The sequence below is a fragment of the Cyprinus carpio genome, chromosome B19 (assembly GCF_018340385.1).
Source record: "Cyprinus carpio isolate SPL01 chromosome B19, ASM1834038v1, whole genome shotgun sequence".
Lineage (NCBI taxonomy): Eukaryota > Metazoa > Chordata > Actinopteri > Cypriniformes > Cyprinidae > Cyprinus > Cyprinus carpio.
This window is the reverse complement of record NC_056615.1, coordinates 5,995,142-6,110,873: the sequence shown is the minus strand read 5'-3', so window position 1 is coordinate 6,110,873 and position 115,732 is coordinate 5,995,142. Positions and strand designations below refer to the sequence as shown.

Sequence of the window (115,732 nt, the reverse complement as noted above, 5' to 3'; positions counted from 1 at the left end):
CCCAGGGGGGTTTACTCATCCATTACCTGATCAGAACCTAACAGTCCTAAAGTCTCTCCAACAGCTGCTGTGTGTTTTTCTGCTGACTGCAGTCATAGTGCTGTATGTCCACGTCCATACAAAGAACCCAAACACAGAGAAGAAACACACAAGCTACTAACCAAGATTAACAACCTCACAGAACAGAGTGACCTGCTTCTAACCAAGTACATAAACATTACAAATGAAAGGAACGGATTATTATTCAAGAATGACAACCTGACTAAACAAAGAGACCAGTTCAATCAAGAGAGAAATCAGCTGCAGAAGATTCTCAATGAAACAGGTGACTTTTGAATTGCAACTAAGCAATATGCTGTTACTAAAAACAAGTTTCATCATTCACTGTACTCTAGGTGGGAATAATGAGCTAATAACTGAACTAGCTGTGTTTACAGGTGGATGGTTCCACTTGACTTCAGCTTACTTCATGTCCTCACGAAGAAGAGCTGGGATGAAAGCAGAAGATACTGTACAGAGAGGATGAGCAGATCTGATCAGCCATACACAACAGTGGAGAACAAGAAGTGAAAGATCACTGTGTTGTGTTTGTGGTTTGTCATATGAACTGTGTCCAGTGGCGGTTCATGATAGAAACATGTAATTGCTTAATCTATTTAGGATTTGTGTTAAAAATTACTGATACAAGAGAATTTGGATTGTGTGGACTGACACGTGAAAGAGGGCAGATGGAAATGGGTGTGATGGCACCAGCGTGACCTCTGGTTGGAGAAATCAATGGAACTGATTATATATGGAATAAATGATTCTCACAGTTAGGATCAATATCACGCAGGAGAAAAGGAGCAAGAAACGCGTTTTCAAAACATCTAAATGCTGTTGCCAGGGTCTAGGCATCCAGTGGACAAATTAACAGAGCCAAATGGAGGAAGACTATAGAATTGTGCTTGGACTTATTTTAAAAAAAGAAACCGGAATTGATAGGTTGGATTGATGTTAATTGCAAGGGTGCTTATCAATGGATCTGTGATAAGGGTAGATGGTCCCAAAAGAACCGCACATGCGTTTTAATTTGTGTGATTCTTTTATGTGTTTTAGCTTCAATAAGATGTTTAGTTTTTAGCTAATGATACTAAACCATGTTCCGCCACTGTGTGACAGACACGCCAGGTTCCATCCTCACATTTCAATAAACAGCGCACGCCCTCACGTGGAGCACTTCCACCTGACCCTCATCAAACCAGTCAATCACCTCCTGCAATACAACATACCACACACACGGCACTCATTCCGCGGCCGCGTCTCGTTCGCAAAACAGGTCTTACCTTATGCTAACTCTAAGGACTAACTCTATCTCTACGTACTCTCGTCCAGCGATTTCCGAAGTTCGCCTGCCATCTCCCTGCTTGTGTGTGGGTAACACCTCCTACCCTTGACGTCTCTGCCCCTCTACTAACAAAATCCATTCATCGACTGCCAGTCTTCCTATCACTTTTTCCCAGCACTACCCTTCTGCCTCCTCTGCTTTGTGCCTGAATCAACTGTCCTTTTCGGTTATCCTCAGGCCGCCTGGCTAGTGCGTAACAGGAAGAACGGACCAACCGGATCGGCACAAGCATGAGTCTCACGGATCCCTTCCAAAGACCCTTTCAATGCATTAAGTCGGACACTTCACCACTCCTACCCGCTATCCCCGACACCAGCACGTCACTTCCGCCAACAACGCCAGCACTCCCCTCCCCTGTCCCCCCGTGCACGCCAGTCCCATGGCCCGGCCGGCGCCCTCCCTGGTTCGGCGGATAGGATGGCAGCTGTTTTTTTCTTCTTCAATGCCTCGCTGGTCCTGGAGATGCAACCTCGACTTGGACCCAACCGAGAAATCCAAGGTAGCAGTCGTGAGTTCTCAACTGCAATGGTAAAGGCACTTCTGTTGGGCAGATTTCAATTTTGGAACTCAGAATAACCCAGTTAATCCAAGTCTTATTCCAATCTTGTCATCAGACACATTTCCGAGAATTTTTGGCAGACCAGCTTGGGACTCGTCTATTGGTGAGAATGGGAAGCTGTTATAACCTTAAACAGGGCAAAAATGTCTGTCAATGAATAGGCTCTTCAGTTTCAGTGACTCTAGCGGGCCACCAGTGGGATGGAACGAACAGGCCTTGCCTGACTACCTACCGTCAGGATTGGAACCTCGAGTGCGGTTGCATCTCGCTGCATACGAGGATATCATCGAGCTTGAACGCGTCATCGCATCAACTCTCCATCTGCTTTGCCACCCGGTATGCAGTCGTGCCTAGAAGAGCACCAGGGCCAGGCGCCATCCCGACCAACTTCGCCACTCTGCCTTTGACCACCATTTTTGTCAGCCGTCCCCGTTGTCATTTTTTACTGTAACTTAGAACCAGCCAACGAACCCTGCTAGTCAACTCCTATCGACTCACAGCGGCTGAAAGACAAAGACGGCTGGCCCAGAATCTATGACCTCTACTGTGCATCCCCGGGGCATATTATCTCGGAGCCCCGTCCGTCCTCCTCGTCCCATGGTGAGGTGCCATTCTCCCTTTGAAGTATCAAATGAAACCACACGCACCACTGTTGTGACACTGACTGCCGCTGACATCTCTCTTTCCACTTTCCCGCCCTCCTCGATTCTTGGTCAGCCGGCAACTTTATCTCAGGCCCTCGGCCGTCAGACTCAAACTCGCTACCACGGCAACGCAGACAGCCTACCAGGTCCACACAATAACCGGAAGGCCGTTTTTTGAGTAGAAGATGTGTGCGTCATAATGTGGGTCCCTTACCCTCCTAACCGGACTACTCCACCAAGAGGAGATCCACCTGCTGGTTCTGGAGGAATCCACCGCTGACATCATCCTAGGGCGCCCATGGTTGGAGCAGCATAACCCTGTCATCTCGTGGAAGACGTGTGAAGTCCTGAAGTGGGGCGACCTCCTGTGTTTCCAGAGCTGCATCACCGGTTTTCCTGTCCCAGCCAAACCTACCCCTGCACCTCTTGCAGTTTGTACTACCTCAATTGAGAGCCCAGTGGAGAACCAAATTCCATCTCCATCCCAACATGCTACGCCCTTCTTCAGTGACGTATTCTGCCCCAAACGTGCTTCCCAAGCTGCCTCCACATCCGGCCGTGGGGACTGTGCCATCGATCTGCTTCCGGGGTGAACCAGTGCCTAAAGGAAGGATCTACCCCCTTTCCATTCCAGAGGAGGTGGCCATGGAGGAGTACATCAAGGAGGCGCGTGGCCCAGGGTTTACATTCGTCCATCTACCTCCCCTGCCTGCTTCGAGTTTCTTCTTCGTTGAAAAGAAGGACGGAGGCTTACGACCCTGTATCGATTATCGGGCTCTTAACAACATAACTGTCAAGTTCCAGTACCCACTTCCCCTCGTCCCAGCTGCCCTAGAACATCTCCGTGGTGCCACTGTCTTCACCAAGTTGGACCTCCGCAGCGCCTACAACCTCATCCGGATACGAGAGGGGGACAAGTGGAAAACAGCCTTCATCACCCCTACTGGCCACTATGAGTACTGCCGTGTGCCGTATGGACTTGTTAAACGCCCCCTCCGTCTTCCAGGATTTCATCCATGAGTTGCTCCGGGAGTTCCTTCATAAGTTCGTGCTCGTCTTCATTGATGATATCCTCATTTACTCCCCGTTAGCCTAGCGGAACATTGTCGCCACGTTGCGGAGGTCCTGCAACGCCTGAGGGCCTTTCAGCTCTACCTCAAAGCCGAGAAATGCTCCTTCCATCAGCCCTCAGTGCAGTTCCTTGATTACAACATCAACAGCAGTGGCATCCGGGAGACATGGACGAGGGGAAGGTAAGATGCTGTAAGGGATTGGCCCATACCTACCACATCAAGGAACTCCAACGATTCCTCGGCTTTGCCAATTTCTACAGACGTTTCATCCAAAACTACAGTGCCATCACCAGCCCTCTCACTAGTCTCCTCCCGGAATAAGCCAAAATCACCTCTCTTCTGGATTCCAGCCGCCACAGAGGCCTTCAACTCCCTCAAGAAGGCATTTACGACCGCCCCACTCCTGGTCCATCCTGACCCCAACCGACCCTTCGTCATTGAAGTCAACGCCTCAACTACCGGAGTGGGAGCGGTCTTATCTCAGCAGCAGGGGAATCCCAGTCGCCTCCACCCCTTCTCCCGGAAGCTCAACCCGGGCGAGTAAAATTATGACATCGGCAACCGTGAGCTGTTGGCCATCAAGTTAGCCCTGGAAGAATGGAGGCATTGGCTAAAGTAAGAGACATCCTGGACTCCCGGCGGCGTGGTGGACAACTTGAATACCTAGTGGACTGGGAGGGATATGGTCCAGAGGAACGTTCATGGGTCCCACGCTACGACATCCTGGATCCGAACTTTACTAAACACCTTTCCACTCTCCAGTCATCCAACAGGCCAGCTCCCAGAGGAAGAGGAGTCCACCCCACGTCGTTGGGGTTCCTCGGCCCTCAGGAGCGGGCCGTGGGGAGGGGGGTACTGTTACAGACACGCCAGGTTCGACCTCCATTCAATCACAGCGCACGCGCCCTCACCTCTGAGTACTGAGCACTTCCACCTGACCCTCATCAACAGTCAATCATCACCGTTCTGCGCACTACAACCTCTATACCACACACAATCAACTCTCTATCCAGACTCAGTCAGAGTCCGGTCTCTCATTTTTCGCAACAAGGTCTTACCTTTATGCTAACTCTAAGGACTAACTCTATCTCTACTAATCTCTCTCCAGCGATCTCCAGAAGTTCCCTTAACCATCTCCGTTGCGTGTGTTGTGGTACACCTCCCTACCTTACGTCTCTACCCCTCTACTACGGATCCATTCATCACTGCCAGTCTCCTTATCACTTTTTGTCCCAGCACTACCCCGCTCCCCGCATCTGCTTGTGCCTGAAATAAACTGTCTTTCCTGTTATCCTCAGCCTCCTGGGTATTTCGTAACACCCGGCTGATTAAACACATCTTAAACCAACAAATCAAGGTCTTCCTTTTTGATTCCAGGCTGGTGAGTTACAGATCAAGACTTCAGGATGGTGACCCTGCAAGAGCAGGACTGAACACTCCTGATCTAGAAGTAATACCTGTTTAGGCCTATACATGTATTCATTGGTAGTCACTTCATAAAAACTGTTGTATTTTGCTACAAAAAAAACAAAAAACACCATATGTGGCTTACCATTATTAGATGTTTGCTTTTTTGAAAGCTAAACCCCAGATTGCTTTACTTTATTGATATTTAGCATGTTGTTTACATGTTACCATTATGTTTTTTCATTATTAAAGATGATGAATGGCTCCACATCACTGGTCATTGTCAGTCCTGTAGCTCCAGTAAGAATTTGAAGTGTTTCTTAAGAATCAAAAACACATCTGTAGAGGATTTGATCTCTTGCAGCACACTGTGACCTGCTTTAGAGACATGATTAAATACATGGAATAACAGAGGAATTGAAACTCCAGAGCAGCTGTAGTGAGTTTTGTTGTGTTCCTCTCTTGTGGTTTTGGAGCTGGACTGAGAGCAGATACTGTACAGAGGGAGGAGCAGATCTGATCATCATTAACAACAGAGAGAGAACAAGTGAGTAAAAGAAAGGAAGAAGAAAAACAGTAGGCCTATTTGGAAGTTGCATGTCTGATTTTTATTCTATTAGGAGTTTGCAAAAAAACTCCTAATCTGTCTGGGTGAGAAATCTCTGAACTGATTATTATGTAATAATAATATAAATAATGCTTATAATATTAAAAATAATAATAACAATGCTCATTTTAGATGATCTTTCAGATGTATTAAATATATAAAACTCTTAATTATCTATATTAACAACTTATTTCATATTTTCTATAAACCTTCTTGTATTTAGACAAGCACCTGCAATTCTGGCCAAATTAAAACATATGTTGTGGATTTGCACATTATTATAATGTAAGCATCATTAATGACCCCATGTGTTTAATAATACTAATAATATAAAATATTGATTAGTGAAATGAAAGATAAAAAATTATTTAATAAAAAATGAGAATGATTAGTAATTTATTTATTTATTAACATATCTTTATTGTGAGGATTAACCCCTTGAGATGAAACATCTCGTTTTCGAGGGGGTCCTCCAATACATCAAAGCAAAATGAACCAAAACAGCAGAGCAAATATCACGGTCAAAAACAGCACAACAAATACAACAACACACACATTCCAGCTCACAATGCTCAACCCCACCCCACCCAGCACGAACCCCACAAGTGACATGACAAAAAAAACAACCACATGACTAGCATTGCACAAGATCAAGGACTAAGAGGAACACAAACAAGAACATTGATGATGGTAATAACAATAATAATAATAATAAATAAATAAATAAAAATGAGGACATAAAAATGAGAAATAATAAACACATGACCAATGAATTCCAAGTCCAAGGTCAAAACAAACAAAACTAGAAACAAAGACAAATGTCCGAAGATGTTCCCCCGAGGGCCCTTCGAAACTCTGTAAGTGAAGTTTAAAGAACGGATAGAAAATGGAAGTTTATTCCAATCATATGGAACCTTAAAACAAAATGCATAGTTTCCCTACCTTCTTTTAACTCTAGGAACAACAAAAAAAAATCTGATCATTGTGTCGCAGGCTGTATAGTGAATTATAAAGCACTAAGTGTTGCTTGAGATAAACTGGATAATTCAAGTAATAACTTTTAAAAATAAATTGTAACCAGCTGATACTGTCTCCTGGCAGAAGGGGCAAACCAGGACAAATGTCTGTACAACACACAATGGTGTGTCCTAAAGGGACAGTGGAGAACAAAGCGGCAAAGACTGTTGTAGACCACATCAATGGAATGCAAACAAGAAGCAGTAGTATTCTGATAAATAATATCGGCATAGTCCAAAATAGGCATGAGCAGCTGTAAGACTATTCTTTTCCTGACCAGAAATTAAAACAGTTAACAGATTGATAAGTATTTTAAGACGAGAGTTGAGTTTGTTTGTCATTGCTTGTACATGAGTTTTAAAAGATAAATCAGTTTCCAGCCAAACACCAAGATATTTAAAGGTCTCAGCTGACTCTAAAGGAGAGGAGTCGAGAAAACAAAGATTAAGGTTGTTTTCACCTATATCCAAGGCTTTCCTATGGAACAATAAAGAGTAGGACTTTGATTTATTAAGGAGAAGTTTTATTAGCCAATAGCCACTGCTGTACAGAATTGAAGTCGTGCTGTAAAGAAAGGTTTATCCCAGAGATGGTAGGTTTACTACAGTAAATAACTGTATCATCGGCATAAAGATGAATATTACAATCTGTACAGCATAAAGGCATATCTTAACAAAGATAGAAAATAATAAAGGTCCAAGAGAAGAACCTTGAGGGATGCCTTTCCCTATACCTGTATAATCAGACTGACAAACCCCTGTAAGACACACCCTGACGACGATGATGAAAAAAATAACAATTAAACCAGAGTAAAGATGATCTCGAGAGGCCAATAGCATGCAATTTATCCAATAGAAGATAGTGATCAACTAAATCGAACGCTTTGGAGAGATCTAAAAAAAATAGCACCGGTACACAGATTGTCATCAAAACTAGAAAATATATCATTAGAGAATTTTAAGAGAGCAGTGGTAGTGGAGAAGTATTTTCTGAAACCTGATTGGCACTGAGTAAGTAAATTATTAACAGATAGATAATCAGATAATTGATTAAAAATTATTTTCTCAAAGACTTTAACCACACTATTAATTATTGATATTGGCCTATAATTGTTCAGAATTTGTAAGTCTCCACCTTTGTGCAAAGGAATAACTTTAGTACATTTCCACGCGAGGGGCACTTCACCAGGTATCAAAAGACATGTTAAAAAGCACAGCCAGTAGTGGTGCTAGTACATGCGAGGCAAGTTTAATAAACTTACCCTCAAGGCCATCAGGGCCAGGACCACTGCTATTGGAAAGCTTATTAATAGCCTGTTGAACATCCGTTGATCTGACCTGCCTAAATTTGAATGAGGCACTGCAGGGTTGGCTGTTAACACACGGGTCTGCGTGAAAAAACAGGAGGCTGAACAAGCGGTATTTGAGAAAAAAACAAACTAAAGGCATTTGAAATCACAGCTGGATCATTAGTTATTTCATTATTAATTATCATATTATCTGAAGTATTATTGGACTTACCAACTAGGGTGTTAACTCTCCTCCAGAATTGCTTTGGGTTACTTAGATCATAGATCTCGGTAATAATTGGCTTTAGCATTTCTTGTTTGAGTTGTACATAAATTTCGTAATCGTTTGTATTTCTCCCAGTCATCAGGCAGTAATTGTATCTAATAGTATCTAAGCCCTCAGAACACTTTATTTACTGGTGCAGTATTGCATGATTTGTAGATTGCAAAAAGGTTTGCATTTAGATTTAAAAGGTAACATTACATTCTTAAGGACTCTGCAAAAAAAAAAAAAAAGGGAAAAAAATAGGATTAGGCACCTTCTGATCAATGACAGAAATTAATCTTTCCATTATAAGGTGATATTTCACTCAAAAGTTTTTTAACCTTTGTAATGCCATTTTTCTAACTTTATTAAATGTATGTCATCTTTTGTGGCCAAAAATTTAGATTTATAAACTAAGGAATAAGTTACCAGTCAAATGAAATCAGAATCAACAATTCATCTTTGCATGGCACAGAAGAGTACAAATGTGGCATTAGGGAATATTTACAGAATGTTGACAAGTCTCAGAGATGGCATTAATGCATCTCATGATAACAATATTATGAGATTAATGTCTTAAATATAAAGTTTTAAATATAGAAATTTAAATGATTTAAATGACTCAATTAATACTTTCAAAATTAAACTAAAACCGCCAGTAGGTGGCAGCAAGTCAAAGTCTTTGTGACTGAATCATTAATTCAATTGATTCGTTCAAACGGCTGATTCATTTAGGAACAAAGCAAGTGACTCTCTTTATGAATAGGTCATTGAATCATTGACTCACTCCGCAGTTCAGCTGTGACTTTGTTTGAAACTACCCAGCAAGCAATAGCCGCCATTTCAACGTCTCTGTTAATTATAGACCAGATATAGTCTGGCTATGTGTAACCCACTTCTAGCCCAAATAACCTTGACTTTGGTTTCATGCCGGTTTTTGGCAAAATAACTTGTGAGATGTATGACATTCCATCATGTAAACAAAGTCAGCAGCGTTTGCAAGGTGTTTGGTTTCATTTCTTTGACATGTTCAATACGTAGCCTGAGCGTAGCCACGATTTAGCCCACTACTAGTCAAACCTGATTCACTGTAGTTTTTGCCCAGGCAGCACATGAGATGGTTGATATCCCATCATGTTCACAGTGTCAATAATATCTACAAAGATATAAGCATCATTTCATGACATGGTCTTTATGTAGCCACGATTTAGCTCTAAATTGGATGGGCTACATGAAATCGAGGCAATCTGTGGTCTAATTTTAATGGCTTGGCTATAGCCCTATATCAGACCTGCGATAAGAATAGCCAAAACAGCCTTAAAATTGTTTACATGTAATTTTCGCCCACGCTGCTTCTTATCAAATGCAAGTAAACTTTTGAAACATTTTGAATTTTGTTTTACATGAGAGAGCACTAAGTTTACCTTTCGGAGAGCTGCGGGCATACAACAAACGGTAAAGGACATTCCTACTTGGTCTTGTAAGTATCTGTGTTTTCGTTTTGACATGTTCATTTTTTGTTTATTATCATGTTTAGGAACCATGATATTTTAGTCGAGGGAGCAGATCGTAGCTGAAAATAATCCGTGACTAGGCCCACGGTTCAGCACGCAAGTGTTCAGAGGATTAATTGCAGAATGTAATAAGCATAAAAGTTTTATCATTTGTAGGTGTTTACAAATGCAAGCAATTTTAAAACAGAGCAAGAAGAGGTGAAAGAGCTAACAACAGAACAAACAGCTTTGACAAAGATTAATCCATATTAATTTATAAAGTGAACACACAGAAGAATTGGATGAACTGAGGAGGAGTTTGAACATCTGGAAAAGTGGTTGGAAATTGAAAAGATCCGGGCAGCAATGGTAAAAAACAAACAAACAAAAAAATCTCCAAAACAACATTTCCAAACTAAAACTCTCATCTTTGAACAAAGTCCATCATTTATTTTAATTATTATATTGAATTTATGACTGAACAATGGCTTGTTAGATACAGAGAGAGCATGAGCAAATTGAATAGAATATCTTTGTCATTGTACAAGTACAATAAGATTTATCTTGAAATTTGCAAATTGATAGTAAAGCTTAAGAATACAAATGATTTAAAATGGCAATATAAAATGATCAATTATAAAAAGTTTACCAAATAGCTCAGATGTGTAATGCAGCATTAAAACCGAACAAACAGAAAACATAATGTAATAAAATGTAGGGGTGAATTTATTATTCCATGTACATTTGAGGTTAATGTGTGTCCTGGACTACGTTTTAGTTACAGCAGCTATCACTGTGTTGTTATGAAGTCAGTTGTGCAGACAATTTTGGAGGCAGAGACAGATTGTGGGGGCACTAATAGAGAAAAACTTAAACTGCTGGAATAAAGATGCCTGACACTGGCATGTGTTGTTCAGGTGTCAAAGTTATGCAGAATTGAAGGAAGAAACCTCAAAGACAGTGCCAGACGGATGCTGGACAGGTAAAGCCTACAAAACGTGCAACATTAATCAAACATTGTGGTGTCAATACTCAATAAGTTACAACCCAAATCAGAAGTCATTTTGAAATGTCAAACTTTGTTCGCAATTGTTAACCACCTCAATCTGTAATGTATTTTAGGGTTTAAAAAAAATTAAACATGAAAGAGGGTGGTCCGCTGCAGAAAGAGGCATTTGAAAAGACTGCACCGTTCTTGATCATTAGAGGTATGTGTATAAAAACACACAACATTTACCAGAGAGCTTCTCTCTTTTTTAACACACTGAACGGTGACACACACACACACACACACACACACACACACACACACACACACACACACACACACACACACACACACACACACACACACACACACATGTTGGTCCAGTGTGTTTTCTGAGGTCAAAGGTCAACACAGCCATATAACAGGAAGTTTTAGAGCACTTCATGCTTCCTGCTGCTGACCAATTTTATGGAGATGCAGATTTCATTTTCCAACAGGACTTGGCACCTGCACACAGTGCCAAAGCTACCAGTACCTGGTTTAAGGACCATGGTATCCCTGTTCTTAATTCTCTGTGATGACCAACTTCCCAAAAGGACTTGAGAAATGCAGTTGGGATGAATTTTAAACAAGAAATAAAACCAATAATTAATAATTTCCTTCAAGTTCACTGTTGGTTGTTTTATTTTGTTAAAATAAGTAAACCACCAAAAGGGTTTTTTTGTTTTGTTTTGTTTTGTTTTATGTTGTCATTTATCCGTAATGTTTTAATGTTAAGTGTGGTAACATGCTCTTGATTTGTATTCTTTTTTTTTTTCTTTTAAATATCTTAAGTTACTTAAAATATTTTATTTTTTTCGTTTTTATATTTTTATTATCTTAAGTTGTTAAAAATTCCAGATTTTTAAAAACCATAATATTTATATTTAAGTGTACTGTATTTATAAAATGTTATCTTGTCATTAATTATTTTGTATTTTAATCATTTTGTATTGTCTTAAAATAAAAAAAAACAAGACTCTTAATGATCCATATGCTCCAGAACTACCCTGCAGATAATGTTCAGGATGCAAAGTCTTCTAAATATGAGCTGTTCTGTACAATGAAAAATGATCAAAAATATTAGATAAGGTCCTAATCATTCATTGACTGTCTAGCACATCAATGCCTTTATAGTGACTTCATATGAAAAAGTGTGCCTATACTTTGAATAAAATACAGCCGTCAAGTACTTTACTGTGACTGACCTGAAGGTTGAGAAGAATAGAGATTAAGAAAATACTAGTTACATCAAAGCAGAAAAAATGAATATCTAGCCTGGACATTGTAGCCAATCAAAATGTTACTTACATATACTTGCAAAATTAACAAAGCATGAATATTCATGCATGATTTCAATGACTTGAGACACTCTTTTTCTCAAACAAACAAGAGATAATGAGACCTAAAATTATTAATATCAAGAGTAAAAAAAAAAAAAAATAGTCAAAACAACTGAAACTGGAATATAGTTACATATTTGCCAAATTTGTTTCTCAAAAGCGCCAGCAGATGGCAATATTAAGTGAAAGTCGTGACATTTGCCAAGTATGGTAACCCATACTCGGAATTGGTGCTCTGCATTTAATCCCATCCAAGTGCACACACACAGCAGTGAGAAGTGAACACACCGTGAACACATACCCGGAGCAGTGGGCAGCTATATCCAGCACCCGGGGAGCAACTGGGGGTTCAGTGCTCAAGGGCACTTCAGCCATGGGTATTGAGGGTGGAAGAGAGCACTGTTCATTCACTCCCTCCCACCTACAACTCCTGCCAGCACTGAGACTCGAACCTGCGATCTTCGGGTTACAAGTCCAAATTTCTAACCATTAGGCCACAGCTGACCCTTAAACATGCCTTGTCAGAAAAAAAGGTTGAGCGTTATCAGACTTACACATTACACACATTCAGACCATACAACACAAATATCCAAATCTATTCAGTGACCACAATCAACAACCTGATCAACTCTATGTGAAGGAGATGTGTTGCACTGCGTGAGGCAAATGGTGGTCACACCAGATACTGACTGGTTTCCGGACCCCCAGACCTCCCAATACAGTAAAACTGCACATTTGAAAGTGGCCTTTTATTGTGGCCAGCCTAAGGCACACCTGTGCAATAATCATGCTGTCTAATCAGCATTTTGATATGCCACACCTGTGAGGTGGATGGATTATCTCGGCAAAGGAGGAGTGTTCATTAACTCAGATTTAGACAGGTTTGTGAACAATATTTGACAGAAATAGGCCTTTTGTGTACATAGAAAAAGTCTTAGATCTTTGAGTTCAGCTCATGAAAAATGGGGGCAAAAACAAAAGTGTTACGTTTATAATTTTTTTTTTTTCAGTGTATGTACATTAATTCATTTAGCAGAAGCAGGCATTTTTTGGATTTATTGACATTATTCTGAATTATCGCTGAACCTCAGTTCAGTCATCCTTAGAAGCGCATCACTGAGTAGATTTGGATATTTGTGTTGTATGGTCTGTAATAAAAAAAAAATTATATTCCAATTCTTATGTCAGTGGATTATAAACCTTAAAATAAAAATAAAGCATTTGTACATCTGGGAAAATTCTATCAAAATGTGTATAATGTGTAAGTCTGATAACGCTCAACCTTTGTTTCTGACAAGGCATGTTTAATATTGCCATCTGCTGGCGCTTTTGAGAAACACATTTAGACAAAGATGTAACTATATTCCAGTTTCAGTTGTTTTTTTTTTACTCTTGATATTAATAATTTTAGGTCTCATTATCTCTTGTTTGTGTGAGAAAAAGAGTGCCTCAAGTCATTGAAATCATGCATGAATATTCATGCTGTGTTAATTTTGCAAGTATATTTAAGTAACGTTTTGATTGGCTACAATGTCCAGGCTAGATATTCATATTTTCTGCTTTGATGTAACTAGTATTTTCTTGATCTTTATTCTTCTCAACCTTCAGGTCAGTCACAGTAAAGTACTTGACGGCTGTATTTCATTCAAAGTATAGGCACACTTTTTCATATGAAGTCACTATAAAGGCATTGATGTGCTAGACAGTCAATTAATGATTAGGACCTTATCTAATATTTTTGATCATTTTTCATTGTACAGAACTCATGTTTAGAAGACTTTGCATCCTGAACATTATCCGCAGGGTAGTTCTGGAGCATATGGATCATTAAGAGTCTTGTTTTTTTTATTTGAAATGTATACATGATTATTAACATATAAAGTGAAATTTGGTTATCTCTGGTCAAGAACATTTTGAGTCTTTGTCCTGCAGAGGGCAGTGTGGCAATATTTTGATTTGAACTGTGAATTTTTTACACATTATGAGGCAGGGGCATAGCTGTCGGGTGATGTGACCCTCAACAGCCAAACTAATTATGTACATAATATACTCTGCAAGAGCGGGAAAATTCGGACCACGTGATTGATAAGATAACATATGATTTATGAATGGGTAGGACAAATATCGCAACACCCCGAGCAAAGACAATATCTAACTGGTCAAGACAACATTTGAGGTGTGGCCAAAAGGCCAGTTTAAATACTCAGGACACCATCAAATTTTGCTTTTTAGCTTTTGCTTGTAGTTTTAGCTTTTAGTCATCACTTTTAGCGTTCTTTGAGCGTGGTTCCAGCGTGCTTCAGCCTGCACGCCTGCTGCTACTTAGCCACGATGAGAAGAAACACCACCTAGTCTTGTCAAACTTTTCTTCTGTTCTTTTACTTTAGTTTCTTTTCTTTTCCATTTGAGAGTTTCGTGTTCTGAGTTAAGTTTTGTAACACCGTGCCTCTGAGTCTGACCTCGAGTGCCTGTTCAACTTCAACCAGCCCACAACTCCGCATAGTCAGCCTACTCCCATCCTCGGGCTTCCCAAGACGTCACGTCAACGACTACTGAACTTCCAGCCAATCAGCAACCTCGGGAAACCCTATTCATACTGAAAAGAGAAGTATCTTGTGTTTTGTGCTTACAAGTTAATGTCTTAAACTGCCGATCTTGTTACTGTGCTAATTAATAGTGTTTTCACTATACTTTGGATATTAATATCCAGTGCAGATTTTATGTTAAACGGCTCATTCAATGAATCGCTGGCCGTTTCAGTGATCAGTCGTAAAACAGTGATTCTGTTCAAATTCCCTTTAAAATCTTAAATGATTCCCTTTGAGCTAAATTGACCTGTTTTCCTTACATATCGTCGTCAACGAACCTCACGTCATGAAAACGAGACGAGGCGCAGCGTAAATGCTGGTCATTTGACGACAGGTGCGCAGATGGCACTAGGGATGGTGGGGACATGACCCCCCCCAGATTCATAGTAAGCCGATCCGTCCCCCTCACTGTCTCAATGAAAGGCTCATTGGTAAACAGAGGATTAATCAGGGTTTCCGCTATGTGCATTAGCCTAAGTAGTGGCGAACCTGCCCGCCATTCCTTAAACATGTACTAAGCGATTTTTGAAACACGCTTTTGACCGCAGTGTCTGACAAAGTCCCAAAACACACTTGTAGCCAATGAGCAGTAAAGGGGTGTGTCTTGTCCTGATAGAGTGAAGAGAGCGCTCAATTTGAGTGCACAGGACGCATATTACAATACATTTACATTTAGTCATTTAGCAGACATTTAATTTCAATAGTAAAACCATAGGCTTTGGTTAGTTTTCGTAAGATAAGTTGTAAAAGTAAATTAGCCAGCTTACATAACCGTTTACAGTTACAGTAATTGTGTATTTAGTCAGCTAAGGAATCGTATGATCAGGATGTTAAAATAAACAAAGATCTTTTCAAAGCAAACATTGATAAATTATGTCCCAGCCATGTTTTTCACTTTACGGTTCCCTTAAATATTTCCAATGTGGTCTGTGTTTTTGCAGCACATCTCTTTATTTGCTTGTATTGTGAGTATTTGCAGCATGTGTTGTCAAATTGATGAAGATGTTTTCATAATTTGCAGGTGTTTTTGTTATTTGCAGCACGTTTAGCTCTCTTGGCCACTGTAGCAGGTCCTGTTGGGGTATGGATGTGTTTGTTTTGGTGCTAAAGAATCGGGTCAGGGCAGATGCAGGCTGAAGCACAATAATAATCTAACCCTTACTTTGTACCCACCTTCTCACTACACGCTTTTCTGTTGTCAATAAACACACATGACGATGGTGCTGCCACTGACGTTTACGTTCTTTGTGTGTGTATGTGCTATGACTCACTCCTGACCCCGGGGTCCTATGAGGAGCTGGTAGCTGCCTCAATTGTGCCTGTGGCGGAAATCATAGTGATCATATACAGGTGCATCTCAAAAAATTTGAATATCATGGAAAAGTTCTTTATTTTTTGGAACTTAATTCAAAAAAGCTAATTTTCTTATATTTTAGATTCATTGCACACAAACAGAAATATTTCAAGAGTTTTTTTTGTTTTAATTCTGATGGTTACAACTTGCAGTTTAGAAAAATGAAAAATTCAGTATCTCAAAAAATTTGAATATTTTCTCAAAATAGCGGCCTTCAGCTTTTCTGTATTGTTTTTCAGATGTTATTTATCTTCCTCTTCACAGTACCCCATAGATTCTCTGTGAGGTTCAGGTAAGGCATGCTGTCTGGCCAATCAAGCACAGTAATACCATGGTCAGCAAACCACTTGGAAGTGGTCTTGGTACTGTGGGCAGGTGCTAAATTCCTGCTGCAAAATCAAATCAGCATCTCCATAAAGCTTGTCAGCAGATAGAAACATAAAGTGCTCCAAAATCTCCTGGTAGATGGCTGCATTGACTTTGGACTTGATAAAACACAATGGAACAACACAAGCAGACATCACAGCACCCCAAATCATCACTGACTTCAGAAACTTCACACTGGACTTTGGATTCTGTGCCTCTCCAGTCTTCCTCCAGACTCCAGACCTTGTTTTCCAAATGTAATGCTAAATTTACTTTCATCTGAAGAGAGGACTGTGGACCACTGAGCAACAATCCAGTTCTTTTTCTCCTTACCCCAGGTGAGATGCTTCTGATGTTTTTTTCTGGTTCAGGAGCGGCTTGGTTCTAGGAATGTGAAACCTGTAGTTCTTTTCCTGAAGACGTCTGAGTGTGGTGACTCTTGATGTGCTGACTCTGGCTTCAGTCCACTCCTTGTGAAGCTCTCCCAAGTTTTTGAATTAGCTTTTCCTGACAATCTTCCCAAGGCTGTGGTCATCCCTGCTGCTTGTGCACCTTTTCCTACCACACTTTTTCCTTCCAGCCAACTTTCTATTAATATATTTTGATATAGCACTCTGTGAACAGCCAGCCCTTTCAGCAATGACCTTCTGTGGCTTACCCTCCTTGTGGAGGTTGTCGATGATTGTCTTCTGGACAACTGTTGCGTGTTCTAAACTAGCCCAAGAGGTACCCAGTATTTATACTCAAAATTAATCAAACTAATCAAGCTCAAAAAGGAATATTCTATTATTTTGAGATACTGAATTATTATTTTTCCTAAGCTGTAAGTCGTAACCACCAGAACTGAAACAAAAAATATTCTTGAAATGTTTCAGTTTTGTGCAATGAATCTAGAATATAAGAAAGTTAGCTTTTTTGAATTAAATTACAAAAAATAAAGATCTTTTCTATGATATTCTAAATTTTTGAGATGCACCTGTACTATCATCTATGACTGAGCTGGTGATTTTTCTGGACTGAAAAAATTTGACTGCTGGACAGCTTGGTCCCCCCCCAGTTAAAAAATCCTATCTGCTCCCTGGTGACAGCAAAAATAATGCAAATTAAAACGTGGCTAAAAATGACTTGGTTGTTATGATGTCATGCATGTAGATGTAAACAATTTTAGATTAGCTGGTTCAATATAGGGCTATAAATTAGTCATTGAAGTCATTGAAATTAGACCACAGATTGCCTTGATTTCGCCCATACACAGCCTGTCCAATTCAGGGATAAATCGTGGCTACAGATGTCATGAAATAACACTTATTGTCTAGATATTATTGATACTGCGAACATGATGAGAACCATATCATGTGCTGCCTGGGCAAAAATATATATTTCGCAACTTGCAAAAATGACATAAAACCAAATTCAAGGTTATAGATTAGACATAGCCAGATATCGGGTCTGTCACGGAGTCACAGCCTACACCCTCTCCACATTCCACGCCTACTCGTTCACAATCACCAGAATTCTGAGCACCTGTCAATCATCACCAGGCTCTCATTTAAGGACTATCACTTCCCCTCACTCCTCGTCTGATCTAGCATTGACCCACATGTACTTACCTGAACCCTCGCTACCATTGTTGTTCCCCTGGATATCCGTTGTTCCTTCCTCGTCAGTTCCTCTGTGCCGCTTTCCAATTCTGTCATCTACTTCCATCACAACCAGAGCTAAGTTCCAACCTTCTTCATGTCTAGACTATTCCTGTTGCTTCACCTGTGTCTGAAACCTCTGTCACAATAAATACTGCTACACGTTCACCTACCTCTGTGTTCCCATCTTGTGTCTGACAGAAGATCAGACCCTATGCAGAGCTCTCCGGACACAGGCGGGGACCGCACCGCGGATCCATTTGCTGCACTGGTTCACGCTGTACGGTCCTCACTACCACAACCCACGACGAGCCCAACCCATGTTTCTCCCGAGATCATCACGGCCGTACAGCAAGCACTCCAGCAGCCACCTGCAACAACGACTACTTCATCAGCTGCCTCTGCCAGTCCCGTGGCCCGACCAGCGACATACAGCGGTGCGGCGGAGGATTGCAGCGGGTTTTTGCTTCAGTGCTCGCTCTACATCGAGGCCAACACTCACCTGTTCCAGAATGAATGCGGTCGCGTTGCATTTGTCATCTCTCTTCTCTCTGGACGAGCACTACAATGGGCTCAACCCCTCTGGGAAACAAATGCTCCGGTAACGACTTCACTATCCACCTTCTTTGCTCACATGAAAGATGTTTTTGGTCATCATACCGCTGAACTGTCCGTCCATGATCAGTTATATCATATTCATCAAGGAGAGGAGTCTGTCAGCATGTTTGCTCTCCGATTTCGCACTCTGGCTTCAACGAGTGGTTGGAACGAAACTGCTCTGATAACTGCTTTTCGTCATGGTCTGCGAAGGAAGGTTTAGCAGCTAATAGTCGTCTACGACGACAGCATGGGACTTGAGAATCTTATTCAGAAGACTATCAGAGTGTCACAACGTTTATACGCCTCCCACAGGAATACTCCTGCTGTCAATCCTCTGCCTGCTTCAACATCTGTCGCCGCCCCAGCACCTGAACCAATGCAGGTTGATTCAAACCATCTGACCAACGCGGAGCATCTTCGATGGATGAATAATCGCCTGTGTCTTTATTGTGGGGGAGACAGACATGTGATTTCCAACTACCCGGTCCGACCTCCACACCCAGTGGTGAGTACACTCCAATTTCCACCTCAAACCTCTCAACTCATTAAGACTCTGGTCCATGTCGGTAATTCTCATTCCTGTGTTTCAGCGCAAGCCCTCATCAACTCTGGGTCGGCTGGGAACTTCATTAGCACCCAAATCCTCCAAGAATTAAATCTTCGTCAGAAGAAATGCCCAGTCGACCTGAGAATACTCACCATCCAAGGAAAGCCGCTGGGTAGCGGTCGTGTCCGCCATTACTCCCCCACACTATTCCTCCGCGTTGGCAGCCTGCATATGGAGGAAATCACGTTCATGGTCCTGGAGGAGTCAACCGCGGACATCATCCTGGGACGCCCCTGGTTAAACGCCCACCAGCCACATATCCAATGGGCAACCGGTGAGATTCTCAAATGGAGTGATGAATGTTTTAAGAAGTGTATTAATCACCCAAGAAAGCCCCAACCGAAATCTCCCGCAACTCCTGATCATCTTCCTGTCCTGTCCACCTCTGTGGAGAGCCCGGCAACTAATGTGATAGTGGAAATCCCACCAGCGTACCGTGCATTCCAGGATGTATTCAGCAAGCGGTTGGCTACACGTTTACCACCTCATCGGCCATGGGACTGTGCCATCGACCTCCTGCCTGGAGCGACCCTCCCAAAGGGTCGGATCTACCCACTGTCCATCCCGGAACAGAAGGCCATGGAGGAGTACGTTCAGGAGGCCCTGCGTCAGGGATTCATTCGTCCATCTACGTCCCCTGCCACTTCGAGTTTCTTCTTCGTGGCCAAAAAGGATGGAGGCTTGAGGCCGTGCATAGACTACCGTCACCTGAAGCGCCTACAATCTCATCCACATTAGAAGAGGTGATGAATGGAAGACTGCCTTCATAACCCCGTCAGGACACTACGAATACCGGGTTATGCCGTATGGCCTGTCCAACTCCCCATCCGTCTTCCAGAACTATATGAATGAGATCTTCCGTGAGTACCGGAATCGCTTTGTCATCTATATAGACGATATCCTGATATACTCCAGTGACATGAAAGAACATGAGAAGCATGTACTCCAAATCCTTCAAAAACTACGAGAACATCAACTGTTTCTAAAATTAGAGAAGTGTGAGTTCCATACGTCCACCATCCAATTCTTAGGCTACATCATCAGCCAGCACGGTATCAAGATGGACCAGAGGAAGGTAGAAACCATCCAGCAGTGGCCATTACCCAACACCGTGAAAGAACTTCAACGCTTCTTGGGATTTGCCAATTTCTACAGACGCTTCATTAACCAGTACAGTCTGCTTAGTGCTCCTCTCACTTCTATGCTAAAGAACCGGCCCAAGTCTCTCTCATGGACAACACCTGCCCGAGAAGCCTTCTCCCTAGGCCTTACAACAGGCCTTCCTATCGGCTCCGGTCCTGGTTCACCCCAATCCAGATCTGCCCTTCATAGTGGAGGTTGACGCCTTAGCAACCGGGATTGGAGCGGTCCTCTCTCAGCGGCAGGGTGACCCCCCCACGGCTCCATCCATGTGCCTTCTATTCAAAAAAGTTATCCCCGGCGGAGCAGAATTACGACGTGGGAAACTGGGAGCTCCTAGCCATGGCTGGAGGGAGCCAAGCAACCTTTCCAAGTCATTACAGATCATCGCAATCTTGAGTATCTCAGAGAAGCCAAATGCTTGAATCATCGCCAGGCCCGATGGGCTCTCTTCTTCACCCAATTTAATTTCCAGGTCACCTATAGATCAGGTGACAAGAACTGTAGAGCGGATGCCCTTTCTCGCCTTTACCAAGCCGATCCTGAACCATCCGTTCCTGAACCCATTCTCCCTCCAGCCGTGCTTTGTTAACCCGATTCAGTGGACCATCAACCAACAGATTACTAATGAGAATCTACAAAACCCAGCTCTGCCGGGAGGTCCAGAGGGGCATCTCTACGTTCCCCCCAACCCATCGCCAGCCCCTCTTGGACTTAACTCATACATCCCCGGGCTCTGGACACCCAGGCAGGAGAAGGACCCTCTCGCTCCTGAAACAACGCTACTGGTGGCCCTCCATGTCTCGGGATGTCTCTCGATATGTGCAAGGATGCTCAGTCTGTGCCGTTGCTAACACCCCTACGAAGCTACCAGAAGGGAAACTCATGCCTCTGCCCATCCCCGAGTGACCCTGGACGCACATTGGAGTAGACTTTAAGACCGATCTTCCTCCATCCCAAGGTTACACAAGCGTCCTGGTCGTGGTTGATCGATTCTCTAAATCTTGCAAACTCATTCCCCTCAAGGGTCTACCTACTGCTCTACAGACGGCAGAAGCACTCTTCCATCAAGTTTTCCGCCACTTCGGACTCCCAGAGGACATTGTCTCGGATAGAGGTCCCCAATTCATCTCACGCATCTGGAACGCCGCCTTCCATCTCCTAGGGGTGTCCATCAGTCTCTCCTCCGGATACCATCCTCAAACCAACGGCCAGACTGAGCGTAAGATCCAGGAAGTCGGGAGATTCCTGAGACTGTATTGCCACCAGAACCAGGACAGCTGGAGCCAATACTTACCCTGGGCTGAATACGCACAAAATTCACTCCGTCAAACCACCACTGGGCTCACCCCGTTTCAATGTGTCCTGGGCTATCAGCCACCCCTCTTCCCCTGGTCAGGTGAGCCCTCCGAGGTTCCAGCTGTCAACCACTGGTTCCAGCAAAGCGAGAGGGTCTGGGACTCGGCTCACATGCATCTCCAACAGGCGGTCCGGAGACACAAGGAACAAGCCGACGCCCGAAGAGGTCCCACTCCGCAATACCAACCTGGCCAGAAGGTTTGGCTATCCACTCGGGACATCCATCTCCGGCTGCCTTGCCGTAAGCTGAGTCCCCGGTATATTGGTCCATTTACCATCGAGAGGCAGCTGAACAAAGTAACCTACAGACTCAACCTCCCTGCTCACTACCGTATCTCACCTTCACTCCATGTCTCGTTACTGAAACCTCACACTGACCCTTTATCTCCTCCCTCCACAGAGTCTGGTGATGATGCGGTACCTCCTCCTCCTGCCATCGATGAGACTCAAAACATCTACCGGGTACGGGCCATTCCCTAATTGTAATGTTTCAAAAATGTATTTGATAAGCTGTGTGGTCAAAACTTACATGTAAACAATTTTAAGGCTATTTTAGCTATGCTTATTGCTGGTATAGGGCTATAGCCAAGCCGTTAAAATTAGACCACATATAGCCTCAATTTCGCCCAAGGGCTAAAAGCAGACTACATGTAGCCCGTCCAATTTAGAGCTAAAACGTGGCTACATATAGACCATGTCAAGAAATTACACTTATATTTTGGTTGATGTTATTGACACTGTGGACATGATGGGATATGAACCATGCACTGCCTGGACAAAAACTAGTGGCTCAGTTTGGATTATGAGTGGGCTACAAATAGCTGCTCTGATGACTAGCTAAATAGCGGCTTCGTGTATACTTATTGAACACATTAAAGAAATGAAACCAAACACCTTATAAACGCTGTTGACTTTGCTTACATGACGTAATATCATATATCTCACAAGTTATTTTGCCAAAAAATGACTTTTAACAAAATTCTGGGTTAGTTGGGCTACACATAACTGGACTATATCTGGTCTATAGTTAACCGAGACGGTGAAATGACGGCTATTGCTTGCTGGGCGATACTTCCAAGTGTATGCTCACTAGATTTGACACACACCAACTTACACAAAGGGATAATAAAACTGCACCATTTGTGTACATATGAAAAAGAAGACAAAGACACACGTGTACCCGGTGAAAAAGTAAAAACATCACATAATGAAAGTCCAAATGTTGGCCACATAACGTAAAAAAAAACAGGATCCTTGAAGTAGATCACCATTCACATCGACATTCTACTGTTCATGTCTGACTGCCTACTGCATCAAAGGGGCTGGACTGTGCAGAAAAGGAGGGGCTGATTTTAATATTACAGAAAACTGCGTTTTTTACTCCGTCTTTGTCAAACGGAGCGCCGTAAATTATGGCTTATTATGGATGGCCAACAGCGAAATTAAATTCCAACTGAAATCAAAATTGACCATATTTACTTTGTTTGCATAAATTGATCGTTTTGTGGTGAACAATTCATCCATGCAAGTCAATCCACACAAAAAATTTTTTTGGCTTCATAATCTTTAATCAAAATCTGAAAATGCCCCTCCCCTCTGCATTGGAAGATCTTCCCTGATGACATAGGTTTGACGGTTTGGGTGTCTGTTTAGCATCCGTAACCACGCCCCTCCAACTGACAGTAGACAGGCTGCCTGTGTGTTTGCGAGCATTGACAGCGCGTGAAAGGAGAGATGGCAAGGAGGTGCATTTTTGGTTCTAGATCCAATCAGTTGCTAGTTGGAAAATAAAGCCACGCCCACTATTTTTCCTCATTTAGTATTCCGTTTTTCTCGGAAATACGTCAATACACTGGAGAAAAGTTGTTTGCAACTTCCAGTTCACGCAGACTTAAACAGAGTTTTGGATTGCATCAATAAACGCCGACATTAACGGCGGTTCTGCTGTGAAAACGGCGTAATTTACGGCGTCTGTACTACAAAACGCCGTATTTTACGCCGTTTTTTTCATCCAAAACGCCATAAAATACAGTGTTTTCTGCACACCAGGCGTCTGGTTAATGGCAAAACGTGACCTGTTTGGCGTTCCATATCCGTTTTGGAAGGTGCGTGCGCAGTCAGCAGAGGCTCGCGGAGCGGAGACAGGCGAAATTATAAATTCCCTTGGGCGCATTAACTCCTCGTCTGCACGCACTCTCTTTGAAATAGGAATCATTGCCACATTTATTGTTATCTTTAATTTATCACAGTCTCGTTTGTATTTGGCCAGTTTGGAGAAACTAAGCCTCACTAAATCTGACCAGACAGGCGTTTGTGCTCACGGGAACTTGAAGACACTTGTACAAACGCGGATGGGTGACATGAATGAAGATGGCAACAAATCAGCGATTTTGGTTTCCCAACAAGGTCCATTGCCCAACACAAAATCAATTTGCTGAATGCATCAACTGTATTTTCCGGGGCTCAAACCTGCCAGTCTAAAGGGAATGCTGTGTATGGTGTTTGAGGTAATTTGTAAATTACCATAGACTTAAAGTCGAAATGAAACAATTTGCAACTATTACTGTTGTTACACTTGTATATAAAACAAGTGTGCGTAGAGTGCGTGACGTCACGTGCACTACCGCCGGTGGCAGTTGACAGCCGCGGTGGCAACCGGTGTATTGCCGAAATTTGCACCCTGCCAGATTATGCACCCCCTGGTATTGGTAGGTTTAGGAGTAGGTGTGGGGGAGGGGTTAGGATTAGGGGTGGGGTTGGGATTAGGCAATCAGGTAGCGACTTCAACGAGGGGATGCAGAATCTGGCAGGGGTGAAGAATTCGGCACAACACCGGCCACCATCACAGCCCTAATCTCAAAATCATACAGTCACTTTTGGAAAAGGTTCCAAAATGCAGAAGAATCTAGAAAACCAAAGAATGTGCAAGAACTGGATGATTTTTCTGAAGAACAGCAGGCAGCTGAACTGCTCAGGACCAACGCAGGATTCATGAACAACTAACACGAGAAACAGTCTTGGATAATCCAGGAAATGATACAAAGTATTAAGATTCAAGGGTATGTAAACTTTTGAACAGGGTCATTTTTTATTATTTTTTCTTGTGAAGTATATATAAACATTTGTTATGTTAAATAGCTTATTCAGGACAGCATATAAAAATTAATAAATGTAAACAATATGCAGGTTTATCTCAACACCTGGTAAATCGAAACTACCCAAAAGTGTTTAAAAAGTCATAAAATAACCCAACAAAATGACCCAACAGACTCAGCCCAGTATTTTGGGTTAAAAAATAACCCAGCCATTTTTAGAGTGTAAAATTGACATATGATGTATATCAGCATATTGTTTACATTAATTTAAGAAGATTCTTTACTTGAGTATAGTTTACTTGAGTATATACATTTGTGCTAATAAGTTTACATACCCCTTGCAGAATTTGCAAATATGTTAATAATTGTAACAAAATAAGAGAGCTCATGAAAATTGCATGTTATTTTTATATGCTGTCCTGAATAAGCTATTTCACATAACAGATGTTTATGTATACTCCACAAGAAAAAATAATAAAAATGACCCCATTCAAAAGTTTACACACCCTTGAATCTTAATACTTTGTATCATTTCCTGGATGATCCAAGACTGTTTTTCTGGTTTGTGTTAGTTGTTCATGAATCCTGCGTTGGTCCTGAGCAGTTCTTGCACATTCTTTGGGTTTCCAGCATCTTCTGCATTTTTCTCCTAGACGGCCATCGGCACAAGACAACAGGAACCAGATGAGTCCACTGCACAATCAGACTCTGCTGCAGCCTGGAATTGAACTGCTGGTTTCGTCTGGTCGGAGGAGAACTGACCCCCCGACTGAGCCTGGTTTCTCCCAAGATTTTTTCTCCATTCTATTAGGGCTGTTCGATTAATCGAAATCGTAATAAAATCACGATTTGAGCGTGCGCGATTTCTAAATCGCTTTATAGCACGATTTTCCGCGGTCCCGACCTCCCGCAGTAGCCTATGCTATACGATCCAATCAGAATGGAGCGCGAGAACAGAACAGACTGGGCATATGCCAAGGTTCACACTCTGTCTGTGATGCATATTTTTTCCGAGCCCATGTTAATGGATCAGAGCGTTCACACTGCACGCGGTTAAAGATGAACAGAAAAGGTTAGAACTCGAGAGGTGCGAAAAGAATGAATATCTAGCGCATGAGCATAGAGAGAGTTGTGAGTGATTGAGTGAGAGGAGACATGTTTTAAGTGCGCGCATTCTCTCCGGGCGAGAGCAGCGTGTATCTGAGCACGTGTGTCTGGTTTTGTGACAGAGCAAAGGAAATCTGCCCGCGAGCGGAGAGATTCGCGCTCGCGCATTATTTTAATGTGCTTTCGAATTACAATAACGCGCTCTCGCTGCTGCTTCTGCACCGCATACACATACGCACTGCAGACGGAGTACGTGTGAACCTTTGGCAATAAATATATTTCAGCACCTGAGGCACCGCTACAATGAGCTCTATGACCAATGCATGGCAAAAAAAAAAAATAAAAAAAAATAAAAAAGCCCTGGACACGGGATTTATTTTATTTATTTATTTATTTTTTTGCCATATGTCTAGACATTTTGTTTGACATCTTTACTTAGTGATTATTTTGACTTATGTCTGTTAGAGGCATGTTACATTTTTTTTTTTATAAAACTCTCATTGGTTTTCTTTTGTAAATATGTTACAAATTTATACTGAATGCATTTATGACTGTAAAGCATGTCTGTGTGTCTCAAAATCGTGATTAAAATCGAAATCGCAAAACTGATCAAAAACTCGTGATAGGTTTTTTTTGTCCATATCGCACAGCCCTACATTCTATTACGGATGGAGTTTTGGTTCCTTGCCGCTGTCGCGTCTGAAAGCTCTCGGATTTCATCGAAAATATCTTAACTTGCAGGTTTGTAATGACATGAGGGTGAGGAATAAATGACAGAATTTTCATTTTTGGGTGAACTATACCATTTACTACCCTAAGCAGTGTACATCTACCTAGGAGTCTTTATATACTTGGTATAAATTTTAGGACATCTTTAAATGATTTTGCATTCTCTGGCTTTCTAAATTTTAATTGTCAATGTCATTTCACTGTGTATTTAAATAGTTAAACAGCTAGACAGACACAAGTCATTCAGAACAAATTTTCTTATTTATTGCAACTGTATTTCTGTGATTTTTGCATTTGCTGGAAACAAAAAAAAAGAAAAAGAAAATTGCATGTCCTTTGTCATTGGTACAAATTTTGACACATTTGTGAATGTCAGATGGCATTTTTTAACAGTCTAAATAACCTGTATTCTTCATTATTTATTAATCCATGATTGTCTTAAGCATAGGCGAAATTATGAGAATAACCCAGCAAGAATAACCCAGAACCACAAAAATGCAAACACATAAATGGTAAAAATGACTATATTTTGGGGTTTCTCAACAACCAAGCCTGCTGGGTTAAAATGTGTAAACCAGCATGCTGGGTTGCTTTAACCCAGCACGTGTTCTGTCCAATATTTACCCAGTGCTGGGTTGCCAATTGGGTTATTTTTAACCCAGTCATTTTTAGAGTGTAGCGGATATAGCTATATGCTTCTAAAAAATTCAGTTCTGACTTCCTTGTGGTTGAGTTTAAAACAGCCGTGACATTTCCTGGTTACATTAGTCTAAGGTCTGATAAGATTTCTGGTTAGAGTTGTGTGTGACAACTTGTAAAATGGCAGATATCTATGCAAATGGTGATTTTGTAAGGCTGAAAGATAATAAACAGCCAACCTCAGTTGGTAAGACATGCTTTTACATTTTATGTGCTTTTCTTTACAAAATGTTTACTTTTTAAATTTTTAAAGGTCTTCTCTTTAACATCCCTTAGACAAAGCAGACCAGTACGCTTATGGAAACAGTGATGACCTGGACTGGGATCCAAAGACCAAAGACATTGCAGGTGCCTCTCAATGCTAGGATATGACTCTAAATTTATTTCAAGAGACCAAAATGTTGAGGTGTTCAGACAGAGACTTGCAGACATAGTATCATAATTAACATTCAGTAATAGACCTGCAATAATAGACCTGCCCTGGGTGTTTACAGATGCATCTGAACACACATTCTCATCTAGAAAAGAGAAAGACCCATCCTGTAAGGCAGTTCTTCTGGCTGTCCTTAGTGTCTCTCTGCTGGTGGCTCTGCTGGCTCTGTGTGTACTGGGAATTCTCTGTGAGTACACGATATCTTAACACTTAGGATGGTGCGCACACATTGTCCAACACACATACAGGGCACAATTTGCTGCATATTGTGCAGCAGCATATGACTCGCATCGTAAGCATGGCATATTTTATGTATAAATGCGTTACACCAGTACACTTTATATGATATTCTTACTTTAGATTCCCAACTACTGAGGTCATCTGATTTGTTAAAAGAGCAAAACAGAAATGCTGCAGTCGACATTGAAATACAGGAGCAGAATGCCACAGGTGAGGAGACGTACTGTGTTTTAGTCGTTAATAATGACATTCAGTTTGTAGGTTCATGATTGTGTGAGAAAAGACTGTGGGTATGTGTGAATTCATTGACCGTGTGTTAACCACGGGTCACATGTGCTGCTACCAGACAGAAACTCTACTATGTATTTTACTTTTTATGTTATTTTTTGATTTGTTCATTTATTTTGTTAAGCTAAAAAAATACTGTTCAAATGTTTGCAGTGACAGTAAAGACAGTAAAGAAATTAAAGTGACAGTAAAGATATTTATAATGTTACAAGTATTTCTAAATAAATGCTGTGATTTTGAACTTTGTATTCAAAGATTCCTAAAAGTGTATTGAAGTTTACACATAAAAATAATTTTAAAAATGTTTTGTGAGCAGCAGATCAGCATATTAGAATGATTTCTAAAGGCTCATGTGACACCGAAGACTGGAGTAATGATGCTGAAAATTCAGCTTTCCATCACAGGAATAAATAACATTGTAAAATATATATCAATTGAAAACACTTTTTTAAAATTAATATTTCACAATATTACTGTTTTACTGTATTTTTGATCAAAGAAATGTAACTTTTGTGAATATAAGACATGTCTTTAAAAATATTAAAAACATTTTACTGACCTCAAACTTTTGAACTGTAGTTTAATCATACATCAATGAATAAACTGAGGTAAGTAAGTTTTTTTTATAGGTGAACTCTTTCTATAAAATTCCCTAAATCTCCATGAGCAGTGAAACCTAAGAGAGGAAGTAACACACACACCTGTTGTTTTCACTATTCAAGTTACTAAAGTACAGAAGTAATGATACTAAAGTACTAATTTTAGCTGTCTTGGGTTTTCTTTTTTCTCCCATCTGCATGTATTTTTCTTGCACAGACAGCCCATTTGAAAAGAGAAAGTACTACTATTTCTCTTCCGAAAAACTGAGCTGGATGGAAAGTCGAGATTACTGTACGAAAACTGGAGGTCAGCTGGTCACAATAACAGGCAAAGATGATCAGGTAAGTGTATAATATATTAATGTGTTTTTAGATCTAAAAACAACTCTTGGTGAGTAAAAGGAGGTGCTTGACTTCCAGAAAATGTTGATAATCAACAATAAGTTTTGTATTTTTGGCCAACCCCATAACCAAAAATAACTATTCAATACACATGGACACAATTACATATCACATATCAAGAACCTGTCTTATTATGTCCTTTCCCAGTATAATTTGGCCTCAATAAAGCTGAAAGAGCCACATTGGATTGGACTACATGATTTGTACACTGAAGGACACTGGATGTGGGTGGACAACACAACTCTCTCAGGAGAAACGTAAGAGTTTGAGTTTATTCACTTTAGCTGGCATAAATGCACATTTTCCATGTTGTCGAGCTACATTTTAATTGCTGCATTGCAACTGAGAAATGTGCAATGGTTTTTTGTGACAGGTTCTGGCACAAAAGGACAGCTGGTCTATCTGAACCTGATAACTGGACACAGGAGGACTCAGATGGAGAAGACTGTGCTTGTCTGGAAACTGAGATTGAATGGTTTGATGCTTCATGCTCAAAACTAAAAAAGTTTATCTGGGAAAAGTAAAACTGATAGCATGGTACACTATGCCATTCAAAAGATTAGGATCAATAAGATTTATTTTTATGGACATTAATACTTTTATTCAGGAAGTGACAGTAAAGGCTTTTAAATTGTTACAAATGACAAATAAATGTTTTTGTTTTGTACTTTCTATTCATCAAAGAATCATGAAAAATGTAGCACAGTTTCCACAAATATATGAAGTGGCACAACTGTTTCTCGAGCAGGATATTGGAATGATTTCTGAAGGATCATACGACATTGAAGAGTGGAGTAGAAATGCTGAAAATTCAGCTTCCCATCACAGAAATAAGTTACATTTTTAAATATATTACAATAGAAAAGTAATTTTCTATTGAAAATAATGTTTCACAATATCACTGACCTCTTTCAGAAACATAAAAAAAATCCTACCAATGCCAGAGTCATGGATAAATTTTCAGCTGAGTTTTACCATATCAGCACATCTTTGAAGAAAATTAACTTTCAATTCTCGTTTCAACATTCAGCAAAAAGTGCTTGTGTGCTGTGGCTTTATTTCAGCGATCACTTCTCTTTTAGTAGACATGACATATCATACAAATATCCCAAAACATAAGAATATCTAATTAAAGACATCAAATTTATACTGAAATATACCTCTTTTATTTTGATTAAAACTTAACATGAAGTTTTGATTCATTCATGACTCCTACAGGACAACAATGTGGAACAGTTTGTGATGATCTTTTTTGTATACACTCTTAAAAGTAAAGGTGCTTCATGATTCCATAGAAGAACCTTTTTGTCTAAATGGTTCCATAAAAAAACCTTTAACATCTGAAGAACCTTTTCTGTTTCACAAAAAGGTTATTCTTCAAAAAACAAAAATAAAAATAATAAAAAAAGGTAAGTAAGACATGGTTTTTAAAGAACCTTTGACTGAATGGTTCTTTGTGGAACCAGTAATAGTTCTTCTATGGCATCGCTGTGAAGAACCTTTTAAGCACCTTTCTTTTTACGAGTGTATATTTTACAGTACTTACACAGAATCCTAAAATCCTATGCCAGAAAAGTATAATGTATTATTACACAAGCTATTTTATCTTTGCACATTATGCCAGTGCTACATTTTAAACTTTAGTAAACCCAGCATCTAGTATATGTTAAACTCAAAATAGACCTAAAAAACAACAACAACAACAACAACAACAAAAAAAAAACCCTGCATGAGCCTTGGTCTTTGTCACGCTCTCAAACAGGGGCGGATTGGCCATCTGGCAAATGCCAGAGGGGCCGGACCATTTTGTGTAATATGGGCTGGTCAGATTTTTTCTAAATATATATAAATAAAATAGTTTTTACGGGCCAACAGCGCATAGGACGGGTTTTTATCGCTTGCACGATTTCTCTACGGTTATAATAATAATAACAGACAGACAATGACAACAAAGAACAACATACTGAAGCGAATGACATTAACAACAGACAGATGGCATAAACAGACAGCACACAGACTCTACAACATCCTCAGATTCTTTTTCTTCTGTTTTTACTGAATGTGTAAATTTGTTATAAACGTGTGCTCTTTAAAAAGTAGTAAGTTTGCCAGACACATACATTGAATGTTTAAATATCTGTTACATATATGGTACTGCTTGTATATTATTTCACCATCTGTGCTCGTGGGTGAGGCTGTGTCAGTGTGGTATTGTGGGCCGGTGTGGCTACAGTGCCAGGGCTGAATTTTTGTCCCAGTCCCTGCTCTCAAACATTAAAGTATGCTTGAACACGAGCAGGAAACCAAAAGAAATGTAAAGACCAGGGGTGGCGACTGTATGGGGGTAGGATTGTAGCAATATTCCAAATAAATAGATTATGATCCACAAATAAATGTAAAGCTATTCACAAAAAAAAATAATCTTATCCACAAATGAATAGAATGAGATCCACAAATATATGTAAGGAGTTTAACAAAAAATAATTAAATTCACAAATATATAAAAATCAGATTTGCTAGTAAAAAACATATTCACAAATATGTTTTTATGTCACAAGTACAATTCTGCCTGCATTCATTTGTGAATTGATTTCTGCGCATTTGTCGATCACCTCACGCACTTGTGGATTTTGACACAATTCTAGCATCACCACTGAAGAAAAATCCACAGATATATCGACTCCACCCACCGTCTACTTAACCCAATCAGATAACGCCCATGTTGCGCTGACCAATCGCAGCACGCTCTCTCTCCAACCAATCACATTTTGCCTAACAACCAGGGCGGGAACAGACCCATGAACTTGACTCGCTAAAGTCTCTTCAACATGGCCGATAAGGAGGAGTTAAGACAGGTGAGTGATGCTAATTGAACACAGTAATTAACTGAAGTTTTACCAGGTTCTTGATATGTCATTATTTGTCATAACTAGTGAGGCAGTTTGACAATTTACACCATGATTGAATCAGTTATTATTTGCTACCAAGCACCATTTCGAAGACTGTCGCATTTGTCGGCCACATACATCAAGGGTGTCTTAATTCTAAAATGGACCATTATTCATTGTGAGATGTAAATTGTTGTAATTTATTTACTATGGAATGTAATGTTAATGATTCAAACTAGGCAACTTCTATGACGTATGTGGCCTACAAAATGCAACCTCCTGGAGGACGCAGCCTTCGAAACAGTCTGTGGATTTATTTTACATTTAGAATTACTGAATTAGTTTATTAGATTAAATAAACTATTACATAAACAATATTGAGTGCAAGATGGAAAATATGTGTGAAGTTGCGTGTAGATTAGATGTGCGCCTGTAGTAGGGTTGCCAACTACCCTAATTATACATTCATACATAAGGGGTCAGATCTTGCACTGCATGAGACTCGGTTTTCCCGTAATGAATCAGAAAAATGACCCCTTGTCCCTGTTAAACAGGCAAAACGATCGAAGGGGATTCCCCCTTGTCACCCCCTGCAGTGGCGAAATGGCGCCCCGTCTCTGATACTACGAGCATGCGTGAACTGAGGGGCGTAATGCTGTTGTTACGTTACCTGTAATGCAATATAATGCATGACATGTTAATTGAAATTAACTGTCTGACTTCCCATCACTAGTGAAAAGTTACCCGTTCTAATTATTATTATCCCTTGTATGTAACTGGAATGGTTACTCCATGCAACTTTAGACTACAGTCTGTCCAGTTAAATATTTGGCTGTAGTTTGTGTTTAAATTACGGTTTGTTCAGGGCCTTTCTGCTCAAGTTGAAAGTCCTGCTCGGGCATTAGTGCAGATAATCGCCAGGGATCTGACACCAGGGCCAGGCCGCTCCACTTAATTACTATTATATATAATGCTCATTACTGTAGTAATATCCAAAAGAAAACTAACGTTATTTGTAATTTAACTAGCGTTTCCCAGTTTTCAACCTCTGGTGTTTCCCGAACCCATCCGTCCGTCTGTGTGTTATTAAAACTTTTTTTAAGGTAATTAAATGACCACTTGATGGTCATGTAGCATGTTACATTTTAAAATATTTACATATTTAAAATATCTGCTAAAAATCAAAAAATGTAAAGTACTGTGCAGTATTCACCAATTAGATTAATATTTCATTATGAACAAGGTTTATTGCATTGACCAAAATGTTCTGTGCACATGTTAAAACACACTATAACACAGAGACACAAAAAAACACACAAAAACACACTCTCAAAATCTTATAATACCACAAAAAAACCATCAACAATTCAGGTGTCACTCATAAAACAACTATCGTTCGTCGGATGAGAGAATGTGGCTGGCCAGTATCAGAATCCAATAAGTAACCCTGAGGTAATTATTTCCTCTTACCATGCATTCTTGGTTTTGCTCTGTTAGTTTAACCCCCCATAATTAAAATGATTTTTTTGTTTATCTTTAGACGGAGTATTCAGACCCAATGGCAGTTGAACAAGATGGTGGAGATGCTGACCATGTTCACTTTGCGGTCAACACACAGTATAGCTTCCTGGTTGCTACGTCATCCGCCTATGACGTCTCGCCCTTCCAGATTACACGTGATTCAGAGCACAGTCACGCTGGGGGCGTTCCAATAGCGTTTTCGGATGCATCTCGAGTTCCTGAAGGGGAATGCTCTGCTACCGCTCCGTCACGAGCACACATTATGCCATCTCACGCATTAAAGATAATTAGTTAGCTTGACAGATGTGAGGATCACATGGGAAGGTTAAAATAGCGATGGACGAGTAAGGGAGTTTAAAGCATGTTGTAAGTTGTACAGTTTGTTAATCTCTGCTCGAAACTAATGTGCTGCTACATTGCTGCACACAGACTGAGCACACAATCTCACATATAACATACAGATCACGCGCATACATTCAGGAATGAAGAAAAATTGAAAAGTTACATCATATTCTTTCTGTTTCTGAAGTAACTACCCTCAGCTTTGCAATAGTAGAGAGAGATGTTGCACAGACAAGTAAGCTAAGCAAGGTAAGCAGTCATTTAACATGAACTTGGGCTAATTGTAGTGTTCCAATAAACCATGTTAAAACTATTCTTCTAGTATTATGCATTTATTTTTAGTTTAATATAATTTCTGAACAGAACTTTGATTTTTCAAGTATAGTGAAATAATTTACTGCGGAGCGGTGTTTCTGATCAGAGGAGCGGGAAATGGTAAACCCCGGATCGGAGCTGGAGCGGAGTGATTATTGAATGCTTGGAGCGCGGAGGGGAAATTGTTGCCTCTCCGCTCACATACTCTACTGAGTGTAACGGAGGCCAACGGTAGGTGCTGTGCAGGTAAACCTCACTCCCCTGATCTCAAGAGGCATACTAACATTTGACGCTAGTGGCTGCAGTCTTTAGCCTCCTTGTTAGTGCGTCCGCCTCCCATGCCGGAGACCCACTCTAAGCAAGAATGAGGTGTGGCGGTGAAGACCCGGGATAGAGGGGTAACACATGGTTATATAAATACAGTCTTTAGTCATGATTATCCATGTGGTAATGCTTTTAAATGGATCTGTGAGAAGAGCCTAAAGTATCACACACCATGAACTTTTTATATATCTACAGGTGCATCTCAATAAATTAGAATGTCATGGAAAAGTTCATTTATTTCAGTTATTCAACTCAAATTGTGAAACTAGTGTATTAAATAAATTCAGTGCACACAGACTGAAGTAGTTTAAGTCTTTGGTTCTTATAATTGTGATGATTTTGGCTCACATTTAACAAAAACCCATTCAACAATCTCAACAAATTAGAATATGGCAACATGCCAATCAGCTTATCAACTCAAAACACCTGCGAAGGTTTCCTGAGCCTTCAAAATGGTCACTCAGTTTGGTTCACTAGGCTACACAATCATGGGGAAGACTGCTGATCTAACAGTTGTCCAGAAGACAATCATTGACACCCTTCACAAGGAGAGTAAGCCACAAACATTCATTTCCAAAGAAGCTGGCTGTTCATAAAGTGCTGTATCCAAGCATGTTAATAGAAAGTTGAGTGGAAAGAAGTGTGGAAGAAAAAGATGCACAACCAACTGAGAGAACCGCAGCCTTATGAGGATTGTCAAGCAAAATTGATTCAAGAATTTGAGTGAACTTCACAAGGAATGGACTGAGGCTGGGGTCAAGGCATCAAGAGCCACCACACACAGATGTGTCAAGGAATTTGGCTACAATTGTTGTATTCCTCTTGTTAAGCCACTCCTGAAACACAGACAACGTCAGAGGCGTCTTACCTGGGCTAAGGAGAAGAAGAACTGGACTGTTGCCCAGTGGTCCAAAGTCCTCTTTTCAGATGAGAGCAAGTTTTGTAATTCATTTGGAAACCAAGGTCCTAGAGTCTGGAGGAAGGGTGGAGAAGCTCATAGCCAAAGTTGCTTGAAGTCCAGTGTTAAGTTTTCACAGTCTGTGATGATTTGGGGTGCAATGTCTTCTGCTGGTGTTGGTCCATTGTGTTTTTTGAAAACCAAAGTCAATGCAACCGTTTACCAAGACATTTTGGAGCACTTCATGCTTTCTTCTGTTGACTAGCTTTTTGAAGATGTTGATTTCATTTTCCAGCAGGATTTGGCACCTGCCCACTCTGCCAAAAGCACCAAAAGTTGGTTAAATGACCATGGTGTTGGTGTGCTTGACTGGACAGCAAACTCACCAGACCTGAACCCCAGAGAGAATCTATGGGGTATTGTCAAGAGGAAAATGAGAAACAAGAGACCAAAAAAATGCAGATGAGCTGAAGGCCACTGTCAAAGAAACCTGGGCTTCCATACCACCTCAGCAGTGCCACAAGCTGATCACCTCCATGACACGCCGAATTGAGGCAGTAATTAAAGCAAAAGGAGCCTCTAACAAGTATTGAGTACATGTACAGTAAATGAACATTTTCCAGAAGGCCAACAATTCACTACAATTTTTTTTATTTATTTTTTTGTCTTATGAAGTATTCTAATTTGTTGAGATAGTGAAATGGTGGGTTTTTGTTAAATGTGAGCCAAAATCATCACAATTAAAAGAACCAAAGACTTAAACTACTTCAGTCTGTGTGCATTGAATTTATTTAATACACAAGTTTCGCAATTTGAGTTGAATTACTTAAATAAATGAACTTTTCCACGAAATTCTAATTTATTGGGATGCACCTGTATATAAGTTGTAACATAGGTCAATTATGAAGGTCTACTACTGTACAACACTGCTCTCTAATGGTCAGAAACAAATATGCAGATCATTAAAACTTTTAAAATGACTCCAAAGCACTTTCACATAAGTCTTAAAAATAACTCAAATCCAGACTCTAATAATTTATGTTTGTAGTATACTGAACCATGTTTATAGTATTTATATATGTCTTTTGCATTTTCTACAAAAATATTTAACAATTTTGGAGTAAAAGTGTATTCATGAAATTGGCATATACAACTAATTTCAAACGATTTTAAATGTAGCCAGTTCCTTGCAAAAACATTGAATCTATTTGTATTTAAATTTATTTTAACCCTTGTGCATTGTTCAAATTCACTACCCTTTTATTATGTTCGGGATGAAAACATCCACTAAATTAAACTGCTGTAAAAATGTATCAGATAAATATTTTTTTCAAAATTTTTTTTTTTTTTTTTTTTTTTTTTTTTTTTTTTTTTGCGTAAATCTATTAATCAACCTCAGTCCTGATCAAAACTACCTAATGTTTAAAAAAAAATCCAAGATTTTAACTCTTTAATTGCCAAGTTCATAAATGATGTCACAGATTTGTGGGGAAAAAACTAACAAAATGACTTATTTTCAATATAAAAGTAATGGTGGCTGGATATTTTTTTTTTACCTTTTATCACAGTCTTGGGCATGTCAAAGATTAGTAACAACATTGGCTTTGATGCATATTTAATTTTTGTGCAGCTTTAGATTTATTTTTATTTTTTTTCTCCCTCATTTATTGTTCGTGTCTGTTTTTGCCCCATTGACTTCCATTATAACGTCATTTTTTGATGCCACCATAAAATCATGCATTCTTGATGGTTGGTGGTTTTCCCTGTTGGGAAGAGGTAAAAATTTTATTTTTACAGCAGATCACTAGGTGGGACCATTAACCCTGATTAATAGATTTATGCAAAAAAATTAGAAAAAAATATTTATCTGATACATTTTTACAGCAGTTTAATTTAGTGGATGTTTTCATCCACAAACATAACGAAAGGGTAGTGAATTTGCCCACAGTGTATTTTTGAGTTTTAGAAAATTTTCAAAGCATTTTCCCAAAATATGTGTAAATAAGATTTGTCACCAAAAATCATTCCATTTGTTGAAACACAGGGAAAGTTGTGGCCAAAATAAGACTCAACGAAAACGTCTCCAACAACGCATAAGGGTTAATATGGTAATGACACTATTTCCTCGTAACCAGCTGCAGTGTGTGACGTCATGCGGGCGTGACTTAAGTTGTATACCGCTTAAAGTTTGTGACTTTGTGTGCTAGAGAATGTCATGGTGTATCTGCTGCTGTAGAAATGGCTCTGAAGAGACGCGTTTTCTCGTGGAGTTCTCGTTTACATGAATCAACAGTTAAGTAAAGATTAAACCGTTCCTGGAATTGTATGTACTTTAATAGCAACCGTACGTGTGCTAACGGTACTCGGCTACATGCATGCTGTGGCTGAACTTCAGCCCGCTGCTTCGGCATTGAAGCTCATCCCATGATGAACTGCGCGACGTTCCCCAAGTACTCCTTGCTGGATTTTTTCTTCACGCTCATCGGCGTGTGCACGTTTCTGTTTGACGTGGGCTCGGATCTGTGGGTGGCAAAGGAGTTCTACACGCATGGAGAGTTCATATGGTGCGGGTTGTTTGTGGGCTTCATGCTCATATCATCCGTCGTCATTCAGCTCTTCAGCTGGTTCTGGCTGCAGTATGATCGCGGATTGAAGGACTTTGAGTCTCAAGCGTCCGCCGGGAACGTAGTTTTGTTCAGTGGAGCGAAAAGAGTAAAATTGTTGCTTTTCCTGCATGTGTGTCAGCTGGGCTTCTTTATCAGGTGAGAGACTGCAGTTTCTTCACGAGAGTGTTACAAAAGATTTATTTGCCCACGTATTAACAAACAAGAAAAAAAAAAAAAACAAAGAAAAAAGTGCGGGTTTCAGATGAAAACATTTTAATTAAGTGTTTTAAATACAGTATAAATACATTTAAAAAGAAATCAAGTTAAGTGCAAAAATAAATTTGTTTTATTTTTGTCACTGAATCTGTCACATTCTGTAGCGTCATGCTATCATTTACTGCTCGATAACGGTGTGCAGCAGCTAGTGCATAGTGACTTTATGTAGCCTAGGTAGTGATTTTCTTTCCTTTTAATAACAAAATTTAATCGAAAAATGCAAATCCTTAAATTAGCATCCTTAAAATGCAGATATTTAGATCTAGAGCCTACTAACCACAAAAGATTATGGTATTATCAACATTCAGTAATGTTTTCATAATAATATCAAGGCAACTGAATGGGCCTATATTCATATGCTTTCACATTTTTTATACACACACACATATGTATGTATGTATATATATATATATCCTAAAATGGATGTGTAAAAAGAAAGAAATGCATGGTAATGTCCAATGTCCAATTATGTTGACTTCCACTGACTTCCATTATATGGGCAAAAAATACAGTGGGAGTCAATGTGAATGGAAACTGTTTGGTTACCAAAATGTTCCAAAAAGAAATAAAGAAAAGAAATTCATACAGGTTCGGAATGACACTAGGGTGTGTGCATGACCTAATTTTTTAGGGTGGACTCAAATGGACCGTTAAAATTGCACTGTGTAGCATGCAAAATCATCTCATTATCAAATAATCATTCAGATTTTTTAGGTAGTATATAAGCACTTGGTGAGTTGTGTGTATGTGGATTTGGATGTACATGAATACTGTATACACAAAGTTTTGTAATGTGTTTCGGATTTAATTCAGGTATCCCTGAAACCAGCTGAAATCAGCCTAGATTCAAGATCTTATGTCACATAAAAGTTATGTACATATACAAACAGTGAAATGTAGGTCTGGCATACTCTGTTGACTGTGCAATAAAAGAGATAATACAAAAGAATGCCTTATTTTTAAATTCTTTGTATAAATGTATGCATATTTATTAAAACCAGAACTAAGCTAACAGTGTGCAGGAAGTATGAATTGCATAGAATAACACAACATAAAGTGCAGTGTGCAGTGTTTTATTGAGTAACCCTACACCACCAGATCCCCGAAAGTGGAGTGTGTTTTCATGTCGATGTTCTAGCCATTAGGCTGCGGAAGCGTCTGCCTGATTTTAGCAGACTGAACAGTGAATTTACTGGCAGGGTCTTTGAGGATCTTAACAGCCTTAGCTTTGCATCGCCTAATGTGGATGTTATGCAAAAAACAGATTTCAGTTCTCGAAATACATTGAGTGGACCACACTTTGCAGGGCTTTACGGGCCTGGGCTGAGCAGTTACCATACCACAATGAAATGCAGTCAGTATACTTTCTATAGCCCCCAAATAGAACATTTTCAGGATCACAGGGGAAACCTTGAATTTTCTCAGTTGTCTCAGAGACGTCGTCTGGCTTTTTTACTTGTGCATGAATGTAATGAGTCCACATCAGATCCTCAGTGATGTGCACACTGAGGTATTTGAAGCTGCTCACTCTGTTCACTGGGGTCCCACCGATGATTAGTGGGGTGTAAATTCAGCTGATGCCACCTCCTGAAGTCCACAACCAGCTCCTTGGTTTTGGTGGCATTCAGAGAGAGACAGTTTGATTGGCACCATGATGACAATTTTTCCACCTCATCAAGGTAGGCAGGGCTCACTGTTGTTGGAGATGAGGCCCATCACCACTGTATCATCCCCTAACTTGATGATAGAAGTGGAGCTCTGAGAGGCCACAAAGTCCTTATTGGGCTCCTCCTGTGCTTAGGGTGATAGAGGTTCACCCTCACTACCTAGGGTTGTCAAAAGTACCAACTTTGGTACCAGTCAGTACTAAAATGTAAAAAAAAAATATGATGATACTAGCATTTCCCGTGGTAATTTTGAGCGCTGTTGAGCAGGTTCTTAAGCACCGCTGATTGGCCATGCATTGTGTTCACATGGTCAACAGATATTTCTGTGATTGGTTACAATGATCATCGCTTCATGTTCTTCACAGAGCGCTCGGTAAAGAATGTGAAGCGATGATCATTGTTATCAACAGGGCTGTACAATTAATCGAATGCGATTTTCATGCACAGCTTGTTGTGAAGCAGGGTTCTATGACTCTATAGTAAATCTCCAAACATAGGCCAGAGGGCATTCTCGCCATGCAGGAAACCGAAGATTCTGCTGCTTTCATTGATTCAACATAACTAACACATGACTGAGACAATATATGGTTTATCTGAGTTATTCTTATTGTAATTATTATAAAGCATATTTACTTTGTTACAAGTGACTCAAACTCGCAGTGCTTTCAGATGAAGCAGCATTTACTACACCTAGACGTTCACTGACAAGCAATGCAAAACTGCTTTCATAATTGCAGACCGATTTAATTCCGTGATTATGAATTAGAAGAAATCGATCTGCGATTATAAAAGCTGTTTTGCGTAGCTTGTCAGTGAACGTCTATGTCAGTGTAGTAAATGCTGCTTCATCTGAAAGCACAGCGAGATTGAGTTGCATATAACATAAGTAGTAAAGTAAATATGCTTTATTGTAATGAATTTTAATAGTCATATTTTTAAAATTTCAGTACCGACAGGTACCGAAGTCGGTACTTTTGACAACCCTAATACCGGAGGTCTACATTAAATAAAGTCCATAACCTTGTCACAAAGTGGGGCATTCAGTCCAAGGTCCCTGAGCTTTGAGTCCAGTCTGTGGGGGACTATAGTGTTGAAGGCTGAGCTATAGTCTATAAACATTAGCCTCACATAATTCCCTTTATTGAGAGTGGCATGCAGGATATGGGAGATGGCATCCTATGCCTTGGGGCATTAGGAGAACTGGAGTGGATCAGTGTTGTTAGGGATAGAGGAGCAGATGGTGCTTTTGATAAATCCCTCAAAGACATTCATAATTAACAATGTGAGTGCCTAAATAGTAATTTAAGCAAAAGAGCTTGTTGTTTTTTTTGGCTATATTATTATTTATTTATTTATTTATTTATTTATTTATTTATTTATTTTTTAAGCATGTGGGGACCACTGACTGAGTAAAGAACTCAGGATGTAAACAAGCCAGCCAGCTGAACAACGCATGATCTCAGTATTGTACACAACCAGGAATCTGTCTGGGCTGGTGGCTTTCCTGATGTTCACATGCTTCAGAGCATTATGAACATCGTTTTAGAAGGGTTTCGATCACTTCTTTAGCTGGGGGGTATTCCAAAAAGCAGGTTATGTGACATACCCAGGTATGTTTGAGAATAAGCGAGTGGATAACCTCAGCTTTTGGTTCCAAAATCGGAGGTTAATTTCAGGGTATGTAAGTAACCATAGCAACTTGCTCTCTGAAGATAACCTGCTCCGGAGTATCTTCTGTTCCAGGGTTCGTTCACTTGATCATGCATGATCAGCACATGATCTACTGACGAGCGTTCAGTGTCATATTATTCTAATATTGTTATTATATTTGTTTTATTGGCATATATAAGTTATCTGTATAAATTATAAAACACTATGACAAGGTAACGTTTAATTTATTATATATTTATTACATTTTATATTATTATCTCACACATGGATCTGCATTTTCTATAATGTCTAAATTTTAAATCAAAACACATATCTGATATGACTTAATATATAATTGGCATCAAACAAACAATATAATTCATATTCTCAAGGATTAACGATTAAATATAAAAAATAAATAAAGGTGACTGCACAACCATCAATTAGGTTGCGATATGCACAAAGCATGTAAACGACCATGGAACAAAAGAAGAAGAAAGAAACAGCATGGTGTGCTTTTTCTTAGCGTCCATTTCCATAGTGATTCGTCGCTCTGTTGAGAATGTCTTGAGTCTTAACCAGGAACATACTCTGAATTGAATGAACTTACTCCCGGATGCTTTCTTGGAACCACATACCACGAGTAAGCAAGTTTTGGGGTTAATCAACCGAAAGTTCAGGGTATAGCTGACGGTAAGTTAACCTTGCTTTCTGGAATACACCCCTGGTCAGGTTGGTTAAAGAGTTGACAAACCAGCTAAACACCAGCTTGACTATCTTAAACCAGATATGTACAGCTTAAACCAGTTAAATGGCATAGGCTGGTTTTAGCTGGTTTTATTAGTTTATTTTTTTTGTATTTTTTTTTCTCCAGCCTTGCTTGATGGCTGAGCTGTACTTCAGAAAAAAAAAATGCCATGGTATTGGTTAAAAACCACTGATTTACTTTTGTATAATGTACAAATAAAAGTATATGAAACACTGCAGTACCATGGTACTCTCTTGTACAGTCATAGTCAAAAATATTGGCACCCTTGGTAAATATGATCAAAAAAGGCTGTGAAATTTTATCTGCATTGTTAATCCTTTTGATCTTCTATTTAAAAAATTCACAAAAATGTATCATTTCATTGGATAATAAGAATTTAAAATGGGGGGAAATATCATTATGAAATAAATGTTTTTCTCTTATACACATTGGCCACAATTAACGGCACCCTTTTATTCAATACTTTTTGAAACCTCCATTTGACAGTTTAACATGTCTAAATTTTCTCCTATAATGCCTGATGAGGTTAGAGATCACATGACAAGAGATCATTCCTTCATCCAGAATCACTCCATGTTGGTGGTGCTTCTCTTCAGTTCACTCCTCTCATTTTCTATAGGGTTCAGGTCAGAGGACTGGAATGGCTATAGCAGAAGCTTGGTTTTGTTCTCAGTGACCCATTTCTGTGTTGTTTTTGAGGTTTGTGTTTGGATTATTGTACGGTTGGAAGATCCAAACATGGCCCATTATAAGATTTCTAACAGAGTCAGTCACCTACTGATTTTTTTATCTGTTGGTATTTGATAGAATCCATGATGCCATGTGTCTAAACAAGATGTCCAGGACCTCCAGCAGAAATATAGGCCCACAACATCAAAAATACAGCAGTATATTTCATTGTACACATGGGGTACTTTTTATCTCTGTGTTCACCAAACCCATCTGGAGAGTTTGCTGCTAAAAAGCTCATTTTTTAGTTTCATCTCACCATAGAAGCCAGTCTAATGTGAAGTTCCAGTCATGGCTGATAACTGAATATGCTTTAGTTTGTTTTTGGATGAGCTAGGATAATTTTTCTTGAAACCCTCCCAAACAACATGTGGTGATGTAAGTTCAGTTTGACCATTTTTTTTTTAAGGTTTTCTGACCCCAAGACCCTGCAATTCTCCAGCTGTGGTCCTTGGAGAGTCTTTAGCCACTCAAACTCTCCTTCTCACATGCATTAGGACGATATAGACACACGTCCTCTTCTAGGCAGTTTCGTAACATTTTATGTTGATTGGATATTTTTGGCCATGACTGTATATATTTGTTTGGATCAAACTGCTGTTGTGAATATTCATATTTAGATCATATCTTCCGTTTTTTTTTTTTTTTTTTTTTTTTTTTTCCTTTTCCTTCTTTCCATAGGCACATATCAGCTATCTGGCAGGGTTTTCGTGTGTGGTGGCGAAAGGGGTGTGGGTCTGAGTTTGCAGTTTATCTGACCCATGACCTCAGCATGCTGCGGCTCATTGAGACATTCTGTGAGAGCGCACCACAGCTCACCCTCATGATGTACATCATGCTGCACAACGATCACCCAAGACTGGTCCAATGTGGGTACCCACTTCACTTCTACACTAATAATGTTTATAACCACTTCACTATAAAGTATATGACCTCCAGTCAGCTCAAAAGATGACCGTCCGCATGATATTCATCCGTTGTTTGTTAATAACATAATGTACATTAAAACTGTTGTAAGCAAAACGTCCTCCAAATTACGCCCAGTTTCCTCTTGACATTTTGTGGTAGAAGCATTTCCTCTTAGTTGAAATGTAGTTTTTTTCCAGTCTGATCTGAGAACATTGACTCACAGGAAATGCAGTAATGTGTGGTTATCTGACCCACTTACATGGACATTGACAGGTTTAAGATTTTACAATCAAAATCAAATACAGTACCAATCTAGCTGATGTATGTACGGTTGGGGAGCAATGTCAGAGTGACATTCTTTTAGTATTAATTCTTATAAATATATTTTAATATAACTGCCTCTCTGCATATTAGTATTTGAAAAAAATTGTATCAATACAAATACTAGTCCTAAGAGTTGGTATTTGTGTAAATAATTTTTTGTTGTTGTTGTTCACTAAATCAAAGTCATGTGGTGAGACTAACAATCAACAAAAAAAAAAAAAAAAAAAAAAAAACTGATCCCCATATCGTATCTAAAAATGTTAATTATTTTAAGGTTACAGCATGTCATCTGGTGTGAATGAGCTTATTTATGTTTCTATACCTATTTTAGTATTTATATACTGTTAGAGTATTTATTAATGTTTTGAATTAACTTTTGTTTTTTAAATATTTATTTTTAGCTACATATCTAGCTAATTTATATTTATCTCAGTTTTAGTAATTTTAGTAGTTAGTAATTATTTAAAAATGTTCAGTTAGAAAACGTTCTTTTTTCATCTAATATTTATATTTAATTTTATTTTAAGTTCTCAAATGTATTTGTAAACTACTTTTCACAATACACATCTTTTCAAATATTCTTAACAGAAAATTATGTTCATGTTTATAATATTTTAATATCTTCATGCCTTTTAGTCACATTTTACTGATTAGACCTGGGGGATAATAGTGTACATATAATAATATGGTTAATATATTAATATAGTTAATATCATTGTAATGATACAAGCAATCAAGCGGTTGTGAAATATCACCCTTGGATGTCTATATCTATCTATATATATTAGGGCTGTCAAATGATTAATCACGATTAATCACATCCAAAATAAAAGTTTTGTTTACATAATATATGTATGTGTACAGGGTATATTTATTATGTGTATATATAAATACACACACATAAATTGTATATTTAGAAAATATTTACATGTATATACATTTATATATTTATATTCTTATATTTTATATTATATATATAAATATATTTAATATATAAACATAACATATTCTTCTTAAATATATACATGCATGTGTGTGTATTTATATATACATAATAAATATACACAGTATACACACATATATTATGTAAACAAAACTTTTATTTTGTATGTGATTAATCGTGATAATCCTAATTGACAGCCCTAATATATATATATATATATAAAACTTTATATAAAGAGCTGGCTGATCAGGTTAATTTCGGTAAACGTTATTCACATTGCCTGCAATCTATGACTCCGCATTAGAGAACCACTGATGTAAATGAATGTAAAAGAAACTGAAATATGACACTCATGTTTCTGTTCTGCAGATGTGAGTGTGGGTGCTTCCACTACCTCTATAGCCTGGATGGTGGTGGATTATCATCGGTCACTTCGTTCATTTCTACCCGACAAAGACAATCAAGGTTGGTTGTCATCTGTGGTCTACTTCTTCTGGAACCTCTTTTTGATTGGCCCACGTGTGGCTTCGGTTGCTCTCTTTGCCTCTGTGTTGCCCAACTTCATCGCTGCTCACTTCCTGATTCTGTGGCCTGTCTTTGTGGTGTGGGCCTGGAGGCAGGGCACCGATTTCATGGACAGCCCAGCGGGGGAACGGCTCTACCGGGCCACCATAGGGCTCATCTGGTACTTCAGCTGGTTTAACGTGGCTGAAGGAGACACCAGAGACAGGAGTCTGATCTACCACATATTTATAATCACAGACACCAGCATCCTGTTGACCACGTGGTGGTTCTACCGAGATACAGAGACGACCCAGTCGTACGCCTTCAGTCTGATAATCTCCATCCCGCTTTGTTATGTCTTGGGCCTGTTGATAAAAGTTCTCTACTATTGCTGTTTTCACCCCAAACTGTGGCGGCCTGCAGATTTGGGAAAAACTACATATGATGTAACGGATGGAGTGGAGCCGTCTGTGGATGTTCAGGCTGACAGTGCTTCTGATCACGCCATTAACAAGAGGATGAGCCGACATGCTGCTAACTTCTACACAACAAACACCTCGTCTACAGTTAAAACAAAGGAATGTGAAACAACTAATGCATCAGTACTATAATCTGTAAAAATCAATGGCATTAGGTTTGTTTTACTTTAATTACAGATATGTTATTATATTTGTAAATTCTTGTACATAACGTTGTTACAAATGATGTTTTTGGATAATGTTCCTGTTAATATGAAGTCATTAAAGTTAAAATGAAAATTGTCATTAATTACTCACCCTCATGTTGTTCCAATCCCATAAGACCTTTGTTCATCTTCGGAACACAAATAAAGATATTTTTGATGAAATCTGAGAGCTCTCTGACCCTCCCATAGACAGGAAGGATATAACCACGATCAACGAACAGAAACAAAGTAAGGACATTGGTAAAATTGTTCATGTGACATCAGGGGTTCAATCTTATTTTCACTACATTAAATGACTCGCTGTTGTCAACACAGATGTTTGAGGTATTTTTAGAAGTTCATGTAGTATTGTAACATTACCCAATAGTGAATATACCCTTAAAGGTAAGTTATGTATTCAGTGTTTGAGGCTCGAGTTTCACTTTGATGTTCGTCATTTATATGGAAATGCCCGCCATAACCAGTCTGGAGATATTGGTTAGCTCTTTCAAACGTGTGTCTTGTCATGCTATGTGGATGTAAACTAATACATCATGGGTTACGATGTTGCATTACTGTTCTGTTCAGCAGTGAGGGACTTTTTGACAGGTCTCCACTGAACACTTTGTTGATGTATTAAACTCAGCCACACTATTCAGTGTCCTGTATTGTGCTTTGCTGTTTGTTTGTGATCTTTGTTGTTTCCAAGTAACTATTGCCATGTGCTGCCTGTTGGGTTACTTGACAGCAGATTTTGTTTACAAGCTTGATGAGAAGCGCAGCTGAGAATGTCTTTTTCCGGCTACTGTAGGCTTAAGCATCTGATGTCAGGCACTTCTGGCATTCCTTTAGATCTCTGTTAGAGCTTTTAATATGTGCCTCAGGCAAGCATCACTTTACATTAGGTTATGGCCGTAAAATTTAAGTATCGAACTTTGGTGCATAGCTTATTTGTGCCATGGACATAAATGAGACCCTGTACTGCACAGGTTATTGAGGATAGGTTTGATTATACTATCCTAAAGACATATTGATGGAGGAGTTAGACACAGGAGTGCCTCAGGCCAGTAAATAACCATTCAGAACACCCACTTTGCTTCAGAACTCAGTTTTTACATTTGAGTTTTATTGTGCAAAAGTTAACAGAAACATGTCAGATTTGCATTTGTACAATTTTTGCATTTGGTGCATTTTATGCAAAGTGAAGTGCATTGCATTCAAGGTACATTTTAGCAAGTAATTTTCATTTTTGGATGAATCACTGCCTACCACTTGGGCTTTCTTTTTTTTAGAATATTGGATTTTAGATTTATATATTAAAAATAGTGAGCAAATGTTGTGCTTTTTCACTGACCTCTATTATAGATCAGTGGGCATTTCCTACTTTGAACCAATGCATGTGAGTCTGTTCACATGTTTAAGTGACATCACTCACTACATTCTGACACATGACTAATCATTAAAAGATGTGACTTGGGAGGAGTTATGAGTGAGTCTAAAGTTTACTTTCTGTTTCAGATCTTTTTAACAGTGTGTATGTATATATCTTTGACAAAAGGTTTTTGTGGTTTTATTATCATGCTGTAAGGTTTCTCACACTGGGAATCATGGAGGAGAGCTTCCCGTTTCATTACTCTTTATTGGAATACCTGTTTACGTTGGTGGGACTGTAATTGTTCCTGCTGGATATAGCGTTGGACATTTGGACGGTTGTGTCATTTTATCAGGATGGGGCCAATGTGTATATGGCAGTGATGATCTTTCTGCTGCTGGGCTCTTCAGTGTTGTCACAGGTGTTCAGCTGGCTCTGGTACTTTGATTCACTGGACAAGATTGAGAGTAAGGTGGAGAAATTTACAGACAGGCATTCACTGATCAAACCATTCCACTTCCTGCAGCTCGGAGTCTACCTCAAGTCTGTGACAGATTTAGGCCTACTTCTCTATTTTCATTGAATACTCTTGTGAAAAAGAATACACTATAACTTAATACATATGGTTTGTTGATTTACAGTGAAACAGAAACTCTCTTCACAACATCTAAACATTCTTTCATTATGTGAGCCATTACATGCAAAATGATCCATTCAGTTATCAAAATCTGTCAGACGTGTGTCTAATACATTCTATAAATATCTGACATAGAATGGTTTGATGTCTGCTTAGTTGGCAAATTAGGGTTGAAAAGGGGCAGAAAATTTCTAGAAACTTTCCAAAATGTTTGGAAGCGTTCCAGGATTTTTGGAAACTTTTGGAAATATGTAGTACATTTCCGTGGGACAATAATCCGGAAGTTTACCAGAAAATGTCCACCCCTTTGCAACCCTACTTTTGCCATTGTAATGAAACAGAATCACAGTCTTGCCAATCAGCCAAGTTTGCAAGCATATATATGGAGTTTGTCTAGCACAATCACTACCATTTTTGAACAACGAGAAATGTCACAACCTAAACAGCAGCAGCTATACATATATATTTATACAGTACGTTTATCTGTAGAAATGTGTGGTGTTGGGGTACAACAATAAACTGTAAAATGAATAGGCAATGGTGAATAGTTTACACTTCTACAAAAAAAAATGTACAGTATGAATAAAAATTTTCATTTTTAATCAAGGTGCCAGAGTCTGGAGGAAGACTGGGGAGAAGGAAATGCCAAAATGCCTGAAGTCCAGTGTCAAGTACCCACAGTCAGTGATGGTCTGGGGTGCCATGTCAGCTGCTGGTGTTGGTCCACTGTGTTTTATTAAGGGCAGGGTCAATGCAGCTAGCTATCAGGAGATTTTGGAGCACTTCATGCTTCCATCTGCTGAAAAGCTTTATGGAGATGAAGATTTCATTTTTCAGCACGACCTGGCACCTGCTCACAGTGCCAAAACCACTGGTAAATGGTTTACTGACCATGGTATTACTGTGCTCAATTGGTCCTGCCAACTCTCCTGACCTGAACCCCATAGAGAATCTGTGGGACATTGTGAAGAGAAAGTTGAGAGACGCAAGACCCAACACTCTGGATGAGCTTAAGGCCGCTATCGAAGCATCCTGGGCCTCCATAACACCTCAGCAGTGCCACAGGCTGATTGCCTCCATGCCACGCCGCATTGAAGCAGTCATTTCTGCAAAAGGATTCCCGACCAAGTATTGAGTGCATAACAGAACATAATTATTTGAAGGTTGACTTTTTTTGTATTAAAAACACTTTTCTTTTATTGGTTGGATGAAATATGCTAATTTTTTGAGACAGGAATTTTGGGTTTTCATGAGCTGTATGCCAAAATCATCAGTATTAAAACAATAAAAGACCTGAAATATTTCAGTTGGTGTGCAATGAATCTAAAATATATGAAAGTTTAATTTTTATCATTACATTATGGAAAATAATGAACTTTTATCACAATATGCTAATTTTTTGAGAAGGACCTGTATACGTTCCTGCAGACTTCAGTTCAAACCCTGCATCAACACACCTGTCTGTAATTAAGTAGCCCTGAACACCTTGATTAGCTGCTTTGGGTGTGTTTGATTAGGGTTAGAGCTGAACTCTGCAGTATGGTAGCTCTCTAGGAGCTGGGTTGGTAGAACCCTTTTAAAGACATTTGTTGATACAGCATATTGCTACAGAACTCGAAATGGGAACATTTGGGACACCCAAAAAGGAACATAGGAAAATAATTATTCTATTTGGTGTGCCGTTCCGAAATCTCATGATTTTTGGCCTAACTGGTTAGAAGATATAAGCAGAAATGTCAAATATTTTTTATATCTTTTTAGGTCATGTTTGTTATAAAACATACCAAGTTTGGTCAGAATCCAGCTCAAGCTTTCCAGAGATAAAGCCTCATGTCCATTTTTGCACAAACTTCAACTTTGTTAGTGCATTTTACGAAAATGTTTTGATATATCAAAAATAATATTCTTTTTGAGAATATTCTGAAGATGATCTGAGCCAATTTTGGTGAAAATTGGACAAACAGTTTGGGATGAGTGTGAAAAAATCAATTCTTCAGAAAATTCTAAAATACAAAAAAAAAAATAATAATAATAATAATAATAAACCTGACCTGTAGATATTAATTTTTTGGTATGCATTTGTTTCTGAATGAGCCAATGAATCAGAGGGAAAAAAGAATTTTGCTTTTAGACCTTATGGTTCAAAAGCTATTAGCAGAAACACGAGTGCAAATTTGGCCTATAGTTAGCACTAGTAGGATGGCCATACAGTATGTGCCATTTATATGGGACACATCCTCACCAGGATTTTAATATTGCCTTAAACATCCAAAGTAGTTTGACCAATAACATGCAGATATTGGATATAATCGACCAATCGTGGCCTGTGAGAAGGTGAGATCTACAGAAAATGATCAAAGCAATGCAAATACATGCACATTTTGTTTGTTCGTTCGACTTGAAGCGGTGCTGCACAGACCAATCATTGTATGACACCAAAGTACAGTGAGAGCAAATTGAAAGCATAAGGACCCATCTGCTCTGCTCTCTATAGCTCCCGTGAATGTCATACAACGATCAACCTGCACAGTGCAAACAGCCAAAACCTGGATATTTTAGTAAATAAATTAAAACAAACAAACACATATCCCTTAAAAATCACCAAAAATATCACAATAAGCACTGAACAGTTAGAAATACCAAAATTTGCTGTGATTAATGATAAAATTGTCCTCTATCTGTGTGCTAAATTTCATAACTTTCCTGCAAGCGGATGAACAAGATTAATAAAATTCAGCTTTTGTAAAATACAGCATTTTATTACAAAATTCCAAATGGTCCATGCTCAAGTTGGCTGACATAGTAAAATTGGGTGTCATTTGATTCAGTATGCCATTTCTAACAAGATTAATCTTATGATTTTTGGTTGAACTGTTTAGAAATTACAAACAAAAAAAATGTAAAATTTGATCAGTAGGTGGCGCTGTGCCAAAACTACTTGTGCACTCAGGTCATGCTTGGTATAACACCTACAAAGTTTGGTCACAATCCACTTAAACATTGCAGAGATATAGTCTCATGTCCATTTTTGAATGAATTTTGTCAAATTCATTAACAAGCTTTATGAGAACAGTTTGGTCTATCAGAAATGACCCAAATCAGAGGATTTTGCTTCCAGAACTTACAGTTCAAAAGTTATTAGCAGAAATGTGAGCGCAAATTTGGCCTATTGGTGGCACGAGAGGGTTTGAGATAGAGACTCCAAATTTGCTATGATTAATATTGAGACTGTCTTCTGTTTGTGTGCCAAAATTCACAACTTTCCCACAAGTGGTTCTATGGGATGCCATGCCGTTGACCAGGGGTGGCGAACTCTGGTCCTGGAGAGCCGCAGCCCTGCTGAGTTCAGCTCCAACCCTGATAAAAACACACCTGCCTGTAGCTTCCTAGTAACCCTTCAGACATTGATTGGCTTGTTTAGGTTGTTTGATTAAGGTTGAGGCAAACTCTGCAGGGCTGTGGCTCTCCAGGAACGATGTTCACCATCCCCTGCCATAGACTTTCAGAGTGGAGGAAGAAGAAAATGAACAGAGACAAAAGATTCCTTTGCCCCTAACAATAATGCTCTGATTTTGTCACACTAACAGATTGTTTAATTTAAGACATTGTGACATAGAAATACTGATTAGAAGGATAGTCCACTCAACAATAATTATTTACTCAACGAAAAGTTACTTTGAAGAATATTGGTAACCAAACAGTTTCAGTTCCCATTACTGGAAGTCTGAATATTTTGCAGAAGGAAGAAATTCACTTAAATGGACCTTTAATATCTCAATGTGTTCAAGTTTAACATGTCAAATAATCATGTTAAATGACATTGTTTTTTTTTTTTTTTGTTTTTTTTTTTTAGGTAGTAGTTCAACACTTTGTCGTGTGTATGTGTGTTTGTGTGGATTTAGATGTACTTGATGCTGTATGTTCACAGTTTTGTAATGTGTTTTGGATTAAATGCAAGTACCCCTGTTAATTAAAATAAAATAAATAAATAAAACAGCCTGGTTGTGTGGTTGAATCTGGTACTTCAGCTGGTTTAATGTGGCTGAAGGACACACCAGAGGCAGGAGTCTGATTTACCACACATTTATGATCACAATATTTGTATTTTACAAAATTATCTTTAAAATACAAGATCCATAAAAAAGGATGTTTCTTTTTCATTTTTTTTATATTAAAATAGCATCAAACAAGAGTCTATTGGATAAAAATGAATTAAAAATCTTCCTACAATATTTGATTCATAAAAGGGTAGTTTGCCCAAAAATTAATATTCTGTTATTTACTCGCATGTTTTTTCAGACCTGTGTTACTTATTTTCTTATGTGAAACATTGAAGCTATTTTGAGAAATGTGTCAGAAAACCAGCTTCCTTCAAAATATCTTTTGTATTTCACAGAGGAAAGAAAGTCACAGGTTTGGAACAACACAACGGTGAATAAATAAGGATGACATGTTTCATTTCTGGATGAATTATGACTGTGGAGGATTTGGGTTTGATTCCATTAGGATTGATTTTCTAAAGGGTTAATATGTTAGTAGTTGTCATAGACTACACTGAAACTCATTTATTTACCTCATCTGTAAATTCTCAGAATTGTTTTCCCAAAAAGATTGGATCTAATTGTATGTAAATCAACTTATAAAGTGTTCACTTCTATCATTGGTCTATTTTATGTGAGTACTGCATCTTATGAAAGTCCTGTTATTTTTCACTGTGGATTGAACTGAATGCCACTGTGAATACATTTCTTATGCTCACTTCCTGTCTATTTTTCACTAAAATGTCTTATTTATTGTCAGAACAGATGTTTGAGGTATTTTTATAACCCAATAGTTAATGTTTCCTACTGTATGTCCCTGTACATAGTTTTTGTGGCTCTAGTTTAATTTTGATATCATGTGCATTGAAATGTCTGGCGTCACGAGAACAGCGTGTTATATATTGGTTAGCTCTTTAAAATGTGTCCTGTCATGCTGAGTGAATGCAAGCTAATACATCATGGGTTATGATATTACATCAGTTCTGTTCAGGGATTTTTCTCACAGGTCTCCACTCATTGTTTTGTCTATGAATTAAATAAATTCAGCCAGACTATTCTCAATGTCTTTTATGTGCCCTGATGGTTTATTTACTTTGTTGTTTCTGAGTTACTATTGCCATGTTCTGCCTGTTACTTGACGGCTGATTTTGTTCGGCAAGTCTGATAGGAAGCACAGCTGGGAATGTCTTTTTCCAGCTACTATATGACTGGCCCTTCTGTTATTTCTTTGTCTCTCTGTTAAATAACTGAGCAGTTAGTACAGAGAATATGTGCTTTTTTATTTACTTATTTCATGAGGCAATCATCAGTAGCCTATTACTATTGTCCATACATTAAGTTATGGATTTTATGTAAGTTTATTCATATAAATATACAGTGCCTTGCGAAAGTATTCGTAGCCCTTCATTTTTTTTTTTCACATTTTGTTATGTTGCTGCCTTATGTTAAACTGCTTGTAATTACTTTTTTTTCCACATCAGTCTACAGTCCATATACCATAATAGCAAAGCAAAAATACAAACAACAACAGGTTTTCAACATCTTTGCAAAACTTAAATTATTCCATTGCATAAGTATTCATACCCTTATCTGGGACAGCTGAAATTTACCTCACGAGCATTCATATTGCTTGTAGATGTTACTACACGAGTGAAGTTAACCTGTGGCAAAATCAGTTGAATGGATATGATTTGGAAAGGCACACACATCTTAATAAAAGCTGATAATTCATATCTGAGCAAAAAACAAGCCCTGAGGTCAAAAGAACTGCCTGTGGAGCTCAAAAAACTGTCTTATGTCAATCCACACCCAATCAAATATTACTGGAGAAACCTGAAAATGTGCATCTGCCCCCATCCCACCTGACAGAGCTTGAGAGGTGAAGAGGTGAAGTGAAGAATGGCAGATAATTGCCAAATGCTGATGAGCAAAGCTTGTCGCATTGAACAAAAAAGACTTGAGACTGTAAAGATGCTTCAGCTAAATGTTTAGTTAGGGGTATGAATACTTATGCAATGTACGCATTTCAGTTTTTTATTTTTAATAAATTTACAAATTTCTGTTCTGTTTTTGCTTTGTCAATATGGTGTAGATTGATGTGGGGAAAAAGTAATTTAAAGCAGTTTATCATAAAGCAGCAACGACACAACAAAATATGAAAAAAATGAAGGGGTATAAATACTTTCACAAGGCACTGTATATGAATAATGAAATAAATATCCCTATCTCTTAGTGAGCGAATATTTGACACTTCCCACTTAAAACCAATGTGTGTGAGTTTGGTCACATGTGACATCACTCACTACAGTCTGACACATGACAAACCATTCAAAGAAGTCACATGGGAGGAGTTTATGAGTGGACGTAAAGTTTATTTTCTGTTTCAGATCTTTTAAACAGCATATATATCTCTCTCCCTCTCTCTACAGAGAGCATTATAAAGTCTTGCTGTAAGGTTTCTCACACTGGACTGAATCATGGTGGAGACTCAGGAGCAGTTTCCTTTTGGTTTTTTATTGAAATACCTGTTTACTTTGCTGGGACTGTTATTGTTCCTGCTGGATATAGCGTTGGACATTTGGGCTGTTGTGTCATTTTATCAGGATGGGGCCTATGTGTATATGGCACTGATGATCTTTCTGCTGCTGGGCTCTTCAGTGTTGTTACAGGTGTTCAGCTGGCTCTGGTACTCTGATTCACTGGACAAGATTGAGACTAAGGTGGAGAAATTTGCAAAGAGCCATTTATTGATCAAACCATCCCACTTCCTGCAGCTCGGAGTCCATCTCAGGTCTGTAACAGATTTACTTCTCAATTTTGAGTTCACTTTAGGGTACTTTTAAAAAGAGTCCTTATTACTGAAATAAGATACTTCATCGATTACTCACCCTCATGTTTTTTCAAACCCATAAGACTTCAAAATGACATTAGTCTTTAAAATAATGGAGATGATGATATTTTTAATGATACATTAGAGATTTTGTTACTCTATTCACTCAAAACTTCAAAATGCTCATAAAGACATTATTTATCTGAATTGAGATGTTTAATTAAAGTCTTCTAAAGAGATAAAATAAGCAGATTTAATTTAGTCATTTATTCAAATATAAACAGTTACCAACACACATACATAGAGCTCATCAAATATGGTGAAAGGTCTAATGTGCGCAGTTGACACAAGGAAACCAATTAATTTTCGTGTTACACAAAAACACTGTTTATCTTCCACAAGAACAAATGATGACAAATCCCTTCAATATTAGCTATTTTCTTAATTCTTAATGTGAACATTTGAATTGGGTTATCATTTAAAAACAAGCTCTCAATAAATGTGAATGAGAATTGGTATGGAAAGTATGGAGTCAATTTTACTTCATAATGTAGAATAAAATCCAAACTGTGGCCTCACTGTTGGCTGTAGTAAAGTTTTGTCGTATTAAGTGTTGGTGAAGTAAATGTAAGAATGTGTTCACAGGTATGCTGGGGTGATAGAGACTTCCACAATGGATTTTCTTCATCGCATTAACAATTTCAGTAATAATGCACTGCATAATATCAGAAAGGATGTGGATGTGAAGCTGAAACATGATTTTCTGATGCTTCGTCTGTTTGAGGCGTTTTCTGAAAACACCCCACAACTCACACTCATTTTGTCTAGAATCCTACAGAGAGGAGAGTTGGAGCTTATTACAGGTCCGTCTCAAATCCAGAACACTTGTTATGTACTTATGCACTATTCTATGCCATTTTTAGTATAATTAGTGTGATTGTGTATGATTATTGAGATTTAGTATGATTAGTGTGTTAACGTTGAAAATTCCAAAAAGAAAAAGTGGTGATATGGTAACAAGTCTTTATGAGTGAGTCATTGGTTTATTCACTAAACCAATTCATTCTAAACATTGATTCATTCAGCAACACCACTACTGTGTTTTGCTCAGAGCCTCAGCATATTCTTGTGATATTGTTTAATTACATGCAATGTTTTTTTGTTTCAGGTTTAAAAATCCTCACAGCGGCTTCTGCAATTGCCATTAATGTTGCCTTGTACCACCGGGGCATGCATGTCTATGGTTCTAAAGCACGCAAGATGAGCTTGATCTCCACTGGCATCTACTTCCTGTGGAACTTGTTGGTGATTATTCCCCGTGTAACTGCTCTGGCACTCTTCTGCAGTGTATTGCCATACTACATCATAGCTCACTTCCTGTCCCTGTGGATGCTGCTGGTTTTAGTGGCCTGGAGCCAGAAAACAAATTTCATGAAAAGTCCTGGTTGGGAATGGCTCTTCAGAGCGGCTGTTGGACTCATCTGGTACTTCAGCTGGTTTAACGTATCAAAAAAAGGAAACATAAAAGTAAAGATGGTTCTGTATTATAGTTTCATGGCTTTGGACACAGTGATGCTGCTGGGGTTCTGGTGCTGGAAGGTGTTTGAATATGCAGGCTGCTGGAGCTCCTTAAATCCTTATATAGTGATCCCGACACTACTAGGTTTGTACGTTATTGGAATACTAGTGAAACTGATATACTACAGATGGTTTCATCCCAAAATGGCTGAACCCAGTGAAGGGCCATTTAGACAAGCTGCAACATATGCTGCAACATATTATGCAGACTCGACAGACTCGACAGTCTCGACAGACTTGTCCCTGGAAGATACAGCTGCAGCTCCTGTGCAGCCTCTCACTGGAGTCCTCAAGAGGAGCAGAACCATGGCTGCTAATTTCTACTTCTAGTTATTCTAGTTTGTATTTTAATGTATTTACTTCTAGTTTGTATTTATAATGTATTTAAATTTACAGTGCAGAACCATAGAACTTACAGTATATTTTAATAGCTGACATGATGTTAATATATTTTCATGTATGTTAATGTATAATGACTACTGCAGCAATATACAACACAGTGATGCTATTATCAGCAATATCTTTATCAGCAATGTTAACAAGGTTATTATTATTAATAATCTCAAACTGTTTTGTGATGACGTGTTTTCATACTACTTTCGCACAAATTTCTTAAACATATATTTTTTGTCATGATATTTTCATGGTATTGTCATGATACAATGTCCAGAACCAAGAGACATAGTCATGATGACATTTTCACTGATTTCCTAATGCTTCTGTTGCTCTGATTATGTTACACTACTATTTTGTTTAATTTAGGCACTGTGACATAAATGTTTATTAAAAGGATAGTTCACTCAAAAAGGGAAATTGTGTCATTATTTACTCATCTAAAAGATATTTCAAAGAATGTTGGTAACCAAATTTTGGTTCCTTCATTTCCTTTGGTGTCATCATTTGCTCACCATCTAGCATTCCACACCCATATGGCTTTTCTGTGTCTTCCATGGAACTCAAAATGAGAGTGGGCTGACAAAAACTCCAAAAAGAGCGACACAACATATAGGATTCATAAAGATGGTTCACACATGCACTGTATTTCAAATCTTATTAGATTCTTTTTCTACAAATCTATTCCTGGGCAGCGCCCACACTGAGTCTGTCCTCACTGGGACTGAATGCTCTCACCTGTTTTGCTCGCAGATCGCCTTCTTTCAAAAAAGTGGTTCTTATACAGTTTCTTATACAGAGGAGTGGGCATGTGCTGGTGAAGATCCTGACACCCTCCCTTCATCTCTACAAGCACAGCCCAGCGTGAACAGTCAGCTGATCAGTGTTCTCACCAAGGCTGTTAAGGATCTTGGCCTAGTTTGGTCAGTTCTGGACCAGTACCACTCGTCTAATCTTTTAGAAGAGTGGTACCTGAAAGAATGCCGTCAAGGTTCCTCTCGCCAGAGTTATTCTGTCTTGTTATTCCCAGAAGTTCACAACGAATTCACCAGGATGTGGCGAGCTCCCTATTTAGTGTGTGATCACTCCTCCACTTCTGCTGCTCTCACTACCATTGACGGTGCTGAAGAAAGAGGACATGGCAAGCTCCCCCCTCTCTCCAACAGGCAGTCACTACGAATCTGTGCCCTTCATCGGCCCTGGGGGTAAAAGTCCATGTAGCACATCCATCTAAGCCCTGCAGGACAACCACTGCTCTAACAAATAGAGCTTATTCAGTGGCTGGCTATAGACTGGCTCAGCGCTTCACATGATGGCGGTGCTACAAGTGTTTCAGGCCAAGCCTCTCCACAAAATAGACATGTCTGGTCCAAGTCATCACACAAGGAGCTGTGCACAGCAACCAAACTGACTCTGTGCGCCACGGATCTAAATTATCCAGATAGAAGTTACCTATTCTCAATGGGAAAGTGCCCAAACAACATTGCTCGAAAAGTTGCCCACTGCATGCGAGTCAGAGGCTGTCACTGACAGTCGAAAGATTCTGATGAATGGCACTCTGAGCCGATGTACATAGAAGTAAATGCAGTTACAAAAACATGAACAAATCAAGCTTCAGCATCAGAGTAAACAGGAGATTCCCCATAAGCATGTTAAGGCAACACTCATTTCCTTAGCTCATTTTAATCCATTCTGCATAATGGGCCCTGAAAACCAGCTTTCTTCAAAATATCTTTTGTCTTCCACATAGGAGAGAAATTCATACAGGGCCGGGTTTCCCGATAACGATTGATCTTAGAGCTTAAGAGCGTTTTCTACGAGTCATTTTGTGATCGTTCGTTATTGTTTCACATGCGTTTCCCAAAAATGCACTTAACACAATCGCACATAGCCATGCTTTAAGTACTACTTAGGAGTCGCTATCCATTTGTCAAGTGCTGAAATGTCACCTTAAAATGGTTTGTAACTGTAGTACACGCTCGGTTATTAAAATGATAACCTAATGCTATGTTCCAGACAACTCGGATATAATAACTATAATATAATATAATATAATATAATATAATATAATATAATATAATATAATATAATATAATATAATATAATATAATATAATATAATAATTGTATATAATTATATTATATTGCATTATACATATAATATTATACTTTACATGTAATAATAATAATAATAATAATAATAATAATAATAATATATATACACACACACAAGTCAGCAAGTCATTGACAGATTATCAATTGTCAAAGATTACACTAAAACTCATTTTATCTATGAATGTATGTCATATATGATACATTGCCGTATGGAATAATCTTTGAAAACTCAGTGCTTATGGAGGTACATAAGATTTTAAATGATACAACATACTTTCTTAATCTTGAAATGTTGCCACCAGGGAAGAGGTTTAGAATGCCAAGCTGTAGACTGAATAAATAGTACTGTATTAAGTAGAACTAAGAGACTTGACTACAGTATAAAGTCTTTAAGGTTTTTATAATTGTTTATAGGCTTGTGAAAATGCATTTGTGCTAAATGTTGTGAGTTTTGTTGTTATTTATCTGATGCAGTGTCTACTTATTGACCCCAAGTTAAATTCCCCTTTGGGACAAAAAAGTATAGCCTACCTTATCTTACCTTATTATTAAATTTGTGTAGTTGCATACCTTGTTTGTGCTGTGGACATGAATGGGACCTCAGATTGTGATTAGATGGTAAAATGATAAATTTAGCAATATAATAATAAGAATAAGAATAAGAATAAGAATAATAAAAGGAAATTAAAAAAATATAGCTAGAACATAATACACAGTAAACCACCCTAAACAATCTCTTACCTACACTTATATACATATTCCAATATAGTGGCCACTAATCTGTAATATAATGTCACCATTTTGGAACTCAATTGAGACAAGTGAAGCCCATTTCCCTTTCATAGGTCACTTCGATCCTGCGGTGACGTCACCGTATGGGAACACCTTTCGGTGTGACGAATGTCTGAAGCCCTATACCATCCCGCCAATTTTATTAGCCAAATAGCGCTTGGCACCACCTTACGCATGCGTACGCATGGTATACCTTATTGCCGCGCGCTATTTCGCTCAGATTTCATTTCCTTCAGGAAAGCGAATCATCTGTGCCCTAAGGAAACCATCTTGCGTTCTCAGCGTTTTTTTTCTTCCAGCAGTGTTCAACTCCTCTTCGCGGACGCGATGAGTCAACGTAAGGTAAGAGCCGTATAACGGGTTTATCACGGGGAGGCACTCATGAGAGGTTCGTTTAGCAGCCTCTCTACATGTTCTCTCTGTGATAGCCTGCGGCTACAGTTCTGCGCTCGGAAGTGTATTTTCTCTAGGTCGCCCCGCGTCTAACCCCCGCCGTTACGCTTCTGCGGTCGCCGAGGCGCCGCACGAGGCGCCGCACGAGGCGGTGGTTTGGGGTGATGTGTGCGGCTTGGACTATGAGGACAGTGATGCGCTGGAGTTTTTCCACTTCGCTCGCTCTCCCCCACTCGACTGTGTTAAATCAGCAGATTTGCTTTTACAAACTATGTTTGTCCACCGCGGCTTCGGACTCAGAGTACACTCTGGCCGGCACATGCGGTTCTCTCCCTCCGAGCGGACAGGAGAAACGCGCCTCCCCTTTCTCAGTGAGCTGTTGAATGTGGTTACCCGCGTGGTGGATAAACTACCCCCCCCCCGTGAACCGCTACCCTTCTTCACGGATCTCCACCAAGAGGTTTCGAGGTCCTGGAAGCAGCCTTAATCAGCGCGCGTCACGAATGCCGCGGGTTTTGCCATCATTGCTGACATGGCGGACCAGGTTATACAGCGATGCCGCCGGTGGACGAACTCTCTAGCCGAACGTATCGCGCCGAACTCGGCCGCGGCCTAAAGTCTCGCCCCCTCTCGAAGGTGTGTCGAGTTGCGTCTAATCTCGGCAAATTTACTTCACTTGATGGCGGTTCTAACGAGAAAGATATCACAACCGAGGCTGTGAAAAAGCTGCGGGGGGCAACAGATTTGGCGCTAAGTGCTACCAAACATACTGCCCAAGCAGTGAACCGTTCTATGACGGGGATGTTAACGGTCAAGCGCCACCTTGGCTAATCTCGCCGACATTACAGAAAACCTGAGTTGGACGGCAAAAGCCTCTCGTCCTCAATCCCCTTACAGCAGTTCCTGATACTTCTGCTGTTCGTCAGGGACTGTTCCCTCCACTAGAGAGCGCTGTTGGACTGCTAATGCACATCCAACCCTCTCACTGCAGTCCCCATGCTCTAACATTGACTGTCTCGCAGCAAAGGCACCTCGAGCATCATTGGATCGAGCTATCACTTGAGCGCCCCCTCAGACACTCTGCACAATCCAGCCTTCACATTTTGAGGCACGGCACAAGAGGCTGACAAAGACAGCCCGTTTATGACGGCTCACACAGCTGCCGCGTTCTCGCTAGCAGCGGGGCCCAATGTTTATCTTGTTGGATTAAATCCTGCCGTGGATACGCTTCAGGATTATACACAACGAAACGCAGCGACTTTGATGCATGCGCTTCCCTTCCTGTTCGTCAGGGACTGTGCCCTCCACCGGAGAGCGCTGTTGGACCGCTATGCACATCCAACCCTCTCACTGCAGTCCCCACGCTCTAACATTGACTGTCTCGCAGCAAAGGCACCTCGAGCATTGGATCGAGCTATCACTTGAGCGCCCCCTCAGACACTCTGCACAATCCAGCCTTCAGAGTTTGAGGGACGGCACAAGAGGCTGACTAAGACGGCCCATTTATGACGGCCCACACAGCTGCCGTAAGCACGCTAGCGGCGTGGCCTGATGTTAATTTTGTTGGATTTAATCCTGCCGTGGATACGGTTAAGGATTAGACACAATGAAACGTAGTGACTTTGACACATGCGCTTTCCTTGCTTTCGGATGCTGTGAGCTTTCCGTGCTCGGACATTAATGCATGTGGGAACTCTGCAGGCGGAGGCTTGGAAACCACTACGTTTTTCCGGGCCACAGGGTAGCGCTTACCCGGCATTTTCACTATGGGTGTTACGCACAATTCGTCACGGATACACCATTCAGTATAGAAAGGCCCGCCCTTTTTGACGTGGAAATCTTCCCATGGTTGTTAAACCAAAGGAAATCATGGTGCTGCGGCAGGAGCATCTCTGCTGGGAATAGGGGCTATAAAAGTACACCCCTCTCAGATAGAGTCAGGTTTTACAGCCGCTATTTTTGTGTTAAAAAAAAAAAAGTGGCAATTTACACTGTCTGAATCTTGCACTCAGGATGAGCAAAGAAATCAAGATGTTAACGGTAAAGTCTATTCTGTCTCAGATTCAACCAAAGAGTTGGTTTGTCACAATCTATCTGAAGGATGCATATTTTTATATTCAGATCATCAAGAGACACAGGAAGTTCCTCAGATTCGCTTTAGAGGCCAAAGCGTATCAGTACTGTGTCCTTCCCTTCGGCTTAGGCTTGGCTCATCGAGTATTTTTGAAATGCATGGACGCAGTTCTGGCCCCGTTGCGGCTCCAGGGCGTTCGCGTATTGAATTACCTGGATGATTGGCTGTTGTTAGCACAATCGCAGACTCAAGCACACTCCCATTGGGATCTTGTGCTGAATCATCTAAACAGCCTGGGCTTATACACAAATTTCCAGAAGTGTGTTTTTAATTCCCTCTCAGCGGATAACCTTCTGGAAATAGACTTGGACTCTCGCGCGATGACAACAAGACCATCTCTCCCGCGCGTTCAGTCTCTCACGTTATGCCTGCGCCATTTCATAGCAGGTCGCGCAGTGACGGTGAGTTTTTGCCTCAGACTTTTGGGTCTATGATAGCAGCATCCCCTGTAATCCGTCTGGGCTTGCTTCACATGCACCCATTTTCAGTGGTGGACGAAAAGCCAAAACATTTCACCCCGTTGTTTTCCGCATTGTACGATTTCGGTGACACGGAGGTGTGTTATGTCGATAAAACCATGGATGTCAGCTAAATTCCTTCAACTGGAGTTCAGCTGGGGATTCTTGCTTCCTACGAGACTGGCACGATGGACGTGTCTTTGACCAGTTGGGGAACTGTTTTTCAAGGATGCCCAGCTCACGGAGCATGGACGGCGACACAACGCGGCTGGCATATAAACAGGTTGGAATTGCTGGCAGTTTTATAGCTCTCCAGTATTTCTTGAATCTGCTGATCGGCCGTCATGTACTACGCAGGTCAGACAACATGGCGGTTGTGTCGTATCTGAATCAGCAAGGAGGATTACGCTCTAACCCCCTGTGCAGGCTGGCGAGGATAATTCTTCTTTGGTCTCAGAACAGATTTTTGTCGATCCGAGTGGTTCATGTCCCCGGGCACTTGAACTTCGGAACGGATTTGTTCTCCAGACAAAGCCTGGAGCAAGGGGAATGGAGGTTGCACCCCCAAACAGTAGCCTTATATGGCAAGTATTTGGAGAAGTGAAAGAGGACTTATTCATGTCGAGCACGACTACGTATTGTCCGCTATGGTTCTCCCTATGCCCTCCATCGCCCCTAGGCATGGATGCGTTAGCTCACGATTGGCCCAGGACCAGCTTATGCTTTTCCTCCAATTCGACTATTCCAGCAGTGCTATTCAGAATTTGGCTGGACAGTGTTGAGCCACACACCCGTGGTTTGCGGATCTGGTCAATCTGTAGCGGGCTCTCCGTGGGAGATTCCCCTCAGACAGGACTTACTATCGCAAGCACGAGGGATGACTTGGCACCCAAGGCCAGATCTATGGAAGCTGTTGGCGTGGCCTCTGAGCGGAGTGAGTTAATATGTCCCGGTTTTTCAGTTGGAACCACCGAGACTATAATGAATTCTAGGGCAGTTTCTACGAGACGCTTTATGCTTTCGAATGGAAACTGTTTACTGCCTGATGTGGAATTCATAATTTAGATCCAGTTTACTGCCCCGTGGCTTCAGTACTGGAGTTTCTTCAAGACTGTTTTTCTGATGAAGTAACACCAGCCACTCTTGAAGTTTACGTGGCAGCCTTTTCAGCTAACCACGTATATATAGGTGGTACTTCAGTGGGCCATCATCTGCTGGTCTCTTGCTTATACAGGGTTTGCGACGGCTAAGGCCTTTCCCGCCCTGCACAAGTTCCTTCATGGAATTTATTCATTGTGTTGCAAGGTCTATCAGAACATCCGTTTGAGCCCTTGGAAATAAAAAATAAATAAATCAATCCTACTTTAAAGACAGTTCTTCTTGTGGCTTTATCCTCCCTCATGAGAGTTGGGGATTTGCAGGCTCTTCTGTTTGGCCCTCGTACATGGACTTTTCACCAGGGTTTGTTAAAGTACTGCTGCGACCGAGGCCTAATTATGTCCCTAAGGTCGCCTCGAACCCCTTTCACTTTTAACAAGTGGTCTTGGAAGCTTTACTCCCTGCTGAGGCGGGGCTAGGAGATCTGAGTCTTTGCCCTGTCAGAGTGCTGAAGACTTATGTTGATCGAACAGCTCCATGGCGTAAGTCTGACCAGCTGTTGTCTGTTAGGACACAAAATAGAGGCTGTGCTGTCACAAAGCAGCGCATGTCCCATTGGTTGGTGGAGACTATATCTTAGCTTATGAGGCACGCGGACTCACTTCGCCCTTAGGAATTAGAGCTCATTCCACGAGAGCAGGGGTTTCATCGAAATCATTTCTCAGTGGATCTTCTATGGATGATATCTGTGCTGCGGCAGGATGGTCCTCTCCGAGCACTTTTGTCAAGTTTTACAGTCTTGATGTGAGGATGGCTCCTGGCTCCCTGGTTCTATCCGCTTGAGCAGATGCTTTCCTTGGATCCCAACTATCAGGTACGTCAGGCGTTATGGTATAGGGTTCCCATACGGTGATGTCACAGCAGCATCGAAGTGACCTATGAAAGGGAACATCTCGGTTATGTAACCATGGTTCCCTGAATAGGGAACGAGATGCTGCGGTCCCGGCCGTTCAGTACCTTGATAGCATTTCTTCAGTTCATGAAATCTGAGCGAAATAGCGCGCGGCACTCAGGTATACCATGCGTACGCATGCGTAAGGCGGTGCCAAGCGCTATTTGGCCAATAAAATTGGCGGGATGGTATAGGGTTTCAGACATTCGTCACACCGAAAGGTGTTCCCATACGGTGACGTCACCGCAGCATCTCGTTCCCTATTCAGGAGTAAGTATTCTGATTAATTATTTTGTATAGTATTTTAAAATGTAACGCCAGTACGCCATATCTCTTGACGTCTCCCCGATTGCCTGCGAGCTTCTCCTCCTGTCTGTACGGTAATTTCTCTACTGTGCGACAGAGAGTCTAGTGGTTATGACGCAATCGTTAGCCTATTTTTACAAAAACTGTTTCTACAGGGCCATAATGTAACATAGAAGGTAATGGAGCCCTTTATACATTGTCGTGTATCTTTAGAAATAAATAATGGACAAATGGAGTCTTTAAACGCCTCAGATGTAAAGTTATTCACTGTCAAAGTGACGCCAAAATGACTGGGAGTCAATGGGATGCTAACGCAAGTGAAGTTCTGCTACAAGATGGCGGCATGCGGCCGACTTCAACTTCCGGTCCACTTCCTTCCCCCCTGGAAATGACCGCTCCACTTCACATTCTCCAATTAAAATTGAACTTGTTGTGCCAGATCATGATTGGTGTAGCCTATTAGGTGACAAACGGGCATTGATGAATTATGTAATATTCTAAAATATGTAATATATGGATTTTTAATTAAGACACACTAACTTTGATTATTGACCAAAAAAAAAAAGGTTAAAATATTGTTTTATCCCCCAACTCACTGAAATATGGTTCGAGAGGTTTCCGAACAAACTGTGGAATATCAAGCAAAACTACGACGGCGTTTTAGTGCCACGTCGAAAAAAAATCTAAGATTACAAGATTAAAGTCGTAATATTTTGAGAATAAAGTCGAAATATTAAGAGAATAAAGTCGTAATACTACGAGAATAAAGTCGAAATGTTTTGAGGATTTAAATAGTAGAAATTAAAGTTATATTATTTTGAGATATAGCCTTATTGCTCATGTAAATGTCCCAGATTGAGAGCACCGGGAGAAGTTGGAGTCCACCGGGATTGTTTTGAATATTGTTGCGTCCGAGCGGCCGCATCATCTTACTGGGATGAGGAAGAGTCCATTTTAAGGACTCGCGGAAACAGCTTAATATCAAGAATATTATATTTATCAACAGACTGAACAGGAACAACTTTTTATCGAACATCAGCTCACACACCCAATCGACATTCCTTTGGAGGGCACTGTAGCTCTCTTATTTAAGGCTTTTTAATACACTATAAATATATGTGGGATTATTAGCAGAAATCATACCATGTGTTATACTCACGGGGACAGTATGCTTGGAAATAATATTTCATGTCTTCCATTGCATTCGTTATTTGTAGTGTGCCAGCCACCCAATAGCAATAAGCTTTGTGCTTATTGGGAGGCCTACTTTTGATGTCTCAGCTTTCAAAATCAGTTTTAAAGCGAAACACAAATGATGTGTTTTACAATAATGTGCTTTTCAAGCTCTTTAATGATCAGATCTCTGTATTTATGTGAAACAATTCATTAAATTAAACTGTTTTCTTTGTGAAAATTCCAAATATGTGAAAATGTATTTTCGTAATATTTCGACTTTATTCACTAAATATTTTGACTTTATTCTCGTAATATTTCGACTTTATTCTTGAAACATTTAGACTTTATTCTCATAATATTTTGACCTTATTCTTGAAATATTTAGACTTTATTCTCGTAATATTAAGACTTTATTCTCTAAACATTTTGACTTTATTCTCGTAATATTTCAACTTTATTCTCGTAATATTTCAACTTTATTCACGAAATATTTCGACTTTATTCTCGTAATATTTCGACTTTATTCTTGAAACATTTTGACTTTATTCTCGAAACATTTTGACTTTATTCTTGTAATATTTCAACTTTATTCTCGTAATATTTCGACTTTATTCACTAAATATTTCTACTTTATTCTCGTAATATTTTGACTTTATTCTTGAAACATTTCAACTTTATTCTCATAATATTTCGACCTTTTTCTTGAAATATTTCGACTTTATTCTCATAATATTTCAACTTTATTCTTGTAATATTTTGACTTTATTCCTCATAATATTTCGACAATATTCTCGTAGTAATCCTATTACGACTTTATTCTCTAAACATTTTGACTTTATTCTCGTACTATTTCGACCTTATTCTCGAAATATTATGACTTTAATCTCGTAATCTTAGATTATTTTTTTTTTCAAGGTTGAACTAAAATGCCATCATACAAAACGCAACACAACGCCTAAAAAATGTAAAAATACTTGTAAAAATAAACAGCAATTTTTCGATTTTTGAGGATTAGTTACTGTTTTGTACACATTGTCATGTTAATTACAAATCAAATGCATTTTGTTTTATTGACCACAATATCACTAGTGATAGGAGCGTTCGAAACACTGCTTCACTAAGCTTTGAAATATTTGCGAATATTTTGTTTCGAATCAGTGTTTCAGAGCACTTATCAAACTGGCCAGGTCACGTGATTCTAGTAAATGAAGCTTCGTTACTTCACACTGTTTCGAAACGTTTTGAAACTCAGATAGTTCACCACTAGGGGCTGTTGATCTCAAAGTGAACCCATGAACCACTTCTGGTTGCCCAGTTAATCATGTGACATGAAATCCCATAAAATTTTTCATTTTAATAAAATGACGAATTCATGGCCAGATGTTGTGGGTTAAACAAAAGATAACTTCCCTTTAACACAGTTTAAAAAATGTGTAAAAACATTCAGTACTTTCAACCTACAAATCACATCATACCTTAAAAATAACAAAATGAGCTTAGAGTGGAATTAAATCAACCTCCTTCTTCTAACTGATAACACTACTCTTGCCTGCTGGTTTTTATAGACAGCTCTAATGAAAACACTTAATGAATTAAATAATTGCATAAATCAACCAATTAATTAAATAATTTATTGAGTTCATTGTGTGTTAAGGGTTTGATTATATTTAAAACACATAACACAAGCACTAATATTAAAGTGTTTATTATTTATTTGAAAAAATTATATTTCTAAAAAAAACAAAAAAACATTTCCATTTGTTTTATAAGTTTGGTCTGAGTTCTTGATTCTTTTACAACATTTTCACCAGTGGATGTCACCAGCACCTGCTGTTTCAAGTGCTTCGAAACATCGAATCATTTTTCGAAGCAATTGATTAATTGATTCAATGCTTCGAAAAGCTTCGTTTCTCCCATCACTATAAATCACTGCTCAGTAGTTATGCTTTAGATTTATAAATTAAGCATAGTGAGGAAATATTGGCATTTCCTACATTGAATCGATTCCTGTGTTTAGTCAAATGTTTATATTCGAGATCAGGAGTGTTTGACCTGAAGCAGCGCTGCGCAGACCGATTGGTGTAGGACTAGCCTATAGGCCCTGATATACTTCAAACAAAATCAAAGAACGAACTGATATGACGTCATTTTGAACAAAATCAGGCCAAAACGAAGTTCGTTTTGAGTTCGTTTTAGCAGTTCAAAACAGCTGACCAAAGCAAACTTTCTGAGGGAGTTCGTTTTGGCTCCTAAACACCTTTGAGCTTCCATTGGTCCGTGGCGGTTATGCAATCGGTGGGTGTATTCTGAAACTCCACTTTCTTTGACGTGAGAGTTTTTTTCCCCGGTTCATATCTCATTCAGTGGAGGTCATTCAGGAGAACAACATCTCCTAGTCACTCGCAACATGAATACACTGAAGTGTCTAATAAATGAGTAGTCACAGATATATCCGCACCTGTACGATCGCTCGCGAAGAGACTGTAAAGATTCAGAGAAAGCATTTAATTCCTAGAAAGAAATTTTGACCAAGCTTGGTGCTGATGACCCGGAGTTATGCAAAAAGCAACGCAGAGAAACAAGTTTTCCAAAGCCATGAAAAGAATGAAAGGAAGAAGAAAGATATAAGGTAGCAAGTACCAAATACATGTGTTTCAAATAAATGTTACACCATACTGCTGCTGCTGTTGTTTGTTGTTCTTTCAATAAGCGAATTTAAAAGGTATACAATAATTGAAATGCCAAAAGAACATACTAAATAATAATAAACCTTTGTTTTTATCAAATCATGACACCACATAAAATAAAAAAGGTCACAGTGTAATAATTTATCCAGTTTAATAAAATAATTGAACACTGATAAAATAAAGTACCAAACAGGTTTGTGTTATTGAGATGACTCCAATATGTGTTCCACATCAAGCTAAAGTTTTCAGATTATGAGCCATTCACACTTCCCATAAAGATAAAGTACTGATTATGGAAATGGAATGGTTCATTTGTATTGCAAACATGAGACTCTGAACTGCTGCTAATCGTTATTCTTTTATCTATTATGTTCTGACCGTTGGTGCCCATCTCACACCTAGATTGCCTTCACTTCATCATTTCAACGTTGTTGTGTTTAGGGGATACACGCGAGCGTCGCGACACATGTTAAAATTAATCTACACCCCGCCTCCAGCAGCGCGGGGTGTTGGAATGTTCGAAAATAGTATACTGTCGCTAAGCCTTTTTGAACTTCTTTTTGCCCCCAAACGAAGAACGAAAACGAACTTCGTTTTTAAGTATACCGGGGTCTTAAATCAAGTTAAAGAGAAGCATAGGAGACGTCTGATCTCTACTCGCTTTAGCGGTACGTTGACGTCACCGATCGTTCTGCACAGCGCTGCAGAAGGTCCAGCGCGGTGATTCATGCGACGAGCACACCTGACGCATGAATCATTCAAATAATTGACATGGGAGGAGTTGTGAGTGAATGTTAACTTTACTTTCTGTTTCAGATCTTTTTACAGTCTCTCTCTACAGAAAAATCCTTACATGATCATGATGTAAGGTTTTCTCACACTGGACTGAATCATGGCGGAAACTCGGGAGAGATTCACTGTGTTTAATTTATTAGAATACCTGTTTACTTTGCTGGGACTGTTATTGTTCCTGCTGGATATAGCGCTGGACATTTGGACGGTTGTGTCATTTTATCAGGATGGGGCCTATGTGTATATGGCAGTGATGATCTTTCTGCTGCTGGGCTCTTCAGTGTTGTCACAGGTGTTCAGCTGGCTCTGGTACTCTGATTCACTGGACAAGATTGAGAGTAAGGTGGAGAAATTTACAAAGAGCCATTTATTGAAACCATTCCACTTCCTGCAGCTCGGAGTCTGCCTCAGGTCTGTGACAGATTTACTTCTCAATTTTCAGTACACTTTAGTGTATATTTTTAAGAAGAGCCCTTATTACACACAAAAGATACTTTATCATTTACTCACCTCACCATTTAGACTTTTGTTAGTCTTCAAAATGATGAAAATGAAGATATTTTTAATGAAACCTGAAAGTCAATCTGTTAACAAATTTAAATAAAACATACTTCAGATAGAGAGCAAAGTCCAAATTGTGGCCTCAGTGTTGGCTGTTGTAAAGTGTTGCTTAAGTAAACGCAAGTACCTTGTGTTCACAGGTATGCTGGGGTGATAGAGACCTCTACGAGGGATTTTCGTCATCACACTACTGGTTTCAGAGAGGGTATGGCTTTGTTCCTGAACCAAGACCTTCAGATGCTTCGTCTATTTGAGACATTTTCTGAAAACGCCCCACAACTCTTACTCATGATGTCTATAATCCTACAGAGAGCAGAGCTGGAGCTCATTACAGGTCTGTTTCAAATCCAGAACACTTTGTTTCTTTCATATCGTATTTCTAATATGTCTCAAAACCACTTGAAGTGATTATTCAAAGTTAGTCATGTGACTGCTTCAAGCCACAAATATTTTAGACCATCTCCATAGACAGTGGGTTATTTTAAAATGCTTAACATGGCTTAATAGGTGCATCCCAATTTGTGTAGTGATTAAATGTGATTAGTGTGTTAACACTATAAATTATAAGATTAAAGGGGTCATATGATGCTTTTTTAAAGATCATTATTTTGTGTATTTGGTGTAACTGAAAATGTTGACATGCTTTAATGTTCAAAAAACACATTATTTTTCAAATACTGTTCATTATTGTAGGTCCTCTATGCCCCGTCTCAAACGCATCATTTTCTACAAAGTCCCTCCTTCTGACAAGCGCAGTCTGCTCTGATTGGCCAGCAAAACTCCGCATTCGAACAGTCAATAGCAAATACTTAAACTAATAACAAAACATACTTACAGTAGCTGATTCAGAAGCAACAGATTGTTGTAGCAAAATCAGAATTACCTCCTCTCCCAGGTTCACGAAACGGTCGTCCATAAATTGCGTTGCTGTTCTGTTGTAAGTAATCTTAAAGATTCCTAAATGCATCTACTTTCGGAAGGCCAAATAAAGTACTTTTGCTTTCCCTTAGATACACACAGCATCTCCCTGACATGGCTCCTTCAACACTAACTGCGGTTACTGAAACAACACCTTCTTTTTTTTGCGTGAACATTTGGGCGGCATTACGCAAATATTTCCACATAGTGACGTAGACATGTGGGGGCGTGTTTGAATGAGCTGTTTTAGGGGGGCGTGGCAGAGTCTTAACTTTAATAAAGAATATCTCTTTGGATTTGAGACTTTAGTCTTTGCAACTTTACAGATCTTCTTTATGCACCAAGAGCTTGTAACACTCCAAAGAAAAAGGAAAACTTGAAATCGCATTATATGACTCCTTTAAACCACTAAATTCATGTCTTTTTGTACTTTTTAATATGTGAAAGTTTTGGTTGTGTGGACTTTCAGTGGATGGACAAACATTTGAGAGAATATTAAAAAGATCACCTTTTGTGATTCTAAAACGAACTAAAGGAGGTTTGGAAATGGTGGGTATATGGTGAAAGAATTATTTTGATTTAACAATTGTCCTCAAATGTAACTGTCAAAATAGCTCTCCAAGAATGCTGATACAGTCCAAAAGCACATTCACATTTTTTACTCATTCAAAATAATAATAATAATTAAATAAATACCTACCAGAAGGATGTGATATTGGTTGCAGCTGTTATTCTTTTGAATGTGTCATTGGTTCCTTCACTCAACCAGTTAATTCCAAACATCAATGCATTCAGCAGCAGCACTACTTTGTTTCTCAGTGTTTCAGCATCAGCATGGCTGTGTTTATCTACATATAAGCATATCACATGATGTTAAATTTCATGCATTGGTAATTTGTTTCAGGTTTGAAAATCCTCACATCAACTGCTGCAATTGCCAGTAACGTTACTGTGTACCACCGCAGCATGCGTATTTATCTTCCTGAAAAACACGAGATGAGTTGGATCTCCACTGGCATCTACTTCCTGTGGAACTTGTTGGTGATTATTCCCCGTGTAACTGCTCTGGCACTCTTCTGCAGTGTATTGCCATGCTACATCATCGCTCACTTCCTGTCCCTGTGGATGCTACTGGTTTTAGTGGCCTGGAGCCAGAAAACAGATTACATGAAAAGTCCTGGTTGGGAATGGCTCTTCAGAGCGGCTGTTGGACTCATCTGGTACTTCTGCTGGTTTAATGTAACAAAAAAAAGCGTCAAATTAAAGATGGCTCTCTATTACAGTGTCATGGCTTTGGACACAGTGATGCTGCTGGGCTTCTGGTGCTGGAAGGTGTTTGAGTATGCAGGCTGCTGGAGCTCCTTAAATCCTTATATGGTGATCCCAACACTACTAGTTTTGTACGTCATTGGAATACTTGTGAAAATTATATATTACAAAAGGTTTCATCCCAACGGTGATAAAGAGAAAATCGCTGGACCCACTGAAGGGAAGTACAGAAGAGCTGCAACATATGACATGGACACAGACTTGACCCCAGAAGACCTCGCTCCTGCGAAGCCTTTGACAGGAGTCCTCAAGAGGAGCAGGACCATGGCTGCTAATTTCTACTTCTAGCTCTTGGTTGAACCTTTAAAGTTAAGGTTTTATTTATAAAAAAAAAAAAAAAATCATATTTTCTAATGTTATGTTCATATATCCGATGGTGTTTTGATGATGTTATTACATTCACACAAATTTCACAGGTCTGTTTCGGTGGCTTTAGAAAAGCACAGACAATGTTGTTCTGTTTGTTCAAACTCTTTGCTAATTAAAATTGACAATTCTATATTACAACCAAAATCAAAAGATTTTGGGTTTAAATGTGTCCAGGAGATGTTTTCATTCACACAATTATGAGTCAGAGATGAACAAGCCAAGCAGGTAGGCCAGCCTCAAAGTATTTAATGAACGTCACTTACACAAAACCATAAACAGTGTAGGTACAGAGATTTGCTTCTTCAGCCGGTTTCAATAAGCCAGAAGTTCTCCAACTGATCTAAAAGCTCAAGCTCAGAGCTAGATCGAGCATTTATTCTCTGGCTAGAAGAGCCATTACATCCCTTGATTGTCTGCATTATTAACAAATCCCAAGATCTCACAATGATAGTGTCACGTATCTTCAGTTAGTGTAGATAATAGACAGTATACAGGGACTAAATCTTTTTTTGTTTTCCTGAAAAATGCAGGAAACAAAGTAGGACATGGGGGAAAGAAGCACCAGAAGAGCAGTTTTTTTATGATTCAAGTTAAAGAACAACAGCATCTGATTGGCTGAGCTATGGAGAAAATGATTTCTACAGAAAAGAAGTCAGAGCACATCAAAAGTACCAAACTAAAAGAAAACAACAGATAACAGCATAGGTCTATTTGTCAAAGGTAACACTTCACCAGAAAAACAAACAATACAAACATATGTTTGTCATATTTCAGTAATTCCCTTTTAAGATAATACAAACTTACTGAATGCTGATTATAGTTAAAAGGCACAATATAAATATATACAGGGGGAAAAAAACACAGACACACACACATCTATGCAAACAAACGAAGATTACACATTCTTAATTGTCAAAGCTGCTTGAGTAAAAATGCTTTTTCTTCAGGCTCAGTAATGTTCAGTCAAAATCTCGCAGCGGTTAGGAATCTTACACCCAAACCGGCTCGTAAAACCACCTTCAACCAAAATTGAAAATCAATTATCTCTGACCAGAAATGTATTGCACACTATCACACAGTTTTTCTCCCAAACATGTCCAAATGAAAGAAAGCGGTCACAGGCTGGGGCACTGCAGCTTCAAATCCATGGGGAATTTGGGCTATATGCAAGAGGTAATTTTACAAAATCCCACTCAGCCATGTGACTTTCCTCAGGGGATGAGAATTCAGTTAGTTCATGTGGCTCATAATTGCATTATAGACATTAAACATGGGACAGTATCAATCCAGGAGCCTATGTTCCCCTCAAAACATCACATTGATAATGGATTTTTAAAGAAATGGCTTAAAAAAAAAAAAAAAGTCGTTTTGTTGATTCAAACCCATAAAACTCAACTTTCTTAACACCAAAATGCTCTTTTCCATACAGTAAAGTGTGAGTAGAGAGAGGTTGCCGAGATCCAAGTTTTCTGAAATTATCAAATCACTAATAACTGACTTAGACTTTAGAGCTAAACAAAGGGGAAGACTGCTTGCAAATCATTTCAATTTAGGTCTGTACTCATTATGACTTCCATCAGATAACACACTAGATGTATTTGAATTATGGTGATTCTTGGAGTTTGAAGTCCCCTTTTCCATTCAAATTTTAATTGTATGCAACAGAGCAGCGTGGACATTGAAACAAAAGTAACAAATAATTTGAATTCTCATGTTTGGGCGATTTATTCTTTCAAAGAAAAAGAGATGCAAACTGTACAAAAACAAATGGTTTCCAGTAGGCACTCTGTAATTCATCATATTGCCCAATTCAAAGCTGAAATGATGAAGTGTGAATGAAGAGTAAACGAAAGTACATCCCAGGAACTGAGGAACATTTAGGAAAATCCATAGATGTGGTAAAAATGAAGTGGGATCTATGCTAAACCTTATTGGTACCATCTGTACACATCTGCGATTCGTTTTAAGAACTGAAACAATTGCATCATTTCTTGGAGGCTTCTAAAGCATGTAACCTGCCATCTCATGAGAACCTGACCTTTGGAATGAGTGCAAAAATCAAAATGACTCCAACTTACTTTTAAGCCCTTTAAAAAGAATGCCGAAAAAGACTTAAACGAAGTTTAATCCTAAGTTTCTGTGCCAGTGCAGACCTTTGGTCATGGGTTGTTCCTTTGGTGAATCCAGTTATGTTGAAGATGGTAAAGTACATCCTTGTTCCAAGAGAAAGATGCAGTGAGACAGTTATTTCCTCTTTTCCTTGTGTATGGTTGTGTGGCGTCCCAGTGCAAGATTCAACCTAAGGGGAGGATAGCTGCCATTGAGGGAAGGTCGTGTCACAGACCGTCTTGAGTTCTTGTCTGTGACCGCTAACGTCCCAGAGTCTACGTCAGCTGCTCCACGGCTGGGCCGGATCAGGTGAGGGGTGGATGGGATTACTGATGGGTGCAGCTGGAGAGATCCATGTCTTACCTCCAGCTCCATCTATAAGAAGTCCAGTTCCAGAGCTTGGTGAAGGGAAATCAGGTCTCCGTGAGAAGAGATTCGCCAAAAGGGCATGTTGTGCTAAAGAGTGACGGCACACACAGATTAGATCAAACATACACAGATCAATAAAGAGAACTTTCAATGAAAATGTAAATCAATACAATGAAGCAAAATTTGTGAACTTTTTTGTCAGGCCTATTCAAATTGGAGAGTTGAAACGTCACTAAAGGCACTAGCCTTTAAAAATTTGCAGTCAGTGAGGAATTACTATTCTTCTATTTCTAAGAAAGAAATTAATACGTTTGTTCTGCAGGGAGGCATGAAATGAATCAAAAGTGACAGTTAAGACATTTATAATGTTACAAAAGATTTTCTATTCATCAAGGATTCTTGGAAAATTCTTGGAAAAGTACCACAGTTTCCACAAAAATAATAAGCAGCAAATCAGCATATTAGAATGATTTGTACACCTAAGACTGGAGTAATGATGCTGAAAATTCAGCTTTACCATCACAGAAATAAATTACATTAAAAAAAAAAATCAAATAGATGAGTTATTTTAAATGGCAATAATATTTCACAATATAACTATTTTCACTGTATTTTTGATCAAATAAATGCATCATAAGAGACTTCTTCCAAAAACATTTTACTCATGTTTTCTTAATGTTAGTGTATCTTATGAAAATAATTTAGATAATAAAATTTTGGGAACCCCTGAATAGCAGTCTCATCAGGAATATTTTACAATGGCATAATAGGAGATATTATATTGTGATATGGTCACATTGATGGGGTGTAAAATGTCCAGATGCTGGTATTGAGATTGTACCTGCTTTGCTGCAAACTCTTCATCACGACCGTCCCCTATAACAACATAGGTCACTTTCTTCCCAAAGCGAGAGATGATGCGCTCAAAGCAGCTCTCTTTTCCTGTTAACATGTGTTACACATAACAGGTATATTTATCCTGGTGCTCAGTTTCAGGTTGATACCAATGATTTTAAAACAAGAGTTCACCCAAAAAACGAACATACTGTCATCATTTATCAACCCTCATGACATTCAAAACCATACATTTTATACTGTGGAACAAGGTGAATTTCAAAGAACATCTGATAAAGTCCTCTGAAGCCATATGATATCTTATGGTTTTTAGTAGAGTTAAAACAATTAGTCGACATAAAAAAAAATAAAAAAAAATAGTTTGTCGACAAATATTTTTGTTGCTGAAGAGTTGTTAGATCTCATATGACCTAATGTAAGAGCCTTCATTAACGTGGTTTGACCAGTGTGGTGTTATAGAGCAAGATTGTAATTTAGCATCTCCTGCATGCAGTCCAGTAGAATAAGACACGCTTATGAAAAGTGCAAACGAAGTCGAGGCAGTAGATTGTGGGAAGGTTTTAAAAAAATACAAACAAAAAATGCTGTCATGTGTAAAGCCCTCAATATACTCACAGCAAAGTGTTTTTTTCAATCTCCGGTTGGGGTAAAAAGAAGTTTAAACAGTACACTGTTAGCAAATATCCTGATGCTGCTGAATGACATCTAGATGAAAATGCAAATATGTGCTCTACTTTGTTTACTCTGAATAACAAAATAAAATGAAAATGACAGCGAGGTAAAGCAGAAGTTAAGAAAACGTGATTATAGCGATGTGGATTTTTGCACAATGTGTGCAATCAGCACTCCAGTAAACTCACGTTGTATTTATTTATATAACACTTTATACAAAAGAAAGTAGTATTATAGTATTAAACATGACATAATAGCGTCAGTGTTGCATTCAGTTAGAATTACAACTCGTTGTTCATGAATTGTAAAAGCTGAATAATCAATCAAAGCCCACTGATTAATAGGTGAAATAATCAACGATTAGTCAATTATTGTTCTAATAATCGTTGATTAATCGAAATCAAGATAATTGTTGGTTGCAGCCCTAGACTTTAGTCATGCCTAATTTTCACAACCTATGTATTCAAAGGGGTTTTTGTCAAATGAAAATTTGTGGAAAGGTTTATTTTAGGTTTTGACAGCTAGTTAGTCTGTGTCATATTTTTGCAGCCCCTGGTCACTGTATAGGAAACAGCACTGTTAACATGCTATAAAAATTCTCCTTTTGTGTTCTGCACAGCATCTGGCTTTGGAATGACATGAGGGTGAGCACATGTTTGAAATTTATTTTTTGATAAACCAAACCTATTACCTATTTTAGTGGCACTGTAGATGTTCTCAATGGGAAAGGCGTCACCCAGGCCATAGAGAAGCACTTTAGCTAAAGCAGGAACCAGCTGAGTGGTGGTGACCAGAACATTCATACATCTACCCCTGTTAACAAACACCAAAACGATCAGTCCTTTATTAGCGTGTACACTACATTAAAGCTGAAGAAGTGTTGCTCCAGCACATCACACGCAATGTTTAATGCCTAAAGGCAGACCTGATGAATTCCTCAAAATCATGTATGTTCAGGGAACAGAGTGAGATCTCACCTCGACTGAATGAGCAAGAGAGATTTGAGGGCAGTGCTCAGCCAGGCATCTGTAACAGTCTCGATCTCAGAGCGCAGCCTGAGCAGTAGGTCTCTCTTCATTGGGCTCAGCAGACCTGCAAGGACAGCACATGAGGTTGGCATTAAATGGCATTATACATTACGCTTGTTGATAAGCAGTAATTTAAAGATACTGCTGGACCTGGTCTGTATAGCTAGTTTATCCACGCAACACAACTAGCAACAATGTTCAATGTTCAGCAATGACAAAATTCCAGATGTTTCCGAACTGTTGGTTTTGACGCTTTCAATATCATTTATTTTTTATTTTTTAAAGAACATGTTCCCGCAACAACATTAGGTGAACATGATATGATTTCTTGAAAACTTTCTTAGTATTCATTGATTATTATCAGCATCTCTTCATTATCTCTCCTTGCCATCTGGAGCAGCAATTAAAACCTTCCATTGTGGACAACAGCACAAGCCAGTTTCATCCTTTACTAATAATAGATAAAAGTGTCTGCTAAATGACTAAATGTAAATGATTGAGTTTATAATAGTTTATTAATTTTTTATACTTTAGACACCTAGTGCAAATCCACATTTGTGCATCAGTATCTGTATTGTATGTTTTACATGCAAAATGCCATTTTAGGAAACTTGTCCAAAACAGGCCAATAATTTTTTTTTTTTTTTTTTTTTTTCTTTTAAATTTAGAACAATTTTTAAAACTACATCTTTAGAATTATCGTCCTTGGTGTGGCTTCATTCTCACTGCACCACTGCTCCTAAAGTATGTGCATGAATGCTTCTGATACAGAAGTCATGTATGTACGTGTTGGCTTTTTGCACAAGCTATAATTTGCTGGAACAATAAACCACCTCTTCTGCATAACTTCTGTCAGTTCAATCAGACAGCACACATGAGGCAGTCATGACAGTATTGTGATTAGAAATGCTAAAAGGCAAGACAGGGAACTACTAAGTACTTGACTAAGTAATAATGGTACAGTAACAGCGCCACCCTGTGGGCAAATGCAGCGTGGTTTGGAGCAGAGAAATGAGACACACTCTCACCTCCCACATTCCCTTTGAATCCATTGTAGATCTCTTTGAGCCGGCGATATCTGAAGGCCAGCTTACGCATCCACTCCACTCCTCCCTGTACCGCTGTGGTGGACCCTGGACCACTGCCTGCACTGGGCCCGCTGAAGCCATCGCTGGAGAAGCTGTAGTTGCTAAACCAGAATAATCAAAATGAGATGTATAGACTAAACAAAATAAGTTACTTAGAGCTTTTACACATAGCATTAGTCATAAATGTAACAGCAATATGTGAGTTTTAAGATGTTATGGAAAAGCAATTTGCTGGACAACTCATCATAAAGTTTGACTTGGTTTCATTACCTCAAGTCCTGCCCATTGTCATCTGAGGCAACATCATCAACATGGACCTGATCACATTCCTGTGTTGACAGGAGGGGTGAATGTTATTCACATGAACAAAGTAAACTGAACCTCGTGTTACACTCTGCTTACCTCCAGATCGTTGAAGAAGAGATGAGTGTCTGCGAGCTCAAAGATCAGCTCCTCCATCTGAAGACCCAGATTGAGAACTGTCGCTGGATCCTGAAAAAACAAAAGCATCACAGGAAACAGCAGGAATGTTAGAATAGGGGAAAAAAAACAGGCATCACTTCTGCCAGTTTGTAAAATTAATTCGCTGTACCTTGCCAAACTTCTGTGCAAATGAGCCGGTAAGAAGAGAGTGGAAAATGATGATGGTTTCATCCAGATCCCACAAGAAGACGCGCTGAGTAAAGAAAGAGTTCCTTTTGTTGTTACAAATGGCCCAATGCATTATGCTCATCTGATGATTCATTACTGTACTCTCTATTTTAAAAAAAACTGTAAAGCTGACTCTCTGTTTACTTGAGCAAGCTTAATTTAATGCATTTTTTCTTTGTGTCTGCATTTGCATACTTTTATGGACTTCAGGGTGTTGCTAAAACTATCCAGGTTGCTTCCTTACCTCGAGGTCATTGTCTGTGGATTGGGAACCATCAGATTTCTTAGCTTTGCCTTTAGCTTTGCCTGGAGGGTTTCTGGGGTTGGTCTCGTCTTGGTCCCGTGCTCCTGTGGGGAGGGCCATCCCAGCAGGCAGAGCCACACCTGTTGGGATCGTCACACCCGGGGATGCATCTGATGGAATGAGCAAAAACATAAACTGCAGTGAGAGCCAGAACAATGAGGGGCATCCGCAACAACAACAACATAATCTAGTCCAGAACAGGGCAACAGTTTTCCTCCCATTTACTACTGAACTATTACTATTGAAACAATTAATACTCAAATTAATATATTAATTATATGAATTATATCTGAATTGCATCATAAATTAATTCAAATGCTTTTTAATATAACAATATTTACTATTTTTAGTATAATTTATGATAGCAGTATAATAAATACACTATCATTCTAAAGTTTTGGGTCAGTAAGATTTTCAAATGTTTTTGAAAAAGTTTCTTATGCCCACCAAGGCTGCATACATTCATTCAAATATAGTTAAAATTTTAAACAATTTTCTATAGTAATATATTAATTCCTGTGATGCAGAGCTGAATTTTCAGCAGTCTTCAGAAATCATTCTAATGTACTCTTTGCTGCTCAAGAAACATTTCTTATTATTAAAGATACTGAAAACAGTTGTGCTGCTTAATATTTTTGTGGAAACATTTTTGTCAGGATTCTTTGATGAATAGAAAGTTAAAAACTGCATTCATTTGAAACAGAAATTGTAATGTCTTTACTGTGATTTTAGGTCAATTTAATGTGCTTTGCTGCAAAGAAAAATACTGACCACAAACTTTTGAATGGTAGTGTGTGGCTTAATATGACATTTCATTTCTTTTATTCTAATTTTAGCTGTGAAAACAAACAATTTTAAGCCATTTACAGTAGGTGGGAAAATGCTAGTACTAATATTTACAAAGTTCTAAATACGTGAGAAGGTTTATTGTGAAGTTACAGAGGGATAATTCTAACACACCCGTTGTGTCGGGCAGGTTTGCTGAGGCACTGCCTTCAGTTTTAATGGCTGGATATTCAGGTGCCACCACACCTGTTCCATCTCTATCACTGCTGGGCAACCCAGCGGACAGGTAACTGGGAGGAGGAGTGTAGTACTGCGAGAACTGACTTTGACCAAGAGAGTTGTAGCTGGAAAACTCCTGGAGTGAAACAAATTAAGATTAAGAAGTTTAAATGGTTTGTTCATCAAAGCAATCTGACCGTTTCAAGCTGTCTTTTCTATCTCCCATACAACCTACTTTTCTGAACAAGTCTTTTACAATTTATTGTTCGAGATATAAAATAACTGGTTGAAATTTAAGAATCTTTTCTCTTTCATGTTTCTGAATCACCTTTCCAGAAGAAAATAGTATTTCACAACATATATCACTATCAAGAACATGATTTTGTTGTTTTTTTCTCATATCAGAGTTCGAAGTCTGTAGAAATCAATCCAATTCAAAAGCAGAGAACAACATCCTCATATTAGTAATGTCATCCGTTCAGCTTCCTCTTTTGACTGCAGGTGGACTCACCTGATGTGTGCCGGTAGTTGTGGTCACAGCAGCTGCTGGAGGGATGTTAGTGTATACACTGGATGTAGTGAAGCAGGAACCTGATTGGGGATGTAGAACAATTATACAGAATGTCCAACAATCAAAAAGTACAATCATGGTAAGTTTCACTGAATGAAATGCTGTATGAGCGTTAATGGAAGTGGTTTTGGCAGGTCTTTCTCCACAGCGGTCCCGTATTGCTAAGGCTGAGAGGTGCAGAGAGCATGTGGAGACGCACAGAGAGAGAGAGCGGTAGCAGGCTTGCCTTGGCTGGGGTAGGAGTAGTGGATCTGGTTGGGTTGGGTTGAGGTATAGGCTGAGCTGAAGCTGAGAAACCCCATCTGACCAACAGAGGGCACCTCGGGCAGCTGCGACTCTGTCTTTAAGCCCGGCCACATGGTGCCTGAGGCCGTGCATGGATAGATGGAGCGGGAGCGGGAGAGGGCAAAGGGTGGAGGAGAAAGGGGATGCAGAGATGAAAGAGGTGATTAGAGGGAGGTTAAGAACAGGATGTAACATTGAGACATGAACTGATCTGACTGCCAGCGTACAGAGTGAATGCAGGGTGAGGGTTAAGTGGAATGAGTTTGGGTGAAGTGTTTAGATGAACTAAAGCACAGACGGCAACTGGGTGAAGCACAGACCAAATGGTGGCAGTCCGTACGTCTGGCCGGACTGAGGGAAGCCGCTGTATGCGGTCGACTGGCCCAGGGAGGGGAAAGCCACTTGACTGGCATATGCAGTGACAGCAGTGCTGAAGAATAAAGGAGGAGAGTTACTATTTAACAAATCAAGGTGAAGTCCATTTACTATGTGTGATCTTTGATATTTAGATATTTATCTTTGATATTTAGTATGATCTTAAAGTTAACATTAATTTAAAACTGCTACTCTTTAATATTTCAGGTCTTATGAATTTATCCAAGTATGTTAATTGAAAGAAAAAAATGTTTGGCTTCATAGTCTAATCGACCTAACTAAGCTAATTTCCATACGTTTAACAACAGAAACAGAAATATAAAACTATAAATTATATACAATAACATTAGAAATAATAAAGTACAAATCCAAACCACATCATGTACTGAAACAACATTTATTAATGTGTTACGCAAAAACACATTAAGACCAGGAATGTGTATTAAGCAAGCAAACAGGATCATTGATCCTATATTGACTTACATCGACCCATGATCGACTGTATTTTAAAATAACCTGTAGTACTTACTTGCTTCCTTGGTAGATCTGTGAGGTATATTCAGTGGCTGTGGTTGTGGTGAGGTCTTTGCATGTCACTGCTTTTACAAAAGTAGGATGTTTTGTTACAAATGTATTATGCTTTAAATATACTTGAGCATGACAGCAATAAGCCTTACCATTGTGATCATAAGCATTTTCTGAGACACAGCCCTGGGATCTTGATATCGTCTCTTGATTTGACCGGCCTGGACCTCCAGGAACTGCCGGAAACATTGAGGGGTTACATTATGTTTACACATATCAAACACATGTAGGGACACTACAGTCCTTCAAAAAAATATCTATTTAAAATAACATAAAAAGTGTTTCGATCAGAGGAACTATCAATTCAACAACATTTGAAAGCTACTTACTCATGTGCAAGTGAGCAACAGATGACGGTGGATATGAATTGACCTCTGACCGAGCTGTCGATTCGTTCCGGTTAGGAGAGTCACTGCGATCATTAGCAGCCACACTTCTGCAAAATAACAACTTTTATAACCCTGTCTTGTGTTTCACTCTAAGTATAATAACACATCAACAATCATCAGTGATCACAATGTTCAACACATCTGAAATATGAATCAGATTCTGATTCACTAGTTCTTGATTCGATTCAGATCTCAATTCAATATTGATTCTGGTGGCATATGTCCATTTTTCTCTCAATTAATAGTGGATTGTAAATTTAAATTGCTCATAAGGCAGATTTTATAAAAAACGATTTTATATAAAAAATAACAATTGGATGGGAGGCACATTAAAAAATGCATTTTAGTTTTATTTCAAAAAAAGATAACAATGACAAAAAACACTACAAGACCGTTTATATTTGTTAAAATTAATATTTATTAAAATCCGGAAATCAATATTTTTAAACCAGCTCTTAAGATAAGCCTTTAAGATGACGTTTGAAAATTGTCACCTTCAAAATGTATTTTATATTATGCATAAGTGGCTGAAAGACGCAGTGATTGCAGCCCTCCTAATACCTTTTTTTATGTCTTGACATTCTTCTAAAATATAATAAAGTGTGATTGAAGAATGGCAATTGTCCAAAAGGAAATCATACTTCACTCTGACAAGACACTCTTTGTTCTTTCTCTTTCCCCTAATTTTTTTTTTCACCTTGCTCAAGGGCACAACTGCCATAAAGTAAGATCACAATCTTATATCCTTGATCTGTACTTCTTATAATGACATCTTCACCCTTTATCCTAGCAGCTCAATGCTGAACTAGTAAGCTATAGCCTATATGCAAGCTATATATGAAAATATAAAATGCACCTTGATGGACCTACCGTGAATTACCCTCCTGATTCACTTCTGGATCATGCCGAGCTTTCTTTGTCTATTCAATCAAAACAACAGAAAAAAGAGAGTTATGTCACTCACGGTGTTGAATGATTAACAGTAGCTGATACCATTATATACCATTATATACATAATAATGCATAACATTTCAAGCAGTGACAGCAGTATTGTTCAGAGTGACATGTTATTAAAGTAATCAAAATTATTAAAGATTCATTTAAATTATGAATACAGATAATACAGATACAGCACCGAAAACACACACTTTTCCTTTTTTAACAGAATATCACAATGTACTGTACTCTGTACTCACAGGTAGCTCGGGCACCTCCTGCGACTCGTCCATGGCTGTGGGTAAATCTGCGCCGTCAGTCTCTGCTGCTTCTGCTTTGGCCAAGGCCCTGCGTGAAAGACACAAGTCAACACGGTGAGACATCTTTATATATGCTCCTCCAGCCCCTGCCTCTCCACCTCGCTGGTCAGGTGTGTGCATGTGCGTTCGAGAAGCTGAGCATTATGGGAAAGTCAAAGGAAAACTGGGTCTTGCGGTTTCTTATCCCACAGTCACCCTGGTGGCAGGTGAGCTCAGCCCGGCAGGTGAGGCACGTGAGGCTCCCCCACAAAAGCACCAGATGTTTCCCCCGAACCCTCCCACTTTCCAGCACACATGCCTGGATTATATGGCTGCGTCTTCTTACATGTACACTAACCTACATTTGGTGAAAACAAGGAAGCTTGTATTCTTTCCTGATATTATTAAAGGCATTAGGTGTTTTGCGCAAGCTGTCACATTCAAAGGGTGGACGAGGATAAGATCTAACCTAATTTTATTCACCCCGTGCCTTCTTTAAACTGCATTTATATAATTGGAATCGCTTACACTTGAGACAATTTTGCAGATGCTTCATTCACGTAAACGTGAGATTACAATGTTTAGTAAATCACGTGTAGCCCTGAGCGATGCTTATGCAACGTCCAGCTTGATGTCTCAGGAACGTGATCTGGGTATGAAAAACAATTTAATGTGGATGGAAAATGTGATAAAAAAAAGACTAAAACATCTTATTTCGGTCAACCTACATAGACCATCTTTAAAAGGATAGTTCACTCAAAGATGTAAATTCTGTCATCATTTATTTACCATCTTGTTGCTCCAAACCTGATCATGACTAATTCTTTTTTTCACTCTTACAAAAGAACATAGGAGACCACTGACATTTTTTTTTAAATATTGTCTATAATCCTCTACATATAGGAATGAAAGAGCTGAGCCACATTTTAAATATTGATGTGATTTCTCTGTCTCACCAATTTTAAGTAAGACAGCATCTCTAATTTACACTTTGGTTGCAAAAACAGAGCTGGTAAGTTTAAATCATTTGGGTTCAAGGTTCAAAATATGCATTTCTATTCATTACATTTTTATTTATTTTTTAATATTATATTTTTAATTATTGCCGTTATATTTGTGCAAATGGAGGAAAACTTTATAAATTTTAAAATTCTGTTAATTTCATGAAAAGTAAAAAAAATTAATAAATAACTGCACTAAGGTTTTCACAAAAACAATGTGCTAAATTTTTCCTTTTTGTTTCTCACGAACGGATAACAACGCTGCCAAAATTATCCCTGTTCACATGGATCCGCAAAATGACTTAAACACTGTATTATTCATGCCAGGCCAGTAGTTGGCAGTCATTTTGTGAAAAAACACTACGCAAACACATAATACATTTGCGTGACATCACTGTTTTCACAAATTCGTATTTTTGCACTTTTACACTGGGACGATATCATGCAGGATTCATATTAAAATAGTCTTTTTGCAGCTTAATATTTACAGATACTAGTCCATATCGCTGTTTGATTTATGTGTAATGACCTACTTTTGATTAATTCATCCAAACTTTGACAAATTCCATGACATTTCGCGTTAAACTGTCAATTCCATTTTTATGACTGGATTCCGTCTGCGTTTTCTACATCGCAGAAATCATAGGGCCCTACAATAGTGGTAACGTTTTAACAAACATTTTCAAAAGTTTAATTTTCAGGCCCGAAATATTCTGCTGTTGTGTAAACGCTTATTTCTTTTTATCTGTGCTTTACTCTTTTGTACTTCTTGCATTAGGCTAACATCATTTTGAATTTGATTGACAAAAATTACTATTTGTTCAAAATTTTTAATAGTCTTTGGGTGCTTTCACACCTGTCTCATTTAGTTGAATAGCACTAGAGTTCATGGTCCCTCTTGGTTCAGTTAGGTTTGGGCAGGTGTGAATGCAGCAATTGCACTCGGGTCACGGGTGCACACCAAAAACACCAAACAAGCGTACTGAGACGTCCTTGAAGAGGTGGTCTCGGTCCGACTGCAAACGGACTCTGGAGCGGTTCGCTTGTGGTGAGAAAGCAATCCGAACCAACGGTCCAGCGAACCAAGCAGTATCATAATTCATAACAGGAAATGTGTTATATAAAAAGCAGCAGTCAGTGTCTGATTTTGTGAGTGAGAATATTTGTTATTGCAGTTGAAAACCAAAGAGCACCTCTTCATATCAAAACATGTAATTAATTGCTCTTCTCCGTGCATTAAAAGAATGCTGGCTATAATTGCTTTATATATATTCACATGTGAAAAGATAATTAAATAATTATTATAGTAAAGTGGAATGATGGCTACAGTCATTTTGCGTTTGCCAGGACAGATATAAAGCCACAATAAGCCTGCAGAGTGAGCTTGTCAATGTCATCTTGATGAATGATGCAAAGGAACGTAAACAGGTGAACAGTGACCAATTAGAGGACAACTTTACTCACATTTGACTTGCATAAACATAGTTGGGTACGCTTTGCAATGTTGCCTTGTGAAAGCAACTGAACGAAGAAGAAAGTTCAACATTGTAACAAATGAATCCCTGAATCTGAACAAAGCAAACGATCTAGGTCTGAAAGCACCCTTTGTCTTATAATTGCCGTTGTATACTATGAACATTTTAAGTTGCTTTAAATAAAAGCGTCTGTAAAATGCATACATCTAAATATATATTTCCAATTAATAAATTTTAGCTATATCTGCACTTCAGTGAACCCACACTGTGTTATTTCAAAAAGTGCAACTTTCATATATTTTAGAAGATTCATTACATGTAAAGTAAAACATTTCAAAATGTTTTTTATTTTTTTTATTTTGATGATTAGAGCTTACAGCTCATGAAAGTCAAAAATCGAGTATCTCAAAATATTAGAATACTTACATTTGAGTTTCATTAAATGACCATCCCTATAGTATAAATTCCAGGTGCCTCTTGTTCTTTGAAACCACAATAATGGGGAATACTGCTGACTTGGCAATGATCTAGAAGACAATCACTGACACCCTCCATGAAGAGGGTAAGTCAAAGAGGATCATTACTGAAAGGGGTGCCTGGTCACAGATTGCTGTAACAAAGCACTTTAAATGCAAAGTTGACTGGAAGGAAGAAATTGGGTAGGAAAAGGTGCACAGATGACCGCAAGCTTGAGAATACTGTCAATCAAAGCCGATTCAAACACTTGGGAGAGCTTCACAAGGAGTGGACTGAAGCTGAAGTCAGTGCATCAAGAGTCACCACTCTCAGACATCTTCAGGAACAGGGCTACCAAGCCACTTCTGAAACAGAAACAACGGCAGAAGCATCTTACCTGGGCTAAGAAGAAAAAGAACTGGGGCTGGTTGCACCAGCTAGATGTAAAAAAGGCTTTGCAACGTCCTGCTTTATGATAAATATTTACACCTGTTGCACCAACTGAAACTACGATCAGGCACAATTAAGCTCGGCGTAGACAATGCGTAGGGCTGTGCAAAAAATCGAATACGATTTTCATGCGCATCTCTTCAGTAAAAACGCTCCTGTGATTAGTAGTATATCTCTAGCACGTGCGTTCAGATCAGGGTTGCCAGGCTTTCACAAAACAAATCCTGCCCAGTTGCTTCTCAAAACTAGTCCAAAACTAGCCCAATCGCGTTTCCAGGAGGTTCCCCGATAAAAATTGCATCCCGGGGTTAAAATATAAGTTTTTTGTCAGGGTTGCCCTGGTAATATTCACATTTTAGGGGCTAAATATCACGTTATTTTTATTGGGGTCGCTTCAACCCGCGGACATGAAAAACAACCGCAGACTTGGCAACACTGGTTCAGGTGGAGCGGCATTTACTACACAGAGCCATAATTCACTGACAATCTACACAAAATCGATTTTAAAATCGCAGGCGATTCTTTGTCGATTTTGAAAGCGATTTTGTGTAGATAACGTGATATTTAGCCCCTAAAATGTGAATATTACCAGGGCAACCCTGACAAAAACGTATATTTTAACCCCGGGATGCAATTTTTATCGGGGAACCTCCTGGAAACGCGATTGGGCTAGTTTTGGACTAGTTTTGAGAAGCAACTGGGCAGGATTTGTTGTGAAAACCTGGCAACCCTGATCTTAACGCACGTGCTGGAGATATACTACTAACCACAGGAGCGTTTTTACTGAAGAGATGCGCATGAAAATCGTATTAGATTTTTTGCACAGCCCTAACAATGCGTGTCCACAATGACACAGTCTCCCACACTTTAATATTATTAAAACATAATTATTACATGCTTGACAAAAATATACACTAGATAGTGTTGTAGGCTATAGTCTACTACACTGAGCTTTGCGATTGATGTTGCTTATCCTGCCCGAAAAGACCAAAAACATTACAGTTCACGTCTTCAGTAATAATTAACTAACAGACATGAATCCTAAAAACAAATAACGTCCAAGCAGATCATGACTTTTCACTTTACACCTACCTCTGACTAGGCGTAAGATTTAGTCTCAGACGTAGCACTACGCCAAGATGGAGCAACGGGTATAAATTCTATGCACAACTTAGCCTAGCCTTACAACCGGGTATATGTCCTGCTGGTGCAACCGGCCCCTCGACTGTTGCTCAGTGATCCAAAGTCCTCTTTTCAGATAAAAGTACATTTTGCATTTAATTTGCAAATCAAGGTCTGGAGGAACACTGGAGAGGCAGTGTGAAGTTTCTGAAGTCAGTGATGATTTGGGGTGCCGTGAGGTCTGCTGGTGTTGGTCCATTGTGTTTGATCAAATCCAAAGTCAATGCAGCCGTCTGCCAGGAGATTTTGGAGCACTTTATGCTTTCATCTGCTGACAAGCTTTATGGAGATGCTGATTTCTTTTTCCAGCAGGACTTGGCACCTACCCACAGTGCCAAAACCATTTCCAAGTGGTTTGCTGACCATGATATTACTGTGATTGATTGGACAGCCAACATGCCTGATCTGAACTTTAAAATGTTTTACTTTACATGTACTGAATCTAGAATATATGAAAGTATCACTGTTTGAAATGTTACAAAAACCTTTTTCATGATATTCCAATTTTTTGAGATGCACCTACACACACACATACATATATATATATATATATATATATATGTGTGTGTGTGTGTGTGTGTGTGTGTGTGTGTGTGTGTGTGTGTGCGATTTATTCCTGACCAAAGCTGAATTTTCAGCATCATTACTCCAGTCTTCAGTGTCACATGATCCTTCAGAAATCATTCTAATATGCTGATTTGCTGCTCAAGAAACATTTATTATTATTATTATTATTATTATTATTATTATCAATGTTGAAAACAGTTGTGCGGCTTCATAATTTTATGAAACCACGATATATATTTTTTCCAAGATTCTTTTAATAGAAAGTTCAAAAGAACAGCTTAATTTGAATTTTTTTTTTTTGTAAACCTCTTTACTGCAATTTTTGATAAATTTAATGCATCTTTGCTAAATAAAAGTATTAATTTCTTTAAAAAATACAATCTTACTGACCTCAAACTTAAGAAAGTGTATACTATTTTTTTTAATCTTCCGCATACACATCTTCAGCATTTAAAAATTATGACAAAACTTTTTTCCCCCTTCCTTTTTTATGTTTAGGTATACATACACATATAAAAAAAAATAAAAAAAACAATTACAAAAAACAGTCAGATATAAATATATATAGGACAGGTCAGCTTAGCTTGGAGTTGGTGGATGTGTTTGCATGAAAGTATACAGCCAGTACAGAATTAACCTATCAAACAAAACACAATAGCAGGAGGCTCTCAATGGCAGAGGCTGAAGTAATGTAAATGTAAAATACTGAACCGCAGTGACTCAAGGACGGGTGACCAATGAAGTTGAGCTTTCAGACTCTACTACTTTAGTATTTCGCTACATCAACAACGTCTTGCTCCTATGACACCGAAAAGTACAGCCTAGGTAGGAGACTCGATAGGGTTTGAGACACAGCCAGCGTTTCTCTTCAAAACCGTGGCTAGTTCATCCAAGATGTCCAAGATACCACACACATTAATTGTGTTCGTCTGTTCATTTTTCTGCTGTCGTACATACTATAAGAGGACGCAACTTAAGCCGTTTTCAGCGGTAGCTTTGTTAATGTACTCGTTCAGCACAGTTTGACTAGTTAGCCAACGTGTGTTATTTAGCTCGCGGCTCACTGACCTTACCATTACACACTAAACCGTTCAACAAAGCGCTCAAATGCACAATGTACGGCACGCAAATGGGAAATAAACTCTTACCATGTCACCAAGTGCTACTTCCGAGGAAACTTTATGTTTCCTTGAACTGAAATTCCCTCGGTGAGGTGCTGTGTGTTGTTAGGGACAACTATTTGGCAGGAAGTCGCTACAATTCGCAACGCGCATGCGCAGAAACGTTCCTTCAAATCACAAAACGAAAACCCCTTGCAAAAAAAGTTTTTCCACGATAAAACTCTGTAGTTACTGCATACATAAGAGGTGACTGCTGAGGCAATCATCAATATATTGTTTCATTCTATGATATAAACTGACTTTAGTAACCTGACCGTTTGTGGTCAGTAAGATTTTATTTTCCTATAAACTAACAATTTTATTCAGAAAGAACGATTAAATTCGCACTAACTCATTTCGCACTAACTGTTAACATGAATGCAATTTGTTTTTGCAATTATAGCTATTACAATAATCCAGTCTATACTAAACAAAGCATGAATAGCAATTTCTATATCTTAAAAAAAAACATAAATAATCAAAATAATAGTGTTTTAGTAATAGCCCTTAGTTTCCTCCTGAATATTTAAATTAGTAGATAGAGGACTAAGATGGTTAATTAATTGTTGGGCCAAATAGCACCACTTCAGATTTTGAATCATCAAACTGAAGGATATTAAGAGCCATCTATCTCTTAACGTCAGCCAAACAACCTAGCAGAGACTTTAGTTTGGAGTTATTTTTACACTTTAAAGGTTGATACAGCTGTCATCCGCACAGTAATAATATGCAACATTGACAAAATAATCCCAATGGAAGCATATATAAAGAAAACAAAATAGGGCCAAAAACAGAACCCTGAGGAACCCCAAAGGAGGTGGGGCAGAGACGATAAAGCTCCTTTAAATAAGAAGAGAATCACTTTAATGCAAGCTTCTGAATTCCCACTGACTTAAGCAGAAGAAGAATCTCATGGTCCACCATGTCAAAAGCCACGCTGAGATCAAACAGCACTATAATAGCACAGTTCCCTTAATCTACCAACATTAACAAATCATTAGCCAATTTGAAACGATCAGTTTCTGCTCTGTTTTGATCTAAAACCTGATTAAAATTTGTCAAAAATTGAAAATTTAGAAAGCTAGGGTTAGCTAGCTTACTCTTTTTGCTGTATTTTTGATCAAATAAATAAAACCTTGGTGACCATAATACTTCTTTCAAAAATTAAGAAGATTTTTTAAACCACAAATAAGACTCAAACTTGGGTCTTAATTAGCAGCAACCTATCCTCTTCAACATCTCCAACTAGATGGACGTTTTATGTATATACAGTACAGTACAAAAGATTCCTCTCATCCATCCATTTTCCAAATGACTTGTTCTATGAAGGGTTGCGAAGATGCTGGTGCAGATCCCAGTGTGAACAATAAGCAAAATCAATGCATTGCCAATTAAACACCAAAACTAAGGTGAGGAATAAGTACACTAAGACATACAGATTCATTTTTACAGATTTATTTTGCATTCATATAGATCATTCTCAATATTTCATTATTCTAAGAATTTAATACTCTGATCATTAGAGGTAAAATATGCAACATGTAAATAAATATACATGGAAAAATATAAAACAATATATGAATAACTTCCAAAAATGGAAGAAAATAAACTTTATCCATATTGCCGTGTTTGCAGTTATCTAAAGAACAATGTATAGCGCATTATTGGTCCAATGATATGAAATATATTACAATTAAAACAGGGATGTGTTTCATGAGGGCATCCAAACCCCTCTCCTTCATTAAGTCGATACCACTCAGTCGTCCCATGACCACTTTTTCACATGTCTATCAAGTCACCATTTCTATTGCACAGCTTTCCATGTCCCTGTCCAACCCAGAGTGATACAGACAGGAATGATAGACAAACATGGAAATGTATCACAATGTACATAAATTAGCTGTACAGGCACAATTTGAACAAAAAAAAAAAAGACACCGTTCCTTCTGGGCTCCTACATAAACTTCTATACATGATGCAAAGGTTTTAATACAATCTAATCCACATGCTGTGTTTGCAATGGACAGCAATCACTTCAGATATCAATGATAAACAGACATATAAAACATACATCCATCTCATTAAATGTAACAGAATGTGATGTGCGACTATTAAAATTGTCTTCCCAGGAAACACAGTGTCTGGCATTTTGTGTAAAAGTGCTGGCATTGAAGAAAAAAGGAAAAGAAAGTATTTGTAAGACAAAATATTGATTTGAGGAGGAACACAGGATGTCTTCTAGTCATTCAGACAAAAAAAATCACAGCTAAAAGCCTTGTTTAGCTAATTTTCCTTCTAATATAAACCTAAACGTAGCTTAGGAAGTTTTAAGTAGGACTGAAGAGTTAAGCTAAACCACACTAATATAATGCGGTATGATACATTATGCAGTTATTAAATTAACAATTGTCAATAGGAAGAAGATAATAAATGTATTCAGTAAAAATGTATTGATATTTGAGTCGGACAGCCTGTGTATCCTGTGTATTTTGTACTTTTCTTGATCCTTTACCTCCACTGTGCAATGCTGCATGAAAAATGCAATTAAATAAAACATCATCCATAGACATTTTGATCAAATGTAAAAGATCACAAAAGGCATTTCGCCTAGTAGCTGGTGCCATGGTCTCTGGCAAGCAATAGTTTGTTTACAAATGCCTGTTTTTTCCACAGATCATCAGTTAAACTCTCAGGCACTTCTAAGCTCTCTCTCTGTAGGAGCTTGTGTCCTCTCTGCATCCATTGGCACACATTGCATCTTTTCTGGAGGTTGTTGTTACTGTAGTTTGTGCCCTTCAACGTCCCACATTGCTCTTGGTAATGCATGAATGTCCCTTGTGCTGCCAGGTTGTGCATTCAAATAAACCAGAAGAGCTAAGTGTCCCACACTGTGGTCCTTCTTCTGGATGCGTCTAGTGATGCTAGAATGGATGTTCTGGAGGGTTATGGAAGCCATTACTGGAAGGCATGGTCAGCCGGGGGACCGTAAGAAAAGCCTGGGAATGCTCCGGCAGCCTCCCGTACGCTGCTGGTCACGTGCAGGTTATCGGTGTTGCATAGGGAGGTCGACACGGGTAAGTGTGTGAACTCTGGGTCAAAGTGCCGGAGATCAGTGGGACCAGTCTGTAGATTCAATAAAGAGAGAATTTATTAAATACCCAATCAGAAATATTAATCTTAAAGCTACCACCTTGAGAGTATAGAGAGTGATTTATGGTAAACTAAGATATCCTTTCATGTCATTTCTGTTGAAACTTGCATGTCAATTTAAATTTACACATTTGTAATAATGAAGTTGCAATTTAGTTAAAGTATATCAACTTTAAATGTAGTTAAATAACACACTACATCATAATCAAGTACTTTATGTGTTTAGTATGTTAGGCAACACATTTAAATATTTAAATATTTGAACATTTAAAATGTACTTTAAGTTACTTATAATTTAACCTTTGCAGGTAAAGAGTTAACTTACCACTGTAGGAATGAAAGGAGGCATGATCTTTTTGGCCATGAGATCGTCCCAGTTGATGGGTGAGAAAAAGCTGTGGAACTTTATTTCCAGCTACAAAAAAGCAAAAGCTTGTGTAAGAATCTGCAGAATAAGAATCTCAGGAAAATAAACTTTATGCATGTGGCACTGGTGGGTTGTGTCCACTTACAAAATCATCTTTAGACCCCAGTCTCTTGGTACGGTCCTTGTGCAGCAGACCCTCCAGCAGCTCTCGGCCAGCGTTGGAAACATTAGGCTTCAGAACTAGAGGCTTGTGAAGGATGTTGCTGTACATCTCGGCTGTGTTGCGACTGTAGAATGGAGGCTAGAAAAACCGACACAGAGAAATAAATTCACATTGTTTGCTAAATATATCCTGTGCTATAGTTGATCTAGTCATTTTTCAGGCAAAAGACTCGAGAGGTCTTCCTCACCAGTCCATACAGCATCTCAAAGAGCACTGATCCCAGGCACCACCAGTCCACTGTACGATCATATGCCTGTTTCTGAAGCACCTCGGGAGCCAAGTACTGTTGAAAAAGAAAAAAATATATATCAAAACACTGTTTTGTGTTATCTTGTGTTAGAGTACAATTTATATAAAAATAAAAGAATATACTTAAATGTGAACTTTTTTTTAGAATACTTAATTGCATGTTAATTGCAGTTCAGTGAAAATGTATTATAGTTTACATGTATATTAAATGCAATTAGTTAAACTTTACATTTCTTTTTACATTCTATTCATGACTGACTGACCTCAGGAGTTCCACAGAATGTTGTGGTTGTGCCGTTGGGTTCCAGTCCTTCTTTGCATAGACCAAAATCTGTCAACACAATGTGGCCCTGCGAGTCCAGGAGGATGTTCTCTGGCTTTAAGTCTCTGTGAAAATTGACAGAAAATGATAAGACCCTATTATAATAAACAGAATTGAGAACAACGTCTCTGCTAGGGGTACTTCAACCAAACGCATACCTGTAAACTATGTGCAGTGAGTGGAGGTAACCGAGTGCACTAGCGATTTCAGCAGCATAAAACCTCGCCCTGGGCTCCAAAAACACCCGCTCACGCTGGAGGTGGTAGAACAGCTGCAGGAGAAAAAAAACAAACAAAGTCAGTCAGCTATTTTGAGCTGAGGTGCGGCTTCTTTTGAGCTTTATGAGAGTACAGTATGAATGCATTTTTTGCTAACCTCGCCTCCATTGACGTAGTCTAGCACAAAATACAGTTTGTCTGTGGTTTGGAAAGAGTAGTGCAGCCCCACCAGGAATGGATGCTTGATATTCTTCATTAATACATTCCTTTCTGCCATGATATGCTTTTGCTGAAAAACATATTAAGTGTTAATTGTTACTATACAGCAATTGCGGCAAAGTGCTTTCACATCTATATGTGAACACCGCATCGGGTCTCACCTCTTTCTTTTTCAGAATGATTTTCTTCTGTAGCACCTTCACAGCATAGTATTGTTCATTTTCCTTGTGCCTTGCGAGCAGAACCTGTGGAATACGATGCCGTTAGCACTCTCACTTGAAGATATGAGATAAGTGTTGACATCTTGACTGCATTAAAAAGCTGTTTGTGCACACCTTTCCAAAGCTCCCCTTCCCAATGATCTTTAAGTAGTCAAAATCCGAAGGTTTGATCCTGTTAAGAAAATTAAACAACATTAGTAATGCAAACAACAAGCAGCCTGGCTGACTGGAATCTAATTAATCAAACAAACGAAGAGGAACTACGTACTGAGTTTCCTCAGCCAAAGAGCTCCTGGGGTTGGTCAAACACAGGTGACTCTCCTCCAGCTCCTCATTCTGGTTCTCATCGATTTTTAAGAACGAACCAACCTCGGCACTAAGGAAACGAGATTAAAAAAATGATATGCATTTGATTGTTCAAGACCCACAATTTGTATAAAACAATGGAAATGTATAGGAGCATGATTATGCAACGATTGCCCAACATACTTCCATTAAATGGATTTGTATCAAAATCTCTTTAAAATGAGTCAAAATGTTTTTGTAGATGTATTTAATCCAGAACGTTCATTTAAATGAATTATTTCCTGTAATGCGTTTGCAGGCAGATAGATGGCAGTGTTGGTGAAGTTTATGAGGGGCTGTTTCAGGTTTATTGGAAAATCAAAATTTCTTTTTGACCTGACAAGACTGCTGTTACCTGTTTGAGGTTATGAGAATAGATGCATCTACTAATAAAATTTAGATCAAATCATATTTTATTGAAACCCTTCTCTCAGCCCAAAATTATGGTTTTTAGACTATTGAGAGCTTAAATCTCAACTTTTTACACAACCTCCTTGAATGAATGTTGTGGAGCATATGGAGGGTAGAGATGCGGTCAGAAATTTTCCGCTGGTCTGACCTGAATGACTCTAAGACCAAATGGGCCGCACTTAATTGAATTAGGCCCTTATCCTCATCTAGGGGACATTAGGGATTTTCTCAAAGGTGCTTACTGCGGCCAAGCGGCGGCCTGAACAGCTGCTTTTCTTGGAGCACTATTCTGGTGCTTGGCTTTATCTCGCCGGTACAGATTAACCTGCACAATTAGCAGAACGCACAGCTAAACTCAGATGATGGGATTGCATCCTCTAGTACAGTCACCTCAATGAAGGCCTATATAAATACACTACAGGTCACAGGGTTGCCTTTATGAATGAAGGCTGGAATTTTCCTGAACCACTTTCTTACTGATTTTGAAACAGAAATCATCTCTGCTCTTATTTGTTAATTATGCCTTTTTTCGGTTCACACATCTACTTGTAATTGTAAAAGCATCATGCAATTGTTTATTTCCATGCTCATATTATTAAGTATTAGGATACTTACTGTTGACAGATGGGAGGGTTGGAAACAAGCTTCTGGATGAAGTCGTTTAAGCCCATCTTCCTTTCTTTAATAAAAGCTGAAGAAAACAAAACAAAACAAGCATTTAGGGTCAGAAGGAAATCCACTGCTGACGTCACTAACACCCTGCGTTTGAACTGAATGAACTGTCAACCATATAGTTATTTATGTTATACTGTATATTGTTTTATTTCTTTGTTGTAGTTTATATTTGTTCAGTACCTTTATATTATATGTTGGAAATCAGGTAAAATAAATAAATAAACTTCGAAATCTTCTATCGAATAAACTATCGATAAAATAATCATGTGCACGTCGAGTCTGCCAGAAAACGTTTTTTAGATGCCGTGATTGAGAAGATCCGTGTGAAATGTTTTAATGTAAAAAAAAAAAAAAAAAAACAGTGTCAGTGTTACACAACAGACCGCATCGCTCACTGTATCTGTAGACAGATCTGCTATTTATCAAGAACGATCAATTCTAGCACTCTCATGGAACCACATCATTTAATAAAACATTATAAAAATATTTCAACACGAAAAATTCAATATTTTTAATAATGCAATCATTTTGCATGGATGTATAAAATGTGATTAGTATAATGATGATGATAAATAATAATAATAATAAATAATGATAATAATAGTTGTAACGTAGCGTCTTAAAATTGACTGTACAAAACAAAAAAAGTCTTTTACACCCCTGTTCTTTCATTTGTTTTTGTTTGTTTGTTTTCCTTTTCACATATTTGACATATTGCATCCTTCTTCCCCCCAAAAAATACAAATAAAATAATAATAATAATAATAATAATAATTAAAAAAAAAAAAAAAACATGCAAACGAAATCCATTAGACACCAGAATAACTCAAATCTGCTGAGACGTACCGGTAAGAACGGATACGATGCCCCTCATCCTGCAGTATGTCAAGTCACATCCAGCCTGAGTAACTGCCATCACTATTATTATAAGTATAAATCCACAGGAGGAATGCACTCCTTCGGTTAAGCCTGTGTTTTATTGCAAAGCGCTGATCTCTTAGCAGCAAACGGCTTTACGGAGCGCACTGCCGGTGCTCTGATGCTGCCAGCGCTACTGTCTTCCCCCGCCAGCCCTGGACTGCTACTTTTATACGAAGCACGTGGTTGCGGAGGCGAGGCTAGGCTCTGACGTCACTCGAGTAACCGAGGAGACTTGCCAGATGTGACGTCAGGGGATCCCGCGAGTCTCCGCTCCGCCGGTAGAGGGCGATGCGAGGGACGGAAGCGCTTCCATTAATGTGAGCCAGATTAAAAAAAACATTCTATCAATGGAAAATTACTACACAGCTGGCTCGTAATCTCAGCATAGTGTAACAGATTAACCTCTAATGCTTATCAGTAATGATGAGGAAGAACGTGAAGCAGTGAAAAATTAGAAATGAAAAGCATGCAGTGAACACTGGGCTGGAGGATCATATGAGATTAAGGTCTCTGTTAATAGAAGACATTCCTGTGCTGAACAGATGTGCTAAAATATTCACCCTATTACTTAGTGTCTGGCGTTTCTGATAATGACGCACATTATTAATCTGTTAAAGCCTGTGTTTGACCAGATTCTCATCTCTGAGCAAGCCACCCGTGTCAAGGGTGTGGAGGCTGCACCAACACGGCTTACGTAAAGCGATACTCTCTAAACCACATCATTTATTTTTCAGCCTGTTCTCCAAATGTGGTCCACTGACCCTGTAAATTATATAAGTGTGCCATAATATGATGCCATCCTGTCCTTAAGTACAGAATCTGCCAGGTTAGACACCAATTGTAAAAAAGCGTCCCAATAAAGGAGATTTCAAACTGGTGTCCACACCATATTTTAATTATACAAATTCGGAATAATATTTTATACGTATTTGTGTGTCCTTTTACATGAACATATATTTTTACACAAATGGATCATCATATTTGAGGTTTTATGGCATCAAAAAGTATAAAAAGAAAAAAAAAAGTGCACAAATTTTACCTAGTATCAAAAACAATTAAAATGTAAATACATTAAACACATTTAACACCAATTCAACTATTCAAGGTACATATACAGCATCACTCAGATGCTGGAGAGTAAAAATAAGTCTTCAAGCTGGATTTAAAAGCATCCAGTGATGGAGAAGCTCTGATGTTCAAAAGTAGACTGTTTCACAGCTTTGGGGCAGCCACTGAGAAAGCTTTATCACCTATTGTTTTACATTGAGAACGGGGGACAGATAAAAGTAACTGATCACAAGATCTTAATGACCTAGAGGCTGTATAAGGCCTATAATAAGATCACAAATATAGATATGCAAGTAGAAGGATCTTAAAGTCAACTCTAAATTTTATAGGGAGCCAGTGCAATGAGGCAAATACAGGGGAGATATGATGCCTTTTCTTAGTTCCTGTTAAGAATCTGGCTGCTGCATTTTGAGCCATCTGCAACCGAAACAGTGTAGATTGAGGAAAGCCAATGTAAAAAGAGTTACAGTAATCCAATCGAGAGGAAATTAGTGCATGCATTACAATTTCAAGGTCTCTACTAGAAAGAAAGTGCTTCACTTTTGCCACTGATCTGAGATGAGAAAAGCTACTCTGTACAACTGCATTTAAATGCTTGTAAAATTGGAGGAGAGGATCAAAATCGACTCCAAGATTTTTTGCATGACTGTTTAGGTTATTACTTAAGAAACTTAACTGTGTTTTAATGGAGTTGTTAGTAGCAGTACATGATGTTAGTACATGATAGGTCCCCTTAATTTGCACCCTTTAGGGGTAAAGAAAGTACAAATGTGTACTTTTAAGGGTACTGCCCTGCAAGCTTTTGTACCCCTATACATTTTTTAAAATTATTTCTGAAAGTTAATTATAAAGTATAGCCACAGTAAAAAATAAAAAAAGGAAAAAAAAGTGAAGAGAAAAATGTAATTATATTTATACTGCTTTGTTCCTTTAGTGTTATTTTATGTCACTGAGATAGTATTTTTTTTTCTTTTTTTTTACATTTTTAAATTAGTTTTTATTTATATTTTCCATTTTCTGTTTAATTTCTTTTAGTTAAAGTTTAATTAATTTTGTTGTATGTTTTTGTCATGTTTATTAGTTTTTGTTTAAATGTCTATATTTGATTATTCTTGATTTAGGTTTTAGTTTTAGTACATTTCTCATTTAAATGAAAATGAGAAATGTTGCTTTGGCAACTAGCAGAAATAAAATATGTTTTTTTATGTTTATTTTACTTTTTAGTTTTGGTCCTAGTTTTAGTTACCTATATTAGCCCTCGGTGGTGTGATTTGCATTTTCACTTCCATTAGGAATGCATAACCTGTTCTATCTGTAAATCCAGTCTACATGTGCGTAATGCCCTTGTCATCCTTTCATTTTACACAAAGAGCTTGAGTACTTTCTGAGAGGTTTAAAACTGCCCTGCCAGTGGAGCAATATATGCTGGGTTGCTGGAGGCTTGCCAGAGTCTGTTTTCACGATCAGCTGGCGTGATATCAAACAGCTTAAGAGTTATTTGTATTAACCAAACATCATATCTTTCCAATAACAGTTAAGAGGAACCATGGAGGGAAATTCAGGTTTCAAATAACAAAATCAATGGGAAAGATCTTCAGGGGAATACCACCTATTTCAGAGGAAAACTGGATAGTGCTTATCTGTTTCCACTGCACAGTCAATACATTTCAGCTCATAACTCAGAACCTGATGACTATTAGACTGAAAAAAGAGAGAGCAAATTATATATTATTTTATTTATTACTTATTTTTTTTAATTTCAGAACCAATACATTTGCTATATATAATAAACTGCGCAATGTAAAATTGTAGTTTTGTGGCTTTATTTATTTATTATTATTATTTATTATACTTTATTATTATTAATTTAAAATTCATAGTGTTACAATGAGATTGTACAATGCATTATAAGGTGCATTACAAGGCATAATTAATGCATTAAAACTACTTTTATAATGCATTATACAAAAAGGATTTAAGTGAAGTGTTACCGAAAGAATTTACTAAAAGTGACATTTCCATTTTACTTTAAAAAACCTTTTTATTTATTTGTTTGTTTATTCTGAGACAAGCACAGATAAGCACAGGTAATAAAACAAAATTACCAATCCTTACCCTAGATCAGATGACTAGTGACTGGTTCAGCTTTATAACCTTCTCTCTATTTGTCTTGTCTCTTTCTTCCCCCACTAACCTGCCCATGTTTCCACATAACATGTTACAGTAACAGTATCTCATGTGCCAAGTGGACAGGTGGCAAAGTCTTTCCGCTGCTCAGCGAAGTTCCTCTCAATGAGTCATTCTGTCATATTTGTCACAGATCCAGTTATTACTATTTATTTCCTGTTACTATACTTGCCCCGTTACCATGGAGACGCAGGTCTCTGCTGCGTGACTGAGAGTGCTAGAGAGTGTGCATTTGCATAACAGGCAGAGTGTCATTCGGTCAGAAACAGTCTGCCACACTCTGGTGGGCAGGAAGTGAATCATCCGAAGAGAAGGGGGAGTTTATTCTCGACTTCTGCACCTCCTTTCACTGCTCAGGGCCCATTGGACCCATAAGGCACTTTACCTCCGTGCCGGCTCACCATCATGAATTAAGTGCCAACCTCATGCCCACACACTCATGTAAATCAGATCGAATTTTCTCTAGCTGCCATAAGCCCCGACACACCCAGGGTCTTTATGTTTGATATCTCAATTCTGTGATTTCTTGACTGATTTATTCATGAATTCCTCCCACTACTTCCGTTTCTCTCTCTCTTCTCATCCTTCATATGCTTCATCTACGTATTGTTGTCTGTAGTGTGTTTGTATTGTATTGAGCTCAAGAGGCGCTGTCTAATGGGGATTGACGTCTCTGTAAGTGGGTGTCCTTCAGCTCTCAACTTGAATTCTAACCGCTTACACTCATTACTATTCAGTTAAAGGTGCTGTATGTTGGATTGACACTGAGTGGTTGAACTAGGTATTGCAGTCCAAATTCAAAATATAGGAGGTGGTTTTTTTCACCCGGCCCCTCCTCCTCAGACTTGATGCACACACAGGTTGCCAGATTGATGACACAAACAGGAACAAGCACACTTGATAATGAATGAAATGAAATATGCTGTGTTTTCCACCAACTGGCAACCCGGGGTGCTGAAATACAATTGGGTGAACTGGCAGTGGGCGAGTTTCACAAACCAAAACAAAGATTGAAATTCCGGCCTGGAACACACATTTTCAAAGGAGAATTACTGACTTTTGCACTGTTTTTCTGATAAACAAGTATGTTAACTGAGCATGTTTCTTAAATATCTGCAAACATATTTTATTTATTTTATTTTATATTATATTTTATTTTTATGCTTTAGTAGAGTCAAAAACTTACATCCAGCACCTTTAAGTGAATGTGGATTATGGGGAAGACAATGATTTAGAAAACAAGCAATGTGAATATAAATGCTAATCTGTACCATTAGCGGAGCACAGAGGGATGCAGAGAAGAAAACCTGCGTTAGGATGCTGCAAAATTAAATAAGCCTATATCAATAGCTGCAAAAAGAAATTGAAATAATTTAATAAGGTTCAATTTGATAACATTAGTTAATGCATTATGTATCATGAACTAATGTTAAACAACATTTTTTTACACGTTTACACTGAAGATTAGAAAGAATCTTCACTTAGAAATTGCTATTACTATTAATTACAAAGAAATAGCAAGTAACATTGAATTTCAAGTAGACAGACTGAAATGGTATTGTAAAAAAACTATAATAATCTTTTATTTTTATTTATTTATTTATTTTTTTTACTTACAACTTTAAAAAATATATTTTTACAGTGTAGTAACTTAAAACGTTTGTTAATTAATGTTCATCCTTTAACTGGTATGAATATGATATAATATAATATGAATTATACAGTTTAAAATATTATAAATGTATTAGTGTCACAGTTCTTTTGTGTCTGTGTCTTGTGACCTAGTTTTCTCGTCATTTGTTTTAATTGGATTTGTTTCACCTGCCCTTAATCAATTATGTTGTTACCTTCTGTGTACTTATACTCCCCTCTTGTCTCTGTCAGTCGTCTGATGTTGTCAGTTTGTGCTTGTGTGTGGATTTTGCCCTGTTCCTTGGATTTATGAAACATACTGAACTCTTTTTCATCATCTTGTGCATTTGGGATTTGACAATTAGTACTGTAAATATGTATAGAACATGGTTGATTTAATAGCAGTTTTAGATTAAATGTGATTTTAAATGTATTTAAATAAATTAAAATAAATAATTAAATTTAATTCTAAAATCCTTAAATTCTAAATAAATGTAAAATTATTTACCATTAACCTAAATTAATGAATTAAAGAATATTATTCATCTTTATTTCATGATACCTATTACATTGAACCTTACTGTAAAGTGTGAGTGAGGAAATCCATTGAAAATGGCCTAAAATAGTTATTTTAAAATAATTTAAAAAATAATACCAACCAACAAATAAATAAATATATAACTACTATTTATTATATATTCCAAAGCCTTATATGCTAAATATGGACAGTGAAAGTCCTATAGAAAGTCTGCTGAAAGCTCTGCTTACAGTTTGTGTTCTGTTCAGGGTTTTCCCTCTAGTATTCCCCTAAATGATTATTCCTGAATGTGTGGTTGAGACAACTTTTTGTTTCTTTTTCTGATAAGCACCCATAACCCATTTTACTTTTTGTAGTGCTACAGGCAACTGCTTCCAAATGAAACATAAGATGGGATTTGATTAATCTGGAAGTAATCAAACACTCTTTTTTTTTTCTGTGGAATAATGTCCACCACCTCACTCAGATGCCAGATGAAACAAACAGAGAGTCAGAGAGATCAAAGCCTAGATGACTAGATCAGGCTAAAGTGGATTATGTCTGTTGTGATGGATGAATGAATGGATGGGCTGCAGCTGATACTGAAGACAGTAGGTGTCATGTTAATGATTTTCTCTGTAATGTCTCTTTTCTTGTTGCAAAATGAAGGACTTCGAGTATTTACAATAAGTGAAGAGAAAGAGGAGACAATATGCAGATATATCAAACCCTGCCCTCTATAAAATATTCGGTTTCCCTCGGAAATACGTCACAATACTGAAGTCCGGCACAGCTTGCGGTTCACACATATTTTACACATAAAGGTTTTGTGTGTCTTACCTCAGTGGTTTTATCTTTTCACTTGTATCCAACAATTAACACCATAAAGCATCATAATGAATTATCTGCTGATTATTCTTATTTTAACTGCCAAAAACACAATATTATGTCCAAAATTTGCCTTATTACATGAGTTTCACTCAAAATTACACTCAGATTATAATAACCACACAAATCAGAGCTTTAAACTTTACCTAGACATGTCCCACATTCTGTTAACAGGGTTGCAAACCCTCAACATCGTTCATTTGCTACAGCAAGTAGTTTCTTTTCATTTTTATGACCATTACCCACTTTTTTTCTGCCCCTTGTAAATAAATGGTCCATTTACTAAAACAGGTTGATGATGTGTCAAAGTATTCATATGTTTGATGTCACGAAAAGGAAGTTTAGAATGAGACGTTTCTGTAGCTCAGTTTCAGCTCAGTCACAATTTGAAATTTAATTAGCGTCATTATATACGTGAAGCTCTTTTAATCAAAGACCCAAGCTTGATGAATCTCGCAAAATGGGAGATTTAAGAGTTATATTTCGCACAGTTAAACAGAGTTAAACAGAACAGAGCAGTACTTTACACATAAAGGTAGATGGTAACACTTTACAATCAGGCCCCATTACTTAACATTAATGTATTAACTAACAATGAGCAATACATTTGTTACAGTGTTTCTGTAATCTTTGAATCTTTGTTAATGTATGTGAATAAAATACAACTGTTCATTGTTAGTTCATGTAAGCTCAGGTCCATTAAATAATATTATTAACAGATATCCTACAGAAGGATTAGTAACTGTTGAAAGTAACATGAACTAAGATTAATACATGCTTCATAAGTATTTCTCATTGTTAGTTTGTATTAAATAACCTAATGTTAACAAATCGAAACCTTATGGTAAAGTGTTACCAGTAAAATTGACAATCTTTGTTACATCTAGGATGATACTGGTTAGTTTTTAAAAGAAAAAAAAAAAAAGTTCCTACCTATGAATGATTTCTTCCCAGTCTTCATGTTCATTTAACAGCTTATTTCTCACAGTCCAGAGTGGATACTTTTTCTCAATTGTGCTATGACAGGAATCCTTTTAAAAGCTGATTTTAGCACCGTATCCTCAGCAGTTCATCATTTTGCGTGTGAACATGTATGTGTGTGGGAGTGTGTAGGTGTGTCTGTCTAAATGAGCCTATCTCTGTCCTGCTGCAGTATTGTTAGAGGCAGTCTCATCGCCTCAGATTCAAAGATCAGCAAATTACTGGCCTCATCACTCTTTGCTCTGTATCCCTTGCCTCTCTTTTTGCTCTTTCCTTGTCTTTCTCATAGTTCAATGATAGCTGAAACCGAAGACTAGTGACGCATCTACTTGCCCTCCCAGCTCCCTTGTTCCCGAGTCTCACAAACAAAACAAAGCTACAGGTGTCAGATAGCAGCTAGTCTCACGAGTGTCCTGGTCCCGCCCAAGGGAAACCAGTTTCCAGGTTACAGCAGTCACTAGGGCAATACCTGCACTGATTTTTTCACTCGTTTAATTGTGCCATGAGCTTCTAACGACTTCCCAAGTCCCTTACTATGCCCTGGAAACATCTTACATAAATAAAACTAATAAAAAAACAATGACTTGGCAAGTTTTTCTAGATTCCTGCTGTCAGGAATTGGGTATTCAGGCAAATGTGCAGCTACACCTGGCCAGCATGATTTGTGCAAATGGGGCACAAGAGAAGCTAGAGTTACCAACCTGAAAAGCCAGAAAATGAGGTGGCGGTTATGTATGAATTCAATGTGAATCGTATGAAAACATTCTTTAAAAAAAAAAAAAAAAGGTCCACTTCTAAACATTTTATCGTCACTGGAACGCAAGCAGATTAACAGAAAGTACCACCACCACCCATAACAAGGGACGTTTTCAAAACATCGTGGCAAGGTTCTCTCAAAGTCCTGAACAATGGTAATGTTTGTTCAGAGTCATCTGATCTGTAATAATGTTCTCAAAACGTTAGCACAAAAACATTATTTGTACATCGTTCATGAAACGTTTTACTTTTTGAACTTCTAACATTTTTTACTACTTGTTTTAAAACATTCAAAAATACCATTCCCATAATGTTTACCTGTTTTCTGAATGTTTGTATAACCAAAAGAAAAATAAAAAAAAGTATATTTTTAAAACATTTAAACATCTGGACTTTTTGAATGTTCAGAGAACAACCGGAAATAATGTTTTCATAACTTAATGAAATGTAGGCAAACCGTTCTTAGAACATGTTTCATTAACTTAAGAGTTATTGGGTCTTTTTTCATTTATTGTTCTTAAAACATTAGCACACAAACGTAGTAATACTTTATACGTAATATTACTACTTGTTTCAGAAAGTTCAAAAGTATAATTTCACAAAATTATGAAATAGAACATTCCCTTAACGTTCACATAACCAAATAAATAAATATATTTAAAAAAGTAAAAATAAAAATGAAGAAAACTTTAAAAACTGCATATTTAGAATGTTCAGAGAACATTCAAAAGTAGCATTTTTATATCTTAATTAGAACAGTAACACTTTAGATTAGGAAACACTATTCACTATTAACTTTGCTTATTAGCATGCATGTTACATATTGTATTCTGCATGATCATATTTCATATCCCTTAACCCCATACTTAAAACTACAACAACTACGTTACTGTCAATAAGCAGCAAATTAGGAGTTTATTGAGGAAAAACACTTAACAGAGAATATGTGTTCCCTAATCTAAAGTGTTACCTGGAACATTAGCAAAACATTCTTAGAACACATTTTTGTTAGTTGTGAATTCGCCCATACCCCCAAAACAGCTACGATTTGCCATGAGATTGTATTGGAATTACAGTGATGGTACAATAGTTTATGCAAGTTATTTAAGAAGCACAGAAGATGGTTAAAGATCTACTTGCATATATTAATTGAATATCCAAAGACCTCAAAAGTCACAATGACCTTAAATGGTTACAATTTCATGCAGCTTTACTTAAATCAACACATGCAAATTCAAGAATATTAAATGCTTGCGGTGCTTCAATGAAAAGAAGCACATTTCCTTTTCCGCTAAAGGCTTCCTCATTAAATCACGAAAACCATCCACAGATAACAATAATTTTTAAAGAGACAATCAAACTTTTTAGTACTTATTTCCTGCCCAGTGCACATTCATCCCCCCTGCAGAGCAGTTTTCTGTTAATGGCATTTTGGGTACTAGAGACCAACTCAGCAGCGTCCATAAATGACATCTGCTAGGCCGTGCTTTCGAAACAGCTGGCTTAATGACACAGGAAATTTAATGAAACCATTATATCCTTTTTATTGCCTAGCCCTTTCCATAGGGCACCCCAATATTTATGTCTCCTATGTTCTGCAGACCAGTTCAGTTAGCCTGGATTCAAAGGGAGGACACAAAGGTAATTTCAGCAATAGCACTGCAGAGCTTTCTTATCAAATGGCTGCAAGTGTCTTCACGCACAACTATAAATCAGGATTTTGTTCAATGTTCATAATGTTCTAATTCAGCTTTTATAAAGAGAGAGAATGTGAGCAACAGGGGCATATATTTCCTCAGAGTGCACTGTATTTATTGACTTCTTCATGATCACTGTATCTATTTTAAAAAGGCTGTGACTTTTTATATTCTCCCTTTTAAACTGAGAACAGATTTGCAGAAATGATATGATCTGGTTGTCAAACCAGTGGATTTTCAACCTTTTATTGACATTTCCACATCTGAAGGTCACAGTGTGTTTTTCAGCCACTCTGTACATAATTAGCGCATTGTCCCATGATGCTCTTGCAGGGGAACTGAAAGTGCTGGTACTTTTTTATCAAGCAATGGCAGTCGTTTACTTTTTTACTTAGAACTTCCTGTTTAAATAAATTTAGCTCTATGTAACAATTCAAGTTTTTTTCTTTTTCCTTTTTCTTTTTTTTTTAGTGAAGATGACGACTTCATTTTAGTGAAGTTGTCATCTTCTTTTATATGCGCAGCAGCTTGTTTCAAAGCAGCATCACATTTTAAACGTCAATAATGAGACAAATTATAATGCTGCTGTAAACTCTAACAACGGCGTCATTATCATATGTCATATAATGTATTTACTAATTCATTTTGTGGTATTTGTTGATTTAAGGTAATGAACTAACATGTACTGTACAAACAATAAACAATTATATTTTTACTAACATTAACAAAGATTAAAAAATGTTTCAGGCTACACTTTCTTTTAAAGTGTCCCTTGTTATAGTGTAATAACACATTTAAGTACTGAGTAATATTAATTAACTTGTGCTTGTGCTTACTATATGTTTAGGGTTGGGCTTAGGGTTACTTGCATGTAATTATACATAATAAAGTGTTGTTACCATTGCTCATTCTTTGTTAGCTAATGCATTAACAGTGTTGACAAACAAGACCTTACTGCAATGTATAACACATAAATATAATTTTCACCATTTTATAATATTATGTGTTACTGAATAAATTAGGTTACACACATAACGAAAAATCACAAGTTACCCCTCTTTACAGTGTATGATATCTATACTCTGGAAATTTTTAAGAATAACAAGACAAAGTGAAAGGTCATTTCCTCAAAACTCTCCACCACAATGCAAGGGTCTTGTGGGTAATTCCACAGCATTGTTAGGGGGTTTTGAGGGGGTTGCTGTGCTGTTGATTACTGGCCAAAATCAAACAAGTTCACTTCTTCAAGTCTCTATGATATTCTCGTCCAGAGAAGTCTTAGATAACAGCACACCTCTTTATTAAGACACACTGTCACTGAGGTGTCTGGAGCACAGATACAGGATATGTTACACAACTAAATTTAATACCGAGGTAGGAGTTGGTTCAAAATCCCTGAGTAATGAAATTAAAGAGACCAGCCTTGTCCTGGGACTGTGAAACACCTAAAGTGAAGATGCCGTTACATCATGCTATTACAAAGAGCAAACAGCTATAAATCAAAACAGAAGCATTTGGCAGCAAACTAGAAGTACCATATTGTTATAATGAATTGTAATGTGATTCAAATTTTCAGACTCGTGCCACGATCACGTTAAGGAAACAATGTGCGGAAGAGAACAGGGGAATTTTGTCTTCTAATGAAAAACAATCATTATAAACAAACAATAACTAATGACTAAAGACAAGCCAGCTTTGTTAAAACATTTGATTCGAGGGTTTGTTATCAAAGTTCAAACAGCAGCAACTACTTTCAGTTCCTTCTGAAAGATACTGTACTGAGATCTAATGATATATACTGAGAGACTGAAATACTTTATTCACCAACAAAACATTTAAAAGTAAACTTTTGTGTGCAACTTATCTTGTACTGTTTGGTTACTGACACTTAAGTGCACTTGATTGTATTGAATGTGCACATGTAGTCGTGTACTTTAAATTTTAAAAGTTTATTTTTGAAAACTGCTTGCTGATAATATACTGTATAATATAAAGAAAAAAATTGTCAATTAAGTGTAATTAAAGAAAGTTCACTTTGATGACTGTTTCTTTAAAAAGTGCACTTTATAACAAAGTCAAATTAAAAGCTTTACCTAAAACCATTACATTTTTTGTTGTGTTTTAAGGGAGTACACTTATTTTGATGTGTTGACTTACATACTAAAGCACATGCAAAGTTATAGATTATAATTTTAACTGTGGTGTTTTTTTTTTAATTACATTTAAAGTTATAAAATGTAAATGTACTAAATTGCAACTTTGTCATTACATTTACATTTACATTTAGTCACTTAGCAGACACTTTTATCTAAAGCGACTTACAAATGAGGACAATGGAAACAATCAAAATCAACAAAAGAGCAATGATATACAAATGTTATAACAAGTCTCAGTTAGCTTAATGCAGTACACGTAGCAAGTTTTTTTATTATTATATAATAAATAAAAAGAAAACAGACAGAACAGAAAAAGAATAGATCAAGCTACTGTTAAAGGCCTTTTTGTTTTTGTTAATTATACAATAAATAAAAAGAAAACAAACAGATAGTATACAAAAAGATTAGAGAAGCTAGTGTTAGTTTTTTTTAAGAAAACAAGCAGTTTGTAAATGAATAAAGTGCAAGTCTAAAATCGACTAGTTTTTTTAAAGAATAGAATTAAAATAGAGACTGCTAGAGTTAGAGGGTCAAATAAAAATGGAAGAGATGTGTTTTTAGCTGATTTTTGAAGATTAATTTTTAAAGGAAAAACTTTCGTTCCAAATGTATTATAAAAAAATATTTAAATACATAATATTTCAATTGAAATGACATAAAATATATTTTAGTTTTTCATAAATGCTTGTCAATGCATTCAGCAGTACACTTTAACAAAAGTAATTAAGAAATTAAGAATGTCCTACTTAAGTGGGTTTAAAAAATCTCTCCAAGTTCAGCTTTTTTTTTCATTTCATATAAATAATTTTTTTTTATTCCATTTAACATACAGTTAAGTGCCACAAAACATTTCACATGTAAGTATATGCTTTATAATATATAATAGTTATTTACAAAATAATACTCTTATAAAAAGTATACTAGGTGTATATCTTTTTCCCAAGGGCATGAATGACCCAAATATCTAGGAACCTCAATGCCATATAGGTTGAGTAACTACTTAGCAACCAGCCATCCCACAGTAGATTCTACCTAGCAACAGCACAGAACACCGCAGCAACTGCATATTTAGAAACAACACCCACAACCATGATTAGAATTGTGGATGGTAAGCACCACTCACATTTTTCTCAGAAAATCCAGTTGTCTTTTAACACTTACTTGAACTGTGAACTCATGAATAAAAAGTACACGCTCTTAGTGCTGCACTTCAGTAAGCAACATCTAATGATTCATTGTGACAATCAGTTTCGAATCATTCAGCGCTATATGGAGCTGTTTGAGGATTGCTCACTCATGCTTATTCATGATGAAGTGTGGGAAGCAGAGGAGAAGAGATGACATTCTGAGCGTGCACACTGTCTAGGACACTCTTTAAATAGCCTTTGACCGTCTCTAAGTTTGTACTGATGAGACTTATGGACAGGATTGATTGGACTTATGGACAAGCACTTGAATCAGGCTTCCCCTTTTAGCAGCACAAAACATCTAATGCCAACAATTCATTCACTTTTAACTAGTCATTTCCATTTCAGTGTTTCACGAAATTGAGTTAGCAAACTGAAATCTCACCTGAGCCACATCTCACCTGATCTAGAGCTGCAGGACTGTCATGTACAAGAAATAGCCTCATACTTTTTCCTGTCACTAAGATAAGCTGTTCCCTTTGAGAATAATCTAAGTTAAAGCACAGTCAGAGATCCATGTGAAGTCTTTAGAGGCACTGAGCCAAAGACAGATGGTAATTAAACATCTATGGCTGCTTGACATGAGACAATGCAATATATTTGTGCAATGATTGTGGTGTATACAATGATATATATGACTGATATAATTTATGTAAAATATCATACAAACTACAGGCCGGTTTCTATACTCCCCCAGTTCTCTAAAGTCCTTGAAAAACTTTATACAAAAAGACTTGATAATTTTATTGAAATGCATAACCTTCTAGTTGAAAATCAGTATGGATTTCGGACATATAGATCAGCATCCTTAGCACTAATGGAATTAATGGAGGAAATTACAAATGGTATAGCTAAAAAGAAACATGTTGTAGGAATTTTTATAGACTTAAAGAAAGCATTTAATACAATAAATCATAATATTTTATTACAAAAATTAGGGAGGTACGACGGGTTGTGTTGGAATGAGCCTGTCCTCCAACAAAAAACGACCATATAGGTCGTTTGTGCAAGCACCTTATTACGACCTATATTTACGTTTTAAAGTTAAGTGGCCTCTAGCGGGCGTAAAAATAATGACAGTATCACGTTGCGTCTGTCGTCATGAAATGACGTATGACGTCATTACCAATCAAAACACACGTTTATTTAAATGCAATGTGTGGACTTTTTACACCGATCTCCCAGTAATTCGTACATATTTTACTAGGTGGCTTATTCGTTCGAATGACCACACCTAACCCCACCCCCTAAACCTAACCCTCATAGAAATCATGCTAAATTATGATTTATTGAGCATATACATTTTACATGCACGTCCGTTCTCTGGGATCAAACCCATGGTAGCAGGATTGCATATCAAGGTATAACGCAATAATCTACCAACTGAGCTTCACGAAACGCAAATCACAGTGCAAATAAAAGAGTACAAAACATTAATATGAAAACGACCATTTGCCGATAGGGGCGCAATTGTAGTATACGCTCTGATGGGTCGTATTTCAGGGATTTGGACAAACGACCTATACGAGCATATTAGTTGGAGGACAGGTTGGTTGGAATGGGTGCGTAATCATCTAAGAGATAGGCAACAGTTTGTAGAAATCGGTGATCATAAATCTGTATATGAGCACATAACTTGTGGTGTACCACAAGGATCGGTATTAGGTCCAAAATTGTTTATAATTTACATCAATGACATGTGTAGAGTATCAGACATACTAAAATTTATTTTATTTGCACATGATACAAACATTTTGTGTTCTGGGGATAATTTACAACAGCTTCTGGAAGTGATAACAATAGAAACTCACAAATTAAAACAGTGGTTTGATGTAAATAAATTGTCATTAAATATTAGTAAAACAAAGATTATGTTATTTGGAAGCTATAAAATAAACCCTCAAGTGGAATTGAAAATTGATAATGTAAATATAGAAAGAGTACATGAAATTAAGTTTCTCGGTATAATTTTAGACCACAAGATATGTTGGAAACAATCTTAAACAAACAAATAAAGTATGTTAAAGAAAACTGGCAAAGACGATAGCAATTCTTAATAAAGTAAGACATATTTTGGATAAGAAACGAATGCATATTCTTTACAATACATTTATATTACCATATTTAAGTTATGGTGTGGAAAGCTGGGGAAATACCTACAAAACCAATTTACAATCCATAAGTATATTACAAAAGAGAGCAATTAGAATTATTAATAACATAGGATATCTGGAACAGACAAATGGATTATTTTTATAGTCTAATATACTGAAGTTCATTGAGTTGGTTAAAATTAAAACTGCACAAATTATGTTTAAAGCAAGAGATAGGTTACTTCTGGGGAATTTGCAAAAAATATTTCTGGAAAGGCAGGGTGGGTACAACTTAAGGGAAGAGTCAAATTTTAAAAAGATTAATATAAGAACATCTTTAAAAAGTATGTGTATTTCTGTTTGTGGGGTGCGGTTGTGGAATGGTTTGGAGCAGGGGTTAAAGCATTGTACAAATATGAAGCAATTTATATCAATGTATAAAAACACTTTATTAAAAGAATATATGTATGGATAGTGTGATTGTTGTGAGGGTTAAAATGTTGACTGTGTTAGTTGATTTTAGAAAGACTGGTGTTTTGGAGTAAATATTTTGGTTGGTGTTTAGTAATTATGAATTAGTTAAATTGGTAGAAATATATAAAAGAAAAGGGACAGATGTAATATATTAAAGAAAAATAACTGGAGCGTATGAAAGTGCAGGGGGTGGGAAAAAGAATAAGCTATTGCTTCATCCCACTCCTTTTCGGACATTTTTGTGTTGTATTGTCTTGGAAAGAGGTTTCTTTGTGGATTAGCAACAATTTGTTGTGTTATATATTTTGTTTTAAATTGTGTTTTTGTTCGAAAAAGAAAAAAGAAAAATAAATACAGTGATATTTAACAGAGAATATTCTTAAAAATACAACTTGCCAAAGGGGGTTTTAGTATAAATGTGATAAATTTTTGATTTTTTAAAGAAGCTTTCAGGGGACCGTTTTTAAAAGATCCATTATTCTTTTCTTAGTGTGAAGAACATGTTAACATTCTAAAGAAACCTTGTCCACTGTAAAGAACCTTTTTATGGAATGGGAAGGGTCAATGGATGTTAAAGGTTCTTCATGGAACCACAGATGCCAAAAAATAAGCTTTTTTATTTTTAATTGATTTTGTATATATCTATATTTTGCATTTGACAGTTGTTGCACGTGCTTCAGGCTTCATGAATCTTTATGCTCTGGACATTGTTGAGTTCTAAGAAAGACTTGCCATTCGTTCCAGATTAGATGTGGAATTCAGATTAGGAATGAAGGATTATTGTAAATCCATGTGAGAAGCAGACGTCAGAGAGGTTATGTCTATATAATTTTGTCTTGTACTCTTTCTCTCTGTCTCTCTCAGTTCAACTTCTGTTTTGTCAGAATTACAATTTTGGAAACAAAATTTTCTTTTAAACCTGTTTATGTATAATGCATTTTAAAGGCATTCATTATTTCATTTTGTAAATAAATGTACAACAATTATAAAACACTTTAAAAATATTAGCAGGTCAGTGTTATTTTAGTGTCATTGAGATACTATTGTTATAATTTGTCTTTACTAATTGTTTGAATATATTTTTTTATATATATATTTTCTATTCATCCATTTTTATTGGATTCATTCATCCATATTGTCCTTTTTAATTATTATTATTTTTGTTTCAGTTTTTGTTTTAGTTAGGTTAGTTTATGACCAACTGAATGCAATCCTTATACAAAATGTATATATGGTGATACAAATTTTCACTTTTTTACTACCCCCGGTTCAGAAAATGAGCCAAGGCCAATGAGTCTGTGTTGGAAATAATAATTAATAGTATCATATTTCATTTGATAAAAAGTGAA

The 115,732-nt window shown here is 38.1% G+C and overlaps 6 protein-coding genes across 11 annotated transcripts; 4 read left to right on the top strand and 2 right to left on the bottom strand.

Annotated features, from left to right (window-relative positions):
- Nucleotides 1-27,470: 27,470 nt before the first annotated feature.
- On the top strand, nt 27,471-30,654 carry LOC109078529 (C-type lectin domain family 4 member F-like). Its single transcript, XM_019093787.2, has 7 exons — nt 27,471-27,581; nt 27,671-27,742; nt 27,889-28,014; nt 28,188-28,277; nt 29,172-29,296; nt 29,504-29,613; nt 29,730-30,654. The coding sequence occupies exons 1-7, from the start codon at nt 27,515-27,517 to the stop codon at nt 29,878-29,880; spliced, it is 741 nt and encodes a 246-aa protein (XP_018949332.1). The 5' UTR covers nt 27,471-27,514; the 3' UTR covers nt 29,881-30,654.
- Nucleotides 30,655-37,779: 7,125 nt separating this feature from the next.
- LOC109076350 (XK-related protein 8-like) lies at nt 37,780-47,339 on the top strand. Its single transcript, XM_019092074.2, has 3 exons — nt 37,780-38,406; nt 44,023-44,210; nt 45,887-47,339. The coding sequence occupies exons 1-3, from the start codon at nt 38,069-38,071 to the stop codon at nt 46,630-46,632; spliced, it is 1,272 nt and encodes a 423-aa protein (XP_018947619.1). The 5' UTR covers nt 37,780-38,068; the 3' UTR covers nt 46,633-47,339.
- A 139-nt stretch (nt 47,340-47,478) lies between these two features.
- On the top strand, nt 47,479-74,710 carry LOC109076192 (XK-related protein 8-like). Of its 2 annotated transcripts, none has more exons than XM_042745717.1 (3): nt 47,479-48,600; nt 71,139-71,332; nt 72,821-74,710. In XM_042745717.1, the coding sequence occupies exons 1-3, from the start codon at nt 48,431-48,433 to the stop codon at nt 73,531-73,533; spliced, it is 1,077 nt and encodes a 358-aa protein (XP_042601651.1). In that variant the 5' UTR covers nt 47,479-48,430; the 3' UTR covers nt 73,534-74,710. The 2 variants fall into 2 exon arrangements, with proteins under 2 accessions (XP_042601651.1, XP_042601650.1); XM_042745716.1 differs by lacking the exon at nt 47,479-48,600 and adding an exon at nt 70,429-70,848.
- On the top strand, nt 54,995-57,949 carry LOC109076352 (XK-related protein 8-like). Its single transcript, XM_042745715.1, has 3 exons — nt 54,995-55,525; nt 56,210-56,427; nt 56,733-57,949. Exons 1-3 carry the CDS (start codon nt 55,212-55,214, stop codon nt 57,470-57,472), a joined length of 1,272 nt encoding a protein of 423 aa, XP_042601649.1. The 5' UTR covers nt 54,995-55,211; the 3' UTR covers nt 57,473-57,949.
- On the bottom strand, nt 73,826-91,570 carry LOC109090242 (eyes absent homolog 3-like). Of its 4 annotated transcripts, none has more exons than XM_042745711.1 (19): nt 91,415-91,570; nt 85,097-85,184; nt 84,771-84,820; nt 83,841-83,947; nt 83,604-83,687; nt 83,456-83,525; nt 82,872-82,981; nt 82,493-82,630; nt 82,207-82,286; nt 81,651-81,831; nt 80,631-80,800; nt 80,328-80,411; nt 80,138-80,227; nt 80,006-80,064; nt 79,676-79,836; nt 78,597-78,711; nt 78,311-78,432; nt 76,934-77,034; nt 73,826-76,179 (listed from the first exon to the last, which is right to left on the bottom strand). In XM_042745711.1, the coding sequence occupies exons 2-19, from the start codon at nt 85,127-85,129 to the stop codon at nt 76,099-76,101; spliced, it is 1,836 nt and encodes a 611-aa protein (XP_042601645.1). In that variant the 5' UTR covers nt 85,130-85,184; nt 91,415-91,570; the 3' UTR covers nt 73,826-76,098. The 4 variants fall into 4 exon arrangements, with proteins under 4 accessions (XP_042601645.1, XP_042601647.1, XP_042601646.1 ...); XM_042745713.1 differs by having other exon boundaries at nt 81,723-81,831; XM_042745712.1 differs by having other exon boundaries at nt 83,456-83,522.
- A 1,295-nt stretch (nt 91,571-92,865) lies between these two features.
- On the bottom strand, nt 92,866-106,358 carry si:ch211-195b13.1 (STKc_SGK domain-containing protein). Of its 2 annotated transcripts, none has more exons than XM_042745064.1 (12): nt 105,973-106,358; nt 97,767-97,842; nt 96,664-96,771; nt 96,510-96,567; nt 96,336-96,419; nt 96,113-96,244; nt 95,896-96,008; nt 95,679-95,802; nt 95,354-95,449; nt 95,089-95,244; nt 94,902-94,991; nt 92,866-94,549 (listed from the first exon to the last, which is right to left on the bottom strand). In XM_042745064.1, the coding sequence occupies exons 1-12, from the start codon at nt 106,004-106,006 to the stop codon at nt 94,382-94,384; spliced, it is 1,239 nt and encodes a 412-aa protein (XP_042600998.1). In that variant the 5' UTR covers nt 106,007-106,358; the 3' UTR covers nt 92,866-94,381. The 2 variants fall into 2 exon arrangements, with proteins under 2 accessions (XP_042600998.1, XP_042600997.1); XM_042745063.1 differs by lacking the exon at nt 105,973-106,358 and adding an exon at nt 98,673-98,910.
- Nucleotides 106,359-115,732: the final 9,374 nt, after the last annotated feature.

Bases quoted from the DNA above. Each gene is read 5' to 3' on its own strand.
- LOC109078529 (XM_019093787.2), top strand. From the start codon at position 27,515: ATGGCAGATATCTATGCAAATGGTGATTTTGTAAGGCTGAAAGATAAT. The intron at 27,582-27,670 runs GTAAGACATGCT...AACATCCCTTAG, and splicing joins TAAACAGCCAACCTCAGTTG to ACAAAGCAGACCAGTACGCT. The intron at 28,015-28,187 runs GTGAGTACACGA...TTCTTACTTTAG, and splicing joins GTGTGTACTGGGAATTCTCT to ATTCCCAACTACTGAGGTCA.
- LOC109076350 (XM_019092074.2), top strand. From the start codon at position 38,069: ATGATGAACTGCGCGACGTTCCCCAAGTACTCCTTGCTGGATTTTTTC. The intron at 38,407-44,022 runs GTGAGAGACTGC...TTCTTTCCATAG, and splicing joins CAGCTGGGCTTCTTTATCAG to GCACATATCAGCTATCTGGC. The intron at 44,211-45,886 runs GTGGGTACCCAC...TCTGTTCTGCAG, and splicing joins TCACCCAAGACTGGTCCAAT to ATGTGAGTGTGGGTGCTTCC.
- LOC109076352 (XM_042745715.1), top strand. From the start codon at position 55,212: ATGGTGGAGACTCAGGAGCAGTTTCCTTTTGGTTTTTTATTGAAATAC. The intron at 55,526-56,209 runs GTCTGTAACAGA...ATGTGTTCACAG, and splicing joins CAGCTCGGAGTCCATCTCAG to GTATGCTGGGGTGATAGAGA. The intron at 56,428-56,732 runs GTCCGTCTCAAA...TTTTTGTTTCAG, and splicing joins AGAGTTGGAGCTTATTACAG to GTTTAAAAATCCTCACAGCG.
- LOC109076192 (XM_042745716.1), top strand. From the start codon at position 70,538: ATGGCGGAAACTCGGGAGAGATTCACTGTGTTTAATTTATTAGAATAC. The intron at 70,849-71,138 runs GTCTGTGACAGA...TTGTGTTCACAG, and splicing joins CAGCTCGGAGTCTGCCTCAG to GTATGCTGGGGTGATAGAGA. The intron at 71,333-72,820 runs GTCTGTTTCAAA...AATTTGTTTCAG, and splicing joins AGAGCTGGAGCTCATTACAG to GTTTGAAAATCCTCACATCA.
- LOC109090242 (XM_042745711.1), bottom strand. From the start codon at position 85,129: ATGGACGAGTCGCAGGAGGTGCCCGAGCTACCT. The intron at 82,287-82,492 runs GCAAGCCTGCTA...ATCCCCAATCAG, and splicing joins CTACTCCTACCCCAGCCAAG to GTTCCTGCTTCACTACATCC. The intron at 80,065-80,137 runs GTAAGCAGAGTG...CTGTCAACACAG, and splicing joins TCTTCTTCAACGATCTGGAG to GAATGTGATCAGGTCCATGT.
- si:ch211-195b13.1 (XM_042745063.1), bottom strand. From the start codon at position 98,742: ATGGCAGTTACTCAGGCTGGATGTGACTTGACATACTGCAGGATGAGG. The intron at 96,245-96,335 runs GTGAGACCCGAT...TATGTTTTTCAG, and splicing joins TCATTCTGAAAAAGAAAGAG to CAAAAGCATATCATGGCAGA. The intron at 96,009-96,112 runs GTTAGCAAAAAA...TTTCTCCTGCAG, and splicing joins ACTACGTCAATGGAGGCGAG to CTGTTCTACCACCTCCAGCG.